The sequence below is a fragment of the Symphalangus syndactylus genome, chromosome 7 (assembly GCF_028878055.3).
Source record: "Symphalangus syndactylus isolate Jambi chromosome 7, NHGRI_mSymSyn1-v2.1_pri, whole genome shotgun sequence".
NCBI lineage: Eukaryota > Metazoa > Chordata > Mammalia > Primates > Hylobatidae > Symphalangus > Symphalangus syndactylus.
In genome coordinates, this window is record NC_072429.2 from 92,288,431 (window position 1) to 92,432,609 (window position 144,179).

Genomic DNA, 144,179 nt, shown 5'->3' on the forward strand with positions numbered 1-144,179 from the left:
CAAAAAGTTTGTGATTTTCGGAGCATCTGAAATTTCAGATTACCAGATTAGGAATACTCGACCTGTAGTACATTTACTAGGATTATCAGAATTAAATGATAGTTAATTCATACATAATTATACATCATATAGTATCTAATACAGCTCAATAAACAACAGCTAATATTTACTGCAAAAACAGAGGCAGTAAGGTCACTACTTAACAGGTGATATATGGATCAAGAATCACTACTGTTAACAGTGATCTCAGTCAATTAATAGAAATGCACTCCTAACATGATTTTTACCTATCTCTTGGTTGTGGGATTGACTTTCTAGACATGATCTACATTTTTTTAGATAATTTCTAGATAAAAATATTTGGCTTTAAGACAAATGCCACTGGATATCAGGCTAGAGAATACACCTCCAGTGTACCTGGTATACCTTGAGGAAAGGAGAGGAAAAACTGGCTATGAGATGACAATTACTGAAGCTGAGTGATGTGTACATGAAAATTTACTATTCTTTTTTTATATTTGAAATTGATGAGGTGCTGGGAAGCTGGCTGTCTGAGGGGACAACGGGAGGGGAATTCCTTGATTTGCTGCATTTATCAATTTCCATGGTGTAAAATACTCCTGCCACGGCCAATTTGTTATTGACATATCACTAAAGGCAGAGTTGGAGAGAGATGTGCGAAGATGGCTCCCAACTAGAAGATACCACTTTCTGTAATCAACTTTTTATAATGAAGTTTAAAAATATTAAGCCCTGATATAGAGTAAAAGCAAATATTCACATAAATTAATTTAAAAATCAAAATACAAGGCTGGGCACAGTGGCTTACACTTGTAATGCCAACACATTCTGGGAGACCAAGGAGGGAGGATTGCTTGAGGCCAGAAATTTGAGAACAGCCTGGGCAACACAGTGAGACCCTGTCTCTACAAATAATTAAAAAATTAGCCAGACAAGGTGCACGCACCTGTAGTCCCAGCTCTCAGGAGGCTGAGGCAGGAAGACAGCTTGAGCCCAGAAGTTAGAAGCAGCAGTGAACCATTATCAGACCACTGCACTCCAGCCTGGCCAGCAGAACAAGACTCTGACTCTTAAAATAATAAAACTACAAAGCTTATGTTTACTCTAGCTGGCCTCTTATCTACCACCACCATCCCACCTCAGCCCAGTTTGAAATGCAATTCCACAGTAAGTAATCCCTCATGTTAAACTTCATCTTAGCTTTATTCCTTTGTATTTGAGAAGTATTTTTTAACTTTCCATATATTATTCAAGATGGGTGATCAAATGAACCATCTATACAATCTTTGCTCAATTAAAAATATCATTTCTTTCTACTTTCTTCATTGTGCTTGGTTTGGATAGTCCAAACAATCAATTTAACATTATCCTAGCTACTTACAAGCTTATACTTTAAAGAATCATACTGAGGTGCTTGTTCATATCAAATTTACCTGTTTATTCATTCCATAGTGAGCAGGATATTCACTATTTAAAACAAATTTAAGCAGATTTCTGTTAGATTTCTTTAAATCACTGAAAAGTAACGCAAAAATACATACAGGTAGTAACTAAGTACTAACAAAGTATTCTGCCTATGCAATATCCTATTAAATGTCTAAATTATCATATGTAAATTTAATTGTATTATTTACTCAATGGGGAAAATCTGGATTACAGAACGGAGGAAAATTATGTTTTATGTAAATTATAAAAGGCCAACCAAAGTCAATCATGTTGAATAAAATGAACAATTTTGAAATATAAGCCAGTAATACACAGTGTGAGTATCCCAAGAGAAACCCTGGATAGAGAGAAACTTTTAAAGTCACTCGGTTTTTTTTTTTTATTAATAATGTTTGAGCATGTTTGAGCTCAGTGTTTGAGCATGCTGGTTTTACCTATTTATGCTAATTTTAAACCAACAATTGAAGTGAGAAAATAATCACTTATCCTTGAAAGTATCTTTAGCATGGTCTTCCTAATTAAAAATACCATTTAAAAAAGTGAGGCAGCAAAAGCATGAACTGGAGTCAGTGGTCTGTCTGGGTTAAAATTGGCCCCATGATTTACTACCTATGACTTCAAGCAAGTTGCTTAACCTCCCACTTCATCCCACTTCATTATGTCATTTGTGAAATAGAGGTAAATAATTAACCCTGTACTCATAGGGAATACCGAGATTATGCATGTAAAGTGCTTACAGTGCCTAGCACATAGTAAGTGCCTAATAAATGCTAGCCATAAATATTATTATGGGTATAGAAAATCAAATTCCCTAGTTGCAAAATGTATGCACTAAATGCTGAATATCAAAGAAGTCAAAATTCAACCACACAAGTCTTAACAGTTATAGAGTCTTTGCATGGACACAAAGTTTTGAAGCTAAAAAATGAGAACCTAATATTACATGCAAGTTATGTGACTCATCAGTAAATTCTTCCTAGAAAAACAAACTATACCATTTGTCAGATTCTTCCCAGCATAAGCCTGAGTCCCCTTGCACCTATAATTAGATTCTTATTTTGCTGTCTTTTGCGTATGTTGTATTAATTTTACCTGGTTGATAAGATGTTGAAGAAACCATGGAATTATACACAGCACTATACATTATTACTATAGAATGTCTGGTCCCTCCCAGCATAAATATGGTTTAATGAAGTTATTGAAAAACTTCACAATATCAAGCTGCAATTCTTTTTTCTTTTTATACAAATACAAGTTAATTAGTTCTATTAAGCTACAATTTTATTTTTATAAAACTTTGTAAAGTTATGAACATGGAAACCCTAAGAATCACCTAAGGTTTTTACATAAGTAAATTTCAAGTTGACAGTCTGTCCATTTTGAACTATTTATAATTAACAGGACACTTAACACAGTAATATCTCAGACAAGGAAGAGGGCATTAATTCTGCCGGCAGGTAGCAATGAAAATGCCAAACCTGAACAATCGGTCACTATTTCCTTATACAGTTTGAGTAAAAGATGTAGACTACAGAATGAAAAAAAAAGTGAATATAAAATGTATCTTCCCCAAATACAACTCTACTTCAATAAGTCTTGAAGCTTACCCATGACATCAACAAAAATGAATGAACTCAGGGAATTAGTTCTTTCTCCCCATCAAAGAGAAAAACAGCATGTGTAATTTTAAATTAGAAAAAAAAATGAATGGCAATTTGCAAGCAAAAGAAAACCAGATTCACATTCTACTATTTACATTTGTTCTATTCACAGGTCAAAATATTTCATTAGATAATTAAAAGAAAAAAAAAACACTTTTTTAAAACAAATGTATTTTACTCCAATACTGCAAGGAAGATAACTGAATTTAGAAATGCTCTCTCTCTACAGCAAAGTTAACTTAACTTTTCGGGGCCCAACTGGCCTATCATTTAGATCTTTAATAGCAGCCATAGCTTCATTATAGTTTATCACAGCAACAATGGCTTCCCCTGTAGGTAAGCCTTGCTCATTATACTGTATCGAAACTGAATCAGGTATGATTCTGTAACCATGGAAAAAGTCTAAAATTTCATTAACATTAGCTTTAAATGGAAGATTCATTATCTTAATAGGAGTTACTCTACCTGAACCACAATTTATCTTTGGATCAGGCATAAATCTCCCCTCAGGAAAACTTCCCATGTTATGCTTTCCAAAATCAAACTTGCCACCTTCTGGACGACCAAAATTCACAAAAGGGCGGTGACTTCTAAAATCATCAGGCGGGCTCCTAAAATCCTCACCAGGAGGTCTAAAATTGTCAGGAAGTCTAGGGTCCTCCTCTGGAGCTTCCCTAAGGTCTTCCTCTGGGAGCTGCCTGAAGTCCTCATCAGAAGGGCATCTAAAATCTTCCTCCTGGGGGCTCCTGAAGTCCTCATCAGGAGGGTGCCTAAAGTCTTCATCGGGAGGGCCCCTGAAGTCTTCATCTGGTGGGTGCCTGAAATCTTCCTCTCGGGAGCGCCTGAAATGCTCCTGAGGCGGCCGCCTGAAATGCTCCTGGGGCGGTCTCCGGAAGTGCTCCGGGGGCGGGCGCCTGAAATGCTCCGGGGGTGGCCGCCTGAAATGCTCTGGGGGTGGCCGCCGGAAGTGCTCTGGGGGAGGCCGCCTAAAATGCTCTGGAGGTGGTCTCCGGAAATGCTCTGGGGGTGGCCGACGGAAATGCTCCTGAGGTGGCCTCCGGAAATGCTCCTGGGGTGACTGCCTGAAGTCCTCCTCAGGGGAATGCCTGAAATCCTCCTCTGGGGGCCGCCTGAAGTCATCCTCAGGTGGTCGCCTCCATTCTCCCTGAAGAGGCCGCCTAAAGTCCTCCTCTGGGGGCCGTCTCCAGTCCTCCTCAGGTGGCCGCCTGAAATCTTCCTCTGGGAGCCACCTGAAGTCCTCCTCAGGGGGTTGCCTGAAGTCCTCCTCGGGGAGCTGCCTGAAGTCCTCCGTGGGAGACCGCCTGAAATCCTCCTCCAGTGGCCGCCTCCAATCCTCCTCAAGGGGCCTCCTCCAGTCCTCCTCCCTAGGGTGCCTGAAGTCATCCTCCGGAGGGCACCTGAAATCTTCCTCCCAAGGACGCCTGAAGTCCTCCTCAGAAGGCCGCCTGAAGTCTTCCTCCCTAGGTCGCCTGAAGTCCTCTGGGGAGTGCCTGAAGTCCTCCGGGGGGAACCTTAAGTCCTCTGAGGAGTGCCGGAAGTCTTCTGGAGGGTGCCTGTCAGGCTGCCGGAAATCCCTCTGGGGATGCTTGAAGTTATCCAGTTGCCTCAAGTCCTCTAGCTGATGTCTAAAGTTTTCAAAAGCACCAACTGAGTATATTGGTGGGTCTTTTGAGTCAAATAAATGGGAATGGTCACCTCGCTCACGTGACTGTGAGCGAGCTTGCATTTTTTCACTGGACATCAAGGAAAAATTTACACCAAACTCCTGCATTTGTGCCTCAGATATAAGTCTTAATAATACCTCTGTCCCTAAGAATCTTCGTCGGTTTAAACGTTCAGCTTTCATGGCCTGTTCTTCTGATTTAAATTTCACTAATGCTTCTCCCAGACCAACACCTTTGTCATCATAAAGCAAGTAAATGTCATCCTCAGCAAGGAGAAAGTCTGCAAAGAACTTCTGCACTTCAACTTTTGTAACATCAAATGGAAAATTTCTTATATAGATGCACAGCTTCTGGCCAGAGTTACCTTCTTGAGAGTATTTTTGTGAAACATGTCCAGGCCTGTCTCTCTCTAGTGACCCTGATCTCTTCTTTTCATAACGTGCAATGAACTTCAGCATTTGTTTTCTAGAAATTGGATCAATATGAACTGGACGATACTGTAAAACAGTCTTATGTAAACTCAGAGCAGTATTATAGTCTTTCAGAGTCTTGAACATCACAAAGGCATATCTTGTTCTATTTTCATCTTTATATAAAAACCTAATCTGTTCATCAGTCAGATCAGTACCTCTAAAGAAATTTCTTAAATCTCTTTCGTCAATACTGAGGGACAGATTTTTTAAGTGAACATAAAATCCAAGAGGGGAACGAGAACGTGTTCTTCTGGGAGATTTTGAATGAGACCGTTTTCGAAAATGTCTATCATTAATTCCTCTTGGTGGAGAATGTTCTTCAGATCTCCTAAGAACGTCACCCTCCTTAACTGCATTACCACCAAACTCAATCCACTGTTGTTCTGATCCTTGCATTACTTCTATAAATCTTGAACCCATAAAACTTCTATGACATTTAAGACCTCCTGAAGCATCAACACATGAAGCAAATTTTACTATGGCATCACCATTATTTCGGCCATCGTGATGTTTTAAGAAAATTACTCCATCCACGCACAAACCAGAGAAAAAGACACGGACATCATCTTCATTTACTAGGTAAGGCAAACCTCGTAGAAACAAGTAAGGATTCTCAGCCTTCAATGGCCTTGTCTTTCTTGGCCTTAAATTACCATGTCCTGTACCATTAGTATGAAACCCAGCATCTTGATTAATTGGAGAGCCATATCCAGAATTACTTGCTTCTTCCTTAACAGACTCAATAAAATTAGACAGGCTGCCAACCCCTGATGTCCCAGATCCTGGACGCCCTCTTCCTACACGATCAGTTCTTTTCATTTCTATAGTCTTCTGCATTTCTGCCTTGCTACTAAGAAAGAGCTCTACAGATGAATCCTTGATAAACCCTCCTGAACGACTTATGGCACGTCTTGCATCTTCATCTGTTGCAAAAATAATAAAAGCCTCCCCAATTTCCCCTCCAATTATATGCACTCCTCCATCAGGAATAGTCAATCCCGTGAAGAAGTGACGAATATCCACAGGCCCCGCAATAAAAGGAAGCCCCAGTAAACGGATGACTACAGCCATGCTGAGCTCAAACCACAGCAATAATGACCTGCAGACAAAAAGGTACAAATAGCAAGTCTTATTTTTGAAGTACCTTAGCCCAAACTAAGCTTAATAATTACCTGGTTCCTGCTTCCTTCAACATTTATAAATGAAAACAAGATACAAGTTCACAAAAATACTGATCATATCTACTTATTAAAGAAAACAAGGGATAAACTTTCTCCCATCTAAAAATACAAATCAACTACCTTGAAGAAACATTTCGTATCACCTATTCTATACAATAGGAACATCAAAAATATCAAATCTTCCTTTGTAAGTCTGCCAAATGCTGCTTCACAAGAAGACCAAACTACTTTCAGACTCATTTAGAATCTTATCTTCTACTGAAACATGAGAGCTTTGTAGATTACTTTATCAACTGCAATGAATTTTACATATTTAGAAAAGTCATCTATGGTTAGTATATAATTTCTGCTCATGATAATAAATTGCCTACCACTGGCCAGACACAGAGAACAAAAGCCAGGGCCAGCATGATGGCTCATGCCTGTAATTCCAGGCTTTGGAAGGCCAAGGCAAGAGGATCGCTTGAGGCCAGGAGTTCAAGATCAGCCTTGGCAACAGAGCGAGAGCCCGTCTCTAAAAAGAAAAAATTAGCCGGGCATGGTGGCATGCACCTGTAGTCCCAGCTACTCAGGAGGCTGAGGCAGGAAGACTGCCTGAGCCCAATTTGAAATTTTCAGGATACAGTAGGCTGCAACTGTGCCATTCCACTCCAGCCTAGAGGACAGTGAGGCCCTGTCTTTAAAAGAAAAAAGAACAGAAGCCATGGATACCTAGATTTACTATTCTACTTCACATGTTTTTTGTCAAGCCTCTGTAAAAAGCCTTAAACTCTGGATATCTTACCTTTTTTAAAATTTCTTGGAGACCTGTTAATTCTGTAAAAGCAACTTAACTGTGGAAAGAAAATGAAATACAATTAATCCTTGAACCCTGTAATTTATCTTAAACAACGCCAGATTAGGATATCCATTTCAGAATTACCTATCAAAAGTGAAGCAGAATAAGGAACCACAATTACGGGTGTTACAAAATGGTCTTTTGTTCCAAGGGGAAATTAATCATCCTTCTGCAAAAAGGAGATACAATATCCAAATAGACACAGAAAAATTATTTAAAAATTTGAAACTTGCCGAAAATTGAACAACTGCTCCTTGATTGGAAGTAGCATGAAGGAAGGAGTGACGGAAATGTTACATATTTTGAGTGCAGTAGTAGCTACATGGGTGAATAAATTTATCAAGGTTTACTGAATTCTGTCCTTAGGGTCTATACATTTTGCTGTACACAAATTTTAAATCTACTTCAAAAAACTGTTCTACAAGTAAAATCTCAATACCCAAAGTTCAAAAAAAAGACCTTCAATCATTTTGCCACATGAAAATCCAAAAATCTAGTACATATTTATATCCAACTCTCGTGCTGTTCTCCTCCCTTTCAAAACATAAGACCAAATCAAATTAAGGCAACCATTCAAAATTACACAATAATGAATAAAACAGCAAAGCCTGAAATTCAAAAATCAATTTTTAAAACAATAAATCCAAACCTATGGGCTACTGTTTGGATACAATTTAAAGGTCTACATAAACAGCTCATATGTCCAAGCACAGAACCAAATTTCATGAAGCCAGTATAATTAAGGCAAATACTACAATATCCCTAAAGTTAAAAATCTCAATACCACTCCTTCTATTGCAAAAATAGTAACTGTTAAAATTCATCTCTAGCCAAACAGAAAATGCTATTTATCTTATTAATGGCAATAGCAGATTTCCATTTCAAACAACTATTCTGCACTCTACTAAGGAAACCCAAATGATGATGTAGAAAAGTAAAATTAAAAATTAACTTGGAATACTGGGATTATCCATTTACTGAAAAATCTCAATGTATTTTTTTTTAAAGAAGTTTGTGTTTAATACTTTCAGGGATACCCAAACTATTTCATGAAGATTTGCCAAATAAATAATTATAATTTACACTCACTTTTTTTGGTGGGGGAGACAGTGTCTCTCTCGCTGTGCTACCCAGGCTGGAGTGCACTGGTGCGATCTTGGCTCACTACAGCCTCGAATTACCCAGGCTCAGGAAATCCTCCCACCTCAGCCTCCCAAGTAGCTGGGACTATAGGTGTGCACCACCACACCCGGCTTATTTTTGTATTTTTGGTAGAGCCAGGGTTTCACCATGTTGCCCAGGCTGGTAGGGAACTCGTGGGCTCAAGCAATCAGCTCGCCTCAGCCTCCCACAGTGCTAGGATTTACAGATATGAGCCACTGCACCTGGAGTAATTTACACGTTTTTAATGTACAAATAAACGTTGCGTTAATCTAGAATCCAGTACTTACACTTAAGTACCACTGTTCCCCAAAGTGGGGGTCTGAAGATAGATTCACTGAGGTCTGTTTTCCTTTAAAAAGTGTACGTACATTAACTAGAAGCTAAACTAGCAAAGACATCAAATCACTTCACACATTCTACATCTGAAAAATATTAATCAGGTTTGCTATTAAAGTATTTGCACAGTAACAAAAAAAGAAAAAAAGCCTATTTTCTTCAACAAACCAATATCCATACTAACACTTCAACAAAAACTACAAATGGCTTCTGGAATACTTATCCATATTAAAGTCCCAAGACTCCCTCCTATGCAAATTGGCTTAGCTACTCTTTTACTTTTAAGATATTTTAGAAAGCACCATAAGCTATACATATTCTTGTCTCTCCTAAGCTTTTTTAAAAATTTTAAAGGGATTTACCCTGGGAACATAAATTCATCTACAAGAGAAATTAGAGACGTTTCAAGGAATAATTATATCTCAAATTCAAAAAAGCTCTAGTAATTTATCCTACCTCACTTAAAAATTATCTTTTAACTAAGTAGTTTCATGAACACAAATCTCATGAATTCCAATTCAAGCAGACTATTTAAAAAGTTTATTCTCATTTGCCACAGTTAAACAAAACTAATGCTTAAACTTCTCTGCCCTTGAGACAGTAGGGTAATGTACCATTTATGCCTCTACAATAACACACCTTGGAGACCAACTGTAAGAGACCAGTTCTCAAAATGGGCACTTCTGTGGTTCCAACATGCTGTATTTCCTTAAGCAAATTCTCCAGAAATTCAACTCTTAACACACTAAATTACACAAAAGCAAAACACGAAAATTACCCTCAAGTAGTCTGCAATTAAAATTTTGCATTTTTCTAGTTATGAATGCAGAAAGTATTTTTGTGCCTTTGTGTTCATTTGAAGACAATAATCTGTTAAAATTTCTATGAAAAGAAGAGTGGGTCCCTAAAAGGTCACTTAAGAGTAAGTCAGTGAAATTAAAAACGCATTTTAAATAACTGCTATTTTTATCCAACGATTCATCCCACTTAATCACCATTATAACTAAACAATATGTAATGTGCATCTTCTAATCAAGACTTAAGGTGATACGGAGAGGTAAACAGGGGAGGGAGGCAGAATTTGAATAAGTAATAACTCATCAGATCCACTTGATTTTTAACTAGCGAAGAAAAAGTCATTTTCCAGATATGGTGAGGGAGAGAATTTTTTTAACTCTGCGACTACTTCGTAAAGCCCAAAGTCATGATGTAGCATATTCACACCCTAAACGTGAGTTTCCCCTGCAGAAAATAATCTACACCAACCCATAATTATTCTTTACGATGATCCACCTTTTATAATGTAGATGTTTAAAATAAAAACCAAAGGAATGACCAATGAGAGCCACAGTCCCTAAGAAGAACTGTAAATGAAGACGAATCCACATGGCACAGGATTTCTCCCAACATCCTCAAACGGGAATCATCCGAAGGCATCGATTCTACAGCCCAAAGCCTTTGTCCACAACTCCCAGGGGTCAGAGCTTCCTTCTTTCGCGCCAGGCCAAAGTTGCTACGTGGGATCCGATGTTGTCGCCAGACTTTCAGCCAAAATCAGCCTTCAAATTAACCTGGACCGCCCAACCTCTGTGCCTTTCCGTTATTCCGTCTCAAGGGCAAACATTCCACCCTAACTCGCCAGAGGGTGAACTGCCCCCAAATCTAACTGAAAACACTTGCCCTTCTCAAGCCTAACGAGCCGGGCCTAGCAATGCTTATCTGCCACCACTGACTACGATGACATATAGCAAAGAAAAAAAAATACCTATTAAATCCTTCGAGATCTTCACTCTCAAGATCCCTGGGAAGCGCAAATACACCACCACATGGAAGCTGACGGGAAAGGGAGAGTTGGTGTTTTAGCAAGAAAAGAGAGTGCCCTAACGGCAGGAGCTACGCTAGATACTGGAGCGGCCGCCGGTCCCGCCTTTCCCCGTTCTTCCGGCTTGGTCGCCCAGCCCTCCCCACCCCCGGCGCCCCGAGGGGAACTGCTTCGCACTTGGCAATAAACACACACCACTGCTGCCGAGTCGGACACACAAAGCCGGAGGCCGAGGGAACTCCTCGTCGCAGCAGCCTCCCCAAAACAGGTGGAACCCTCAGTGAGCCTAGAAGAAGATGGCGCCCACTGCCCCTCCGGTCCGGACAAACGGACGTACGGTTTGTCTGCCCATGCGCTCTCCAGGCGCAACCCACCACCACGCTTGCGCACGCGCGCTGCCGCTCACCGGTTTCCCCTTCCTAGAGGAGGGGAGACGGGGCCCCGGGTTGGCTGAGCTTCTGCGCATGCCCAAGGACCTGGACTTTCAACGGGAGAAATTCGGAGACACATTCAGGGCTCAGCCGGTAGATGTGCTGAGAATCTTCGGTAGACAACTGTCGAAGTACGGCGGACAAATTTTCAAGATTTCCAGAAATTAAGGAAAGAGATGCAAAAGCGAGAAAAGGCGACTGGTCTTTTCAGTGTTGCATTGCTGTGTGGCGTAAAGCATCTTCTAAAAAGCTCCTGTGGCCGGGCGCGGTGGCTCAAGTCTGTAATCCCAGCACTTTAGGAGGCCGAAGCGGGCGGATCACTTGAGGTCAGTAGTTCGAGACCAGCCCACCCAAAGGGCGAAACCCCTGTCTCTACTAAAAATACAAAAAAAATTAGCCTGGCATGGTGGCGGGCGCCTGTAATCCCAGCTACTCGGGAGGCTGAGGCAAGAGAATCGCTTGAACCCGAGAGATGGAGGCTGTAGTGAGCCGAGATCGCACCGCTGCACTCCAACCTGGTCAAAAGAGTGAAACTCCATCTCAAAACATAAAAATAAAAAAGCTCCTGTAGACCCTAGAATACCACAGAAAAGGTCATTTTACTGCCTTAGATCTTCGCCAAGTACAATCCCAACACCTGGGGGCTTAATAAATGCATGCTTAGTCGGTTTTATAGATATTAATAACCTTGTGAAGTGTCTTTATAAATTTGTTCCCATCTTCTGGATTTTTAAAACAAGAGAACAGATGAGCCAGTACTGAAATTTCAGTAATGAAAAAGCACTGTTACAGGTATACTCTGTGATGCCTGCTACATAATAGCTGGTAAACAACCTTGTGTTTGGTTTTATCATTCGCAAATAACAAAGTTTCCCACCATGTTGTATAGCTACTTGATATATTTGTGGATGGATTCAAAGCTCATTAAGCAGAAAGTACATTTTATAAACATTGTTACAGATGACAGAAAAAGTGAGTTGTGGATCCCTTTCTCACTGCAAAATACCCATTCTTAAATGATATGATTATAAGAAAGAAGAGGTAGTTTAATAAGTAAATAAAAAGATAGTTAACACAAATGAGAGCCATCTTTTACTCACTGGACAAATTATTTAGCTTCTCTGTGCCTCAGTTTCCTCATCTGTAAAATGGGGATACTACTAGTACCTACCTCTTAGGGTTGTGGGAAACATTCAGTAAATATGTATGTCTCAGATATATGTAAATAAGTGAGACTATTATAAGTATTTGTGACTTGTTTGAAATGTCAAGGTGATCTATACAGAAGCAGAGGATGTCACTCCGAGGAGGTAGGCTCATTGACTAGATATCATTTACTGTGATAATCCATAGTTTGGTCCTGGCCTTGCAGTCTCAGGAACAGTACCTTAAAAGTTAACATTTATTGGCCAGGCATGGTGACTTACGCCTGTAATCCTAGCATTTTGGGAGGCCGAGGTGATCGAATCACCTGAGTTCAGGAGTTCGAGACCAGCCTGGCCAACATGGTGAAACCCTGTCTCTACTAAAATTACAAAAATTAGCTGGGTGTGGTGGCGGGCACCTATAATCCCACCTACTCAGGAGGCTGAGGCAGAGGAATCACTTGAACCTGGGAGGAGGAGGTTGCAGTGAGCCGAGACTGTGCCACTGCACGCCAGCCTGGGCGACAAGAGCAAAGCTCTATGTCAAAAAAAAAAAAAAAAGTTAACATTTATTGAGAGTTTATTATGTGCCAGGACGTATGCATTGTCTCAATTTATTCTTACAACTACTTTTGGAGGTAGGTACTATTATTATTCCTATTTTATAGATAAGGGAAACTGAGGCATAGAGGATTACATAGCTTGCACAAAAAAGCCAGGCAAAATTGAACCCTGCTTGTTTGCCTGCAGAAGCCATTACTCTGTGTTGCACAGAAAGAGGACTCTGTCCTCAGAAGCAGACTCCTTTAAACAAGAATACAGAAGCATTACTCTAAGAAATAGACCATGATTTACCTAGTCTCAAAAGGTGATTCTCAGTTAAGGCTCCCTGGAGACATCCTCACTCATCTTAACAAAAATAACAGTCATCATTTAATGACCACTTACTATAGGACTCACCTGGCCAAATGTGCTCAGGTCAGACTCTGTCCCCTGAGCAAGCTCTGACAGGCGTTTCCAGCCTCCCATGGCCTCATTCATTGTTCTGGGCTGACCATCCTCCTTCTATTCACGCAGACTTTCTCCAGCAAGGACGCTATATTGAATACCTCTCCATTTTGGGTTTTTTTGAGACAGAGTCTCACTCTGTTACCCGGGCTGGAGTACAATGGTACAATCCTGGCTCACTGCAACCTCTGCCTCCTGGGTTCAAAGGATTCTCATGCCTCAGCCTCCTGAGTAGCTGGGATTACAGGCATATGCCACCATGCCTGGCTAATTTTTTCTGTATTTTCAGTAGAGATGAGGTTTCGCCATGTTGCCCAGGCTGGTCTTGAACTTCTGGCCTCAAGTGATCCACCTGCCTCTGTCTCCCAAAATGCTGGGATTATAGGCATGAGCCACCGCACCCGGCCTGAATGTCTTTTCTAGTCTGCCCGTTGCCTTTCTTAGATGATCATACCATTATAATCAGAACAAGAAAATTCTGATCAAGGTAATTTGAGCATAATCACATGATATTCTGGTTATTGAACAGTTTCTTGTGCCTTTGGTGTGTCAGCATGAAAACCTAATCATTTTGGGGAATCGAGAGAAAATGAATTTTCTCGAATGGAAAAACAGAAGACTAGCCCCTAAACATGGTGGCCACACTGAGCTGTGGCCATTCTGTGACTCTGCTTGGATAATTAGCCTTCTGGGTGTTTTGCCACACTGCACCACCACCCACCCTTCTTGGACAATTTTGGTGTCAGAGAGTTTTCAGTTGCCCTTCCTAGGTCTTCAGCATCCACACGTAGAGCCTTTTATCACTTGGTCTAGAGTTCCTTAATCTTCTCAACTCCTGGGACCTTTATCTTCTCAACTCATGCCTTGATTTCTACTCTGAGAGCCTCCATACCTTGACTTCCAGTCAATTTGTAACCCAAGGTACTGGGTTTTGGTTATGCACAGTGAAAAAGTACCCACTTGTAACTATTGCACCTTGCATTCTTGTTGTTTCAGAAAAGTTCTAGGAAGAATCCCAGCCCCAGAAAAAAACCAAAACGCTTGGATCCAGAAATGCCTGAGTGCAGATGAACTTTGGTGAACTCCCCTGCAATCCTGCTAAAATCCCCGCCCAGGGAAGAGCTTATTCACCATTTTCTGTACATGCAACGTATGTAGAAGCATGATTGGCAATGGTGTCTTTGCTGCCTTTACTCCACCTGTACGTACAATGACTGAGCTAACCAGCCCAATAAAAGCACTGTTTTCACTGTTGCTCGGAGAAGCACTGCTTTAGGAACTATCCCCAGTGTCCTCCTTACTTGTTGCAAGTAATGAAATCTCCTTGTTAAATCCCTTTGGTTGTGATCATTGGACTGTCACCTTCCAAGCTAACAAATCCACCTGTTGTGTAGGTAACAAATCTAGCATTTATTAAGCATCATTGACTATGAGTCAAGAACTTTGCTAAGTCCTCTGTATCACAGTTCCATTAAAAAAAAAATAAAAAGAAGAAGAAGAACCTTGCTAAGGCTCCTGAAAGACAAAGATAAAAAAGGTATTGTCCTCTTTCCTCAAAAAGCTTACATTCTAGCGAGGAGAAAGCACACACAATCCACTGGTCATTACACACAGGAAGATGTGTGTATAATGAAATTAAGAGAGTGGGCTCTCAGGGCAGGCAGACCCAAGTGTGAATACAGCTCTGCCACTTCATGACTGTGAACAAATTCCTTATATTTCTTCATTGAAAAAGATAAGGCCGGGCACAGTGGTTCATGCCTGTAATCCCAGCACTTTGGGAGGCCAAGGTGGGCGGATCACCAGGTCAGGAGATGAAGACCATCCTGGCTAATATGGTGAAACCCAGTCTCTACTAAAAATACAAAAAATTAGCCAGGCATGGTGGCACGTGCCTATAGTCCCAGCTACTCAGGAGGCTGAGAGAGGAGAATCACTTGAACCCAGGAAGCGGAGGTTGCAGTGAGCCGAGATCGCGCCACTGCACTCCAGCCTGGGCGACAGAGCGAGACTCTGTCTCAAAAATAAAAAATAATTTAAAAAAAAAAAGCAAAAGAGTAAAGATAATAGTACCTGCTGTACAGGGCAGTCATGAAAAATGAATGAAATCATTAACACTCAGCACAATCCCCAGCACATAGTGAACTCCAGTATAACTTAGAAATCAAGAAGGTTGGCTCAGAAATCAGAATATCACAATTCCAAGCCTAACTCTGCCACTTGCCAGCTATATCACTTTAGTTGCTGAATCTCTCTGTGCCTCAATTTCATCATGTATCAAATGAAGATGACAATAGTAGTGTTGTTGTATAGAAACAATTAGCACACATATACATATACATATAAACATTAAGCAAGACATGTAGTAAAACACCAAGAAAGCCAGATAGCATGTTTCTCTGATGTCCCTCATGCTGTTTGCCAACTTGTCCCCTGCAGTGGTCTTCAGAGATGCAACTACAAAACTCCTAGGGATTACTGGAGCACAGGTTGGACACTGCTGATCAAATAAAGGAGCTTGGTCTGGTCAGTTGTGTGTGACAGAAGCTAGATTCAAGAGACTCAACAGAGTTAAATGATTTATGGTAAATAGAACTGAACAGGACCTCCACATTCCAACTTGGATAATTTTTTGCCTGAGTTAAATGGGAGTCTTGTCTCTGGGGTCTTGAGTGACAATCTATCAATGTTATAGGTTCAGAAAGGAGGTATGTAGGAAGGATACTGGATAAAATCTCTTGGTTTACTGCTGGAGCTTTGGATCACAAATCTCAGGAGAATCCATTTAGTGAATGGGGCAAGACCCCATGTAAAACAGGATGTCCTTCTGCTTAGCGTTCCTTTCTCCCTGGGTACCATCCAATCCCAGGTATATAAAACAAAAGGAAGCAGCAAGAGGAAGACCTAAAGATCTAAAGACAAACTCTAAAGAGAGAGAATTTAAGGAGAAAACCAAAAAGTGTAAACTCAAATGTTAACAGCAATAGGTTCTTGGACTCCCAATGCAATGTAATAGAAATTGACATGAGGCCAAAAAAGTTTTCCCAGGCAAGGCTTCATTGGAGCTTACACCAAGGTATAAGAGAGAGAGAATTCCCTGACTGACTCTCCAAAGAAAAGAATCAGTTGGGCTTTTTTATTCGGCAAAGCGTGGGAATTGTCATCAGGGATAGGGTATGCAGGTCAGCATTATTGGTTGCAATGCTTATCTTCAGTAATGGGCCACCTGGTGGATTGGCCTGAGGCAACAAGGCTATAAATAATCTTGTTTAGTATTCCTTCCCAAGGTAGGGCACTCCACAACCTTGCTTATCTCCTAAGGCCGATTCCTGGAATTCTTTAAGTAAAAGGACTATTAGCATTGTGATAGTGGTATGGATTTTGTGATCAGTGGGAATGCATGAAAGAATACTCTAAGTGAGGGTGAGCTGAAACCGTGTCCTGTTCCTACTCTGTCTCACAAAGACCATGTCATATGGTCAAAAAAAAAACTTCTGTCCTTTAGGACAGTGGCCAGAGATGTGGTCGCCTGAGAAGTTTCTACTGCCCACTGCACTGACAAAACCAATTCACTGAGCCCATGGTATTGCAGTAAAGAAAGAGTTTATTATGCAAGACTGGCCATATGGGAGATGGAGTTATTATTCAAATAGTCACCCCAAAGGCTTGGAGGTTAGAGTTTTTCAAGGATAGTTTGGTGGACAGGTGATTAGGGAATGGGTGCAGCTGAATGGTTGGGGATGAAATCATAGAGGTATGGAAAACAGTCCTCTTGCACTGAGTCCACCTCTAGGTGGGGGAGGGGTTGGGGGTAGGCATAGGGCCAATTGAGTCATGAGTCATGAATCCAGATGGAGTCAGTCTGAAAAATATCTTGAAAGACCAATCTTAGGTTTTACAATAGTGATGTTTTCTATGGGAGCAATTGAGGAAGTCACAAATCTTATGACCTCTGGCCACATGACTCCTGGGCAATAAGGGATTATAGAAACTACATTTACAGTTTAGCAAAATTCAGGCCCCTCTCATAATCTTAATCTTGTGGCCTTTCATTAGTTTCACAAGGGCCATTTCTGGGCCCTGAGCAAGGGGGGTTAGTTTTAGGAAAGGGCTATTATCATCCTTGCTTTGAAGTTAAACTAGAAACTAAATTCCTCCCATAGTTAGCTTGGCCTTCACCCAGGAATGAGCACCCCCAGCCTGTGAGGCTAGAAGCAAAATGGGGTGAAGCCATGTTAGATTTCTCTCACTGTCATAATCTTTGCAAAGGCAGTTTCAGAGGCTCTGTTGTCCTGGACCCAAACCCACATTGGCCCTCTATCCTCTTCCTTGTGATGAAATGAGAGGAGAAGACATCAAGTTCCCCTCAGGGTTTGGAAGTCAACAATAAACTAAAGAAGGAAAGGAATAAGACACGTTTTATTTTCCACTGCAACAAATGTGTATTAAATGCTTACAATGTAAAACAGTTGTGATAGTGCGCACCAATAATCGCAACTACTTAGAAGGCTAAGGCAGGAGGTTCGTTTGAATCCAAGAGTTTGAGGTGAGCCCTGGGCAACATAGTGAGACATCCCCAACCCTGCTTCTCAAAAAATTTAAAAAATAAAACAGCCAGGTGTGGTGATGCACACCTGTAGTCTCGGCTACTTAGGAGGCTGGGGCAGGAAGATTGCTTGAGCCCAGATGTTCAAGGCTTCAGTAAGCTGTGACGGCACCACTGTACTCCATCCAGGGTGATAGGCTGAGACCCAATCTCTAAGAAAAAATAAGAAAACAAAATAAAATTGGCCAGGGGTGGTGGCTCACATTTGTAATACCAGCACTTTGGGAGCCTGAGGCAGGAGGATCACTTGAGCCCAGGAATTTGAGACCAGCCTGGGGAATGTGCCAAAACCTCATCTCTACAAACAATACAAAAATTAGGTGGGCATGCTAGTGCCTGTCTGTGGTCCCAGCTACCTAGGAGACTGAGGTGGGAGGATTGCTTGAGTCCAGGGGACCGAGGAGGCAGTGAACTGTGTCCGTGCCACTGCCCTCCAGCCTGGGTGACAGAGTGAGACCCTTTCTCAAAGTAAATACAAAAATAAATAAAAATAAAATAATGATAGAAATAAAAGCTTACAATGTGCCAAGCACAGTGCTATACTGAGGAGGCAGTGACCAAAACACACACACACACACACACACACACAGAGTCCTTGCTTTCACAAAGCCTGCAGTTCAGAAAAGTAAAACCAATGAAAGAATTACCCAACTAAATGTGAATTTACTACGGGGGTAAGTGCTATGGACAAGAAGTCCATGGTACTGTGAAAGTATTTCACAGGAGACCCTGGCCTGGTCAGGAAGGGTGGGAGATATTCCCTGAAGAAGTAATGAATGAGCTGCTTGGAAAGGAGGAGTTAAAAAGATAAAAGGAAATTGCTGGGAAGGGGAGGGAGTGGTCCAGGCAGAGAAATGAAAAGGCTTGGCAGCATCCAGGGAAGGAAAAGAAGGCCAGTGCAGGTACAGAGCACAGGAGCACACAGGACAATGCAGGGCTGCAGGAAAAAGTCAGACCATGCTGTGGGTTAGGGTTCATGTTAAGGACTTTGATCTTTCCATCGGAAAACCAGCAGGCAGATGACATATCAGGACTTGCATTTCAAAAGAGTACTCCAGCCGGGCGCGGTGGCTCACGCTTGTAATCCCAGCACTTTGGGAGGCCGAGGCGGGCGGATCACGAGGTCAGGAGATCGAGACCACGGTGAAACCCCGTCTCTACTAAAAATACAAAAAAATTAGCCGGGCGTGGTGGCGGGCGCCTGTAGTCCCAGCTACTCGGAGAGGCTGAGGCAGGAGAATGGCGTGAACCCGGGAGGCGGAGCTTGCAGTGAGCCGAGATTGCGCCACTGCACTCCAGCCTGGGCGACAGAGGGAGACTCCGTCTCAAAAAAAAAAAAAAAAGTACTCCAGCTGAGGTATGGAGAATGGATTAGAGAGTGGTAAGAGTATGTTCATGAAGACAGGTTAACAGGTTATTTTGGCTTCTAGTTTAATGTGACAGTTTAAACACAGGTATTTATCTCCACTCCTTCCAGAAATTCTAATAAAATAACAGAGAAGAAACTTTTAAAAAGACAAAAACTAACAAGAATAAAGAGAATAGGGTAAGAGGAACAGCAATAAAACTTTGCAAGCAGGAAGCAAGTGGATAGGTGATCATTTCTTCTATGGATGCAAGAGAGCTGAATCCTACATTAACAGTGGGAAGAGCTAAGAAGCAAGCAATTTTATATGCACCAAAGAAGTCCTCAGAGGCTTAGGAGACATTAGTATCTTGTTTGTGGAAGGGAGTGAAAACAGGAGAAGTGGTTGAACATCAATTTTCAAAGCGCTTTCCTTCCAATACCTGGAAACCTGTCTCTCCCCAACTCCAACAGAAGATTGAAGGTTTATTCTCAGTGCATTTGCAAACAAGGATTCTATTTAATATATGTAAAAGAAGGGCATTATGTGAACGATGAAACTCACACCCTCTAAATATTACACCCAGGCTGAAAATCTCCAAGGAGAAGAATCTTTCTGAGAAATTTGATTAGCACAGTAGGATAGGGAAAGGGGACAGGAAGAATGAGGGATTGCCCTAAGAAACAACCCAGGCAAATCACTCCACACATTGTAGCCCAGTCAACAAGTCCTTCCTATCTTTGTAGAGCTTCTAATTAGCTTGTCAGTGTGCCTACTTTTTTTTTTTTTTGAGACAAAGTTTTGCGCTTGTTGCCCATTCTGGAGTGCAATGGCGCAGTCTCGGCTCACTGCAACCTCCACCTCCTGGGTTCAAGCAATTCTCCTGCCTCAGCCTCCTGAGTAGCTGGGATTACAGGCATGGCCACCATGCCCAGCTAATTTTTGTATTTTTAGTAGAGATGGGGTTTCACCGTTATGGTCAGGCTGGTCTCGAACTCCTAACCTCAAGTGATCCACCTGCTTTGGCCTCCCAAAGTGCTGGATTACAGGTGTGAGCCACCACACCTGGCCACCCACTTTTGTATTTGTGTAAATGGCAAAAGGTCTCAAGATTTAGGAGGAAAGCCTTTTATACAAAACATAACTTTGAAGGAACAGATTATGCAACAGAGGGAAACTTTAAAACACTACTAGTAATGTATTCCAGGAAATAAAATATTGCAGCATGGAAGAATTCAAGAATGTCATAATTAAGATATAGCCAGAAAACAAAAGAGAGCTCTTAGAAATTAAATTTATAATAGAAGAAATGAAAAGTTCAATTCAATGTTTGACAGATACGCTCAGGAAAATCTTCCAGAAAGTAGAACCAAACAAAATAAAATGAAAAATGAAGCCTGGGCACGGTGGCTCACGCCTGTAATCCTTGCACTTTGGTAGGCCGAGATGGGCGGATCACCAGAGGTCAAGAGTTTGAGACCAGCCTGACCAACATGGAGAAACTCCGTCTCTAGTAAAAATAACAAAATTAGCCCTGCATGGTGGCACATGCCTGTAATCCCAGCTACTCGGGAGGCTGAGGTAAGAGAATCACTTGAACCCAGGAGGCGGAGGTTGCGGTGAGCAGAGGCCGTGCCATTGCACTCCAGCCTGGGCAACAAGAGCCAAAAAACTCCGTCTCTCTCTCTCTCTCTCTCTCTCTCTCACACACACACACACACACGCACACACACACACAGAGGCCTGGCGCAGTGGCTCACGCCTGTAATCTTAGCACTTTGGGAGGCCGAGGCAGGCAGATCACGAAGTCAGGAGATTGAGACCATCCTGGCTAATATGGTGAAACCCCGTCTCTACTAAAAATACAAAAAATTAGCCGGGTGAGGTGGCGGGCGCCTGTAATCCCAGCTACTCTGGAGGCTGAGGCAGGAGAATGGCGTGAACCCGGGAGGCGGAGCTTGCAGTGAGCGGAGATTCTGCCACTGTACTCCAGCCTGGGTGACAGAGCGAGACTCCGTCTCAAAAAAAAAAAAAAAAAAAAAAAAAGAAAAGAAAAAGAAAAAAAAAGAAAAGAAAAATGAAAAAATAATCTGAGAAAATTAGAGGAACAGACCAGGAGGTCTAGTATCTGAAAAATAGGGTGTCCAGCAGAAAAAAAAAAAAAAATGGAGAGAAAGTCTTCAAAGGAATAATTAATAGAAGAGATCATTTCCCAGTGTTAAAGAACATGAGTTTCTTTGCTGGATTGCAAAGTTACAACAGGTGTTCCACACAAAAGATGACAATGAAACATACCCAGACACATCACTGTAAAATTAAGAAAAATGAGAAGGTGGGGCACAGAGAGGAACATCCTGAAGACTTCAAGAGAGTAAAAAACAAGTTACACACAAAAGATTAACAAATCAAAAGGGCACTAAGTGTCTGGAGATTGGGAATGAACACAGGGTTTACCACACAAAGTGCCCCAGCTGTAAGACCTGAACCTCACTAATTCCCCTTTCTCACCACAACCTCCACTTCTGTTTTTCACCTTCTTTGTAATATTTTAATGCATTAATCTCATCTTGAACTTACTTGCCTTTAGCTTTTCTTTATTCCTTCCCAGAAAAGCACATCCAGAGATTCAAAGGCAACAATAAAAAGCAGGGCTTAAGAGTGTGGGCTCTGCATTATCCAAAGCGAACTTGTCACAGAGAAAACCTCAAAATTAGGGTTCAGCCTGAGTGGCCATGTGGGTTCTCAGCTTCATGCAGGAAGGAATTCAAGAGCAATCTGACAGAATAAAGTGAAAGCAAGTTTGTTAAGAAAGTAAAGGAATAAAGAGTGGCTACTTCACAGGCAGAGCAATGGCATGGACTGCTAGAATGAGTATATTTATGGTTATTCCTTGATCATATACTAAACAAGAGGTGGATTATTCATGAGTTTTCCAGGAAAAAGGTGGGGAATTCCTGGAATGGAGTGTCCTCCCTTGTTAGACCACGTAGGGTAACTTCTCTAAGTGGGCATGGCATGGGCAAACTGTCAAGGTGCTGGTGGGAGTGTCTTTTAGCATGCTAATCCATTATAATTAGCATATAATGAGCAGTGAGGATGACCAGAGGTCGCTTTGGTCACCATCTTGGTTTTAGGAGGTTTCAGTCCTCTTCTTTACCTATCCTGTTCTATCAGCCAAATCTTTATGACCTTATCCTGTGAAATCAGTCCTGCCAACCTCCTATCTCAAACTAACACAGGAAAGAAAATAAAATACAGTGTTCTCACTTATTAGTTGGAGCTAACATTGTGTGCAGATGGACACAAAGAAGGGAACAATAGATACTGGGTACTACTTGAGGGTGGAGGGTGAAAGGAAAGTATGGATCAAAAAACTACCTATTGGGTACTATGCTTATCACATGGGTAAGGAAATAATCTGATCCCCAAACCCCCAAGACACTCAATTTACCTATATAACAAACCTGCACGTGTAACTCTGAACCTAAATTAAAGTTTAAAACAACAACAACAAAACCCGAAGAAAAGTATGGGCTCTGGTGTCAAATTACCAGGATTAGAACCATGAATTAAGTGTGACCTTAGAAAGTCACTTATACTTTCTAAGCCTTGGTTATTTCATCTGTAAATTAAAGGTGATGATAACAGTCCCAATTTAGGATCAAATGAGATATTGCAATGCCGGACACATTAAAAGTGTCTCCATGGGACGAGCCCAAACTGAGCCTACTCTGTTGATAACAAAATGTCGTGTTACCTTTTAGATATAACAAAGCCAAAAACTGGAAGTCATGTAGCCCAGTCATGTGCAATAGAAAAAGCTTGGACCTCTAACAACACCCAAAACCAATGAATCCTTTCCTTGGAACGAAGACCGGGACATGACTGGAACCTGAACTTGGAACTCTTTCAAAAGTGACGGGTCCATTTGCCTGGAGGATCAGGCTTAAAATCGGCCTCTACTTACCTTTTTCTAAATGGTCAAATTTAAAGTCCTCCAATCAGCCTGCCAAGACACATTCCTAAGTCCTTCCCTTGGCTTTCCAAGCCCATAAGTTTACCCTAGACCCCAAATCAGGGAAACAGATTTGAATGCACTCCTATCTCCTTGCTGACCATTTGTGCAAATAAAGACTTTTTTTCCTCAAAAGCTTGTGCCACATAGTATTGGCTTCTGGGCGTGCATTGGATAGAGAGCTCATTTGCTTGATAACAAAAACAAGCTATTAATACCTATTATTTCTATTATTCTCCATACCCCTAGCTCCCACCATGTTAAATATTCCTATAACTTTGATTTCTACCTTAAAATTTTATTTATCCAATAAGTTTTCGCTTAGAAGCTATCTGCCACAGGTATCTTCCTTTAATATCACAACCATCTACCCAGCCACCCAAATCAGAAACCTGGAAGTTATCCTTGATTCTGTTTGTTTACTTCCTATGTCCAAATCATAAAATTCTTATAATTCTTCTTCCTGAATAGCTCCTTTATTCATCCTCTCCTGCCTGTCCCTTCCTCCATGGCTCCAATTTAGACTCTAGATTTCTACCTTAGCCTCGCAAGTGGTCTCTAACTCTAAAAGTTTCCGTATATTTGTCCAGGATTTTTTTTTTTTTTTTTTTTTGAGATAGGGTCTCTGACATCCAGGCTGGAGTGCGGTGGCACGATCACAGCTCATTGCAGCTTTTGGGCTCATTGACCTCCTGGGCTTAAATGGTTCTCCCGCCTCAGCCTTCCAAGTAGCCGGGACAATAGGCATGTGCCACCCACCCAGCTAATTAAAATAAATTTTATTTGTAGAGATGAAGTCTCACTATGTTGCCCAGGCTGGTCTTGAATTCCTGGGCTCAGACAATCCTTCCGCAGTGGCCTCCCAAAATGTTAGGATTAGAGGCATGAGCCACAGCACCAGGCTTAGATTCCTTTATTCACAAAAGCTGTAAAGGTGATCTCATTTTATATGCATGTCAACTAAAGAAAAAAATCAGGCTTTTAAAGACTCAAAGTTAGTTTTATTCGGAGTCTTACTGAGGAATGCAGCCCTGGAGAGTCTTTCAAAGAGTTTATGTTATACTGCTCCAAAGCAGCTGTTCTGCCCCTAGTTTCTATATCAAGGGATGGAGTTCTGCATGTGCTCAAAAGTTACATTAAATGTGCTCAGAAGTTACATTGGAGCAAAATCTCATCAAAGTTTCGTTTGGAGAGTACATCTGGTTATAGATTACAGAGGCATAATCATTAATCCTGTCATACGTTATCTTACGGACAGGAAGAGGCAAGAGCTAGGATCACTGACTGTATCTTTTTTAAAAATGAAGTGATTCAAGCAACAGATGTGGAAACCTGTGCTCTATTCTACTTACTGTCTTCAGGGCATTCTTCTGGAGGACTGCGTTCAGTCACTGAGTCAGGGGCTTTGTGAAATTTCGCTGGCAACAGAGTAAGCAAACATGGTTTCTTCCATTTCCTACTTTGTCTCGCATACATGATTTCCTATGCTCAAACCTGAGGAAAGTTTTTTTTATTTTTTCAGTCCTTGAGCTATAGTAATCTTTCACTGGGTTTTAAGTCAGTGGGGTTTTTTGACATCAAATTGTTAAACTACAAGTCATGTTTCCTTTAACGTGAAAATTACCTATTCTGAATAAATTCTGATGTAACTATAACACGACAAATTACGATATTTTCAACTTACTATGGGTTTATTGCGGGGAGGGGGCAGCCCTATCGTAAGTAGAGGAACTCTATACACGTTTGAAAATATCGCTGGGCTCCAGGGTTAGCCGGCCTCTAACCCATTCTTTACTGGACCTGCCAACTTCGCGCAGGGTTGGTAACCTAGCAACCAAGCAACAGGAACAGCGACTTCCGGTACCCGGACTTGGGTTGTCCAATCAGCTCAGCGGAGCCGCCGCAGAGGCTGATGGGGGGGCCTGTGAGGCTTCCAGCGTCGGTACCATGGCGACGCGCGGTGGGGCTGGGGTGGCAATGGAGGCTTGGTCGCTCTTATCCGCTCGGGCGGTGACCGCGTTCCTTCTGTTGTTCCTCCCTCGCTTCTTACAGGCGCAGACCTTCTCTTTCCCTTTCCAGCAGCCGGAGAAGTGCGACAACAACCAGTACTTTGATATCTCCGCCCTCTCCTGTGTTCCGTGTGGAGCTAACCAGAGGCAAGATGCCCGAGGTAACACGGTTTGAGGTGGGCCCTGGCAAAAGTAACACTCCCGCCTTAGTCGGCCCCTAGTCCCTGTAGATGGAGTTTTACCATGTTGATCAGGCTAGTCTCGAACTTCTGACCTTAGGTGATCCACCCGCCTCCGCCTCCCAAAGTGCTAGGATTACAGGCGTGAGCCACCGCGCCTGGCCCGAATACATGTATATTGTTTCGTGACGTAGAAATGTAAAATTTCCAGCAGCAGTTAAGTAGTTTAATGGTTTAGTTATACTTACACTTAAAATGGTAGCAACACAATACCAGCTGTGTGCCAGTGTAAGACCTTTATGTATAATAACTAATTTTGTACTCATACTAACCCTATGAGGTAGGTACCAATTTTTTTTCTCCATTTTATTGTAGAGGAAGCCAAGGCAGAGAGTTTAGTAACTTGTTCAAGGTCATGCAACCGAGTAGGAGTACTACGATTGGAACTCAAGAAGTGTGTTTCTGTGTTTGAACCCAGGCACTACTGGCTCCAGAATCCTGCTGTTAATCACTATACTGCTTCTCAAGATCCTAAGGCTTATTAAAAGTTTCACTATCTTGGAACTTTATTTTTATTTATCAAGGATAAAATTGACTTTTTTTTTTTTTTTTTTTTTAGGAACCTCATGTGTATGTCTACCAGGATTTCAGATGATCTCTAATAATGGAGGACCTGCTATTATTTGTAAAAAGTGCCCAGAAAACATGGTGCGCATAATTTATTTTAAAATAACTTAACTGTAAAAAGTAGTAAGTTAAATATCTTTATTTTTCAAAATATAATTTAATGTTTAATGTTTCCCCACAGACTTTAAAATTACTATGCTAACTTTATTTTTACTAGAGTAAGTTTTGGGAGATCAGCGAAATTTTATGCAAACTTGGAGAAACAGAAATGTATTTCTTTTAAAATCTGAAATCCAAAAAACCACAAAGCTGTAAAAATTTAAGTTTTTGTTTTTACTCGTAGAATAACTCGGTTATGAAGAAAATTAGATGAATAAGGCATATATAGAGCAGTTTGGGATGTGTACAATTTGGGATGTGTATATTCTTTTGACTGATGCAAGTGGAGTTGTCTTAGACCTACCACGTCAACAGTTTATATGATTATTGATGTTCATAATGTTATCTAAGGTGTAATTATTTCATGAAATACCAATTGCATTAATAGATTAAATAATGTCTGTTTCTGTTTTGTTAGTAATTTCATTGTATCGTAATTTTTGAAAAATTAGTAAACAGTTACTATATATAATTCTCAATTAACAAATATATTTTTCAATCATGTTGGATAATTAAAAGTCTGTGTAACAGTTGTGACATTTACAGTAATGTTTCTTCTCATTGTCATATAAAAAAACATTAATTCTGGGAATTTAATATGAAGTTATCAATTGTCCCAATTTACAACTATCTGTATTACTTGTAGGTCTGATTACCATTTTTTATATTACCATTTATTTTATATCTTTATAATAGATTATAATAGAATACCATTTATTTTATATCTTTACAAATATTGATCCTAGCTGAATTACCCATGATAAAAAGCTGCTAATAAAAAGTGGTCTCACAGCAGATTCCTTTTTCAGTGACATTGTTTAAGTTATTGTAATTTTTAAATTGTCCTATATAGGCCAGGCACGGTGGCTCACGCCTATAATCCCAGCAATTTGGGAGGCTGAGGCTGGTGGATCATGAGCTCAGGAGTTCAAGACCAACCTGGCCAATATGGTGAAACCCCATCTCTACTAAAAATACAAAAATGAGCTGGCTGTGGTGGCGCGTGCCTGTAGTCCCAGCTGCTTGGGAGGCTGAGGCAAGAGAATCGCTTGAACCCGGGAGGCAGAGGTTGCAGTGAGCCAAGATTGCACCATTGCACTCCAGCCTGGGTGACAGAGTGAGACTCTGTCTCAAAAAAATAAATAAAATATAAATAAATAAATAAATTGTCCTATATAAATGTATTGCCAAATATAGGAGTATTTCTTGATAAATTCAGTCTTTTCAACCAAAATTTAAAATAATTTGTGGCATTATTTTTGTTCTTTATAAACTTTGGTTACATCTGTGTTTGTAATTATTGTGTTTTTTGCCCCAGGCTTTTCCTAAACCATATAATATAGTAAGCCCAATTTTGAATGCTGTCATACTTTATCAAAAACCTTTACTAAGCCGGGCGTGGTGGCTCACACCTGTAATCCCAGCACTTTGGGAAGTTGAGGCAGGTGGATCACGAGGTCAAGAGATCAAGACCATCCTGGCAAACGTGGTGAAACCCCATCTCTACTAAAAATACAAAAATTAGCTGGACGTGGTGGCACATGCCTGTAGTCCCAGCTACTTGGGAGGCTGAGGCAGGAGAATTGCTTGAACCTGGGAGGCAGAGCTTGCAGTGAGCCGAGATTGTGCCACTGCACTCCAGCCTGGCGACAGTGCGAAGACTCTGTCTCAAAAAAAAAAAAAAAAAACCTTTACTAGTACAAGCCATAAATGGATGGAAGAAAATATTCTCATAAATCAATTTTAACAACTATGTGTATAATGTATATTTCATAAAATTTACCCATTTTGCATCATAAATGAATTTTTTTTTTAAACAGAGTATTACCGTTGCCCAGGCTGGAGTGCAGTGGCACGATCTCAGCTCACTGCAACCTCCACCTTTCTGGTTCAAGCCATTCTGGTGCCTCAGCCTCCCAAGTAGGATTATAGGCGTACACCACCACGCCCAGCTAATTTTTGTATTTTTAGTAGAGACGAGGTTTCACCACATTGGCCAGGCTGGCCTCAAACTTTGGCCTCAAGTGATCCACCCACCTTGGCCTCCCAAAGTGCTGGGATTACAGACGTGAGCCACTGTGCCTGGACTAAATTTTTTATGTATTTGAATTTTTAAAAATTAGAATAGTGTTTTAGAACAGGTAAGATTAACCTATTAACTGACTGTTGATTCAATCTTTTTGTGTTGTGTTGTTTTATATTTGTAAGTGGAAAAAGGAAATGACAAATAATTATGAAAGTAGGCATCCATTTGAATTAAAGATCCTGAAGAAGAAAGAACTATTATCCAGAGTTAATCCTTTAATAGTTTTCAGGACATAGTGATAATATAGAGCTTAATTTTGGAATATAAGCATGAATTATCTCTCCAGGGAATTTTTATGTGGCTCATATATGTATGATTTATTTGAATATTCACTGTAGTTACATACTCTTACGGCATTTTGTTTTGTTTTGTTTTGTTTTGAAACGGAGTCTCTCTCTGTGCCCCGGCTGGAGTGCAGTGGCGCAATCTCGGCTCACTGCAAGCTCCGCCTCCCGGGTTCATGCCATTCTCCTGCCTCAGCCTCCCGAGTAGCTGGGACTACAGGCGCCCGCGCTAATTTTTTGTATTTTTAGTAGAGACGGGGTTTCACCATGGTCTCGATCTCCTGACCTCGTGATCCGCACGCCTCGGCCTCCCAAAGTGCTGGGATTACAAGCGTGAGCCACCGCGCCCGGCCTCTTACGGCATTTTGAACTTACATGATTAAGAAGAAAAAAGTTAATTAAAAAAGATAGAAGCATTTTTTTTCTTTTAATTTAGAAAGGTGTTACAGAAGATGGCTGGAACTGCATTTCTTGCCCTAGTGGCTTAACTGCCGAAGGAAAATGTCACTGTCCCACTGGCCATATTTTAGGTAAGAATTAGATTCCTTACAAAGAAGTAGTGATAAATCTTCATTTGTGTTTTTGTTTTTGTTTGAAAAGGGCATTAATTTAAATAGTTAAGTGATTACTTAATATTTTTGCAGTGGCTCAAGCAATTCTCCTGCCTCAGCTTCCTGAGTAGCTAGGACTGCACACATAACACCACTGCAGCTGGCTAATTTTTAAATTTTTTGTAGAGACTGGGTCTTGTTACGTTGCCCAGCCTGGTCTTGAACTCCTGGTCTCGAGAGATCTTCCTGCCTCAGCCTCCTAAAGTGCTGGGATTATAGGCATCAGTCACTGTGTCCAGCCCTTAATAGTGTTTATAAAATTATTTTTGTACAAATTTAGTGATACTTAAAACATCAGCAGGCATTGAGAAGAAAATACAAAGTTTTGTCTGAGTTTTTTAAAACTCTTAATATTGTAGGATTAGATGGTTATTTCCTTAACATGACAAAATATGTCTCAACTCAAAAGCCAACTTGATGCTTAATAGGGAAAAAGTGTAAGCATTCCTATTAATGTCAGGATGTGGAAAAGGATGCAAACTATGCACTTAAGAGAAAAAAAATATTTATCATTGGAAAAGAAAAGGTGGGCCATTAATCCCAGCACTTTGGAAGGCCAAGGCAGGTGTATTGCTTGAGCTCAAGAGTTTGAGACCAGTCTGGGCAACATGGTGAAACCGCATCTCTACAAATAAAAAAAAAATTATTTGGTTACAGTGGCATGCACCTGTAGTCCCAGTTACTCTAGAGGCAAAGGTGGGAAGATTGCTTGAGCCTGGAAGGTCAAGGCTGCAGTGAGCTGAGATGGCGCCACTGCACTCCAGCCTGAGTGACAGGGTAAGACCCTGTCTCATGAAAAAAAAAAAAAAAGTAAAATATCATTGTTTACAGATGATTTGATTGTATGTTTAAAACACCCAAGAGAATGACTAAAAATTATTATAAACAGTGATGGAAAAAAATACCTCATATACAGTAGCAACAAAAAAGAAAAAAGTAGGCATATCCTTTTTTTTAATTTTAATTTTAATTTTTGTTTTTTTCTGAGACAGAGTTTTCACTGTTGTTGCCCAGGCTAGAGTGCAATGGTGCGATCTCAGCTCACTGCAACCTCCCTCCCGGGTTCAAGTTATTCTCCTGCCTCAGCCTCCTGAGTAGTTGGGATTGTAGGTATGTGCCACCACGCCTGGCTACTTTTGTATTTTTAGTGGATAACAGGGTTTCTTCATGTTGGTCAGGCTAGTTTTGAACTCCCAACCTCAGGTGGGAGTTCAAAACTCCTCACCCGCCTCAGCCTCCCAAAGTGCTGGGATTACAGGCTTGAGCCACCGCACCTCACCTTGGCATATGCTTTAGAAGGAATGTACAACATAATTAATTGAAAAAATTTGTGAGTATTACTCAGGGATATGAAGGCAGGCTTTTATAAGTGAAAATGCATTCTTCATTTTTGGATGGGAAGATTAAATATTAGAAAGATGCCAACTCTCCTACCAGTCTGTATATTTTAAAGGACCCTAATAAGTTCTATCAGGATATTATTTGTTTGTTTTGGGGTAATATACAAATAGAGTCTGAAGTTTAACAGTAAAGTTATATGAAAAGCTAAGAAAATTCTGGGAAGGGAAAGAAGGAACTACCCCATCAGATAATATATATGTTATATAGCTACTATAATCACATATATGACAGGCTTATGGGTACACAGACTGATTGATGGAACTTAAAACAGCCAATCAGAATGGATTCAAAATGGGAATTTGGTATGTGAAAAAAGTGGCATTTCATGTTAAGTGGGGATAAAACTGATTAATGGTGCTGAGAAAACTGAGAAAACACCAAGTTGGGTTTCTACCTTATTTCTGAGAAAATTAAACTCCAAATGAGTCAAATACTAAATATGAATATATGAAAGTTCTTAAAGAAAATGCAGGAAAAATTTGTATAGTTTTGGTGTAATAGGCCTAAGTATGACCAAAAATACTCAGTCACTTTGGAGGCCTAGGTGGGAGGATTACTTGAGCCATGGAGTTCCTGACCAGCCTGGGCAATATAGAGAGATTCTGTGTCTACAAAAAAAAAAGAAAAACCACAGAAGAAAAAATTGGTAAATTTATAAAATGCCATAAAAATTATAATACCAAAAACCAAACTACAAACTAAAGAAAAATATTAATGCATACAATAGACAGAGGTCGAAGTTCTTCAGTAAATGTAAAGCTCCTACAGATAAATAAAAGTAAGATGAACAGCCCAATTTTTAAAATAGCCAAAAGTCATAAATAAAATTCACATAGAAAAAATATTTTAACATGAGAAAAAGTGTTCAACTTTACTCAGAGTAACAAAATGTACATTAAAGCTAAAATGAGATTTTATTTTTAACCTACCAGATTTTATTATAAAACTTTTTCGACCAGGCACAGTGGCTCACGCTTGTAATCCAGCACTTTGGGAGGCCGAGGCGGGTGGATCACCTGAGTTCAGGAGTTCAAGACCAGCCTGACCAATGTAGTCGCTACTAAAAATTCAAAATTAGCCCAGCATGGTGGCACATGCCTGTAATCCCAGTTTCTTGGAGGCTGAGGCAGGAGAATCGCTTGAACCCGGGAGGTGGAGGTTGCAGTAAGCCAAGATCGCGCCATTGAACTTCAGCCTGGGCAACAAGAGTGAAACTCCATCTCAAAAAAAAAAAAAGAAACTTTTTCAACTTTGACAATGTATTTATTAGGATACAGGGAAATAGTTATTCGTGTATTAATGGGAAAAATTTTAAGTTGGTGCAACCTCTGTGGAAAGCAAATTTATGGTGTTTATCAAAATTAAAAATACAGATTATCTTTGCCTAGAAAGCTCTCATCTAGAAATTTCTCATTTGGATACACTTAACTGTATGCCTGAAGAAGTGTTGAATGTTTTTTTCTTGCAACATTATTCCTAAGACGAAAGATTATAAACAAAATAAGAGTCTATCAAGATGAGATCAGTCAAATAAATTATGATATAGTCATACAATGGTATAGAATGCAATTGTGGAAAAATAAGCAGGCAGTTCTACACATAGTGCTATGGAAAGAAATCTAAGATATATTGAGTAAAAAAGCAAGATATAGAATAATTTATTCATTCATCTACAAATATTTATTGAGTACCTGCTATTTATCAGCACTGTTTTATGTATTTGGTATTCCACTATTTAGCTTTTTAAAGACCATTATATATGCATATGTGCTTGTATATGCACAGGCTATTTCTGAAAAGACTCATAAGAAACTGTTAACAATGCTGCCTCCTGAGTGAAGAACTGAGTGCCCGGGAATAGTGGGAAAGAGGCTTAATTTTCATTTTAAATCTTTTTGTGCTTGGTGCGGTGGCTCACGCCTGTAATCACAGCACTTTGGGAAGCCAAGGCGGGTGGATCACCTGAGGTTAGAAGTTCAAGACCACCCTGGCCAACATGGTGAAACCCCATCTCTACTAAAAATAGAAAAATTAGCTGGGCATGATGGCAGGTGCCTGTAGTCCCAGCTACTTGGGACACTGAGGCAGAAGAATCACTTGAATCTGGGAGGTGGAGGTTACAGTGAGTGAGATCATGCCACTGCGCTCCAGCCTAGATGACAAGAGCGAAACTCTGTCTCAAAAAATAAAATAAAATAAATCCTTTTGTGCTTTTATTTTTATATTTTATATATTACCCAAAGATTAATTTTTTAATTATCTTTTTTTTCTTACTTTTTAACAATTTTTTTTTTGTGGTGCTGGGGGTCTTACTATATATCTCAAGCTGGTCTCGAACTCCTGACCTCAAGCAGTCCTCCTGCCTTGATCTCTCAATGTGTTGGGATTACAGGTGTGAGCCACCAAGCCTGGTCTTATTTTTTCAGAGATGAGGTCTTATTATGTTAGCCAGGCTGGATTCAAACTCCTGGGCTTAAGCAATCTACTGCACCCGGCTTCTTAGTAGTTTCATTGGCACTGTTGCCTCCATTGAAAATATTAACTTTATTCTCACGGTATTTGGGGGGTGTATTCTTAGGGATGGGACTAATGAAAGTTTTATGAGTTGGATGGCAATATGAAATTTATTACAATTCATGATGTACTAATTTTGGTGTGTGTGTGTGTGTGCACATTCAGAATTTTTTTATTATAAAGATCTACATTATATAGCCACAGGAAACATAAGTGGTATGTTTGCATAAATGTTTCATACACAAATATTGTTCTAGCATACTTTTCAGTTAACAGTATGCTCTGATGCTCTATTAGATTTACCTGATTCTTTTTTTTTTTTTTTTTTTTTGAGACGGAGTCTCGCTCTGTCGCCCAGGCTGGAGTGCAGTGGCGCGATCTCGGCTCACTGCAAGCTCTGCCTCCTGGGTTCACGCCATTCTCCTGCCTCAGCCTCTCTGAGTAGCTGGGACTACAGGCGCCCGCCACAACGCCCGGCTAATTTTTTGTATTTTTAGTAGAGATGGGGTTTCACCGTGGTCTCGATCTCCTGACCTCGTGATCCGCCCGCCTCGGCCTCCCAAAGTGCTGGGATTACAAGCGTGAGCCACCGCGCCCGGCCGATTCTTTTTTTTTTTTTTGAAACAGGGTCTCACTCTTGTCCAGGCTGGAGTGTAGTGGTGTGATCTCAGCTCACTGCAACCTCCACCTACCAGGTTCAAGTGATTCTCATGCCTCAGCCACTTGAGTAGCTGGGATTACAGGCACGTGCCACCACGCCCAGCTAATTTTGTATTTTTTTTTAGTAGAGACAAGGTTTTGCCATATTGGCCAGGCTGGTCTTAAACTCCTGGCCTCATGTGATCCACCCACCTTAGCCTCCCAAAGGGCTGGGATTACAGGCATGAGCCTCCTCACCTGGCCTTACCTGATTCTTTTTAATATATTCCATAGTATTTTGTAGCATGGATATACCACCATTCTGCTATTTTAAATATTCATGTTGTTTCTAACAAATAATGCTTCAATGAATATCCTTATATACATGTTCAAGTGTTTCTGTAGGTCAGGTATCTAAAAACAAAATTGTAGTGTTATAAGGATGTGAATTTGAAACTTTAATAGATACTACTAAAAGCCTTCTAAGTTGCAGAAACTTATCAGTAATCTATGAAAATACTTGCTTCCCCATCCTAGTGTGACAGAAATGTATAGATAAGAGGTAAGAAAATTTTTGAGGAAAAAAAATACTGACTTAATTGTTATGATGACTTGGAAAGTGATTTTCTATATTTTACTATGTGAGAATAGGGAAGGCATCACTTCTCTTTTTTTTTGGAGTCATGGACAGGTACGAAGGGATCACTTCTCTATACTTTATTATGGAGATACTTGTTATGCCTTTAATGCAAATGAGGTGTTTTGAGAATTAATAGAATAATAGTTACAATTGGGTTTTGTTAAATATTTTCTGAATATGTAGAAGCTTATATGTTTACTATGAGTTACATCTTTATTTTGTTTCTAAACTGTTTAGTGGAAAGAGACGTTAATGGAACATTGTTGTCTCAAGCAACTTGTGAGCTCTGTGATGGAAATGAAAACTCTTTTACGGTAGCAAATGCTTTAGGAGACAAGTAAGCAGTGTGATGGGGGCTAACTTCATTAATATCATATTAATGTATAATTTGTACTTTTAAGAGTGTTTTCCTATCATATCACTTAGTTTTCACAGTAACCCAAGGAAGGATAGAAGTAGACATTAACAGATACAGAAGCTGAAGCCCAGAGCATGAGACACACTAGGGTTCAAATTTTGGTCCAGTCTGTTAGTTGTCTGACTTTGAATAGCTCACTACCTCACAATCCCTTGTCTTTAGAATGGTAATGTTACCATCCACTTCATAGGCTGTAATGGCTCAGAAATAATAAGTAATAAAGTAAATAGATACAGTTCTTAGTATAGTGCTATATAGTAACCACTCTGTACAGGGTAGCTATTTTTGTTTGTTATTATGTAATTTGTATATAATCTGTAATATAATTACGTACTAAGTATTATACTAAAGCCCTTAGGTATTATAATGTTACATAGAAAAACATAAATGTATACTAATAATAGCCCAGGTACCCTGATTTATAGTCCCATTTTCTGTTGCTTCCTGTTCCCCCTTTGTGCATGTGTTTGTGAAACACACACACACACACACACCCCTGCCTGCCTATATACTTCCCTCTAATTTAAGCACATTATACCAGCTTCAGCTTCTTTAATTTATTAGAGGCCTACATCATGACTTCCCTCCAGGCACAGTTTTTTCTTTAGTTTCCAAATTTAATATAGAAAATAGTTGAGCAGCTTTTCTGAGGGCTACTTAGTGTTGGATCGTCTTTTCTCTAAGGCTGACTCGAGTTATGGCATCCAAATACCGATTTTTTTTGCCCCTCTAGTATTTCCCCAAGCCTGGTGTGTTTTATGTCATGCCCCAGCCCGACTCCTACCTGCTCTATTTTGCAAGTGATGAATACCCATATATTCACTCATCACTGTCCTCATTGGTCCAGTACCCTCCCTCCCTCTATCTCATTCATTAATGAAAAATATGAAGTATTTTTCTAAAATAAACAAAGATGGTAAATAGAATTTATTTAAAAGTGTTGGCTGTAGGTTTGATAGGAGCTAGAGATACATTTCTCTTCAGCTTATGCTACCTTTTTACTTTGTGGCACATAAAATAAGGAAAGTATATTTGATATAACTAATTGTAAAAATTGATTGCATTTCATTTATATGAGTTCATTGGTCTCTTGTTAGTTGAGTGACTTAATTATCATTGATATTCAGAATTATTCATTATGTACATTCCATGTAGTTAAAAAATACTCTTCTATTATTGATTAGTTTTACTTACTTTATACTTTGTAACACAGAATGGCCTAAAACTATTCAAATCAGTGTTATTTTAAATTTGTTTAACATATTTACATAATTGCTTACTGAATGAATCTACTCTAATCCATTGTTTAGAAAGATAGCTTTTCTATTAGGTTTAGTATAATTTATTAACATTTTAAAAATTATTTTTGTTATATTGAACAGGTGCGTCCGATGTGAGCCAACATTTGTTAATACCAGCAGGTCCTGTGCATGTTCAGAACCTAACATTTTAGTAAGGCTAACCAAATTGATAAAGTATATATATTTTTAATTCAATTGCTTATGCCTTTTCATAAGCTTCTATTTTTTCCCACGTTTATTTATGAAGACAGGGGGATTATGTTTCAGCAGCACAGGGAATTTTCCTCTACGTAGAATTTCAACTGCACGTTATGGAGAAGTTGTGAGTATGTTTCAATTTTTTTGTTCTGTTGTTAAAAAACTTTCTACATTTCATCCATTAGTAATTAATTTCAGGCTAGAATGAGAAACACTTTTGTGTAAATCATTTTAAAACAGAAAAAAATCAATCTAAGAAACATTAGTCTAATAATTCAGCAGTATGATTTCTAAGTACAGTACTTAGCCTGTACCATAGCCTGTTTGTTTTTCAGTGCGCTACAGAATGTTTACACCAGAAATATCTGGTATATGTTCTGTATAGGATGCAGTATAATACATTTAAGGGCACCAGAAACTCTAGATTTGAACCCTGGATTTGCAAGTCATTAGTTTTGTATCCTTGGACCTTGAGAAGATTTCAAAACTTCAGTTTATTGTCTGTAAGTTGGACATAATAAAAATACCTTTATCACAGTGCCTGTACATGGTAATCATTAGAGAAATCAGGATTATTCTTATTTGGCCAGATTTTATTTTTGTTTGAGACAGAGTCTCGCTCTGTTGCCCAGGCGGGAGTGCTGTGGCGCAGTCTTGGCTCACTGCAACCTCTGCCTCCCAGGTTCAAGCGATTCTCCTGCCTCAGTGAGTAGCTGAGATTACAGGCACCTGCCACTACGCCCGGCTAATTTTTTGTATTTTCAGTAGAGATGGGATTTCTCCATGTTGGCCAGGCTGGTCTTGAACTCCTGACCTGGTGATCCACCCACCTTGGCCTCCCAAAGTGCTGGGATTACATGCATGAGCCACTGCGCCCAGCCAATTGTTTCTTATTTTGTGGATGAGAGCACTGAGGCCTAGAGTTAGAGCTTTGGCAGCAGATGCTGGTGATAACCACTTCTAGGGTATAAAATGGAAAGTAAGTAGATGAATTGGAACTAAAGAGGTAACAAATCCAAGAGAACAAGAGTTAGATGACTAGGAGTTACAATAGAAATTAATGAATGAACATGGAAGATGCTTAGTATGCCAGAGTTTTGGGTGGACAGGGTGTGATCTGGTTGTTAATATCATTATCGTTAATGTTATTATTGAATATAAGAGTGATTAAGAGGACTGTGAGGATAGCAATGATGAGGGTGGGATCTAGGATCTTGATGAATCAGGCAAAAATTCCTCTCCTCCAGTATAGTCTTGTGAGGAAGACAGGCAAGTATCAAGTAGCTACAAGACAACAAAATAAAAGCTTAAATACATAGGTAGCTCTGGGATTATCCCAAAATTGGCTCATCTGTAACAAGATACGTGTCTTCTGGGGCATTCTTCTCCAGATTGGAGTGAATATCTGTATATGATTATTCAATTTGCAGGCCTTTAATTTTCCTTTTTTCCTTTTTCAAATAATTTAATTTGAAATAATTTTGCTGGAAGTCCCAACGATGACTCTTTGTTCTTTCTGGTCTGAGATCCCCAATCATTTAGTGGTCATGTCCCTTTAGCTTCCTCCGATCTGGAACTAGGTCCTCAGTATTTCCCTGTCTTTCATGAATGCAACAGTTTTAAAGATTACAGGCCTTACCATCCTACAGATACTTTCCTCACACTTTGTACCTGCTTAGATGAAAGCCACAAAAAAGATGTCATGTTCTTTTCAGTGGACTGCATCACATCCAGGGGCACACAGTGTCTACCTGTGCCACCACTGATGCTGTTAACCTTGATTACCTGCCCTAAAGTCACCATGACTACCATAAAGTTACCATTTTTCATTTGTAATTGATTAGTATTTTGTGAGGAGTATTTCTGAGATTATACTTCCTCACTAACCCTTAACTCACTAGCATTAGTCTCCATTGTTGAACCACTACTGTGATGGTTGCCAAAGGTTAATTTTGGATTTCCATCCACATTTGATTACTTCCACATTTATTAATTGACATTCTATTGTAAGGAAGAACTATCTCTTCTTCCCCATTTATACACTTATTTTTTAAAATTAATATCCATGTGGATTTGTGGGTTCCTAATTTATTCAGTTGGTTATAATCCAACATACTCATTATTTGTTTTGATGCTCAAATTGTCCTATATCTGGCCAATAAAAGTCCCTTCAAGTTGGCTCCTGCATGGTTTTTTTTTTTTCTTTTTGACATGTCCCCATCATTCTTTGAACATTTGCTTTATGGTACAACAAGATTTCTAGGCTAATCTTGTAATTTTCCTGCCTCAGACCTGGAATCAGCCATTTCTTTTTTTTCTTTTTTTTTTTTTTTGAGACAGAGTTTCATGCTTGTTGCCCAGGCTGGAGTGCAATGGCACAATCTTGGCTCACCGCAACCTCCACCTCCCGGGTGCAAGTGGTTTCCCTGCCTCCGCCTCCCAAGTAGCTGGGATTACAGGCATGCGCCACCACACCTGGCTAATTTTTGTATTTTTAATAGAGACAGAGTTTCTCCATATTGGTCAGGCTGGTCTCGAACTCCCCACCTCAGGTGATCTACCCACCTCAGCCTCCCAAAGTGCTGGGATTACAGGCATGAGCCACCACACCCGGCCGGAATCAGCCATTTCTTTAATCATTTTTGTAGGATAAATATTTAGAAACCAAGATTAACACACTTAGTATGTCCTCTCAGCAAACGTGGCTAGGAAATATACACATACATACATACACACATCTATGACTATTTCTGTGTCTGTGTATATATATTAAAAGGGCTGGGCGTGGTGGCTCACGCCTGTGATCACAGCACTTTGGAAGGCCGAGGCAGGTGGATCACTTGAGGTCAGGAGTTTGAGACCAATCTGGCCAACATGGTAAAACCTCGTCTCTACTAAAAATACAAAAATTGGCTGGGTGTGGTGGTGCCCTCCTGTAATCCCAGCTTCTCGAGAGGCTAAGACAGGAGAATCACTCAAACCTGGTAGGTGGAAGTCGCAGTGAGCCAAGATCACGCCACTGCACTCCAGCCTGGGCAACAGAACAAGCTCTGTCTCAAATAAAATAAAATAAAATAAAATAAAATAGCTCATACTGATCCCTTTAATTCTGAAGCAATACTTCAGGGTTCTTTCTAACCTTTCCCTTTGATAAGTTTTAAGTATCTTCTCCAGGAGTGAGAAATCTTGGGTTCATTATCCTCAATTTATTTATATGCTCAATGTGACCAATCTTCTAACCCCCTCACTTTGTATTCCACCTCCACATTCTCCCCCCTCTGCTAGCACCATGCAGTTGACCCATTATAGACTTCTTTGATAGGTGGGTAGGGAGGAACTGTTCCATCCTTAATGTTGTTCTGATTCAGTTAATGTATTTCATTTAAACATACCAGATTTTTTTTAAATTAAAAATAATAAAACATTTTAAAAAAAACAAAACCGCCTCGACCCTTCCCAAAACTTTCCCGGTCCCACATGCAGACACTGTAGCCGCGACCGGAGGTTGGGGCACTGGGAACAGGAACAACACAACTGCCCAGCCTGGGGCACCTGAGGGACAACCTGGAGCACTGCAAAGGTCTAGCAGAACCAACACTGGCGCGGGCAGGGAAGGGCAGCCTGATGGGCTTGTGGGGCAGCTCCCACCACCTTGAAGAAGGGCTGCCTGCAAGGCAACGGCCATAGGAGGCGAGCAAGGGGTGCCTGCTGCCTCAGAGGACCCCTCAGTCCTGCCGATGCCATGAGGCAGAGGGTGGAGGAAGCGAGGTCAGCCGGATTCCACATCCCTGCATCCCACATACTGCCCAAGGGCAGGGAGGAGAGGTGAGGGGCCCATAGGAATGAGAAGAGCGGTTCCATTTGCCATGAATGTCTGTCCCCCATCTGTCGCAGCTCAGACCTGGCCAGGGAGAGCATGACATCACCACAGCAATTGTGGGCTAAACATACCAGTTCTGAACACTGATTCTTTCCTAAGGACAGATTTAGAATTCCTGATTTTAAGTCATGTTGCAACTGCTTTTCAGACTGGTTCCATGTAGCCAGTGTATAAAACGTGTAAGCAAAATCTAGTTAAGATGGTTTGATTACCCTTGCCTAGTCTCAGTTTGCAAGAATAAGAACTCAGTTTTATCCTTGTACTTGTAAGTCAATCAGATTCTAAGAGCTTGTTTACAGTAGTTAAACTCAGACGAGATTAGATTAATTGATAAACCAGAATACATGTTTATTAGTTTATGTTGAGACTGTAATTGCCAATTAGACTGAAATATTTGTATTGACTCCATAACATACATTCTTCCTAATTGGAAAAGTCTACTTTGAACGTTAAGGTTGGTAGTTTTCTTAGAGAACAAAATTGGAACATAATTCTGTTTGTATAATTTTATAACAAGGCATCCAATCCTACTCATCCTGCTCTTGGAATATACTTGCCAATCAGAAAAAAATTTTCACATACATGAGTTAGTGTCTCCCCATTCCCTTTCCCTCAAATACATTAATAGTGAAATAGCTTCATGGTTTTTGGTTGTCCCAACTTTTATTTTGAAAAATTTCAAAATTGCAGAAAAGCTGAAAGAATTAGACAATGGCTATGCCTATGTCTTTCACCTAGGTTAAAGAATTATTAATGTTTTGCCACATTTGCTTTATCTCTCTGTATATATGTAAATATATACACAAACACAATGTTTTTTTCCCCTGAGCCATTTGAAAATAAGTTGTAGACATAATGACATTGCACTCCAAATACTTTAGGGTGGATCTCCAAAAAATAAGGCATTTTCCTAGAATCACACCCAAGGAATTTAAAATTAACATAATAGAATTAAATGATATCCATTCATACCCAAATTTTCCCAGTTGTTCAAAAATGTTCTTTATTCTCCCTTCCTTTTTGGGGGGAACAGATACCTAGGATCCAATCAAGGATCCCACACTGCAGTTAGTCTTTCTAGTGTCCTTTAATCTAGAACATATCCCTGCTTCACTTTGCTTTTGTGGTTTGTCTCCTCTGTATTTTTCTGATTGTTTTCTCATGATTAGACACAGTGAAACATATTTTCGCAAGGTGTTATATAGATGTTGTATACAGCTCATTGCATCCCAACAAGGGGTATGTAATGTCTGTCAGGTTGTCCAGTTATTGGTGATAGTAAATTTGATTGCTAGGCCGGACATGGTGGCTCACTCCTGTAATCCCAGCACTTTGGGAGGCCAAGGCAGGTAGATCACCTGAGGTCAGGAGTTCAAGACAAGCCTGGCCAACATGGTGAAACCCCATCTCTACTGAAAATACACAAATTAGCCAGGCGTGGCGGCAGGCTCCTGTAACCCCAGCTACTCAGGAGGCTGAGGCAGGAGAATCGCTTGAACCCAGGAGGCAGAGGTTGCAGTGAGCCAAGATCGCGCCATTGCACTCCAGCCTGGGCAACAAGAGCGAAACTCCGTCTCAAAAAAAAAAAAAAAAAATTGATTTCTTGGTCATAGTTATGTCTGCCACTTCTCTCTGTTGTAAAGGTATTGTGATTAATATGTTAGTCTGAGACTATGTAAATATCCATTTTAGCAATTAATGAATCTTGCCTGTATCAGTTATTAAACTGGTGATTTCTAATAACAATTGTTATTCCCTCTACATTTATTAGCTAGCAATTGTCTGTAGAAGCACTTTACTTTTTCTCTGTGATTTTTTTTTTAAAAAAAAAGCTTTATTATGAACTCATAGAATCTTTGTTTACTCATTGTGTTATAATCTGTTACTGTTATTCTTCTTTTAGAAGTTCAAGTTTTACCAAATTTGAACTTCCTTTCAGCATAGCTCCTGTGTTGTTTTGACGTGACTTTAGACTTTAGGGATTTCCTTGGTTTCTCTATACCATGTTCCAGACTCATCTTGTATAATTATATTTTTTAATAGTTCCATAATAGTCTGGCTTATGCACTAAATTTTGTATAATGGTATCTCCAGAGAATATTTAGGTTTTCAGTTATTAACTATATTGCTGTCAACCATTTTATGCACATAAATATGTTTTCCCATTTAGAGAGATTATTGCTTTAAGATAAATTTCCTAAGTGTTCCTAAATTTCTGGGTTAGAGTATATGGATATTGCTTTATAAAAGTATCATGCAACTTTCACACTATCAGTGGCATCATATGTGGCTCCATTTTACATGCATTTGTCAGTACTGTTGTGTTGCATTTCCTTTTTTACCAGTTTGTGTGCATGTGTTCCTCAGCCTTCTATGCATTTTTTCTTACAAAATAATTTTTGCTTATTAAATATACACAAATAGTACCTCATAGTTTTATTATAGATTTCTCTGATCACTGTGGTGCCATGTTCATATAATTTAGTTATATCACTTGTGTGTGTGCTCAGACAATTTTCTCTGAATGGTGCTTCTTAGTTTCTCATATTTTAGCAAGATGTACAGATAAGCTTTAAAGTAATGTTTTTTAACCAGAGGTTTGTTATCTGTAGTCTTCAAAACCCATGTAATTGCCTTGGTCTCATCTGGAGATGCTGATTGGTTTTTGTTTGGGATGAAGCCAGGCATTTTTTGTTTTTAGAAAGTTCTGCAGGTGATTGTGATGCCCATCATTGTTTGAGAACCACCACTTTGGAGATTTGAAATTATTTCCCCCCATTTTTTTTATTGCTTGCCAATTTGGTACAGTATTTATAATAATTATAAACCAGTAAATATTAACCACTCAGTACTAAGGATCTGTTATTTTTTCTTTTGTTTGCCACTTTATTTTTTATGTTAGTGAAATAGGTGTGTAGTATTTTTTGATTACAGACACATTTTGTCTCGTTATATCTTTTGCCTCAGTGTGATTATTTTGTAATGCAGTCCTATTTATAATAACTGACATTGGTTAAAATCAATTCTTGTATTCCTATTAGTATCTGTTTTTCTACTAACATTGTGAAAGTAATGTGAAACATTTCCCATTCAACAATATGCATATTGGGGTCATTTGAACTTAAAAAATAAAATGTATCTTTTTGTTTACAGGGCATGTCTTTAACTTCAGAATGGTTTGCAAAGTATTTGCAATCATCAGCAGCTGCATGTTGGGTAAGTTTGAATTTTTTAAATAAATTTCATTTTATTTTGAAGAATTATACCATTTATTTACCCAGATAATAAAAGTTTTATTTCTAAGTAGCTATAGCTTCTTGGTCATAATCTTATAAGAAGAATAAACCCTTTCTTGTGGGCTGAAAGAGAATACATGAAGAAGATGTTATTTAGTATACACAAATTGAATGTCTCCAAGCTTTTTTAGCTGAAACGGAGTGTTAGGAGAAACTGTCACTTAGTAAATGTTTATTGATGACCTACTGTGTGCCAGGCCCAATTCTTAAATCAGGTTAGATATTTCAGAAAAAGAAAAAAACAGTCCTTCATGGAGTTACAGCCTAAGTAAATGTCAGGTTGTGCTAAGTGCTATGAAGGCAAATAGTTAAGAGTAAAGTACATAGAGGGGGTGGGGGATGCTATTTTATATAGTGATCAGGACAGGCATCTCTGAGAGGGTTATAGTTGAGCAAAGAACTGAAAAAAGTGAGAGTGAGCCATGTAAACATCAAGGAGAAGAGTGTTCTAAGCAGAAACCATAGCAGGAGCAAAGATCTCAAAGCAGTTTACTGGCTTATTCATGCTTAAGAGAGAAGGAGGAGGCTGGAGTGGCTGGAACAGAGTGAGCAGGGAAAGTGGAGTGGAGATGAGGTCAGGGATATAGGGAGTGGCTACGGCAAGGCCCTGGAGTTTATTTTAAGGGAGATAGAAGGATTTCATGCAAAGGAAGACATGATAGAACTTCAGTTCTTGAAAGGATCATTGTAGCATGGAGAATAGAATTTGTTGGGGTAAGGGACCATTTAGGAGAGTATTACAGTAATCTGAGTGAGAGATAGTGGACCATTGCACAAGGTGGTACTGCAGAAATGAGAGAAGCATTTATCTTCAGCTATGCTTTGAAGATTTAGCTGACAGAATTTACTCATGAGCTGGATAAGGGGCAAGAGAGAAATAAAGTTCAAAGTTTTTCACATGAATAACTGTAAAAATGGAATTGCCTTTTCCTGATAGGGAAAACTGAGAAAGATGGTTGAGAGGCAAACTCAACAAATGATCTCATTTTGTTGTTTATAAAGCAGATTACTTAAACAAAATGGATTAGATTTTATGTGTAAGATCTAATATACAAATTATTGTTCTTTCAAATATAGTCTATTAGTTTTTTAATGTCATGCCAAGAGTTTTTCCTTAGTTCTTTCAGTTTCTTGTCTTTATATTTTAACCTAAAATTTACAATTAAAATGTTTGTGTTACTTCTCTTCCCAAGTGGAAAGTTTATTTTCTCCTTAAGCTAGAGGGAAGGTTTTAAAAAGCAAAAGAATACAAAAAAAAATTATTAGTAAAATAGGTAAAAAAAAAAAAAAATTTTTTTTTTGAGACAGAGCCTCACCCTGTTGCCCAGGCTGGAGTGCACAATCTTGACTCACTGCAGCCTCCGCCTCCTGGGCTCAAGAGATCCTCCTGCCTCAGCCTCCCGGGTAGCTAGGACTACAGGGGCATGCCACCACACTCAGCTAATTTTTCTATTTTTAGCAGAGACAGGGTTTCACCACATAGGGCAGGCTGCTTTCAAACTCCTGACCTCAAGTGATCTGCCTGCCTTGACCTCCCAAAGTGCTGGGATTACAAGTGTGAGCCACCATGCCCGGCCTAGAATAGGCAAAATGAAAACAAAATAAACTTTTTTTTCTTTTTTTTATTTCTTTTTTTATTATACTTTAAGTTCTAGGGTACATGTGCACAACATGCAGGTTTGTTACATAGGTATACATGTGCCATGTTGGTGTGCTGCACCCATTAACTCATCATTTACATTAGGTATTTCTCCTAATGCTATCCCTCGCCCCCCACCCAAAGACAGGCCCCAGTGTGTGATGTTACCCGCCCTGTGTCCAAGTGTTCTCATTGTTCAATTCCCACCTATGAGTGAGAACATAGAGTGTTTAGTTTTCTGTCCTTGTGATAGTTTACTCAGAATGATGGTTTCCAGCTTCATCCATGTCCCTGCAAAGGACATGAACTCATCCTTTTTTATGGCTGCTTAGTATTCCATGGTGTATAATGTGCCACATTTTCTTAATCCAGTCTATCATTGATGGACATTTGGGTTGGTTCCAAGTCTTTGCTATTGTGAATAGTGCCGCAATAAACATACGTGTGCATGTGTCTTTATAGTAGCATGATTTATAATCCTTTGGGTATATACCCAGTAATGGGATGGCTGGGTCAAATGGTATTTCTAGTTCTAGATTCTTGAGGAATTGCCACACTGTCTTCCACAATGGTTGAACTAGTTTACACTCCCATCAGTGTCAAAGCATTCCTATTTCTCAATATCCTCTCCAGCATCTGTTGTTTCCTGACTTTTTAATGATCACCATTTTAACTGGTGTGAGATGGTATCTCTTTGTGGTTTTGATTTACATTTCTCTAATGACCAGTGAGGATGAGCATTTTTTCATGTGTCTGTTGGCTGCATAAATGTCTTCTTTTGAGAAGTGTCTGTTCGTATCCTTTGCCCACTTTTTGATGGGGTTGTTTTTTTCTTGTAAATTTGTTTAAGTTCTTTGTAGATTCTGGATATTAGCCCTTTGTCAGATGGGTGATTGCAAAAAATTTCTCCCATTCTGTAGGTTGTGTGTTCACTCTGATGGTAATTTCTTTTGCTGTGCAGAAGCTCTTTAGTTTAATTAGATCCGATTTGTCTATTTTGGCTTTTGTTGCCATTGCTTTTGGTGTTTTAGTCATGAAGTCCTTGCCCATGCCTATGTACTGAATGGTATTGCCTAGGTTTTCTTCTAGGGTTTTTATGGTTTTAGGTCTAACATTTAAGTCTTTAAACCATCTTGAATTAATTTTTGAATAAGGTGTAAGGAAGGTGTCCAGTTTCAGCTTTCTACATATGGCTGGCCGGTTTTCCCAGCACCATTTATTAAATAGGGAATCTTTTCCCCATTTCTTGTTTTTGTCAGGTTTGTCAAGGATCAGATGGTTGTAGATGTGTGGTGTTATTTCTGAGGCCTCTGTTCTGTTCCATTGGTGTATGTATCTGTTTTGGTACCAGTACTGTGCTGTTTTGGTTACTGTAGCCTTATAATACAGTTTGAAGTCAGGTAGCGTGATGCCTCCAGCTTTGTTCTTTTTGTGTAGGATTGACTTGGCAATGCAGGCTCTTTTTTGGTTCCATAGGAACTTTACAGTAGTTTTTTCCAATTCTGTGAAGAAAGTCATTGGTAGCTTGATGGGGATGGTGTTGAATCTATAAGTTACCTGGGACAGTAGGGCCATTTTCACAATATTGATTCTTCCTGTCCACGAGCATGGAGTGTACTTCCATTTGTTTGTGTCCTCCTTTATTTCGTTGAGCAGTGATTTGTAATTCTCCTTGAAGAGGTGCTTCACATCCCTTGTAAGTTGGATTCCTAGGTATTTTATTCTCTTTGTACGAATCGTGAATGGGAGTTCACTCATGATTTGGCTCTCTTTTTGTCTGTTATTGGTGTATAGGAATGCTTGTGATGTTTGCACATTGATTTTGTATCCTGAGACTTTGCTGAAGTTGCTTATCAGCTTGAGATTTTGGGCTGAGACAATGGGGTTTTCTAAATATGCAATCATGTCATCTGCAAACAGGGACAATTTGACTTCCTCTTTTCCTAATTGAATACCCTTTATTTCTTTCTCTTGCCTGATTGCCCTGGCCAGAACTTCCAACACCACGTTGAATAGGAGTGGTGAGAGAGGGCATCCTTGTCTTATGCCCGTTTTCAAAGGGAATGCTTCCAGTTTTTGCCCATTCAGTATGATATTGGCTGTGGGTTTGTCATAAATAGCTCTTATTATTTTGAGATATGTTCCATCAATACCTAGTTTATTGAGAGTTTTTAGCATGAAGGGCTGTTGAATTTTATCGAAGGTCTGTTCTGCATCTATTGAGGTAATCATGTGGTTTTTGTCATTGATTCTGTTTATGTGGTGGATTACGTTTATTGATTTGCATGTGTTGAACCAGCCTAGCATCCCAGGGATGAAGTCAGCTTGATCGTGTTGGATAAGCTTTTTGATGTGTTGCTGGATTTGGTTTGCCAGTATTTTATTGAGGATTTTTGCATTGATGTTCATCAGGGATATTGGTCTAAAATTCTCTTTTTTTTTGTTGTATCTCTGCCAGGCTTTGGTATCAGGATCATGTTGGCCTCATAAAATGAGTTAGGGAGGATTCCCTCTTTTTCTATTGATTGAAATAGTTTCAGAAGGAATGATACCAGCTCCTCTTATACCTCTGGTAGAATTCGACTGTGAATCCATCTGCTTCTGGACTATTTTTGGTTGGTAGGCTATTGATTATTGCCTCAATTTCAGAGGCTGTTGTTGGTCTATTCAGAGATTGAGCTTCTTCCTCGTTTAGTCTTGGGAGGGTGTATGTGTCGCGGAATTTATCCATTTCTTCTAGATTTTCTAGTTTATTTGTGTAGAGGTGTTTATAGTATTATCTGATGGTAGTTTGTATTTCTGTGGGATCAGTGGTGATATCCCCGTTATCATTTTTTATTGCATCTATTTGATTCTTCTCTCTTTTCCTCTTTATTAGTCTTGCTAGTGGTCTATCAATTTTGTTGATCTTTTCAAAAAACCAGCTCCTGGATTCATTGATTTTTTGAAGGGTTTTTTGTGTCTCTATCTCTTTCAGTTCTGCTCTAGTCTTAGTTATTTCCTGCCTTCTGCTCTCTTTTGAATTTGTTTGCTCTTGCTTCTTTACTTCTTTTAATTGTGGTGTTACGGTGTCGATTTTAGATCTTTCCTGCTTTCTCTTGTGGGCATTTAGTGCTATAAATTTCCCTCTACACACTGCTTTAAATGTGTCCCAGAGATTGTGGTATGTTGTATCTTTGTTCTCATTGATTTCAAAGAACATCTTTATTTCTGCCTTCATTTCATTATTTACCCAGTGGTCATTCAGGAGCAAGTTGTTCAGTTTCCATGTCATTATCCGGTTTTGAGTGAGTTTCTTAATCCTGAGTTCTAATTTGATTGCACTGTGGTCTGAGAGACAGTTTGTTGTGATTTCTGTTCTTTTGCATTTGCTGAGGAGTGCTTTACCTCAAACTATGTGGTCAATTTGGGAATAAGTGCGAGGTGGTGCTGAGAAGAATGTATATTCTGTTGATTTGGGGAGGAGAGTTCTGTAGGTGTCTATTAGGTCCACTTGGTGCAGAGCTGAGTTCAAGTCCTGGATATTCTTGTTAACCTTCTGTCTTGTTGATCTGTCTAATACTGACAGTGGGGTGTTAACGTCTCCCATTATTATTATGTGGGAGTCTAAGTTTCTTTGTAGGTCTTTAAGGACTTGCTTTATGAATCTGAGTGCTCCTGTATTGGGTGCATATATATTTAGGATAGTTAGCTCTTCTTGTTGAATTGATCCTTTTGCCATTATGTAATGGCCTTCTTTGTCTCTTTTGATCTTTGTTGGTTTAAAGTCTGTTTTATCAGAGACTAGGATTGCAATCCCTGCTTTCTTTTGCTTTCCATTTGCTTGGTAGATCTTCCTCCATCCCTTTATTTTGAGCCTATGTGTGTCTCTGCACGTGAGGTGGGTTTCCTGAATACAGCACATTGATGAGTCTTGACTCTTTATCCAATTTGCCAGTCTGTGTCTTTTAATTGGAGCATTTAGCCAATTTACATTTAAGGTTAATATTGTTATGTGTGTATTTGATCCTGTCATTATGATGCTAACTGGTTATTTTGCCCATTAGTTGATGCAGTTTCTTCCTAGCATCGATGGTCTTTACAATTTGGCATGTTTTTGCAGTGGCTGGTACTGGTTGTTCCTTCCCATGTTTAGTGCTTCCTTCAAGAGCTCTTGTAAGGCAGGCCTGGTGGTGACAAAATGTCTCAGCCTTTGCTTGTGTGTAAAGGATTTTATTTCTCCTTCACTTATGAAGCTTAGTTTGGCCGGATATGAAATTCTGGGTTGAAAATTGTTTTCTTTAAGAATGTTGAATATTGGCCCCCACTCTCTTCTGGCTGTAGAGTTCCTGCCAAGAAATCCACTGTTAGTCTGATGGGCTTCCCTTTGTGGGTAACCCAACCTTTCTCTCTGGCTCTCCTGAATATATTTTCCTTCATTTCAACCTTGGTGAGTCTGACAATTATGTGTCTTGGGGTTGCTCTTCTCAAGGAATATCTTTGTTTTGTTCTCTGTATTTCCTGAATTTGAATGTTAGCCTGCCTTGCTAGGTTGGGGAAGTTCTCCTGGATAATATCCTGAAGAGTGTTTTCCAACTTGGTTCCATTCTCCCCATCACTTTCAGATACATCAGTCAAACATAGATTTGGTCTTTTCACGTAGTCCCATATTTCTTGGAGGCTTAGTTCATTTCTTTTTACTCTTTTTTCTCTAACCTTGTCTTCTCGCTTTGTTTCATTAATTTGATCTTCAATTACTGATACCCTTCCTTCCACTTGATCAAATCAGCTACTGAAGCTTGTGCATACATCACGTAGTTCTTGTGCCATGGTTGTCAGCTCCATCAGGTCATTTAAGGTCTTCTCTACACTGTTTATTCTAGTTAGCCATTCATCTAATCTTTTTTCAAGGTTTTTAGCTTCCTTCTGATGGGTTCGAACATCCTCCTTTAGCTTGGAGAAGTTTGTTATTACCGACCTTCTGAAGCCTATTTCTGTCAATTTGTCAAAGTCATTCTCCATCCAGCTTTGTTCTGTTGCTGGTGAGGAGTTGCGATCCTTTGGATGAGAGGAGGCACTCTGGTTTTGAGAATTTTCAGCTTTTCTGCTCTGGTTTCTCCCCATCTTTATGGTTTTATCTACCTTTGGTCTTTGATGTTGGTGACCTACAGATGGGGTTTTGGTGTGGATGTCCTTTTTGTTGATGTTGATGCTATTCCTGTCTATTTGTTAGTTTTCCTTCTAACAGGTCCCTCAGCTGCAGATCTGTTGGAGTTTGCTGGAGGTCCACTCCAGACCCTATTTTCCTGGATATCACCAGCAGAGGTTGTAGAACAGCAAATATTGCTGCCTGATCCTTCCTCTGGAAGCTTCGCCCCAGAGGGGCGCCCACCTGTATGTGGTGTTTGTCGGCCCCTACTGGGAGGTGTCTCCCAGTTAGGCTACACAGGGTCAGGGATCCACTTGAGGAGGCAGTCTGTCCCATTCTCTGAGCTCAAACGCTGTACTGGGAGAACCACTGCTCTCTTCAGAGCTGTCAGACAGGAATGTTTAACTCTGCAGAAGTTTCTGCTGCCTTTTGTTCAGCTATGCCCTGCCACCAGAGGTGGAGTCAACAGAGGCAGCAGGCCTTGCTGAACTGCAGTGGGCTCTACCCAGTTCGAGCTTCCTGGGCTGCTTTGTTTTCCTACTCAAGCCTCAGCAGTGGCAGACACCCCTCCCCCTGCCAGGCTGCTGCCTCTCAGGTTGATCTCAGACTGCTGCGCAAGCAGTGAGCAAGGCTCTGTAGGCGTGGGACCCGCCAAGCCAGGCATGGGATGTAATCTCCTGGTGTGAGGTTTGCTAAGACCATTGGAAAAGTGCAGTATTTAGGTGGAGGTGTCCCGTTTTTCCAGGTACAGTCTGTCATGGCTTCCCTTGGCTAGGAAAGGGAATTCCCCTGACCCCTTGCACTTCCTGGGTGAGGCGATGCCCCACCCTGCTTCAGCTTGCCCTCTGTGGGCTGCACCCACTGTCCAACCAGTCCCAGTGAGATGAACTAGGTATCTCAGTTGGAAATGCAGAAATCACCCATCTTCTGCGTTGATTACGCTGGGAGCTGCAGACCGGAGCTGTTCCTACTCGGCCATCTTGAAACAGACCTGCACAAAGTAAAATTTTTATATCAATGTTTGCATAGACTGTTCAGGTTCATGTTACTTTTCTTTGCCATTGTTCTGTTGTAGGTATATGCCAATCTAACATCTTGTCAAGCTCTTGGAAATATGTGTGTGATGAACATGAATTCTTATGACTTTGCCACGTTTGATGCATGTCGACTGTTTCAGTTTATCTTTGAAAATACTGCTGGACTGAGCACTGTTCATTCTATTTCATTTTGGTAAGGATATTTTGATTGATGAAATGTTATTTTGACTGAATTCAGTGCAGTTATTAATATATTCACAAATATTAATAATAAGAAATATTTATTCTCCATTATTAAAACAGTTGTAACTGTTTATAGGAGACAGAATCTTCCTTGGCTGTTTTATGGAGACCACTTAGGATTAGCACCTCAAGTGCTCAGTTCTACCTCTCTTCCTACAAATTTCAGTTTTAAAGGAGAAAACCAGGTAAAAAGTGTCTAATATCATTAGAGGATAACTACATTTTGATTTATAATTTTAAAAGGTAATAAAGTTACAATTCTTGCCTTTTTAGGTTGTTGGTACAAACTCAGTTACTAAACTAAATATAAATGTCAACAACTTATAAAAACTAAACAGTATAGCGTTTAGCTGTCTTATTGAATATGTGGATACTTCTGGATTATGTGGTTATGGCAAGAAGTTGTACTTGTAGGGTTGGGAAGAGCAGTTTTCATCACCAAATGCAAAAAATCTCTGTCCTGTTTTTCCACACCTTAAAGAAGTGCTTCCGAAGATTGACTGGGGGTCTGTGACGTTGCTCAGCACTTCACAGGGCCAAATTCCTACCTGTCACTTTTTGACCTTCCAGAATGAGGAGATACTATTCTCCCACACTGCCTTCTATTTAACAGGTTTGAAAGGAGGCTATCTGTCACTAGTGCTGCCTTTCAATTCTAAAATAATAATTTTCATGCAAAAAACCAGTCCAATTCTTTTAGGTGTATTTAGTCATAGAAATAGATTAATTGAGCCTCAAAATAAAGGTAATTGAATGTAATTTTTCAACAAAAAGGATCAGTCAACAATGAAAATTTCTTTGTAGGATATTGTATTACTTTCAGAGTATTTGACCTGATTTTGCTCTTGTTTTCTTTAATCAGAATACAAAACTGAAGTTTGTTGCTGCTTCCTATGATATAAGAGGAAATTTTCTCAAGTGGCAAACTTTAGAAGGAGGTGTTTTACAGGTAAGCATGATTCTAGTTAAAGAATTAATAACGTGCATTATTTTTGCCTGAGGCAAAGACAAGAGGAAAAGATTAGATTATTGTATGAATAAAGCATCAGTTACATGCTACACTTGATTTTTTTTCTGATGCTTTAAATTAGAATTTCTTAAGGTTTTTTTTGTTTGTTTTTGTTCTTTTTTTTCTTTTTTTTTGAGATGGAGTCTTGCTTTCTCGCTCAGGCTGGAGTGCAGTGGCGCAATCTCGGCTCACTGCAAGCTCCGCCTTCCGGGTTCATGCCATTCTCCTGCCTCAGCTGGGAGCTGGAACTACAGGTGCCTGCCACCACGTCCGGCTAATTTTTATGTACTTTTAGTAGAGCCGGGGTTTCACCGTGTTAGCTAGGATGGTCTCGATCTCCTGACCTCGTGATCCGCCCATCTTGGCCTCCCAAAGTGCTTGGATTACAGGTGTGAGCCACCATGCCTGGCTAAGTTTTATTTCTTTAAAGTTATGACTTTCATTTATAACAGATGTTCCCTTAACTTTTCATATCCTTGATACATTAAATAAGTATTATATGGAGCATATATCCATGTTCGGGTTTGAGAACTCTTGAGTATAAGAGTAGAAAACATTGGTGAGAGGTATTTATCTGTTGTATTCTTTTACTATAGCTTTGTCCAGACACAGAGACAAGGCTAAATGCTGCTTATTCGTTTGGAACAACTTACCAACAAAATGTAAGTTTGAACAATATTAGTCTATGTTTTAGCTTTATTTTTCAAAATATCATATCAGCAGTAATTGGAATAATACTTAAATTTTTGAGATTGGAAATTTTTTTTTCTTGTTTTTTTTTGAGATGGAGTTTTGCTCTTGTTGCCCAGGCTGGAGTGCAATGGTGCAATCTCAGCTCACCACAACCTCCATCTCCCAGGTTCAAGCGATTCTCCTGCCTCAGCCTCCTGAGTAGCTGGAATTACAGACGTGTGCCACCACGCCCAGCTAATTTTTTGTATTTTTAGTAAAGACAGGGTTTCTCCATGTTGATCAGGCTGGTCTTGAACTCCCCACCTCAGATGATCTGCCCTCCTCAGCCTCCCAAAGTGCTGAGATTACAGGCATGTGCCACCGTGCCCGGCCGGAAATGTTTTTAATAGTGATGAATAATTTCACTATTTAATATAATTTTTTATTACCTGGGTACAGAAAAGCTTAATTTAAGTGGCAAAAACAGAGCACCTTGTTATCTATAGAGTTTTTTTGTTTGTTTGGTTTTTGAGACGGTGTCTCACTCTGTTGCCGAGGCTGGAGTGCAGTGGTGCAGTCTCGGCTCACTGCAATCTCTGCCTCCTGGGTTCAAGCAATTCTCATGCCTCAACCACCTGAGTAGCTGGGACAACAGGCATGTACCATCACACCCAGCTAATTCTTGTATTTTGCATAGAGATGGGGTTTTGCCATGTTGACCAGGCTGGTCTGAAACTCGTGACCTCAAGTGATCCACCAGCCTTGGCCTCCCAAAGTGCTGGGATTACAGGTGTGAGCCACCTTGCCCGGCCTAGAGTCTTAAACATCATATAATATTACATCTTCATAATAAATTGTTTATCTGCTTCTAGGCTTATAGGTCTTAAAAAGTAATACTTCTGAGCATTTTGAAATAAAGTAAAAATACTACTTTTTTTAATGACTAATGAAAAGTTACTCCCTTCTTCTACCCCCTCATAACAAATAAAAATAATTCCTTCATCTTCCTCCATTCTTTTCTTTCTCCTTCCTTCTCTGACTTTCCTTACTTTGATACCTATTTTGAAATTACATTATCTTACTAAGGAATATTATGAGCCATTAAATACTTGAAAGACATGCATGTATTAGTCCATTCTCATGCTGCTAATAAAAACACATTCGAGACTGGGTAGTTTACAAAGAAAATAGGTTTAACTGACTCACAGTTCAGCATGGCTGCGGAGGCCTCAGGAAACTTACAATCATGGTGGAAGGGGAAGCAAACATGTCCTTTTTCACACGGTGACAGGAAGAGAAGTGCTGAGCAAAAGGGGGAAAAGCCCCTCATAAAACCATCAGATCTCATGAGAACTCACTCACTATCATGAGAACAGCATGAGGGTAACCACCCCCATGATTCAATTACCTCCCTCCGGGTCCTTCCCACGACACATGGGGATTATGGGAACTACAGTTCAAGATGAGATTTGGGTGGGGACACAGCCAAACCATATCAATTAATTAGTCTGTAAAAGTACATCTTGATAAAGTTCCACTCACAACCATAGAACAAAACCGTAACAAAAAATACCATTATGGAAAGTAGATTGGAAGAATCTACTAACAGTGGTTACCTCTGGATAGTGGGGTTAGAAATTATTTTTATTTTCTTCTTTATAATTTCCAAATTTTCTACCATGAACATGAATTTACTTCTTTTGTCAGAAATGATTTACATGTTGTTGTTGCTGTTGTTGTTAAATGTTATTGTGCTTCTAACATAGGCCAGAAAGATCAACACTTATGTAATGCCTATCTCTGTGTGCTCAGCATTTTATCATTATCCCATTTGATTCATAAAATAACTATATGAGATACATAGTATCTGTGCTTCACAGATGAGGAAATTATGCCATGTAATTAGGTAATTTACTCAAAGACTTGTGTCACATAAACTGTGGAGCCAATGTTCCATCATCAGGTTTAAAAAGCATTTTTATTTCATTGAACCTGGCTAACTCTCAAGTCCGTCTAGCCTAGTGGGCAAAACAGTTATACAGACAAAGAATTGCAAAGAATGTGATAAGTGTCATTCTATAGGTATGTACAAGGTACTGATTCCTGGGGAATTATAGAAAGGCTTCACAAAGTAAGTGATACTTGGGCTTGTATAATGAATATGAGTTTTCCAGAAGAGCACAGTGGGGAAGGAAATGTCAGACAGAAACCACATTTACAATGACAGAGAGACATACATTAGTATGGCATATTTAGAAACTACAAGTAGATTGGTGTGAATAGAGCACCATAGACTGATAGGGAGTAATGAGAGATAAGCCTGGCTTGGTTAATGGAAGCCAGATCATAGACATCATTGTACAGCAGGAGAAAAAATTGGGAATTTATCCCATAGGACAGTAGTTTTAAACCTTTTCACTGATGTACCCTTAATATTGAGAATGAAGGTATATCTCCTTCATCTGAGTTGAAGCTCAAGAAGTTCTCAAAATTCTCAGAGCAGTTCTTTACTGTTAAGTGTTTTTGGTCCTTATAAAATAATCACAGTATTCACGTTTTGGAAGACAAATGAAAATGCATATAAACAAGGTAGTATAAAGATATTTTGCAAAACTAGAAAAACACTCTGAAGATAATAAAAATGCTTGCTAATTTTCAATTGTGATCTTTTATTTTATTTTTTACTCTTTAGTACTTTGTTGCTGTTTTATGTGCTTTTATTTTTAATTTTACTTTTCAGTGTGAGATTCCTATCTCTAAGATCTTAATTGACTTTCCCACTCCTATATTTTATGATGTGTACTTTGAATATACTGATGAAAATCAACATCAATATATTTTGGCTGTGCCTGTGTTAAACCTAAATCTTCAACACAATAAGATATTTGTGAACCAAGGTAAGACATCCATACATACTACTCTTTTCCCTGAGCAGAAATCAATAAATAAGTTAACCTACATGATAATTTAATATACCACTGATTATAAGAAAGGTCATGAATTCTCTCTTATATGGTTCTATACGGTGTGCCAAAAAATGAAACAATAAATTGCTGGTGGACTTAGAAACTGTTACTAATTTTATTGCCAGACATATTGTTAAGAAATTATACTGTTGCTAAGGGTATATCCTGAGAAACATTAGTGGAACCGTAAATTGGGGCTTTTTCTTCAAGCTGTCCCTTGAAGATAAATTAGAATATGCTTTTTTGGACAAATTAGTTTCTTTTGTTGTTATTCATGTTATAAAATCCTGCTTCTTTGGGTAATTTGCAGGGGAAAGCCTTCCAAATTTATGAAAAGTTCAAACAATCAGAAGACATTCAAGTCCAAGGCACGGTGGCTCACACCTATAATCGCAGCACTTTGGGAGGCCAAGACGAGAGAATTACTTGAGCGTAGAAATTCAAGACCAGCCTAGGCAACATAATGAGAACCTGTTGCTACAAAAAAAAAATTTAGCTTGGTGTGATGGTGCATGCTTGTAGTCCCAGCTACTCTGGAGGCTGAGGTGGGAGGATCACTTGAGCCCAGGAGGTTGAGAATGCAGTGAGCCATGATCATGCTACTGCACTATAGCCTGGTCAGCAGAGTGAGACCCTGTCTAAAAAAAACAAAAGAAGACATTCACATGAGTTAGAGAAGGCCATTGTCAGGTGTTTCTTATACTAGTAACTTTTTGCAGCCATCTTATCTAAAACAATAATTTTATGTTTTAAATTTGTGCAGTAAACTTTTTTCTTTTTATGATAAAAGACAGCAACTCTGGCAAGTGGCTTCTAACTCGGCGCATTTTCTTAGTGGATGCAGTAAGTGGACGAGAAAATGACTTAGGAAGTCAGCCAAGAGTAATTCGAGTTGCTGCTCAAATATCACTGAGGTAAACAAATGTCTAATGATATTATTTATGGGAAAATATCATAATAGAAGTGTTTGCCAGTCATTAGTAGATGAAAACAATAAGGACAACTGAATTGGAACAGTTGGTCAGGTTATTTTAGGTATATGTGTAGATTGGCATAGACCAGTAAAAGTGAATAGCCAAGGGGGAAACTATAACAGAAGAGTGTGAGGAGTTAAGTCAAAATGCACATTCTAGGTCCCACTCTAGACCTGCTGAATTAGAATGGGTTGCGAATAGCTAAGTAAATACCAGTGAGCTGAAATTGGTGTTTCAGAAAGAGCTTGCCAGATGATTGTTAATATTTAGGACTCCCCTGTCCTCATTTCTTTCAGTGGCTTTTGTTCTAGGTTTACCCAGATTAATTATTAACACCTCCCTCTTCCTAGGATAACCTAATTATGATCCTACGTTAGGATAGTACCGCGCCACTTAAATTTCTCTTTCTTTTCCAGTGTGAGATCTCTAAAATCTTAGTGACTTTGCCACTGTAATATTTTATGATGTGTACCTTGAATACACTGATGAAAATCAACACCATCATCTCACAGTAGTTTGGTACTTTGAAGTATTTCAATATACTTATTTTTGTTCATTTTGATTCTCATAATCTTATAAACAGTGCAGAAACTTTGTTATTTATTATGCTGAAATCCAAATGTACTGTGTTTCAGCCTTTCTTCAGTCTGCTAATTTGGTGTTCCCAGTAAAAATGAAAATGCACCTAGTCAGACTTGATGTGTTCTTGATGAAACCATGCTGGCCCCTAGTGATTGGCACTTTCCTTTTTGAATTTACAAACTATGCAGTACTAATGCATTGAATTTGGCAAAATGAACCTCACTTTGTGCCATAACCATATTACAGCTGACATTTTTTTTTATTTTAAAAAGTTATTTGTTTGTTTATCTTGAGACAGGGTCTTGCTATGTTGCCCAGACTGGTCTTGAACTCCTGGGCTCAAGCAGTCTTCCCACCTTGGCCTCCCAAAGTGCTGGGATTACAGGCATGAGCCACTGCACCTGGCTTGACACATATTATTTTGTTAAGAATTCATCTTTCTCTTTTGAAAATAAAGATCTTATCTGCCTTTCTTTAGGCTTCATGTAGCACTGTACTTTTGATTATTCCTCAAAGATAGTTTATAGTGCTTCAGTGATTTCATTTGTAAACTTCATAGGACTTGGATTGAGCTTCTAATTTTTCTCAGATGGTACCTTTTTGGTTTGTTTTTTCTTTAATCTTACACCATCAGATGATATATTTTAATGTTCAAGTCTTGATCCCTGAAGATAGCTTTTGTTGTCATCATTAGTTTATGTGTAACCTTCCTTAGTCCTTGTTAACTACTTGGTTCTGAGATCATCAGACAATTCATATTAAATTCAAAAGAAATGGTAAGTTAAATGTATGTTTAAGGGCCCGGATATACTGATTACTATAAATGTATTTTCTTTTAAATAGCGTCCACCTTGTACCCAACACAATAAATGGAAACATCTACCCTCCCTTAATCACCATTGCCTACAGTGACATTGATATCAAAGATGCCAACAGCCAGTCTGTGAAGGTGCGTTCCTGACTTATCAGTGCCCTTATATGTATAAATAGAGTATAATATTGATTCAGTTTACATTTTGGTCAAAAGACAGTCTTTTTTTTTTTTAAGTTCTAAATAAACCTTTCTCTACATATAGTCAAGCCTTAATTATTTTTTACTAATAATGGTAAGAGGTGAGTTCTTATGGATCCTGAGTATAAAAAAGTAAGAATGGATTATGTTTTTCAGTAGAAGCCTCACCAGCAGTTGAGTATCCTTGTTAGGGATCCTGGGATATGCTGAGATGTTCAATGTCTGCTCCTGTTCTTTTTGGCCACCTTGCTTTTGTTAAGATTTTGTGGGTCACACGCAGTGGCTCACGCCTGTAATCCCAGTACTTTGGGAGGCTAAGGCGGGCGGATCACGAAGCCAGGAATTCGAGACCAGCCTGACCACCGTGGTGAAACCCCGTCTTTACTAAAAATACAAAAATTAGCCGGGCATGGTGGCGCGCATCTGTAATCCCAGCTACTCAGGAGGCTGAGGTAGGAGGATCACTTGAACCCGGGAGACGAAGGTGTAGTGAGCCAAGATTGCGCCACTGCACTCCAGCCTGGGTGAAAGAGCGAGACTCCATCTCAAAAAAAAATAAATAAAGATTTTGTGTCTTTGCCCAATTAAGCCAGGAACTCAGACTTTACAGTGGACATATGTGTGCTCAGCAATCTATGACCCACTTAATAGAGACATACTTCAACAGGCAGAAAGAGATGATAAATATCGGCTTTATAACTAGTATTGCTAGCATGAACTAGAGGACGTAGTTTGGACCTGCAGCCAAATAGGTTTCCCACTACCTCACCAACTAAATTAAACTTAACTACAGGACAGAAGGCCTCTTCCTCCTGGGAGGGCCTACATATGGAAGCGAGACCTCTTAGGCTGCACTGCAGAGAATGAGCCTAAAGAAGGTTGAGCCACACATGGTCAGTTACTCTTCTCAACTTCTCCAGTCAGATAAAGCATCCCTGCTTTGAGGAGGGGTAAATAAGAGAGGGATAGAGGTAAAAAAACAGAGGTAATTCTTCTATACTTTTTCCTCCTAGAGATTAAGTGGCTATCCTCTTCTTTCTCTAAAAACATGAGAAGTGGGGCATAAGCATTTCTTACCTCCAAACTCTGTAAGAGCTTTGAATTTCTACTATTTTACTTATGTATTTTAATATTCTAGTTCCTTCAGCCAGTGCTTTTGGCCTTTCTGTTGTGCTTGTACTTGTACTTGACTGCTATTGGATTCAAACTTTCATTAAGCAAAAATACACATGTAGTATAACTTTTAAAGACTTTCTGTCCTCATTTGTATTACCTAATCCAATGCTAAAATTAGTTTCCATTGACTGAGCTTGTATACACTATAATGAGAGGAGAAGAAAATCTAAAACATGCTTGGTAACAACAAAAGACTGCCCGGTTTAAAACTTCCTGGAGTGATATTATGGGTAATCAAGAATATATTTATTTTCAGCTTGACCAACATAGTGAAACCCTGTCTCTACTAAAAATACAAAATTAGCCAGGCATGGTGGCGCATGCCTGTAATCCCAGCTGCTTGGGAGGCTGAGGCAGGAGAATCACTTGAACCCAAGAGGCAGAGGTTGCAGTGAGCCGAGAGTGTGCCATTGCACTCCAGCCTGGGCAACAAGAGTGAAACTCTGTCTCAAAAAAAAAAATATATATATATTTTTAATGTAAAACACTTCTGAGTTTTTTTCTTTAAATATTATTCTCGTCCAAATAATTCTAAACTAAGCCTTGATAAATTGAAAAGTAACAAACAGAAAAAAGTTAATTCCGCTGGTTGTGGTGGCTCTTGCCTGTAATCCCAGCACTATGGGAGGCTGAGGGAGGCAGATCAGTTGAGGTCAGGAGTTAGAGACCAGCCTGGCCAACACGGTGAAACACTGTCTGCTAAAAATACAACCAAAAAAAGAATTATCTGGGCATGGCGGCAGGTACCTGTAATCCCAGCAACTTAGTAGGCTGAGGCAGGAGAATCGCTTGAACCTGGGATGTAGAGATTGCAGTAAACCAAGATTGCACCACTGCACTCCAGAGTGAGACTCTGTCTCAAAAGAAAAAAGAAAAGTTAAGTCATGAAACTACATTGATAAAGTCCACCTCAAATTATTCTAATTATAAAATATCCAATTCTTTCATCATTTCTTAATTTCTCATGGCAGCTGTTGCAAAATTTTACATCAGTTGTAAACATCCAGCTATGTATCTGCTCTTTATCTGGTCTTGAGCAGATCAGGACCATCTAATATGAATTCCTTAAGACTTCCTCTTTAATATTTCAGAATCTATGTTTCATTGTCCTTCCCATTTCTTGTTCCTGTTTCTAAGAAAGAAGGTCCCTTCCTCTCTTCCTAAACAAGTCTTCTATCTAAACTCGTTTACAGTACCTTTTCCAATATCCTGTTCCATCCCTAATGTCTTATTCAGCCAAGTCTCTCTGCAAGTCCCTTTCCTTTGCTTATAAAAACTCTCAGATTGCCTTATCTTAAAAACAAACTAAAACAACCAACCAAACAAACATTTTACTCAGTTCTGCCAGTTGCCCAGCTTGCTATTGTATCTCTTCTTCATTTCCCAACCATTTATTCTTTCATCATTTGCAGTCTGGCTCTTGCCATTTACTTCTTTGAAAACCTCTTTCATGAAAGTCAGCAATGATTTCCACATATAGTAGCTTTCTTTACCTTGACATTTATACAACATTTGACACTGTACTCAACCTCCTCCTCCTCCTTGAAACTCCCTATTCTGTGACCATGGTAAGACTTAGGTATCTTCCTCTCCTACCCCTCACAGTCCTCTTCTCTGACCCTTTACTAGGTTCTTCTTTCTCTTGTCTCTTAATGTAGTGGTATCTTTAAGATTTTGTTCAGACCTTTGATTAATCTGCGCTTTAGCAACTGGTGGTTTACCCAGTTGCTAAATTCCTGATGCACCAGTTTAGTCAAATTCCTCAGTTACAGAAGTCTATCAGAAAATGAAATATGATTAGTTTGTGCATGAATTTAACGTGTCTCCTAATGAGCCCCTTTTTTAATGTGTGTGAAAGAGATATTTAAAGCAGCACAAGTAATTCTCAAAAGCATTATCTATTTACGTGTAAGTAAAGGTCAATTCTAGTAATATCGATAGTTAAAAACTATAGTGTTTATGGTAAAACCCAGCTACAAATGTATTTTTATAACAAAAGTAAGTTTGTATTATATAATTTCAGTATAGCTAATTTGTTTTGTTTTAAATATCAGGTTTCTTTCTCAGTCACATATGAAATGGATCATGGAGAAGCACATGTCCAGACAGATGTAAGTTTATTTTAACCTATTAAAATATATACAGTGTATTTTATAATTAAATAATTTCAGATGTGCAAGAAAGTTGCTAAAACAAATTTGCCAGCTATTCTTTCCCCAGCCTCCCCTAATGTTAGCATACAAAACCTTAGTACAATGATCATAATCTGGAAATTAATATTGATGTAGTCCTATTAACTAATCTACATACTATTTGAATTTCACTATTGAATTTTTTTCTGTTTCAGGACCCAATCTAGGGTCACATATTGCTTTTAGCTGTCATATCTCATTAGTGTTTTACAATGTGTGACAGATTCTTAGTCTTTCTTTATCTTTCATGACCCTAACACTTTTGAAGAGTACTGGTCCATTATTTTGGCCCTCAATTTGGGTTTGTCTGGTATTTTCCCATGATCAAATTGAGTTCATATAGTTTTGGCAAAGATGCCACCAAAGCGATGCTATAATAATAAATAAAAATAAGTATCTCATGGGGAAGATTCTTTGAAATTATGCAAACATCCTGCTGCTTCTTATTCTCCCCCTTTCATTTTTTTTTTTTTTTTTTTGAGACGGAGTTTTGCTCTTGTTGCCCAGGCTGGAGTGCAATGGCATGATCTCAGCTCACCGCAACCTCTGCCTCCCGGGTTCAAGCTATTCTCCTGTCTCAGCCTCCTGAGTATCTGGGATTACAGGCATGCGTCACCACACCCAGCTAATTTTTGTATTTTTAGTAGAGATGGGGTTTCTCCATATTGGTCAGGCTGTTCTCGAACTCCCAACCTCAGGTGATACACCTGCCTCAGCCTCCCAAAGTGCTGGGAATACAAGGGTGAGCCACCATGCCCGGCCGGCCCTCTAATTTTATTTTATTTTATTTTAGATGGAGTCTCACTCTGTCGCCCAGTCTGGAGTGCAGTGGTGCTATCTCGGCCCACTGCAACCTTCACCTAGCTGGTTTAAGCAATTCCCCTGCCTCAGCCTCCCTAGTAGCTGGGATTACAGGCACACACCACCACACCCAGCTAATTTTTTAATATTTTTAGTAGAGACAGGGTTTCACCATGTTGGCCAGACTGGTCTCGAACTCCTGATCTCAGGCAATCTGCTCGCCTTGGCCTCCCAAAATGCTGGGATTACAGGCGTGAGCCACCATGCCCGGCCCTCTAATTTTATTAAATAGCATCCATTGATGATTTTGCCTGCAGAAAGTTTCACTGTGATATTTGCCTGATGGTGATTTTCTGTTTCCCTAATTACTTTTTTATTTGTTAATTTGGAACTTTACTATAAGGAGAAACTCTCCCTTTGCTCACATTATTTATTCAATTATTTATTTTTAAATCAGTGTGAACTCATATTTATTTTATTCTAGTAATTATAATATATTATTATTTGTTTTCTTGTTCAAATTGTCCCAGATTTGGCCATTACAAGTTCCTCCAACTTGACTCCTGTGTCCTTTCTTTTTTTTTGAGATGGAGTCTTGCTCTGTCGCCCAGGCTGGAGTGCAGTGGCGCGATCTCAGTGGCTCACTGCAAGCTCTGCTCCCAGGTTCATGCCATTCTCCTGCCTCAGCCTCCCAAGTAGCTGGGACTACAGGCACCCGCCACCATGCCCAGCTAATTTTTTGTATTTTTAGTAGAGATGGGTTTCACCGTGTTAGCTAGGATGGTCTCGATCTCCTGACCTCATGATCCACCTGCCTCGGCCTCCCAAAGTGCTGGGATTACAGACGTGAGCCACTGCGCCCGGCCAACTCCTGTGTCCTTTCAACATGTCCCACCCCACCATTTTTTTGAGCACTTCCTTACTTTCTGTTCACAGTGCTTTTGAACACCGATGAGAGAAATTACATAAATTCTCAATTGTTCTTTTGTTTTTTAGATTGCTTTGGGTGTATTGGGTGGGCTAGCTGTTTTAGCATCTCTTTTGAAGACAGCAGGATGGAAGAGGCGCATTGGGAGTCCCATGATTGATTTACAGGTATAATCTCAGGAGTTATTTAAGAATATTTTTATCTTTTGACCATTCTGGATCCTTCTCATAAGACACAACTAGAGGATAAGTAAAAAAGTTGCATTGAATTTTTCTGGGGTATGTAATTAGGATAAGTATTGCTGGGTCATATGGTATATGCGTACCTCATTTTCTTCCCACCATACTGTATGCCAGTCTATATTCCCACCAGCAGTGCTCTTCTTATTTCTGCACATACTTGGCAACACTTGATGTTTTTCCAACCTTTTCATTTTTTGCCAATCTCATGGCATGTAGTAGTATGTCATCCTTTATTTCATTTTCATTTCTCTGTACTCTTCATATACATTTTAATCGTTTGGGTTTCTCCTTCTGTGAACTGCCTGTTTATATCCCTTGCCCATTTCTCTATTATGTTTCCAGTTTTTATTGTTTATTTGAAGAATTTTTTTTGTATTTTCTAAATAGTAACCCCTTTTGGGTTTCTGATGTTGAAATATATGACCAAATAAATATGTGGCCCATCTGTTATTTTTATCCACGTAGTCCTTTCTTTAACAGAAACTTTCAGGTTTGTTTTTGTTTTCATTTTTGTTTTTTGTTGTTGTTGTTTTTTTGAGATGGAGTCTCACTCTGTCGCCAAGGCTGGAGTGCAGAGGCACGATCTTGGTTCACTGCAACCTCTGCCTCCCGGGTTCAAGCAATTCTCCCACCTCAGCTTCCTGAGTAGCTGGGATTACAGGTGCACACCACCATGCCTGGCTAATTTTTGTATTTTTAGTAGATACAGGGTTTTACCGTGTTGGTCAGGCTGGTCTTGAACTCCTGGCCTCATGATCCGCCCACCTCAGCCTCCCAAAGTGCTGGGATTACAAGCATGAGCCACCATGCCTGGCCAGAAACTTTTGGTTTTGATATCATCATATCTGAATTTTTTTCATGTTATGATACATGCTTTTCAGATCTTGTTTAGAAAAACCTTCCCTGTATCAAGATCACAAAGATAGTCCACATTTTATTCTATTAACTTTATACTTTCACTTCACGGTTAACCTTTTATTTTTATTAAACATTTAAAAAATATTTACCATGTACCAGGCACTTTTTAAAGCTTTATGTATGTAATTAATCCTCACAGTAGCTCTTTGAAGTTCGGTTATTATTATTATTTGCATTTTACACGTGATGAAATTGAGGCAAAGGTTAAATTGTCTACTCACTTGATTTTTGCAACTCAGTAATAGGTATTTCCATTTTGCTGATGAAGAACATGAGTAGCTTTAACCAAAGTATCTTTCTGATTCCAAAGCCAGTGAGCTAAGGAATCAGCAGGGGGACTTGATTTACTACTTGGGATAGTCCAGAAAGGCTTCCCAGAGAAGTGAACTTTAAGTGGGATTATCTGTTCATTCCACAATAGTCACTGAATCTCTATTGTCTAAGTGTCTGGCACTCTACCAGGAGCTGGAGAATGTGATAGTGAGCAAAGACAGACATAGTCTGTGCTCTCAGAAATCATGAGAGCTTACCAGAGAAAGGAAGAGAAGAATATTTGGTAAAACAATGCCCATTTTATTCCACAAAGTATTCGAGATGAACGTATGTAGTCATTGACTACATGGCTGGAACTGGCAGATGAGGCTAAAAAGTTAATTTTGGCCCATATTGTGAAGGACCTTGTGGATCAGGAATTTATATTGCAATGAGGAGTTGTTCATGTTTAACAAGGGGAGTGACACAATCCAGTTTACATCTTAGAAAACTAACTCTGGTGGTAGTGTGGAGGAGGGATTAGAAGGGAGGATTCCCAACTAAGAGAAAATTAGGAAGCAGTTCAATTTTCTTAGATAATGAAAGATGAGAAGACTTGAAAAAAGAGGCTACCAGGAATGGCCAGAAAGGTAAGGAACCAAAAGGTAGCAAGGAAGAGGAAACAGGTGGTCTTTATAGCCGGATCATATGGGGATATGTGAAACAAGGCTTCAGGCTTAAGAGATGGAGTGGATGACGTATAAAAGTGGTAGTGTTACTAAAGGTGGTATATACATGGAGTCTTAAACAGCTGTAATTCTTTTTTTTTAATTGCAGACAGTTATGAAATTCTTGGTGTACTATGCTGGTGATCTGGCCAATGTTTTCTTTATCATCACAGTGGGAACAGGTCTTTACTGGCTTATTTTCTTCAAAGTGAGTGAGTTTCTGAATTTACTCCAACTGCCAATATCTGAATAGTTGAAAAGCTTTCTTTATAAAGGAACTTTTTATTTGAGAGAATTTTTGATCAACAGTATTAAGAAAAGTGCCCAACTCCCCATTCCTTGAGTGTGCTGAGCTTATCGATTACATCACTATCTTCCTCTTTTATGCTTTCTTTGGTTTATAAATTGTGCTTAGTAAAAACCTTGTTCAATTGGAAGACTTAGGTGGGAGGATCCTGTGAGTCCAGAATCGAGTCCTGCCCGGGCAGCATACTGAGACCCTCCTTTCCCCCACCCCCCCAAAAAAAAAACTTTGTGTGATAATATTTAATCAAGTAATTTTTATTATAGGCACAGAAGTCTGTCTCTGTTTTGCTACCAATGCCAGTTCAGGAAGAACGTTTTGTCACTTATGTTGGATGTGCCTTTGCTCTGAAGGTAAGTTTTAAAGGACAGGTTACCAAATTTAAAAGGCCTGCTAATCAACTAATAAGTCTTTAAAATTAAAATGCTTTCAAAAATCTTTGGCGTGAAATTCACTTTGGTTTTGAAAGAAAGCATTAATTATTTTATGTGGTAAATTTACTTTTATTTATAGTAGATGCTCAGTCTGAAAATCTGCCTTAAATATTTTTTTCAAAGAAGCCATAAATTTGTATGGCTTATTTGATAAAATGGTATTTCAGTATATAACTTTCTTTAAAGTCTGATGATACATCACAATGGGACAAAATGTCTTCAGGCATGAATTTTGTCTCCATTAATTAAGGGTAAAATGTACCACTCTGGATAAAGTGTTGAGATCTTAAAAGTTGTTTTGTCTATCTCCAGATTCCTTTGCTCCTTTCTTCTATGGCCCCCCAATCCCCAACTCAGTGTTCTCCATCAATGTACGTGAATCTCTTTATATGCCTCTTGGTAGTCCTTATCCTATTTTACTGTGAGTATTAAGTGTCTGCTTTTCCCACTGACTGGGAGCTTCTTGAAGTGAAGTATCCCATACTTAGGTTTTTATCCTTTATTTGATGGATAATGCAGAAACTAGAAAGAATGCCTCAGTTTAAACATATTGCTTCTATAAATAAGAAAGATGTGTTTCAACAGCACATTCTTTAAAAATCAGAAATCTGAATAGCAGAAATAGAAAAAAAAGACAGGGCATTTGAAAACTTTAATTAGGAAAAACAAACTATAGTTGAAAATATCTTTACTTATAAAGAAGTCAGCTGATCTACAAAACAAAGTGTGCTTCTAGAATCTTTGGGAAAGAGTCAATTATATAAGTTCCTATGTGAGGAGGAGGAAAAATGTCTCCTCTTTTCATATTCCTATTTTAAAGAAAGAAATAAAAAGGGAAGGTAAATTAATATGTATATGAAAATTCTGTGAATTTGATGATTCCAGGTTATCTGATGAGCTTCTAATGATCCCTTAGTGGTATTATAACTTCATGTGAATTCACTCATAAAATTATATGTTCTTGTGATAACAGTATGTTTCTTAAAGAGTCAATATTGGTTTTATAAGCAGGCTTAACGCTGGTACTTTTTCAGGTGTTTTATTATATGTCATTCTCAGGCACTACAATTTTTGCATAAGCTCATATCCCAGATTACAATAGATGTATTCTTTATTGATTGGGAGCGACCTAAAGGAAAGGTTCTTAAAGCTGTTGAAGGTAACTGAAATAAAAAACATTTGTACCAAAATTCTTTTGCTACCCTTGCAGAGCAAAGGAGGTAAAACTCTTTTACTCATTGTATTTTCCTGACCAGGTGAGGGTGGTGTACGAAGTGCCACTGTTCCTGTAAGCATATGGAGAACATATTTTGTAGCAAATGAATGGAATGAAATTCAGACTGTGAGAAAAATTAATTCACTCTTTCAAGTACTTACTGTCCTCTTCTTTTTGGAGGTATAAACTGTTTGATGTGATTATATGCAACTTACATGTACCTTATAAATATTAAACTAACATAATTCCAACTAAGTTTTCATGGCAGTGGAAGATTTCTCTAAAGGTTGAAATATTGTTGTGAAGCCATTAAAAAGGAGTGCCTTTATGTTATGTATTTTACCACAGTTCTTTTTTTAAGTTTACCATCTTAAGCATTTTTAAGTGTAGAGTTTAATAGTGTTAAGTTGGCCAGGCACAGTGGCTCATGCCTGTAATCCCAATACTTTGGGAGGCCAAGGCAGGCAGATCACCTGAGGTTGGGAGTTCAAGACCAGCCTGGCCAACATGGAGAAACCCTGTCTCTACCAAAAAATACAAAATTAGCCGGGCATGGCGGCACATGCCTATAATCCCAGCTGCTCGGGAGGCTGAGACAGGAGAATCGCTTGAACCTGGGAGGTGGAGGTTACAGTGAGCCGAGATCGCACCATTGCACTCCAGCCTGGGCAAAAAGAGCAAAACTCCATCAGAAACAAACAAACAAACAAACAAACAAAAAGTAGTGTTAAGTACATTCACATTGTCATGCAAAATCATCATCACCATTCATCTCTAAAACTCATCTTGCAAAACTGAAACTCTATACCCCTTAAACGACTCTGTACCCGTTCCCTGCTACACCTAACCCCAGGCAACCACCATTCTATAACACTTTCTGTCTCTGTGTGTTTGACTGCTCTAGGTGTAAGGAGTAGCTTTAAAACCACTGGTTTGTATCAGAATCCTTTGGGGATTTTTTGTAAAATACCTATGCTCAGGCTCACCCTTAGAGACTATGTGTTGATTTAGTAGCTTTGAGGTAACTCCAGGTATCTATATTTTGAAAAAGCTCCCTACCCCCGATCCGTATTCTCCCCTGCATTAGATTCACTATTATAAGTTTGATATTTTTCAACAAATTTTTATTGAACACTTACTGTAGACTATGTTCTGTGCTAAGAGCTGGGGCTAAACTGAACAAGACACAACATATTTGTGACACATTTGCGGTTATTTCATGTATTTGGTTGGAATTATTAAAGGAAGTATTCAGTACTGAGTATAAGACTTAACATGGAAACCGTTTATATGGGAATAGGTTTTCTCAGGAATTATCTGCTTAATTGAGATTGAATATAAATCATTAACTCTTAGGTCTGTCTGTCTGCCTTCCCTCTTTTTTCTTCTTTCTTTCCATTCTCTTTCCCCTTTCCCTTTCTTTCCTTTTGTAAAACTAGTAGAAGAATGTTTGTATCCCTAGGGCTTTAAAATAATACAAACAAGACTTCCAAAGTTCACTTGAAGTAGTATTTTGGTTTTTCTTAAATGGACAGATAAAAATTACATATGTTTATAGTTTACAATACAGTGTTTTGATATATGTATTCATTGTGGAATGGCTAAATCAAGCTAGTTTATCTGTTACCTCACATACTTCTTTTCTTTTTGTACTAAAGTACTGTGTGTGTGTGTGTGTGTGTGTGTGTGTGTTTAAGAGCTTCCTCAGCTTTAATAGGTGTTACATGAAAAAACTTTATAGTCAAGTAAGTTTGGAAAATATTGGATTCAGTATAATCATGTAGCACCTTTTACTGTAAAACTTCTCAGAGCCTTTATTCTACAAGGGTGGGAGGCATGGAGGTGAGTGTAATGGATGGACCAAATGTATTTAAATATAGATTCCTTTTTCAAGAACTTATGTCCTTTAGAAGACATTTTGTAATATACTGTTTTTTTTTTTTAATTTTATTTATTTTTTTTTTGAGACGGAGTCTCACTCTGTCACCCAGGCTGGAGTGCAGTGGCGCGATCTTGGCTCACTGCAAGCTCCGCCTCCCAGGTTCACGCCATTCTCCTGCCTCAGCCTCTCCGAGTAGCTGAGACTACAGGCGCCCGCCACCACGCCCGGCTAATTTTTTGTATTTTTAGTAGAGACGGGGTTTCACTGTGGTCTCGATCTCCTGACCTCGTGATCTGCCCGCCTCGGCCTCCCAAAGTGCTGGGATTACAAGCGTGAGCCACTGCGCCCAGCCAATATACTGTTTTAAAGTATAAAAATGTTTAGTACAGTGCCTGGCACATGTCAATACTCATGAAATACTACTTGTTGGTTTCACTCATTGGTAGTTTACTGATGAAAGTTTTATCCTTTTAATTAAATTTTTAGTCTTGTCAGTGTGTATGACAATAAGGTTATATTTGGCCCTTAGTCATATTGAGAAGAATGCCAAATGAGCTAACTAAATATTATGTAATAAATACTTTGTAGTTAAAATACTGTATAATAATTATTTTTATCTAGATTTTCTACTGTTTTATACGAACTTGGATATTTTAGTTTTTCAAGGTGAGTAGGGAGAGGTTTTCTATTTTCAGTCTAGAGTAGTTTTCTTTATCCATGTCCATTTAAATTATTACTTTTCCTTTTTACTCCAGGTTGTGGGATTCAAGAACTTAGCATTAATGGACTCATCTTCTAGTCTTTCTAGAAGCCCACCTAGCTACATAGCTCCTTATAGCCGCATTTTGAGATATGCAGTGTCTGCTGCTCTTTGGCTAGCCGTTGGAATTATACAGGTAAGGAATTATATAGGTAATGTTACTTCTTAGTAACATTGATTCTTTATAACTCTGCCTAATTACTGATTATCATCAAATATTGACCACATCCTTCTTTCTGTAGCAGAAAGAAGGTGACAAGAACAATAGCTAATGGTCAGTTCTTTTTTTTTTTTTTTTTTTTTTCAAAACAGAGTCTCACTCTGTCGCCCAGGCTGGAGTGCAGTGGCGTGATCTTGGTTCACTGCAGCCTCTGCCTTCCAGGTTCAAGCAATTCTCCCACCTCAACCTCCTGAGTAGCTGGGACTGTAGGCTCCCACCACTACATCCAGATAATTCTTTTTGTATTTTTAGTAGAGATGGGTTTTCACCATGTTGGTCAGGCTGGTCTTGAACTCCTGACCTCAGGTGATCCACCCTCCTCACCCTCCCAAAGTTCTGGGATTACAGGCGTGAGCCATCGCACCCAGCCAATAGTCAATTCTTATGTTGTATTAGTCACTGTACTAATTAATTACTGTTGATCCATCACTTCTTGGCCTTTAGGCTAAGATCGAGTGTAATTACTGTTGATCCTCAAATAGTTCAACCCCATGTTGAACTGTTTGACTGAACTCATTGAGAGTAGAAAATACAGTGTTCACAGAATGCAAATTCTGCATCTGTAGAGGGCCAACTTTCTGTATAGATGGGTTCCAGCAGGACTGAATGTGGGACTTGAATATGGGTGGATTTTGGTATACTTGGGGGTTCTGGACTCAATCCCAACATACTAAAGGACAATTGTAATTGCTTTATACCTAATAATGTCTTAATATTTATAATAGCCCTCAGAGATAAGCTCTGTTATTATCCTCATTTTATAGATGAGGAAACTGAGACACAGGAAGGCTAAAAAAATTGCCTGAAGTCATGTGACTAGTAACTGACAGAACTGGAATTTGAACTTAGGCAGCCTGATTTCAGAGTTCACGTTCTTGTCGATAGTGGGGCTCTGAAGGGCCTTTGAGAGTCCTGAGCTTTATAGTAATAGGACAGACTCTTTAGTTTAGTTTATATGTAAATACAGGGACAGATAAGCTACCTTAAATATGTTCTTTTTTTTTGAAACATAACTTATTGTTTACATTTATTTATATATCATGAAACCTCACTCAAATTGCTCGTACCCCTTGTGGAGTTTTTCTTGAAATATTTATTAAAATGGCTGAAAGTAAAAATAAGGTTTTTTAGCCTCAGGTCCCATGGATCTAGTAGAGGCTATAAAGAAAAAAAAAAAAAGACGAAAGGAAGAAAAGAAAAAAAGAAGCAGCAGCAAGCATCTAACTTTCAGATACTCATAAACAGAGTTCTTCTGTTTACTTTAAAATTTCCTTAACTTTTATAATCAGCACATGAAGATAGGACCTCTAGAGAGACCAGTTTTAACTTCCTATAGCTGGCTAATAGCTATCTACCTAAAACAGCCTATTTTTAAGGATCTTTTGATATTTTTGTTTGTTTGGTTTTTGTTTTTAGAGACAGTCTTCCCCTGTCTCCCAGTCTGGAGTGCAGTGATGCAATCATAGTTCACTGCAGCCTCAACCTCCCAGGCTCAAGCAATCCTCCTGCCTCAGCCTCCTGATTAGCTGGGACTACAGGCACATGCCACCACACCCAGCAATTTTTCTTTTTTTTTTTTTTTGAGACAGAGTTTCACTCTTGTTGCCCAGGCAGGAGTGCAGTGGCGTGATCTCAGCTCACCGTAACCTTCGCCTCCCAGGTTCAAGCGATTCTCCTGCCTCAGCCTCCCAAGAAGCTGGGATTACAGGCGCCTGCCACCATGCCTAGCTAATTTTTGTGTTTTTATTAGAGATGGGGTTTTACCATGTTGGCCACGCTGGTCATAAACTCCTGAGCTCAAGCTATCCTGCCATCTCAACCTCCCAAAGTGCCAGGGTTACACATGTGAGCCAGATTTGAAATATTTTTAAGAGAGCTTATTCTTAGAGAATTAGGTCCAGGTGGTGGTATTCAGTAATCTGTGGATTAACTTTTTAAATATATACTTATTTTAAATTGATGAGACTTACTCAAACTTGAAACTACAGGAATAGAGTTAGTAAAGGACAGCTGACAACTAGAAAAAGAAGACAAACATATTAGAATTGGAAACAAGATAGAATCAAAAGAGTATGGGGTTTGATGTTTATCATCAATGTAATAGTAAGGAAATATTTTGTACAATATACTGATATATTCTGTGAGTATATCAGATTCATCTGGATGTAGAGAGTCTAAAGCAATATCGTCTGAAGCTTTTCATATTTGGTTGAATATAACACAACCAAAATCAAAATAAGAGTGGCGGAAATCAAAGAGAACCTTGTCTTTCCCATGAAAGAGATAAGCAGAGGTCCAAAGTACAGGGCTGGAGTGGAATGGTGGCTTAGTGCTACTGTCAGGACCCAGAAGCCTGTCCTTCTGCCCAGCCACAAGGGACTTCCATCTCCACAGTCCCTTCATGGTCCACAATAGCCACTGAAGTTACAGGAGGGAATTGAAGTAGGTAAGCTCACCTTTTCTTTAAGAGCCTTTTCAGAAGTGCCTTTCAACTTCTTGGCTAGAACTTAATTGCATGGCCACACCTAGCTGCACTAGAATCTTTCAACTGGGCAGCAGTATATCCTGCTCAAGGAAGGGATCTGTTACTAAGGAGAAAGGATTGTTGGGACAGCACCTAGCAATCTCAGAGACCACCATCTAACTTCATTCTTTGCTTCTCACTTTGCTGTCAGCTGGATAGTAAAGCATTTCTCTCCATGGTAATATTCTAAAATGATCAGTGTTTATATATTTGTCAAGAATCCTTAAGGATTCCTTTAACAACCTGTTACAGTTTTATAAATTTGTCTAAACTCTCCTTGATTCTAATAATTGTTCACTCCTTTTATTTCCTTAAACCCAGCCTCTTCAGCTTTTAAGTGGTGTCTTTTAATTTTTAAACCTTGAATATTGCTGTTTTTCACATCCTTTAAAGAGGTTTAAAATATGTATATAGAGTATGTAGGAAAACATTTTCAGCAGTCGGCTGGTGTAGATTCATTTATCTATTCATCCACATATTTGAGTGCATTTTATGTACTGGATGCTGTGCTGAGCTTATGGATATGCTGTTACAGGAACAAATGACAGATTGTGCCAAGTGCTGTGAAGAGAATCAGCAGGGACATGAGATAGAGAGTAAATAGAAGGGAGGGGAGTGGAAGATAGGAATGGGGGATAGTGAAGACAGCTTTAAATAGGGGAGTTAGGAAATTTTATCTTTTTCTGAAACGTGTCTAAAAAGATGTACCATGTAAAATTTTTATTTATAAAATTTCTGTTTCTAGTATTAAATCTAAGAAAACACAGGAAACCATTCCATATGAATTTTTAAACTTTGTAGTCAGAATACTGGATATATGCTTTTTATGTGCTGTTCTGGCAGAGAAAATTAATTTGAAAAGTAGAGAATTTTCTCATGTCTTGGAATTTAAATGAGCAAAATTGCAAAACCAAACATAAATCTGACCATCGATGCATTGATTTATCCTACATTTTTAAAAGACTTTTTCTTTCTTCCCACGTATTTGTCATAGCTTGTTTTAATGACACAGAAAAGTTTTCGAAACTCAAAATAGGCTCCCACAATGACTCAACACAATTCTAAAATCCTCCTCCCTTTGACAGAAGAGTCAGAAATGACAAGTAGGACTTTATCACATAGGAACTGTTAAAGGCCACTGTGCTTTTGGTTGGAACTTTTTTTTTTCTTAAGATGCTACACTGTGGCCGTAAAAGAAAATTAAAATCCTGGGCCTGGCGCGGTGGGTCACGCTTGTAATCCCAGCACTTTGGGAGGCTGAGGCGGGCAGATCACGAGGTCAGGAGATCGAGACCACGGTGAAACCCCGTCTCTACTAAAAATACAAAAAAATTAGCCGGGCGTGGTGGCGGGCGCCTGTAGTCCCAGCTACTCAGAGAGGCTGAGGCAGGAGAATGGCGTGAACCTGGGAGGCGGAGCTTGCAGTGAGCCAAGATTGCGCCACTGCACTCCAGCCTCGGCGACAGAGCGAGACTCCGTCTCAAAAAAAAAAAAAAAAGAAAAAGAAAATTAAAATCCTGAAAGCTAATAAGCATAAACTTGACTTAATGTTTCAGGTCGTGTTCTTTGCTGTCTTTTATGAGAGATTTATAGAAGATAAAATTCGACAGTTCGTTGATTTATGCTGTATGAGTAATGTAAGTAGTTTCTGACTTCATCTTGCAACTGTTACTTTCCCTTTTTAAAGGTCATGAGTTTGTTAAGAGAGGCTTTAAAAGTGATTTGGTATGATTGATTTTTTGGGCCAATTTTCCACTGATTGTTAATTCCAGAGATAATTATAATGAGCTACAAGTTAATACTTACTGCCTTAGTTTTTTCATCTTTGTTTTTTTTTTTTTTTTTGAAACGGTCTTGCTCTGTTACCCAGGCTGGAGTGCAGCGGCACCATCTTGGCTCACTGCAACCTCTAGCTCCCAGGTTCAAGCAATTCTTATACCCCAACCTCCTGAGTAGCTGGGATTACAGGTGTGCACCACTATGCTGGGCTAATTTTTTTTTTGTATCTTTGGTACAGATGGGATTTCCCCATGTTGGCCAGGTTGGTCTTGAACTCTTGACCTCAGGTGATCCAGCCTCCCCAAGTGCTGGGATTACAGGTGTGAGCCACTGTGCCCAGCCTGTTTTTTCATCTTTATTTGCAGTTTCTTAATTATGAATTTCTTATGCTACCAAGTAGTTCATTCATTCCAGTACCCCTGAAAATTCTTCGTATGTCAATCCTGTTTCTTCTTTTCTTTTCTTTTTTTTTTTTTTTTTTTTTGAGAAAACGTCTCACACTGTAACCCAGGCTGGAGTACAGTGGTGCAATGGTAGCTTACTGCAACCTTGACCTCCTGAGTTCAAGCAATCCTCGCACCTCAGCTTCCCAAGTAACTGGGACCACAGGTGTGCACCACCAACACTCGGCTATTTTTTTTTTTTTTTTGTAGAGATAAGAGTTTCCCTATGTTGCCCAGACTTGTTTCTCCCTTTCTTGGAAAATATCTTCAGTCTCTTTTTCAAACACTTAAAAAAAAAAAAAAAAAAAAAACCTTATTATCCTTGATTACTTTGTTATCCTCTTTATATATTTCCCAAGAATACAATCTTCATTATTTTGGGAAAAAGAAAGCAATTTTAAGGAAAACTTAATTTTTTATTGTTTTGCAGATGAGATGCTAATTGCTTCTTTTTATTCTCTTTTTATAGATATCAGTGTTTCTGTTATCCCACAAATGTTTTGGATATTACATTCATGGTCGATCAGTACATGGGCATGCAGATACTAATATGGAAGAAATGAACATGAACCTTAAAAGAGAAGCAGTATGAAAATGTTTTACATCTTTTTGTTTTTAAGTTGAGAAGTGGATTCTTATAAATGTTGGATTTGTTTAAAAAAAAAAAAGTCTTCACTGATAACTTTTTTTTTTTTGAGATGGAGTCTCCCTCTGTCACCCAGGCTGGAGTGCAGTGGCACAATCTCGGCTCACTGCAGCCTCTGCCTCCTGGGTTCAAGTGATCCTCCTGTCTCAGCTTCCTGAGCAGCTGGGACTACAGGCGTCTGCCACTACACCCGGCTAATTTTGTATTTTTAGTAGAGACAATGTTTCACCATGTTGGCCAGGCTGGTCTTGAATCCTGATCTCAGGATTGAGTCACCGCACGCCTAGCCTATTGATCACTTTGAAAGTTGCTAAGGACTACCAGGCATGGTGGCTCACGCCTGTAATCCCAGCACTTTGGGAGGCCGAGGCAGGCAGATCACGAGGTCAGGAGATCGAGACCATCTTGGCTAACACAGTGAAACCCTGTCTCTACTAAAAATACAAAAAAATTAGCCAGGCATGGTGGCGGGCACCTGTTGTCCCAGCTACTCGGGAGGCTGAGGCAGAATGGCATGAACCCGGGAGGTGGAGCTTGCAGTGAGCCAAGATGGCACCACCGCACTCCAGCCTGGGCGACAGAGCGAGACTCCTTCTCAAAAAAAAAAAGAAAAAAAGAAAGTTGCTAAGGACCAACTCACCCTGAACATTCATAAAGGGAAAGAATCTAATTTTATCTTGTAGTTTCTATATGAACTGTATCACAGTAACCAAATAATTCATGAGGGAAAGTTCCTCCTTATAGAAGAAAGTAGAAGGAATTCTAAGAGAAAAATTACCGTTTTGCAATGACTAATGGATTGATGAATGTAAGCTGCCATTACCAGTGGATGCTAAACGATTAAGTGATTGTTGACAGGGAACTTTATAATGAGGGATCAGGTTGACGTAATTTAGACACACTGTAAATAAAAATAAGGAAAACTGACATAAACACTTCCTGCCATGATGCAATAGGAAGTATATAATATCACCAATGAAGTATTTTTGCCTAAAAAACTGAATCTGAGTATAATCAACCCTCTAGCTCTAATCACCAGTTTATAGGAAATACAAGTGATAAAGGGACAAATTAAATAGCACCATAGGAAGTAATTAGCCAGGTCTGGAGTATAGGCTGCCTCACAGGATAAATGACTCAGTGTCTCCAGACAAATCAATGACATGAAAAGAAAAGGAAGGATGATGGTGGCAGTGTACGAACTATTACATTATAAGAAAGATTTGAAAAACAAACCAATCTGATGCAATGTGTGGACTTTATTTGGATCCTGATTCAGACAAACCAACTATTAAAAAAATCTGGGAGATTTTTAGTGGACTAAATGTTAAGGAATAACTAATTTTGTTAGGTATGAAAATGGCATGGTAGTTATTTATTTTAAAGTCCTTATTAGAAATACATACAAAGCATTTACAGGTGAAATGACATGGTCTGGGTTTTACTTTAAAATACTCTAAGAAAAAAGAAAATTTGGGAGGATAGATGAAACAAAATTGATAAAATATTAGTAATTGCTGAAGCTAGGTAATGAGTGGTTTACTATTCTCTCTACTATGTACATTTGGAAAACTTCCATAATAAAAATTTTTAAATAATAAGATGTGCTTAAGTGGAAAAACCAAGAGGATTTAGTGATTAAAGGGCCATACCTGTGACTTGTAAGAATTTGATACATGATAATGGCATTTCAGAGAAGAATTTATTTAATACATTGAACTGGACCACTTGATTAAACATTAGAAATTACCTTGTGATTAAAAAGTTCAATGTAAAACCTGAAGCCATAAGAACCTAGAAAAGAATATTTCAGACTGGGGGAAGATATTCTAAGGATAAAGAATGGAAATCATCAAAAAGGGAATATTAATTGATGTTACTTTATTAATATAATACATTTGCATATCAAGCAATTATAAAAGATAGTGAATTAGAGTAAAATACTTATAACAAATATGACAAAGATATCGATAACAATATTCAAAGTTATGCAAATCATTAAGAAAACACTAAATTAAAATCTCAATGGAAAAATGACCAATAGACACTAATGAAGCTCTAAAAATATTTTAACTCATAATCAAAGAACTGAATATAAAAATAATAATTTTCCCCTCTTCAAATTAGCAAAAATTTTTTTGAAAAGCTAATACTTAATCGCATCAAGAACACAGTGAAATGGGCAAACACAAAGCTACTGGTGGCAGGTTGAATTTATGCAGACCTTCTGGAAAGTGTTTGGGCAATGTATATACCAAGAGCTTTTTAAGGTTCATAATCTTTGATTCACTGATTTTATGAATGCTAACTGAAGGAAAAATTAACAATATGAACAGCTACTTAAATTCAGGATCTTTATCACAGAGATTATTTGTAAGGGGAAAAGTATGTAAAAGTTGGAGAATATTAAATAAATTGGTTTACCTTTGCAGTGAAATCTCAAGTAGATGGTAAAATCATATTTTGTAGAATATTTGATGACATGGGGAATTGCTCAGGCTATAACGTTAAGTGAAAAAGAAGTCATTGTGATCCCAATTTTATGCTATTTATATGTGCATGCCTTAGAAAAAAGACTGGAAATGAAATTCCTTAAGATATCTATGTTTCTGGGTGTTGAGATTTTAGATAATATTTTTCTTTTCTTTTTTGTATTTCTCTTTATTTTGTAAATTTTCTGCAATGGCATGAATGTTTTTTAATCAAGAAAAAAATTTATTAAATAGAGAAGTTCACTGCACATATTCTTCCTTTAAGTGTATAGAAAGCCAAGTGCCATATTATGTTTTCGGGTTAGATTTAGACAAAGAAGGAAAGTATTAACCTCTGGAGTAGGTAGACAGGCTTTACGAAGGCCAGAGAACTTGAGTCGAACCTTGACGCATCAATCAAATCAAAATTTTTTTTACATATTTGTGGTTGTCAGGATCCAAGTTGTGTCAGGGAAACCCAAAATGGATATGGATATCTGGTTCATAACATTAACTGTTTGGTCATGTATCACTATGTTTTATTGGAATTAATTAAGGAAGCATCTTAAAAACGTTTAGAAAACAAAAAAGATCATTTGCAATTATAAAACTCGTTAACTCCAAAGCAAGACCTTTCAGCATACATTAAAAGAGCAATAAGGTTAATTATAAAGGAAGCTAAGAATATCAATATACAATAAACATATATATGTCTTTATATCATCCCCTTTACTCTGTTCTACTTAAATATATATATATATATGCTCTACCTAAAAATATATATATGCTCTACTTAAATATACAAATATATGTGATAAATATATAAATATATATATTTACCTATTATGGATTATATATATTATCTTATATATATATTATAGACAATAAATTATAGATAAATATATATTATAGATATATATTTATCTACTATATCATATTTATATATTATATATAAATATATATTTCTCTATTATAGATATATATTTATCTATAATAGATTTATTATAGATAAATATATATATTTATCTATTATAGATATATATTTATTATATAATTTATCTATTATAGATAAATATATATATTTATTATATATATTTATCTATAATAGATAAATTATATAATAAATATATATATATTTAAGTAGAGCAAAGGAGATGATATAAAGACCTGCAAGGGAGTATGAATTAGAATAAAGTAGAAATTAGCAAAATCTGGGAACCTTGGATAATGGTAGAATCTGTTTCTCAGTACAGTTTCAGTGAATTTCACTTAGCACTTGAATCTTGTAATATGTGATAACAGCTAAAAACAAGTTCTGTATTTTCTTTTTGAGGCAAGACGTTTTTTATAATTTTGATCTTAACTTAAATTCTTTAACTTTTCAGGAAAATTTGTGTAGCCAGAGAGGTTTGGTACCCAACACAGATGGTCAGACTTTTGAGATTGCAATTTCTAACCAGATGAGACAACATTATGAGAGAATTCATGAGACACTAATAAGGGTTTGTATAAAGTACAGTTCAGATATATTCTGTCAATATTTCATGTTTTTTAGATACCAAGAACATAAGACTTCGTATTCATTTCTCTTTTTTACATTAGAAAAATGGTCCTGCTAGACTATTGAGTTCATCAGCAAGTACTTTTGAGCAGAGTATAAAAGCATATCATATGATGAATAAATTTCTTGGCTCCTTCATTGACCATGTATGTATGTCAACATTTGTATTTAAGCTGGGATCAAATGCAATTTTTAAAAAGTTAAGTGGGAATGTCAATTATGTCTTCAAGTCAACCAAGTCGGTAAACTTAGAACCCCCACCTTAGGACCTTCCCTTATTTTGTCTGTCACATTCAATACTTAGGAATAATATATTTTTAAAAGACATTTCTAGCCATTAACAAACTATGGCTTAGGGATAGATTTAGGTTATGCAAAAGTAAAATGAAATTTTATGTGTCTGTTAACATAATGATGATTCCCTTAAACTATGTCTGCACTGGAATTTTGTTAGCCAGTTACCAAAATATTACTGTATTATTCATTATTGAAATCCTTGTGTTATGCTATGATTGTATTTCCGAAAAGCATTTTATAAATTGATTTTCAGTATATCTAGCCCTAAATACTACTAAGGGCATTTAAAATTTAAAACATTCTTGTAGAGAATTTTGTTATAGGTTTCAATGTAGTAAATTCAGTCTTTTTGAAGAACAGACTTTCTTTGTATACTATTCATTTTTCATTTTCTCTCCTGCTGATTTTACATTAATTGTAAAGCATTTATTTCACTACTGTTTTTGAAATGATGCTGTCTTTTTTTTTATTAGGTTCATAAGGAAATGGATTACTTTATAAAAGATAAGTTGCTTCTTGAAAGAATTCTTGGAATGGAATTCATGGAACCAATGGAAAAAAGCATCTTTTACAATGGTATCTTCTAAATCCCTTTGTAGAACTTGATAACTGTTTTCAAAGTTTGAGAAAAAAGTGCTTGTAGATATTTTTCTTTTTTTCTTTTCTTTTTTTTTTTTTAGACGGCATCTCGCTCTGTTGCCCAGGCTGGGGTGCAGTGGCACGATCTCAGCTCACCGCAAGCTCTGCCTCCCGGGTTCATGCCATTCTCCTGCCTCAGCCTCCCAAGTAGCTGGGACTACAGGCGCCCACCACCACACCCGGCTAATTTTTTTTGTATTTTTCGTAGAGACGGGTTTCACCGTGTTAGCCAGGATGGTCTCGATCTCTTGACCTCGTGATCCGCCCGCCTTGGCCTCCCAAAGTGCTGGGATTACAGGCATGAGCCACCGTGCCCAGCTGATATTTTTCTTTTGATTTAATAATTTTTTGGCTAGGCGCGGTGGCTCATGCTTGTAATCCCAGCACTTTGGGAGATCGAGGCAGGTGGATCACCTGAGGTCAGGGGTTCCAGACCAGCCTGGCCAACATGGTGGAACCCGTCTTTACTGAAAATACAAAACTTAGCCAGGCATGGTGGCAGGCACATATAGTCCCAGCTACTTGGGAGACTGAGGCAGGAGAATGGCTTAAACCTGGGAGGCAGAGGTTGCAGTGAGCTGGGATCACTCCATTGCACTCCAGCCTGGGCGACAAGAGTGAAACTCCGTTTCAAATAATAATAATAATTTTACATAAAAACAAAGGAAACATAATGAACTCAGTTAACCTCATGAATTGTAATTCTTTTCTGTGTTCTACTTTATTATGTCATGTAGCAGGAAACAAATACATAAAAGATTCTGTAAGAAAGTAGAAAAGGTGAATTTCAGAATCAACAGTCCACATGGAAGAGATAGTAAAACAAATAAAATTCAGATTTTATTGGACTGTTCGTTTAATGCCAAACATATGAAACACTTAAAAGAAGAATAACGTTTGTGATTAATCTTTAACATTTTATTTTTTATCTTATCCAAGTTTGTAAAAGTTGCTATTATTTGTGACAGGAATAGTGATTAAAACTGGTTTCATATTAAAAAGATAGTATACATGTCATTTGTAGTATGACTGATAACCTATTGTATGAGTAAGAATGGAAGTGGTATAACCAGTGCCCTGGCCTAGATATCATTTACCCATATATTACTGCATGCCAGATATTGTGTCAGTCTGAGATACACAGACGAATGATCCCTACCTTGGGTATCTTATTTAACAGACTATAGAAGACAGACATGTGAATAAGTAGAGTGGTACTGGCATAGAAGTCTGTGCAGGCACAGATTATGCTGGGGACAGAAGGGAGCATAGAAAATCTAACCAGATAGGAGGTAAAGCCAGAAGAGGCAACCTGGAGAAGTTTGAACTGGGTTTTAAAAAATCGGTAGCTGTTTGTCAACCAAGAGGATCAAGGTAAGAGAGAGAGGCAAAGACATTCATGCAGACAGGGAAAAGGGGATGCAAAAACAGTGCGCAAAGTGCATTATGCACTTACAAACTTTATAAAGTCTGATATGAAGTGGGACACAGTGGAAGAGAGTACTTGAAAGATAAAGAAGGCAGAGACCAAATTCCAAAGTCCTTGCCTGATGCACTAAGGAGTTCCTATCCTGTAAACCTGTTGTTTCCAAAAAATTTTTTTTTTAATTTTTTGCCCCACAAGAGGTATATAAATTGATCATGGAGGTGTGAGAAGAAAATATTAAAATGTCTATTTGTATATTTGCAATTTAATCACCCTTAATCTATTTTTAAATTTGTATTATATAGAGTAGTAATTAATAAAATATTTCTATTATATCTATTATGGGTTGCATGCTCAACGTCTTATTCTGATAGGGAAATGCATGATCAAAATGATTTAGAAACCACTGCTAGTGAGCACCGAGATCGCACCACTGCACTCCAGCCTGGAGGACAGAGCAAGACTCCGTCTCAAAAAAAAAGAAGAAACCACTGCTAATGGGGCCAGGTGCAGTGGCTCATGCCAGTAATCCTAGCACTTTGGGAGGCTGAGGCAGGTGGATCACCTGAGGTCAGGAGTTCGAGACCAGCCTGGCCAATATGGTGAAACCCTGTCTCTATTAAAAATACAAAATTAGCCGGGCATGGTGGTGCATGCCTGTAATGCCAGCTACTTGGGAGGCTGAGGCAGGAGAATCGCTTGAACTCAGTAAGCGGAGGTTGCGGTGAGCTGAGATCGCACCATTGCACTCCAACCTGCGCAACAAGAGCAAAACTCTGTCTCAAAAAAAAAAAAAAAAGTAAAGAAAAGAAAAAGAAACCACTGCTATAGAACATGGATATCATTGAAGGGTGCTAAGCAGATCTGATTTGTAAATCGGAAGAATTACTCTGTCAGTAGGTTACAAGTTGAGTTGAATAGATGGAAAATTGTAACAGCATAATTTAGACATTAGGATTATAGCTTTCCTCTAGGGCATAGTGGCTCACACCTGTAATACCAGCCCTTTGGGAGGCCAAGGCAGGCGGTCACTTGAGCCCAGCAGTTCGAGGCTGCAGTGAGTTATCATCATGCCATAGCACTACAGCCTGGGTGGCAGAGCAAGACCTTGTCTCTGTAAAACAAAAACAAACAAACAAAAATATTGTAGCTTTCAAAGTCTTCTGGTCTTGGATTCAAGACCTGACTCTACCATTTACTGGCTTTGTGAACTTTGAGAAACTTGCTTAGCCTTTCTGAACTTTAATGCCTTCTTTGTAAAATTGGTTACAATCCTCTAAAAGTTTTGTGGGGTTATTATGTGTTAATATAAAGAACCCAGTAAAGTATCTGTTATGGATAGGCACTCAGAAAGGAAATGTTATTATTATTATTATTGTTTGAAGACAAAGGTAGTGAGGTCGGGTTCAGTGGCTCACACCTGTAATCCCAGGTTTCTTTTTGTTTGAGATGGAGTTTCACTCTTGTTGCCCAGGCTGGAGCACAATGGTGCGATCTTGGCTCACTGCAACCTCTGTCTCCCAGGTTCAAGCGATTCTTCTGCCTCAGCCTCCCAAGTAGCTGAGATTACAGGCACGTGCCACCACACCTGGCTAATTTTTGTATTTTCAGTAGAGGCAGGGTTTCACCATGTTGGTCAGGCTGGTCTTGAACTCCTGACCTCATGTGATCCGCCCGCCTCAGCCTCCCAAAGTGCTGGGATTACAGGCATAAGCCACCGTGCCCAGCCCTATTATTTTTAATAATACAATCATCACCTTCTTTCTTCCTTCTTCCTGCTTTTTTCTTCCTTTCTCCTTTGTTCCTTCTCCTGCAGTCTTCCTTCCTCTTCCTTCTATCTTCCTCTTCTTTCTAAGTATGTTGTTCCATTTCTCTTCTTTTCTTTGGAGATGGAGTCTCGCTCTGTTGTCTAGGCTGGAGTGCAGTGGCACAATCTCGGCTCACGGCAACCTCCGCCTCCCAGGTTCAAGCAATTTTCCTGCCTCAGCTACCCAAGTAGCTGGGATTACAGGCGCCTGCCGCCACACCTGGCTAATTTTTTTTTTTTTTTTTTTTTGAGACAGAGTCTCGCTCTGTCACCCAGGCTGGAGTGCAGTGGCGCGATCTCGGCTCACTGCTAGCTCCGCCTCCCACACCTGGCTAATTTTTATATTTTTAGTAGAGATGGAGTTTCACCATATTGGCCAGGCTGGCCTTGAACTCCTGACCTCAAGTGATCTGCCCACCTCGGCCTCCCAAAGTGCTGGGATTACAGGTGTGAGCCACTGAACCCGACCTCACTACCTTCGTCTTCATCAAGGGATGATGAGACTATGAGCTAAGGCAGTAGCAGGGGGGCTAGAGAAGAAGAAAGGATTGCCAGGAATGTTAAGGGAAAAGAGTAGTCAAAAATTATCCAGACTTCTGGCTGTGTGACTAAGTAGGTGGTGGTGCTTTTCAATAACAGAGGCAATACAGAGGGAGGATCAGGTTTTGAGGGAAAGAGGATGAACTTAGTTTTCAGTATGTTGCATCTTGAGGTACTTTAGGACATCTAGGAAGAGGTATCCAGTAGGCATTAAATATAAGGGACCAGGTCGTAGGAGAAAGTAAAAGCACACAATAAATTGAGGAGTTGCTATCATGTGAAGTCATTGCTGGAACAATGTTAGTAGAAAATCACCAAGAGAGAGCATGTAAAACAGGTTTTTTAAGATTATATATGCAAGTGTAATGTGTATATTTTGTAAGGATATAACTTATAGGTCAGTGAATTTTCACAAACTGAATATACCCCTGTAACTAGTACCCTTTCAAGAGAGAACATTACCAGCACTCCACATGCCCTCTTGTATAAAGCAGATATTCCTAACTGGGTGTCCGTGGGCCGCTTCAGTGGTTCTCTGGATTTCCCTGAAATTGTTTGCAAGAGTTGTGTATGTATACTTTTTTTTTTTTTTTTTTTTTTGAGATGGAGTCTTGCTGTATCACCCAGGCTGGAGTGCAGTGGTGCGATCTCGGCTCACTGCAAGCTCCACCTGCCAGGTTCATGCCATTCTCCTGCCTCAGCCTCCTGAGTAGCTGGGACTGCAGGTGCCCACCACCACGCCCGGCTAATTGTTTGTATTTTTAGTAGAGACGGGGTTTCCCGTGTTAGCCAGCATGGTCTCGATTTCCTGACCTCGTGATCTGCCCGCCTCGGCCTCCCAAGTGTATGTATACTTTTTTTTTTTCCCTAATGGAAGGATCTATAGCTTTCGTCGGGCTTTTTTTTTTGTTTTTTTGTTTTTTTTAGAGACAGGTTCTTGCTCTGTTGCCCAGGCTAGAGTGCAGTGGTGCAATCATATTAATAGCTCGCTATAACCTCAAACTCCTGGGTTCATGCGGTCCTTCCATCTCAGCTTCCCAAATAGCTAAGACTACAGGTGTGTACCAGCAGACCCACCAGACCTAGCTTTTCTTTCTTTCTTTTTTTTTTTTTTTTTTTGGTAGAGATGGATTTTCACTATGTTGCCTAGGCTGGTCTTAAACTCCTGGCCTCAAGCAGTCCTCCTGCCTCAGCCTCCCAAAGTGCTGGAATTACAGGCATGAGCCACTGTGCCCGGCCTCATCATAATCTTTTTAAAAGGGTGTTCACATCCCAATAAGGATGAAACCCACTGGTGGAGTGAGAAGAGGTCTTAGAGCAAAACCTTCGTGGGACTATTTGAGATAAATTCTTCAACTCTTGAACACTATGTACTTACTCTGTGCCTTGCTGGGTTTTTTCTCTGATTTACCTTATCTTAGGGAATGTTTGTAAGATTAATTTAGCTTTCAGTTGTATAAAGAAATAGAGAAAGGCTATTTATTAACTGGTCTTCGAAACTTACACTACTAGCAATTACCAACCATTGGTCCTAATGTTAAAACTGCTTTTTAGGAGTTTTTATGTGTTTTTTAACTAACCTCTTTTAGATGAACAAATCTTAAAATGTTTGTTTATTTTTGTGTAAGCCATGAAGTATTATATATAGTATGTTTCTAATGTGCTGTTTTTAAATATCCGGATTTTGTCACCAGAAATTTATCACAGACTTATTCCTTTTTTAAATTTCTAATTTATATTTTCTAAATTTTTTCAATAGATGAAGGTTATTCTTTCAGCAGTGTCCTGTATTATGGAAATGAAGCTACCCTTCTTATTTTTGATCTGTTGTTCTTCTGTGTTGTGGATTTGGCTTGCCAAAATTTTATTTTAGCATCCTTCCTTACATATCTACAACAAGAGGTAAATTTTTAAAATTTTTCTGCATTTTCCTTCATTTTCTTGAGAGAAATATGTTAGAAGTAGATATTTTCATAGCAGAGAGTAACAATGTCTACTTTTACTACAGTTTTGTAAAGGTTTAGAATATGACTAACCCCACCAAAAGAAGGAATAACATTTCAACCAACTGTACTCTGTCCTTTAGGGTCAATGAAATACTGGGGTCTAGTGGAGGGCATAAGTTGCTTGATTATACATGGAAGAGGAATCCTATAGGAAGACACTTAACTGCTAGTCTCCTAGATGCTACAAGTGAACAGTAATTAGAGTCCCATCTACCCTCTCCAGATGTTAAGTAACAAAAAAACAAGCACTGGAGAGCTAGCTCATGGCTCAGCACCAAAGGGAAGCCTCCTTTAGCTTGCAGCTTTGACACCTCCCCCATCTGTGTGGATAAAAAGCAACTTCATGTATGAGTGTGGACTCTGAAATAGAGATTTCAAGAAATGGCAAATCTGTTCTTGAAGTGGTGTTATTATCAACTAAATATTCTCCACTATGTCAAAGAAGTATATATAAGTAAGATGCAATTTATTAGTCCTTGACAGTGATCTAGAATTGTGAAGAAATTTCTATCCCTAGCGAGTAGATTCTTTTGATGTTTCCATAGTTTTAGACTTAGAAGAAAGTTGCCTTTCTAAATATTTTAAAGTGTATTTCTGTGAACATGAGATAATTTGTATTATTAATTCATAAGAATTTACTCTAAATGGGAACATACATTGCTTTGAAACTATGAAAAAATTATCATCTTGAAATAATTTTGTGTATCACCACGGGATTCAGATGCCTGATACATGAAAATAGTTGAGAGAATTAGCTAATTTAATCTAGATATTTTAACTGATGTGCATATTTAATTTTGTTTATATTTCTTTTCATTCTGAATTGTTTTAATTTTCCAGATTTTTAGATATATCCGTAATACAGTAGGACAAAAGAATTTGGCATCCAAAACATTGGTGGATCAAAGATTTTTGATTTAACTTCCTGAATAAATAACTTAAAGACTCAGTATAATCATGGCCAAAAAAACTGTCATGATATCAGGTTAGTTTGCCATATTTTTAAAAACTTATAATGCAAACTACTGTGTTTTTGTTTTTTATTTGCTGAGAGATTTATTTTTATAACTTGGGAATATATAACATGATATAATAGAAAATATTGTTTTCCCATTGTGTGTGGTATTTAATGCAGTACATAATAAATTAACACTGACAGTGAGGCCAAAAAAAATCTAAATGTTGCTTTCAGCATAATACTTTTTAATGATAATTAAAACAGTCCCCATCATTTGTCTCTGTAGATTATTTTATAAACTGAGAGCTGCCTGAATCTTCTCACATTGATAAAGTAATTTGATTCCAAGTTTAAGACTAGTTTTCAGTTTGATATTTTCATGTTTTATGTGCTTATGGTTAAATAAATGTTGAAAGATATTTTCAAGTTTACTTAGAAATTTTAAATTGTATTATTGCTGATTCAATTTGCATCATTCTAATTGCTCATCCTGTTTGGCAGTGGATTAATTCACTGTTGGATTAATATGCATCTCATGAAATGATATATTTTCATTCCTTTGTGTACCTGTATTAGGTCAGTATACTCTTTCTATGAAATATATTTGCATTTCTAATATAGTTTACATTTATTAAGTTGTAATGTATGACATTTTTCCCAATATCATTTTTTATACATTTTAATTACTTAATATTTTAAGAGTTCTCTTCCAGAGTTTTGCTTTTCAATTATGTTTAAAGATTGTAAATAACAAACAGTAAGGCTGGGCACTGTGGCTCACGCCTGTAATCCCAGCACTTTGGAAGGCCAAGGCACGTGGATCGCTTCAGGTCAGGAGTTCAAGACCAGCCTGGCCAACATGGCAAAACCCCATCTCTACAAAAAATACAAAAATTAGTTGGATGTGGTGGCCTGTAATCCCAGCTGTTTGGGAGGCTGAGGCACGAGAATTGCTTGAAACCAGGAGGTGGAGGCTGTAGTGAGCCAGATAGCATGACTGTACTCCAGCCAGGATGACAGAGCAAGACCCTGTCTCAGAAAAAACAAAAACAAAACACTGTAAATGTATCATGTTTCTCACTGCTTTCTATGTTAATGCTGTGTAAATACTTAACATGGAATACTGTATAAATATTATATTTTCTCAGATGAAAATATATACTAAAACATTTGGTATTTCTGTTTTCTGTTTCATTAATGTATATCTCATGGAGTAGCATTTAGGAATATAACATTATTGAGGCAGAGGTCCCAGCCATTCCCAAAGTTGAATCTTTTACATTTCCCTGAATCTTGAGGATGACTGAAAAGGAAGTCTTTGAAATTGCAGTTTCTGAAGGATCACAGTACAGGAATGCCTTTATAAAAGCTGCAGAGATAAATACATGTACTGGCATGGATATTTAAAACCACTCACTCAGAAGCATATGAAAGAAATTCAACCATCATTCAACAGAGAAGAAGTTAATTTTAGTGCAAATGTTTTTAAGTATTAAATTTCACAATAAAGGATCAATTCGCTTACTTGCTGATAAATTAAAACAGAGAAAACATTTAAAATCATTCTAAATTAATTTCGTATGATATTTTTATTTGGTTAGGTGCATAAAAATGTGTTCAGATTTTCATACACTGTCGACTCCTTTGTTCACATTGTCACAATTTACATTTCCTGATCATGTGCATAATTATTCACTAGATTCATTACCCTTTGTCTGTTTGTGTAGTACCCAATCACTATACTTTGAATCTTATATCCCTGATTTTACTGATTTTCTAGAAACATTTGATGTCTCTTCATTTCATAATGAAACAAAACCTAGAGAGGTTCTTTATAAGCTGTTGTGTACTTTGTATGCTCCTTAGAAACGTACAGGCCCCTAAAATACTTCTGTAGACCAGTGCCTCTGTTATTAACGGCAGACTTGTAAATGCTTCCTTCTCTGGCATTGCTGTCCTAACTGCCTTTTCAGAAGGTTTTGCTGATTACCTACATTGAGGAACATTCAAAATGATCATTCACTCAGCGCTTGCAAGCATGAAGCATGTATTTTTTTTTTGTAAATATTGACAAATATAAGCTGAGGGGAAATAAATGTTAAGTCAAGGGGCAGTGAGCAGTGTGGCTTAATGGAAAGTGCTCCAAATTTAGCAAAAGAAGCCCTGGATTCAAATTAGAATTTTGCCCATCACTTACAAGCTTTGGTATCTTGAACTAAGTCATTTGCTTCATTCTACATCTCTGCAATGAAAATAATATCCTTTGCTTACCACTTGTTGTAAGGATTAGTTTCATGTGTGTGTGTGTGTGTGTGTGTGAGAGAGAGAGAGAGAGAGAGGATGGGGTCTCACTCTTGTCACCCAGGTTGAAATGCAGTGACACGATTTTGGCCCACTCTAACCTCCGCCTCCTAGGCTGAAGCAGTCCTCCACCTCAGCCTCCCAAGTAGCTGGAACAACAGGTGTGTGCCACCACAGCCAGCTAATTTTTTGTATTTTTTTGTAGAGACAAGGGTTCTCCTGATCAAGAGATTCACCCATCTCGGCCTCCAAAAGTGCTGGGATTACAGGTGTGAGCCACTACACCTGGCCAGGATTAGTTTCTTAAAATGTGCTTTTAACGTTGAGTAAACTATGAATGCTGGAATTTTTATTTTTAGTTTAAAATATCTGCCCCAAAATATATTTTTTATCTTGCTAATAAATTAATAATATGATATTAAAACTCAGATTACTGATGTCAATAACTGACCAATGAAAATTCTGAGCCTGCCTTCTTCCTCAGCCACCCCCAGCTCTGCCAGGAAGAGGCCCAGATGGAGGTCACCGATACACATAAAAGAAGACAACATTCCTGTGGGAGACACAGTTTGTGATAGAGGGTGGAGAGAACAGGAAGAGTGGAGTATTATCTCTGGGAGGGAGGGTTTTTTTCATTTGCTCATTCATTCCAACAATGTTTCTACCTTTTCCCACTCCCCCGCCCCTCAGAAGGGTCTTATAATTTGTAAGGGAAACAGGTAAATTAACCAGTAATTACAGCAATATGAAACGTGCTGCAATACCGGGGTGTGATATTAGGAAAGCTCTTAACTGTACTTCTGGGTCATCAGGGCTTTGACCTCAGAGAAATGGATTTGATCTAAGATTTTAAGATAAACAAAAAAAAAAAACCAGTGCAACCAAAGCATGGAACAGTATGTGCTCAGAGACAAAGCAGCACATGGCAGTTTGGGGCACTACGGGCAGTTTGAATACAGAGTACATGTACTGTTTATATTTTAAAAGTTGTCTGTATAAGATGTTTTGTCATTTTAAGAAACCTTCCCTTCTGGGGAGTGATTGTCCCTCCTGGGGCTCCCCGGTTCTCCTAGACAGCAAAGGACTCAGGTGGGAGCATACCTTTGATATACAAACTATAGACCTGAGCCACACCTCCTCTGTCTGGCCCTGAAACCCTAGGAGACAATGCTCCTCTTCCTTCAATCATCCCAGGACCAGGTAACAGGCAACTAGGGATAGTCTCTGTAGTTTAGAGCACACCGAAATTATTCCAACGAGCTGATCCCAAACTGTTGACCCTGCCCTGCCTTGCCATTTCCTCAGAAACTCCAGTAAGCACCCAGGCTCTTCCCTGGCTCCTGGTACTACTGCCTCCTGACTGGTGCTTTGCCCCGTGGCTGTGCATGGTGTGCCGTGCCATCTGTTTCTAGGACCTGTGAGTGTAAGAAACTTTCCTGTCTCCCCTTGTCATTCTTCACTCATCACTACATAAAAGAACAGAGAACAGTATGTTTGGGGGCTTTGGAGGGCGATGAGGTTGGAAAGGAAAACAGGAGTCACATCATTAAAGGTTTTTATGTTGGGCCACATCTCCATCACCTGCATGGAGTGTTTAACCAAGTTGGAGATAAGTGTTCCTGCTCTCTGTTGCCTGGCTGCATGTTGTGGTTTGCAAGCAAATACATTGCCCCACTGCCCATAAGAGAGGCACCGAGGGTAGTAATTGAGAGCACAGACCCTGGAGTCAGACTGGCCTGTGTTCAAGTCCTGGCTGCACCACTTACTGGCTGTGCAATTTGGGCAAGTCATGATTAAATTTTCTTCTCTGTAAAAGAGATAAATAGTACCTACCTCAAACACTTATTGGGAAGATTAAATGAGTTATTGTGTACAGTGCTTAGAAAAGTGCCTGGCACATAGTAAATGCTATGTGAATATAAGCTGTATAGTAGTAGTAATAGTAGTAGTAGTTCCCATTAATATTTAGTGCAGAAAGAGAGACCCAGATTAGACCCACTAGAGACTACATTAAGACACTCTCATCGCTGGGTGTGCTAGAAGTAGCAATAGACAAACTGCCTGCCACACAGTTGTCTATGGGTTTTAAAAAATAACTGCTTCTGTTATTTTTATAATAGTTATTGCTTCCATTGTAATTATTATTGTTACAAGGAATACATGGCTGTGGCCCAAGGATAAATAGTCACAGATGATCAGTAGAATGAGGTCCAGGGACAAGTCCATGGGTGTGTGGATATGTGTATACACACACATGACAAGGGTGGCATGCAGTGCAGTAAGGGAAAGGTGTTTTTTAGATGTGCCATTGAATATCCCAGTGGAAAAAATGCATACTTCTATGTCATACTTACACAAAAATCAATTTCAGGTAGATGCTAAATCTAAATTTGAAAGGGTAAATGGTAAAGTTTCTAGAAGATAAAAGGGGAATATATTCATGACTTTCATGTAGGTCTTTTAGTTTGTTGTTTTGTTTTGAGACAAGGTCACTCTCTGTTGCCCAGGTTTGAGTGCAGTGGCACAATCATGGCTCACTGTAGACTTGACCTCCCAGGCTCAAACCATCCTCCCACCTCAGCCTCCAGAGTAGTTGGGATTACAGGCACATGCCTCCTTGCTTGGATAATTTTAAATTTTTTTGTAGAGACAGAGTCTCATTATGTTGCCCAGGCTGGACTCAGACTCCTGGCCTCAAGCAATCCTCCAGCCTCAGTCTCCCAAAGCACTAGGATTACACACCTGTGTGTGAGCCACTGCACCTAGCCTGCCAAGATTTCTTAAGACCCCAAAAAGCCTGGGCATGGTATCTCATGCCTGTAATCCCAGCACCTTGGGAGGCTGAGGTGGGTGGATCACTTGATCTCAGGAGTTCAAGACCAGCCTGGGCAACATGGTGAAACACTGTCTGTACCAAAAATACAAAAAATTAGCCAGGTGTGGTGGCATGTGCCTGTAGTCCCAGCTACTCAGGAGGGAGGATCACTTGAGCCCAGGGAGGTGGAGATTGTAGTGAACTGAGATCACACTATTGAACTTCAGCCTGGGTGACACAGTGAGACCCTGTCTGTCTCAAAATAAGACCCAAAAAAAATGAACCATAAAATAAAAGATTGGTAAATTGGACTTTACAATTTGTGGTAAATTTATACTTTTGTAAATTTATATGTGTAAATTTGGAATTTACCTTAAAATCAGGAACACTGTACATCAGAAGACCCCATTATAAGAATGAAAAGGCAAACCTCAATCTGAGAAAAAAAAATTGCAAACAGATTGGACAAAGCACTCCTGTCCTGAATAAAGAACTCATCAAATCAATAAGGAAGACAGGCAACACAATAGAAAAATGAGCAAGACTCAAGTAGCCTTCCCTCAAAAGGTTTCCAAATGACCAATAAACACCTGTGAAAAGTGCTCAACCTTGTTAGTCATAAGAAAGCAAAATAAAACCATGTGATACCACTACAAAACCAACAAAATGGCTAAAAGTTAAAAATTTAAAATACCATGTGTGGGCAAGAATGTGTGGAGCAAAAGAACTTTCATACTGTTTACTATGTAAAGTGAGGGGATTCGCGTTAATCTGTAACTTTTGGTTGGACTATCCTGAATCTTAAAGACAGGAAGACTCGAAGCCTTTGCAGTTTGTATTTGACCAAACCCATGGCTGACAGCAGATGGCAGTGGAGAGCACAGTAACCATTTCAGGACCGGGCTGGGGCCCTTCTGACTGTAGCTCAAAGGTAGGTGTGCTCACAGGACGGCAGAGGCAAAAGGAACGCCATTCTCCCGTCCTCCACTTCACTCTTTGTCCCCCTCCTAACTTCTGTTGCCTCTCCCTTTACTGCACCAGAGTGCTGGGCAGCTCAGATGACTACAGCGCATTCTAAATCTAGTGCTGAGTTTTTAAAACCCAGGTTAGGGAATTGATTCCTAAAATAAAGATGATATACTTTCATCCATCTCCTAGGGAATAGGGTCACAAAACAAGTCATGCTTCAGAAAAAATTTAAGAACGAATTATCTAATGATTCGGGAATCTTCCTTCATTTTAATGAAATATATATTACATTAAAATCTCTTTAAAAATCAAACTCTCATCTAAAGTATATAATGCCCTTTTTCTATATACAATTTCCCCAAATGGGACACTAGGTGCTAAGGATATGGAGGTAGATAAGACATTGCCTCTACTTTTACAGAGCTTATAGTTAAAAGACAGAACAACAAATCAATAAAAGCATAGTAAGTACTGTGTTCTTATCCTATTGCTTCTGTAACAAATTACCACAATTGAGTGGCTTAAAGCAACATAAAAGTATCATCTTACAATTCTGGGCGGCAGAAGTCTGAAATGGGTTTCACTGCACTGAAATCAACTTGTCAGCCTGTCTGGGTTTCTTCTGGAGGCTCTAAGGAAGACCCCCTCTTTGACTTGCAAGGACTTCTGTGATTACATTGGGCCCACTGGATAATTCAGGATAATTTTCCCCATCTCAAGATCCTTAGCTTAATCACATTGGCAAAGTCTCCTTTGCTGTGTAAAGTAACATATTTATAGGCTCTGGGGATTAGGACCTGGATTTTTTTATTTATTTATTTTTGTGGGTGGGTAGGGCTGTGTGGGGGCGTTATTTTGCCTAATATAGAACACTATCTGTCTGTAGGGCACAAGAACATAAAACTAGCATACTTAACGATAGTTTGGGTAGTCTGGAAAGGCCTGTGAAAGGGATACTTTAACTGAGACAAAGCAAGAGCAGAAGCTGGCCAGGACTGTAGGATGGTAATGTGGCTGAAATTTTCCAGATAGAAGGAACAGCATGTGCAAAGGCCCTGATGTGGGGGCATCCTTGTCTACAGTGGGTCTAGATTGACCATTTGACAGAATTGACCAGATTCGAAAAGGGATTTACTTAGAGTCAAGAATATAGTTTCAAAGTAAGAAGAAAATTAAGTGCCTTACTCCATTTTATTCGGGTTTTCAGTCTTCCCCATTACAGCAAACAGAACAAGATTTTGTCTTTTTTTTTTTTTTTTAGCTAGCTGAATGTCGTTCAATCCACTGAACAGTTCTCATTTTTTAGAGCCTCTCTCAAAGCCGTCATTACACACAGTTTTCAAAGGATTGTTACCTAGAAGGGTGACAGACCAAGCTCAGAACACAAAGCCAAAGTCAGTGATCTAATCCTGTTTGGGAAAGTTCTGCTCCTTGCTGGGGTCAGCTATTATTCTGATCTTGTTTTCATGTTGGCAGTTTTCTTTTGCAGCTGCTCTCATTGTGAGGAGTTAAGGGACAGCTGGTAGCAGACCAGGACTTTAAAAAAAAGGTTTTAAAATGAATCATAGAGTTCTTTTTCCTCTTATGTCACTTATTGAGCTTTGAAACTGAAGCCAGCTGATTGGAGATAATCATGGCCAGTGTGTGCATGGTGCTTTGATTTTTGATATTTTAATAAGAATTTAGATGGCTTTCCATATATTCTTGTTAGCTACCTTGTATCACACGAGCACAACAATGCCAGCTGCCAGAGAGACTCATCAAATTGACATTTTAAATATTTCTGTAAATTACTAGAACATTTTAGCTTTAACTCCTGGAGGGTAAAAGGCTATAAGATTTTATGCACAAGAGTATCTGTCCTGTTCTCTAAAGAAAATGGAACTCCAAACCCATTCCTCTTATTCTGTCTGCTCTCCTCGGTTATAAAGCTGCAGGAAGAGCCATGATTTAATCACTTTTTTTTTCTGCATGCTTAGGATAAAGAGGCACAGTAGAATTATAGCTGAGAGCAAAGACTTTGAATTCTGAAAGGCCTGGCTTTGAATTCCCAACTTCTCTATTTCCTTTGCATATGATCATAAGCAAACTCTCTCACCTCTATGAGCCTCTTTTTATGTTGTTTTTGTTTGTTTGTTTTGAGATAGGGTCTCACTCTGTTGCCCAGGCTGGAGTGCAGTGGAGCAATCTCGACTCACTGCAACTTCTGCCTGCGGGTTCAAGCAATTCTCCCACCTCAGCCTCTTGAGTAGCTGGGATTACAGGCATGTGCCACGATACCCAGCTACTTTTTGTATTTTTAGTAGAGACAGGGTTTTACCATATTGGCCAGGCTGGTCTCGAACTCCTGACCGCAAATGATCCACCCACTTTGGCCTCCCACAGTGCTGGGATCACAGGCATGAGCCACCACACCCAGCCTATGAGCCCCTTCTTTATCTGTCAACCTGGGTAATATCTGCCTCAAGAGGGTTGTCATAAGGATTGAAGGAGACAATAGAAGTACAGTTGTTAGCACGGTGCCAGGAATAGGTCAGTATACAACGAATATAGTACGTCATTATGACTGAACTATTAATTTGACAGCCACAAAACAAATTCATGTGACACATTTACTTATTTGACTGCTTCTGTGGTATGCCTGAGGTGAGTGTAGGTGCGACATTCCAGAGAAGGAGAGCTGGCGCAAGGACAGTGCTCCAGAAAAAACAGTAATAGTTTCAACTGACCACAGGATCAATATGGAACAACACTGGGATGAGACTGTTAATGTAATTTAAGGCCACATTAATTGAGTGTCCAAAATAAAGAAGGAAATGACCCCACTGGGTGCTATTCACACCTTATTCATGGTATTGTTTCTTTTTCTGAACGTGTCTGGCTCTAAGTACTTTGATAATCGGATTTTATTGGGAGGGTGGTGATCAGGATGGTGAAGGATGCTGAGATGCCCATGAAGCATAATAGAAGGAACTAGAGAAAAAATGAACCAGAACCATGATGGTGTTCTTCAAACATTTGTCCCGTGGAAGGAGTTAATATCCATATAGCTCCCAAGTGCAGAACTAGGCTCAATGAATGAAAGCGATGAAGTGGTGAATTTCAGCTCAAGAGGGAAGAATTTTCAGATAATTTAGAGCTGCTCAAATATTAATGGCTTCGTGACATTTAGGTCCTTCTGCATATGCGTTATGGAAATGAGACAGGGATGCTGAGAGAGGTTATCTCTCTTGGGGGAGGGACAGACCACATGGATTGAACCATCCTTTCTCAATTGACCATTTGAGTGTACACATAAAGCCTTCTCATACAAAGTTACAACATCGAAGGAGGCTATTTGGCCTCCTATGATGGTGAGCTCTGAGAACTGAAATAAGAAACCTTAAAGCTAACTGCCTTACAGGCAGAATAACTGGATCATAATAGACTCATTTCTATAGTTGTACTATATTGGGAAGTATAACTTATTCCATAATGATGTGTTCAGTAAGTCATTAAGTAACAAGCGTTGTTAATCCTGTCTTTTTTTTTGAGTCAGAGTCTCGCTCTTTCGCCCAGACCGGACTGCAGTGGCGCTATCTTGGCTCACTGCAAGCTCTGCCTCCCAGGTTCACGCCGTTCTCCTGCCTCAGCCTCCCAAGTAGCTGGGACTACAGGCGCCTGCCACCGCGCCCGGCTAATTTTTTGTATTTTTAGTAGAGACGGGGTTTCACCGTGTTAGCCAGGATGGTCTTGATCTCCTGACCTCATGATCCGCCCGCCTCGGCCTCCCAACGTGCTGGGATTAGTTAATCGGGCCTTGAGGGACTCTGTAAATAAGTGGGTTAGGAAAGAATCTGAAATGATGGGGATAAAGTGAAAGCTGTGTGACTCAATTCTTCTTCCTCCCAAAAGAAATGGGCTCCAAGGTTAGATACATGTTTAATTGGGTAGTAGAAAGTACACTGAACTGGAAGTTCAAAAATTTAGGTTTTAGTCCTATTTCTGTTGATAACTAGACCTTGGCTAAATCAGTTACACTTTCTAGGCTTCTGTTTCATTTATAAGCCCAATGGTCTCTAAGTCCTCTTCTTTCCCTAATGTCATGATCCACAATTGATAACCTTCTACATGTAAATGCTGGATGAAGATGATTAATGTTCATTAGAGCCCATGTGTTCTTGGACATGTCATTTATCCTAAAATTTAGTTTTATATATTTTTATGTTTATTTATTTATTATTATTATTTGAGATAGAGTCTCGCTTTTGTCGCCCAGGCTGGAGTGCGTTGGTGCAATCTCGGCTCACCGCAACCTCTGCCTCCCAGGCTCAAGCGATTCTCCTCCCTCAGCCTCCCAAGTAGCTGAGATCACAGGTGCATGCCACCATGCCCAGCTAATTTTTTGTATTTTTAGTAGAGACAAGGTTTCACCATGTTGGCCAGGCTGGTCTCAAATTCCTGACCTCAGGTGATCTGCCCACCTCAGCCTTCCAGAGTGCTGGGATTACAGACGTGAGCCACCCCACCTGGCCAGTTTTATATATTTTTAAATGGCAGATAATAATCTTGAGAAGGTGAGCATGGCAGAATTTATAAAAAGTACATCAGTTTAAACTCAGACAACATATAGGAAAAATTGTTATGACCTTGCCATTTAAACATGACCCACAGTATGAATTATGCTGCAGCAAAGCTCTGAATTATTATCTCAAAATAAATCAACCTGTAGGAGGATATTGATAGTTGCCTGTGGAATATCCATTCTCCCCTTCTTCATTTTATTTTATTTTATTTTTTAAAAAAGAGGCAGAGTCTCACTCTGTCATCCAGGCTGGAGTGCAGTGGTGCAATCATAGCTCGCTGCAGCTGTAGCCTACCAGGCTCAGCCTGGGAGGGTGGCAAGCCATCCTCCTGCCTCAGCCTCCTGAGTAGCTGGGACTACAGGCATGTGCCACCATGCCTGCCTAATTTTTGTATTTTTTCTTTTTTTTTCTTTGTATTTTTTGCCTAATTTTTTGGCTGCCTAATTTTTGTAATTTTTGTAGAGATGAGGATCCCACTGTGTGGCCCAGGCTGGTCTTCAACCCCTGTGCTCAAGCAATCTTCCTGCCTCGGCTCCCAAAGTGTTGGGATTACAGGCATGAGCCACCGTGCCTGGCTTCCCTTTTTTTTTTTTTTTTTTTTTCTACTATGGAACACTGGTTTCATTTGGGATGGAATCTGCTCAGTTTCCACTGTGGCTAAGAAACCCTGTTTCATGGTGGCCAATGAGAGGCAAGCAGAAGTCTGCTGATGGGGCCTCTGAGAAGGCTATTGATTTCCTCATAAAAAGGAATAAACATGCTAGTATACACTTTTTGCCCTTCTTCTGTCTTCCTGCCTGGAATGTGTTCATGATGCCTGGAGATGCAGGAGCATGAGGATGCACAGCAGGCGGGTAGAGAAGCTGGGTCTTTGACCACTATCTTGAGCAGCTGTGCCAGCCCCAGGCTGCATCCACTTCTTGTTATTGGGAAGGACAAAGCCCTATTTACAGACAAGTCTCTATTCCATGCAGCTTAATGCAATCCTGACTCATAAAGTACCTCCAAACTGCTGCTCCCCAGTTGTTCCATGTCAGGTATGCCATAGTATGAACTTATTTCACTTGACACCCTCCAGAAGGTCCTACCTCTTAAAAGAACATGTAGCCATATGCTTTCAGTGTTTTCAGAGAAGACACCATCACCATCACCACCATCATCATCATCATCACTCCCAACAACAACAAGAACAACAAGCAAGGAGTAAGTATTTACAATGTGTCTTAAGGAACTCTTGATTAATTGACTGACTTCAAGCAGCACTACTTAATTCAGGAACACTTACCAAGAGAAAAGAAGCCAGGGGCAGTGGCTCATGCCTGTAATCCCAACACTTTGGGAGGCCAAGGTGGGTGGATTGCTTGAGGTCAAAAGTTCAAGACCAGGCTGACCAACATGGCAAAACCCCATCGCTAATAAAAATACAAAAAATAGCCTGTAGTCCCAGCTACTCGGAGAGGCTGAGGCAGGAGAATGGCGAGAACCCAGGAGGCGGAGCTTGCAGTGAGCCGAGATCACACCACAGAATTCCAGCCTGGGTGACAGAGCAAAACTATCTCAAAAAAAAAAAAAAAAAGTATTAACTCACTTTCTTGAATAGCCCTTTTAAGAGTTATACCTATATGTTTTGCCATAAAACTATATTTAACTTCTAAGAAGGCAAACAAAAGTATCGTTAGTCAAGTGTTTAGTTCATTTTTATTATAACATATTTCATGTTATATTTATGTTAACACTAGTTGTTTTAATGGCTATTCATTTTTTAGCATATTGGAGTCTCTTGTAACATTATGTGTATATGACATTTATGCCTATTTTATAGACATTAAGAAATAATTTTACAATTTGAGGTAACTATATAAGTTAATACTTATCTTTGCTTTTATGACATGTGGTTGGTTCTATTTATGGCTTATGTGATGCTGAGTTATTGGTCAGGATGCCACTCTGTTATAATCATTGTCCTAGGAGGAAAATAGGCTCTTCCTTGTACTAGTACACCTGTCGCAGTGTCCAGGAGTGCCTGCACTCCATTCAAGGGCAGAAATAGGCATAGTTTTCTTCTTCCTGTAAGGTTTTGTCACTGTATGTCCCGGATGGACAGAATAAACTACTTTCTTGAACTCTCTCAAGTCTTTCCTCAAAATCAAGAGATTTCCTTTATCGGTGCTCTGTGTGTGTGTGTGTGTGTGTGTGTCTGCGTGTGTGTATCTTTTCACTAATCAGCCATGTTCACTTCCCAAGCACTAACACTTGCTACAGCACCTCCACTCCTGCTCACTGGATCTACTCCTCTGACTCCCTCTAAGCATGGCCACATCCCTCAAATGCAGCCGGGGGCCTCGTCTCCCTGTGATCGCATAGGCTTAGAGCTGGTTGGCTCCTCAGTTCCTCTATGGTTCCCACAAGAAATGCAGTTTCACCAAGCGTTCTGTGATTTTTGTTTTTACCTTTATTTCTTTTTTTTTTATTATTATTATACTTTAAGTTTTAGGGTACATGTGCACAATGTGCAGGTTTGTTATATATGTATCCATGTGCTATGCTGGTGTGCTGCACCCATTAACTCGTCATTTAGCATTAGGTATATCTCCTAATGCTATCCCTCCCTGCCCCTGCACGCCACAACAGTCCCCAGAGTGTGATGTTCCCCTTCCTGTGTCCATGTGTTCTCATTGTTCAATTCCCACCTATGAGTGAGAACATGCGGTGTTTGGTTTTTTGTCCTTGCGATAGTTTACTGAGAATGATGTTTTCCAGTTTCATCCATGTCCCTACAAAGGACATGAACTCATCCTTTTTTTGGCTGCATAGTATTCCATGGTGTATATGTGCCACATTTTCTTAATCCAGTCTATCGTCGTTGGACATTTGGGTTGGTTCCAAGTCTTTGCTATTGTGAATAGTGCCGCAATAAACATATGTGTGCATGTGTCTTTATAGCAGCATGATTTATAGTCCTTTGGGTATATACCCAGTAATGGGATGGCTGGGTCAAATGGTATTTCTAGTTCTAGATCTCTGAGGAATCGCCACACTGACTTCCACAATGGTTGAACTAGTTTACAGTCCCACCAACAGTGTAAAAGTGTTCCTATTTCTCCACATCCTCTCCAGCACCTGTTGTTTCCTGACTTTTTAATGATGGCCATTCTAACTGGTGTGAGATGGTATCTCATTGTGGTTTTGATTTGCATTTCTCTGATGGCCAGTGATGATGAGCATTTTTGCATGTGTTTTTTGGCTGCATAAATGTCTTCTTTTGAGAAGTGTCTGTTCATGTCCTTAGCCCCCTTTTTGATGGGGTTGTTTGTTTTTTTCTTGTAAATTTGTTTGAGTTCATGGTAGATTCTGGATATTAGCCCTTTGTCAGATGAGTAGGTTGCAAAAATTTTCTCCCATTCTGTAGGTTGCCTGTTCACTCTGATGGTAGTTTCTTTTGCTATGCAGAAGCTTTTTAGTTTAATTAGATCCCATTTGTCAATTTTGGCTTTTGTTGCCATTGCTTTTGGTGTTTTAGACATGAAGTCCTTGCCCATGACTATGTCCTGAATGGTATTGCCTAGGTTTTCTTCTAGGGTTTTTATGGTTTTAGGTCTAACATGTAGTCTTTAATCCATCTTGAATTAATTTTTGTAAAAGGTGTAAGGAAGGGATCCAGTTTCAGCTTTCTACATATGGCTAGCCAGTTTTCCCAGCACCATTTATTAAATAGGGAATCCTTTTCCCATTGCTTGTTTTTGTCAGATTTGTCAAAGATCAGATAGTTGTAGATATGCAGCATTATTTCTGAGGGCTCTGTTCTATTCCATTGATCTATGTCCCTGTTTTGGTACCAGTACCATGCTGTTTTGGTTACTATAGCCTTGTAGTATAGTTTGAAGTCAGGTAGCGTGATGCCTCCAGCTTTGTTCTTTTGGCTTAGGATTGACTTGGTGATGCGGGCTCTTTTTTCATTCCATATGAACTTTAAAGTAGTTTTTTCCAATTCTGTGAAGAAAGTCATTGGTAGCTTGATGGGGATGGCATTGAATCTATAAATTACCTTGGGCAGTATGGTCATTTTCACGATACTGATTCTTCCAACCCATGAGCATGGAATGTTCTTCCATTTGTTTGTATCCTCTTTTATTTCATTGAGCAGTGGTTTGTAGTTCTCCTTGAAGAGGTCCTTCACGTCCCTTGTAAGTTGGATTCCTAGGTATTTTATTCTCTTTGAAGCAATTGTGAATGGGAGTTCACTCATGATTTGGCTCTCTGTTTGTCTGTTATTGGTGTACAAGAATGCTTGTGATTTTTGTACATTGATTTTGTATCCTGAGACTTTGCTGAAGTTGCTTATCAGCTTAAGGAGATTTTGGGCTGAGACAATGGGGTTTTCTAAATGTACAATTATGTCATCTGCAAACAGGGACAATCTGACTTCCTCTTTTCCTAATTGAATACCCTTTATTTCCTTCTCCTGCCTGATTGCCCTGGCCAGAACTTCCAGCACTATGTTGAATAGGAGCGGTGAGAGAGGGCATCCCTGTCTTGTGCCAGTTTTCAGAGGGAATGCTTCCAGTTTTTGCCCATTCAGTATGATATTGGCTGTAGCAAACATAAGAAGGCATATTTGTTCATTTCTTCCTGGCAACACAATTTCAAAAAGTCACTGACTCTGTGGTACACGCAGCTCTCTGGAAAGATGCTTTGAAGACAAAACAGGAGAGAGCATATAGGCCCCCCACGTCTCTTGACTGAGTCACTATACTCCTTAAAAGATAAATGACCTGGTCCTTGCCTTGTCCTATACGTAAGATAATGTCAGGTGGGGTTAGTGATTATGCCTCTGTAATTTTTAACCAGATATACTCTTACACCCAAACCTTGATGTGATTCTGCTTTAATGTAGCTTCTGAAGAAGTTTGATGTGATTTTGCATGTACTGAACCCCCATCACCTGTATATAAGCAGTGAGATGAAAAACTGTGCCAGAGCCGAGACTGCTCCTAGGCTCTAGACCTTGGTCCACAGGAAGACTTCTAAATAAAGCTAGCTTTAATTCTTTAAAAGCCTGATGGTTGGCTGGGCACGGTGGCTCACGCCTGTAATCCCAGTACTTTGATAGGCCAAGGCGGGCGGATTGCCTGAGCTCAGGAGTTCGAGACCGGCCTGGGCAACACGGTGAAACCCCATCTCTACTAAAAATACAAAAATTAGCCGGGCGTGGTGGCACGTGCCTGTAGTCCCAGCTACTCAGGAGGCTGAGGCAGGAGAATTGCTTGAACCCTGGAGTCGGAGGTTGCAGTGAGCCGAGATCATGCCACTGAACTCCAGCCTGGCCACAGAGCAAGACTCCATCCAAAAAAAAAAAAAAAGCCTGATGCTTTTCCTTTAGTCAACAAATGAAATGAAAATTATTAGTATTCAAAGAGGGTTGGGTCTTCACTCTGTTTTTAGGATGTTGTGAAGTTTTACAATGGGAAAGAAGTCCCAAAATCATAGAATTTAGGCGACCTTAGCAATCGTAGCTTACCTCGCTCATTTGTGGTTCAGAGAATTGGAGCCCAAAGCAGTTTTGTGGTAGGTCCAAGGTCACTGGCAAGCCCCTCGGTGGAGAGCTAGCACTAAAGTCTCCTCAGGACAGCCATAGCCAGGCTGAGAATAGTTTAATGGAGAAATGATCTAACTAGGTGGTTCACCTGGCTTGTCAAATACGACGAATGTGGCGCAGAATTCTTAGAAACAGGACTTAAAAGTTTAAAGCATATACAAATGACATGCTTAGGCATGCAAAAATATGTGTATACATATTGATTGTGAAACTTATCTGCCAATAGAGAAATTTATGTCGTGCTGTCAAAAAATAGCGCTTCCTTTAGTGCAGTTCACACTACAATTCAAACTGTTCCAGAAAAATGCGAGTAAAATCTCATGCAAATAAAAAACGTTGAGTCCTGGAGTCCCATCCAGACTTCAGTGTTTTTTGTTATTTGTTTTGGTTTGTTTGAAATAGGGTCTCGCTCTGTTGCCCATGCCCAGGATCGGGTGCAGTGGTACAATCACAGCTCACTGCAGCCTTGACCTCCCAGGATCAAGCGCTCCTCCCACCTCAGCCTCCCAAGTAGCTGGGACTACAGGCATGTGCTACCATGCCTGGACAGACTTCAATGTTGAGCCTATTTTTTCCCCTGAATAATTGCCTATAGGCAAGGACACTTGGTGATGTATAACTCTTAGGGCACTGCTCTCTGTCCTAAAGCACACTTAAATATTTTTTTCTGATTATAAAAAAAGTATATATTCATTTCATTGTAGAAATTTTGAAAACCACAGAAAACATAAAGAAAAGAAAACAAAAACTACCTATAATTCCATCATTAGAGGTAACCACAGATTACATTTGGTTTTAGCATATTTCCCTAAGACATTTTTCTTTGCATTATAAATAACATAGCATATTTATACTTTTTTCCATAAGGGGGTTACCATGTATACTATACACATTGTTTTGTAGCCTGCTCTTTTAAGCACCACAGCATATCTCCCTGTAATTAAATATTCTTCAGAAACGGGTTTTAAAGATACTATTATTTAAAAAATGGTTCCTTCCTAAAGAAGTACACACTAGGGCTAAGTTCATTTACTGAGCCCTTGAACTACTCATGATGACCTTTGAGAGATCACTCAAGGTCAAGCCCAAGCCCTCTTTAACATGGCTTCAGGACCTACTTCCCGGGCTTCTTTACTCCTCATTGCTCCATCCATGCTCAAACCCTAAGTGCAACAGATACCAGAATGAATTCCTGGGATAAAGCAATTGGTCATTCAGCCAGTCCATCTGTCTGTCTGCCCTCCTTCCTTCCCTTGAGGTCTGAAAACCTGCCCTGGTCTCTCTCTGGAAAGCTCTCTCTTATTGCAGCTGCCTTACTCCTTACTCATCTTTTAGCTGTTAGCCTGGACTTCCCTCCTCGGGAAGCCTTCCCGGATCCCTCATGACCAGGTCAGGTGTCCCTTTCCTAGGTCCCCACAGCCTCCTCACTTCCCTATTCATAGCAGACACAGAAGGCAGACAAGAAAACTTGCTAGGACAGCGATCATAACTGCCTAGTGTGTTCACAAAGTTGTATCTCCAGAACTGACAACAGTATGTATCACATATTATATGTTTATTTATTAGCTTATTGTTTATGTTATGTATTTCTCTATGAGAATAAAAGCACCATGAGTAGGGGTCTTGTCCGTCTTATTAGTTACTGAATCTGACCCCGGTACCTAGAATTCTGTTAACACCTTAAAGTATACTATTAGTATTAGTCTGTTCTCACACTGCTATAAATAAATACCTGAGACTAGGTAATTTATAAAGAAAAGAGGTTTAATTGGCTCATGGTTCTGCAGGCTGTACAGAAAGCATGATGCTGGCATCTGCTTGGCTTCCAGGGAGGCCTCAGGAAACTTACAATCACAGTGGAAGGGAAAGAGGAAGCAGGTGGCCAGAGTAGGAGCAAGAGGGAAGAAGGAAGGTGCTACACTCTTTTAAAAACAACCAGATCTCGTGAGAACTCACTCACTGTCACAAGCACAGCACCAAGAGGATGGTGCTAAATGATTCATGAGAAACCACCCCCATAATCCAATCACCTCCCACCAGGCCTCACTTCCCACACTGGGGATTACAGTTCTACATAAGATTTGGGTGGTGACACAGATTGAAACCATATCACCATTCCATATTTTTTTCTGTTTGTGGTTGTACATATATATGTGTGTATGTATTGTTTTTTACAGAAATTAGATAACTTTGCATACATTTTTTGTAACCTGCTTTTTTCACTCATCTATATATTGTAAATATAATTTCATGTTAGTAAAATCTTCTATAAATATTTCTTTCTATCCATCTTCCATTGTTGGACCTTTAAATTATTTTCTGTCATAAACTTTAAAATAAATCCTAACCATTTAGAAGAAACATCAGTACAGCCTATGAGCAGAAGGGAGCCTTTCTATTTGATGCATACACACGTGGGGATTACAAGGTGGCACAAGAGAGCTTTCCTTGCCCCCAGTCTTCTTGGTGTTCTGGAACCCGTCCCCTCAGATGGGGTCTGGAAGTAGGTCTGACCTGGCCTCCTTTCTTCCTCTTCTACCTTCTAGCTTTTTACTGCTCAGCTTGTAAGATGCTTAATTTCCTCTGGTTTATTCTGAAATGGAGCTGGGGAAGGGAAAAAGGAAAGTGGCCTTTACCTCCCTCCTGCCAATGGTTCAGCCTCAGAGAGGAGGATAACATGTTTCTTCTCTATTGTATGTCCAGCCACACAATTTTTACAGAGCAGTAGCCCCAAATATCTGTCCTTGCCTGTTTGGGAAATGGTACTTCATTCAGTTTGCAAGCATTCAAAGAGCTTTTCTTTTCTAATCTTTTCTAATCAAAATGCTCGGAACCACCATTTAGCTAAAGCTTTGCATCTATTTTCAATTATAGTTTTAGGAGAACATTCTAAAAGAGTAAGTTCTGGCTTAAAGATTATATGCATTTTTATTTATTTTGTTTTAATGAGAACAATTTTTATTTTTTAAATTTTGTGTGTACACAGTAGGTGTATATGGAGTACATGAGATGTTTTGACACAAGCATGCAACGTGAAATCAGCACATCATGGAGAATGGGGTATCCATCCCCCAAGCATTTATCCCTTGAGTTACAAACAACCTAATTATACTCTAAGTTATTTTTAAATGTACAATTAAGCTATTATTGACTACAGTCACCCTACTGCGCTATCTAATAGTAGGTCTTATTCATTCTTTTTAACTATTTATTTGTACCTATTAACCATACCCAACTCCCTTCCAGCCCCCACTCCCCTTCCCAGCCTCTGGTAACAATCCTGCTACTCTCTAGTCCATGAGTTTAATTGTTCTGATTTTTAGATCCCACAAATAAGTGAGAACATGTGATGTTTGTCTTTCTGTGCCTGGCTTATTTCATTTAACATAATGATCTTCAGTTCCATCTATGTTGTTGCAAATGACTGAGTCTCACTCTTTTTTATGGCTGAATAGTACTCCATTGTGTATATGTACCACATTTTCTTTATCCATTCATCTCTCAGTGGACACTTAGTTTGCTTCCAAATCTTAGCTATTGTAAACAGTGCTGCAACAAACATAGTAGTGCAGATATCTCACTAATATACTGATATTCTTTCTTTTGAGTATGTACCCAGCAGTAGGATTGGTGGATCATAATGGTAGCTCATCTTTTAGTTTTTTGAGGAACCTCCAAATTGTTCTTCATAGTAGTTGTACAAATTTACGTTTCTGCTAAGAGTGTACAGGGATCCCTTTTCTCCCTGTCCTCACCAGCATTTGTTACTGCCTATCTTTTGGATAAAAGCCACTTTAGCTGATATCTCATTGCTATCAATGATGATATCTCATTGTAGTTTTGATTTGCATTTCTCTAATGATCAACGATATTGAGCAGCTTTTCTTATTTATTTATTTATTTATTTATTTATTTATTTATTTATTTTATTTGTGAGACAGAATTTTGCTCTTGTTGCTCAGGCTGGAGTGCAGTGGCATAATCTGAGCTCACCACAACCTCCACCTCCTGTGTTCAAGTGGTTCTCCTGCCTCAGCCTCCCAAGTAGCTGGGATTACAGGCATGCATTACCACGCCCAGCTAATTTTTTTTTTTTTTTTTTTTTTTTTTTTTACTAGAGACAGGGTTTCTCCATGTTGGTCAGGCTGGTCTTGAACTCCCGACCTCAGGTGATCCACCCACCTCGGCCTCCCAAAGTGCTGGGATTATAGGCATGCGCCACCACGCCCAGCTGTTATATGCATTGTTAAGTCTGGTGAATACATACTGTCAAATTGCCTTCCATGAAAATTGCAGCAAATTACATTCCCACCAGTGGTGTACAATAATGCCTCCCAACACCAGGGATAATCATGTTTTTGGTAGGCAATTTGTGGTATCTCATTTCATTAATGTGCATTTCCCTAACCCATATGTTTTTAGGTAATAGATAAAAAGGGGTATCTCGTTGTTGCCTTAATTTGCATTTTTCTAAAGTTTATTTCTTTTAAAAAGTAATAATTTCAAAGGACATTTTTCTTTTTAGTAAACCAATAGAATTTAAAAATTTTCCTCTATTAATTCTGAGATCACCTGAGACAAGGAGACACCAGAGTTTTTAAGTCACATCTCACAACCACACACTACAGGCAGTGGAGCTGAAAAGAAAGTACTCATCTAAGCAAACTTACTGTTTTACAGATTTAAAAACATAAGGCTGGGTTCGGTAGCTCATGCCTGTAATCCCAGCACTTTGGGAGGCCAAGGCGGGCGGATCACCTGATGTCAGGAGTTCAAGACCAGCCTGGCCAACATGGAGAAACCTTGTCTCTACTAAAAAATGCAAAATTAGCCAGGCATGGTGGCACATGCCTGTAATCCTAGCTACTCGGGAGGCTGAGGCAGGAGAATTGCTTGAACCTGGGAGGCGGAGGTTGCAGTGAGCCAAGATCATGCCATTGCACTCCAGCCTGGGCTAAAAGAGCAAAACTCTGTCTCAGAAAAATAATAATAAAATAAAAATTAAAAAGTTAAAATAGGTCAGGCGTGGTGGCACACGCCTGTAATCCCAGAACTTTGGGAGGCCAAGGTTGGCAGATTATGAGGTCAAGAGATCGAGACCATCCTTGCCAACATGGTGAAACCCCGTCTCTACTAAAAATACAAAAATTTGCTGGGCGTGGTGGTGCACGCCTGTAATCCCAGCTACTCAGGAGGCTGAGGCAAGAGCATCGCTTGAACCCAGGAGGCGGAAGTTGCAGTGAGCTGAGATTATGCCACCACACTCCAGCCTGGTGACAGAGTGAGACTCCATCTCAAAAAATAAATAAATAAATAAATATGAAGCCCAGTGGTTAAAGAAAAATGTATCTAATGAAAGCTGTGATAGTTTAATCAAGCACAAAGTGAGGTTATTTTGTAGTTGTAAAAATTTCTGTGTATTTCAATTTAAACAATATTATGTAGCATGTACTGTACTTGGAAAAAGTTACTCAACAAGGTGCAGCAAGAAAACACAAAGATAAAACTCCTTTCAAGGACTCTATGTACAGAAGTAAGGGAGTAGTATCAACAAAGTGCTTGATGAAAAGCAAAGGGTTAACAATGAAAATGTATAGAATGAAACTAAATTAATGAGGACAGTTGATGACATAGTCAAATTTATAGAAACTTGTCAGCACATAATGGAAAATAATTTTTTTTTTTTTTTTTTTTTTTTGGAGACAGAGTCTCACTCCGTTGCCCAGGTTGGAGTGCAGTGGCGCGATTGTGGCTTACTGCAACCTCCGCCTCCCAGGTTCAAGCAATTCTCCTGCCTCAGCCTCCCAAGTAGCTGGGATTACAGGCATGCACCACCACACCCAGCTAATTTTGTATATTTAGTAGAGACGTGGTTTCACCATGTTGGCCAGGCTGATCTCAAACTCCTGACCTCAGGTGATCTGCCTGCCTCGGCCTCCCAAAGTGCTAGGATTACAGGTGTGAGCCACTGTGCCTGGCAGGAAAATAATTTTTTAAAACTATTTTAGGGGTGATTTTTTAAAATATTATTCTGGTTGGGAAAAAGAACTTCACATATGACCACAGTTGTATGTATCTCCCATTAATCTGAATGTGGTTGTACAACAGCAGTTTCAGAAGATTGTGCTATCCGATGCCTCTATCTGGAGAAAGAATAGTCTATTCAATCAACAAGCACTCACTTAATCTAAACCTGGTGCTATGAAGGATCTACTAAGATCAAAGACAAGGTCTTTCTGTCCTGGTAGAGTTTAGCCTAATGGACGAGAAAGACAAAGAAATAACACGAAACAGTATGATAAGAGCCACGATCATCCCATCTGAACCATTGTTGATCGGTCCCTGGGAGTTGTCAGCTCCAGGAAAGCTAGAAACAGGACAGACTGAGGTCAGATGCCAGAGACAGCAGGACCAAGATGCCAAAGCCTTGCCCAGAAGCACAGCACTGGTGTGGAGCTGAGGTCAGATAGCTGCCACGACGCTGGGGCCAGGCGGCTGGCTGGAAAGTGGAGCCAGAGCAAGCCTAGGGGACACATCTGAAGTCAGAAATGGCAGGGGATGGGGGAGAGGAAGGGCAAGGAGATGGGAAGCCTAAAGCAGGAGGCCAGCGAGAGTTTGTGGGAAGAACATTCTGTTGTGTGGGGACTTTCTCAAGGCCCTATTGACCAACCCCAGGAAACAATCCACTGCTGAATTAAAGGCTATACTCTCTGACCAAGTATCTAACTGTAGGGGTGGTATAAAGTGGTCGGGGAGTCATCAACCTGAATTTTTGAGGCTTCAAAGAAGAAGTAGCAGAGAATGTGGTCTGGTCTGTTTGAAGGGTGGAAGATGGAAATGGTGCAGGATGAGGCTGGTAAATTGGTACCAACAACCAACATTCATTGAGCACTTTCTCTGGGACAGGCCAAGTGTGAAGGGCTTCACACTCATGACCTTATTTAAGCCCCACAACAACCTTGTAGGATAAACTCTATTATTAGCCACACTTCACAGATTAAGAAACTTTGCAGATTAGAGAGTTTGCATAATTTCTCTAAGGTTTCACACCATAATGTGAGTTCTAACTCTAGAACTCTATTATTAACTACTAAATATGCTCTGCGGGGCATGACTATAAAGAGACTTTCTCAGACTAAAAGTTCTGCACTCTCTCTTTTAGGCATAGTGATGCCTGTTTGGAAGTATAGCTTAATGTCATCAGCATAAACTTTAGAGTCTTTGGATCTGGGTTCAAATCACAGTCCTATGACTTGGTGAGACTCCTTGTTCGAGGTAATTTTCTTAGGCATCATTTTCCTGTTCTGAATTAAGAATAATAACAATGTCTTCTTGATGAAATGTTGTGAGACTTAAATACGACAATGTACATGAAAGCGTCGGTTGACTACAATGCTAAATGTAAATGTTAACTGTTATGCGTTCTATTGTATTTTATATAAACCCTCAAGGCAGCCACGAAGCAGAGTGATATGAGAGCCATCTGGAGACTATTTTGATGATCCAGATGAAGGATGATGACAAGGGCCTACGCCAAGGCAGTGGCAGTGAGGGTGGAGGGAAAGGACATATTTAAAGGATATTTAGGATGCTTTACAAAACAGAACCTAATGACAGATTGGATATAGAGAGAGAGAGGAAAGGGGGTCAGAATGATTCAGAGTTTTATGTTGAGTAATCGGGTGAATGGTGATGTCATTAATTAAGGAAGAAGAGTAGGCAGGATAATACGTTCTATTTCAGGAATATTGTGACGAGGTGTCTATGAGACATCCAGTAAGCGGAGATGTGAAATGTGAGTGGGACTATGAGGGGGGTGCTCAGAAAAGAGATGTGCCATAGATTCAGATTTGGACATCACTCGGTATTTGAGACTAAACCTCTGACAGTAGATGTGATGTCCAGGTAAGACATGAAGCAATGGTTTGTAGCCCTTTAAAGCCAAGGAACCTTTCCACTCACACACAAAAATAAATGCTTACGCTAAAACCCAGTTTGCAAAACAGCTCAGAATGAAGCTTTTCTGGTTAAATCCAGAGTGAATTGCCTGGAGCCCACTTCTTGAGATAGCCTCTGAACAGGTTTAACTGAGCCCAGTTTGAGAACCACCTACATGGAGAAGAGAAGAGGGTGAGTTAACCACTAAATGGAGTCTGAAAGACAGCAGCTTATGCAAAATCAGACTGGAATTTTAGTTTTAGATTTTTTGTGAAAAGCTTTTTTGGAACTTTAATGATTTTGGAAGCTTCACCCAGTTATTTGCAGTACTAACACTCATGCTGACCTGCTCTTACAGATGTTTGACCCTGTGTTTCAATGTCTGAGTGTACCGACTAGAAGCTGCAGAGCCATTCACATAAGGATAGTTGGCTGAGTTTCCAAGTCTCTCTTTCCAAGTTCATGCACATTAGTTTTCCTCCTTATCAGCAGAGGCTTGTCTTGTACACATCTGCTGGGTCATTCATGCTGAGATCACCGTGTTTGTCCCAATTACCATGATTCTTATGTGATCTCTAAATGAGATAAATGCTTATCCACTCAAGCAGTTGTTTAATAAAAGTTATCTTAAATATTTAACTGTAAACTTTTTAAGAAGTCGAATTGGTGAAAACTTTTCTCCGAATTAAATCAGTTGAGTCTGCCTATTATTTCAACACCATCGAGGGTTTAATGCTAAATCCACTACCGGTATTTTGATTTGATTATTAAATCAGAAACACCTAATCATATGATAAGGAAAGATAATAGGAGCAAGAAAAAGGAGAGCAGAGGGAGGCCAAAAGAAAGAGGCAAGGACATCAGGTGATTATATTAAGAGCTAGTTCAAAAACAATAGCACTCATATCAGTGATCTAACACAATAAAAATTTATCTCTCAAAGTTCAGCGTTGTGGGTATTTATGATTGGCATGTGATGGTTCATTTTGTGACGTGGGTACTCTTTTAGAGCCTCTACTTCTTTGCCTGGATCCTTTGCCACTCAGCGAGTGGATTGTGGACGAGAATACTACAAGGGAGAGGTTTCTATGGGCCAGGCTGAAGGTGGGCGCGTCACTTCTGTGCATGTTCCCTCGGCCAGAATGAGCTACAGAGCCATGCTTATCTGCAAGGGGAGTTGAGAAGTATCATCTAGCCGTGCCCCCAGAGCTAAATGGAAGTGGAGAAAGTGAGCAGCAGCTAATCTTTGGTACAGATGAAACAAAAAGTGCCCATGCACAGGTTTTGTAAAAATTAGGAAAAATGAATCCCTGGTACACAAAAATTTTCAGCCTGGGATTCTTCTTATACGGAAACATTAGTCCCAAGGTCTGAGAGAGGTGCATGTTGAAAACTCCCAACCCTGTCACAAATATCAGTTAATTCCTAGATAGGAGGGCATTACTATGTTTTTCAGATGTACCAAAGAAAATGTTCATCAATTTTATAGATAAAATCCAATTCTTAAAACATTAAGAAAACATTTTATTTCAAATAATAAAATAAAATATATTTGTATTTGACGCAACTGAGCATTATTATATAAACTTTTCCTTTACAAACTTATAAAAACTTGTTCACATTCTTACCCCAAAAAAAGTTTTCAAAAAGCTAAACACTTACCCACTGAGTCATAGAATAATTGGAATTCTGACAGGAAGATAACTGTAAAGCAGTTCTTTAAAGAGGAGCAGCACTCTGCTGTATTTAAACCCCACAAAGTAGGTAAGCATTTTGTGGGTCGTGGATTTTCTAATTCAAGGTGTTATGCAATATGCAGCTGGGCTTTGAATGGCTTCCTCCTTTGTTCTTCTTGCACGCACATGCCATTTGGTGACATCCTGAGGTCTGGGAGGCTATTGGATTAGACCTTCTGAAAAGGACAGGTTATTCTATGCCATGTATAAGAAAAAGCTTTGATGATTCACAAAATTAAAGCTTTTTACTTCCCAGCAGGGGAGATTTCCCAGCCAATATGTTGAAAGGAAAGTGGCTGTATTAAAACTTCCTCCCTGATAGAACCAGAGATCCCAGCTGGCTTTCGCAGGAGGGACAGAGCATTATGATGATGTTGATTAGACAACTTTTAAACAGCACCAGTAGACAAAGACATTTTCAGCCTCCAGAAAAGAAATGGAATGAGTGCCAAGTCTGCATTTTTATGGAGAGTATAAGGCTTGTTCCAGTAAATGTTTTCTCATTATAGAGTAATGCTTGAGGAAGCACACATCAGCTTCATGCCCCTTCATGATTTGTCCTATACCACTGGTTCAACCCATTGAGGGATGTCTGATAAGAAAAACTTTGCCTGAAAAAAAATTTTTGCCTTAGAAAACATAGGTTAATTGTATTTGACTTAGCTGCGAGTAACAGTAGGGTCTTCCATCTCTTTCTTGTCACCTTTTTAATTGCACTCAGTGTTTTTGCTTCTTCTGCTTGAAGAGAGCACTGAAACAATGTGTATTGGTTTGTAATCAGCATCAGACTTGATTACTTAGTAATTTGTAAAGAGCTTTAAACTCAGTAAAAGAAGTTCTTGGTGGATGTTTCCTTTTGGGGGCGTATCAAAAGAAAGTTGTCTTTTTCTTTTCTTCCCCATTTTATACAGATTTTTTAATGCGAGAATTCTATCCTTAATGTATCTTGATCTTTAATCATTCTGATTAGACAGCCATTGCAAAAAAATCCATAAAACAAGCAGTTCTCCAGTTGTGCCTGCAGCGTGGTATTTTACGGAGTATGTTATGTAGAACACCATGGTTCCCGAGGTAATTATAGGTGCTATGAGAATGCAGAATGTATTCATTAATAACAGAATTAATTATTCCAGAATTTATTATATGACTCACACATAAAAGTCACCCTGTTTCAATTCTCTTTGAATCCTTTTGTCAAGGAGAAAGTTTCAACTTAATGACATTTTTCCAAGTATTTCTTTTTAATGAGACAAGTTTCAGACTGAGCGTCATCAGCAGACAATTTTATCTACCTCGAACTTAATTACATTTTATTCTCCTTACTTTTATTTTTATTTTTCATCTATGTATAGCAGGTGAAACAGATTGCCCAGTTATCAAATGATATACAGTTTTCTTTTAAAATAGTTATAATGCTTAAAAGGGAGTCAATTTAAAGGAAAATATTAAATGGTAAGAGTAAGTGGTTTATAGAACTCAACAATGACGCTATCAGATCCTGGACTTTTATTTGATGAGAGACTTTTTTTTATTACCGTTTCAATCTCTTTACTGGTTATTGATCTGTTTATATAGTCTCTCTCTCTGTATTTTTTTTTTTTTTTTTTGGAGACAGAGTTTCACTCTTGTTGCCCAGGCTGGAGTGCAATGGTACAATCTCAGCTCACTGCAACCTCTGCCTCCCGGATCCAAGCAATTCTCCTGCCTCAGCCTCCTGAGTAGCTGGGATTACAGGCATGCTCCACCACACCGGCTAATTTTGTATTTTTAGATGAGATGAGCTTTCACCATGTTGGTCAGGCTGATCTTGAACTCTTGATCTCAAGTGATCCACTCACCTCGGCCTACCAAAGTGCTGGGATTATAGGCGTGAGCCACTGCACCCGGCCATATGTTTTATTTCTTCATGATTCAGTCTTGGTAGGTTATACGTGTTGAGGAATTTATCCATTTCTTCTAGCTTATCCAATTGTTGGCATATAATTTGTTCAGAGTAATCTCTTATGATCCTTGGTATTTCTATGGTATCAGTTGTAATATCCCCTCTTTCATTTATTTAGAGAAAGTCTTCTTTAAAGAGAGATTCTTTCTCTTTTTTTCTTAGTCTAGTTAAAGTTTTGTCAATTTTGTTTATCTCTTCAAAAAACAAACTCAATTTCATATAAAGAAGAAAATTTAAAGAACTAATACTTAATGTTTCTCAAACTCTTTCAAAAAATCGAAGAAGAGGGAATACTTCAAACTCATTTTGCAGGGCCAGCATTACCCTGATACCAAAGCCAGACAAGGACACTATAAGGAAAGAAAATTATAGGCCAATGTTCTTGATAAACATAGATGCAAAAATTCTCAACAAAATACTAGCAAACCGAGCTCAACAGTACATCATAAGAATCATTCACTATAATCAAATGGGATTTTTCCCAGGGATGCAGGAATGGTTCAACATACACAAATCAACAAATGTGATACATCATATTTAAAGAATTAAGGACAAAAATCATATGATTATCACAATAGGTTAAGAAAAAACATTGGACAAAATTCAACATTCTTTCATAATATAAACTCTCAACAAATTAGATATAGAAAGAATGTACCCCAATACAATAAAGGCCATATGTGACAAACTCACAGCTAACATCACACTCAGTGGTGAAAAGTTGAAAGCTTTTTCTCTAAGATCAGGAACAAGAAAAGGATACCCGATTTCTCATCATTTCTATTCAACATAGTACTGGAAGTCCTAGCCAGAACAGTTAGGTGAGAGAAAAAATAAAAGGCATCCAAATTAGAACAGAAGAACTTAAGTTGTCTCTGCAGACAACATGATCTTATATATAGAAAACCCTAAGTCCTTCACCAGAAAACTGTTAGAATTAATAAACAAATTCAGTAAAATTACAGGATAGAAATTCAAAATACAAAAATCAGTTGAGTTTCTATGTAATACAATGAATTATCTGAAAAAGAAATTTTTTTAAATCCTATTTACAGATAGCGGCAGTGAGGGGCTTGCTGAGGTGCTCGGATTCTCATAGCTGTGCTGGGATTTAACCACCAGGTCAAGCAAAAGAGCAAACACCAAGACCACCAAGAAGTGCCCTCAGCACACAACATCCAATGTATTTGCTGTGTTTGACCAGTCACAGATTCAGGAGTTCAAAGAGGCCTTCAACATGATGGATCAGAACAGAGATGGTTTCATCGACAAGGAAGATTTGCAGGATATGCTTTCTTCATTGGGGAAGAGTCCAATTGATGGGTATCTGGATGCCATGATGAATGAGGCTCCAGGTCCCATCAATTTCACCACGTTCCTCACCGTGTTTGGTGAGAAGTTAAATGGCACAGATCCTGAAGATGTCATCAGAAATGCTTTTGCTTGCTTTGATGAAGAAGCAACTGGCACCATTCAGGAAGATTACCTGTGAGAGCTGCTGACAACCATGGGGGATGGGTTCATGGATGAGGAAGTGGATGAGCTGTATAGAGAAGATCCTATTGACATTGAGTTCACATGCATCCTAAAACATGGAGCAAAAGACAAAGATGACTGAAAGAACTTCAAGTTCCAGCCAAACATTCCTTGTTGCCACTTTGGGTATTTCTGAGATTTTCTCTTGCATGCCCTTAGCTTTACAGCTTTTGCATTTCCTGTTGTATTTATTCTCAGCCATTTGGGGCACATGTATCTTTATACTCAGACTGGAAACAGGACTTTCTATTAATATCATTTTCAGAATAGAAAATAGGGTAATTGGCCAGGCGCGGTGGCTCATGGCTATAATCCCAGCACTTTGGGAAGCCAAGGCAGGTGCATCACGAGGTCAGGAGTTCAAGACCAGCCTGACCAACATGGTGAAACCTGGTCTCTACTAAAAATACAAAAATTAGCCAGCATGGTGGTGCACGCCTGTAATCCCAGCTACTTGGGAGGCTGAGGCAGAAGAATCGCTTGAACCCAGGAGGTAGAGGTCGCAGTGAGCCGAAATTGTGCCACTGCACTCCAGCCTGGGCGACAGAGCGAGACTCCATCTCAAAAAAAAAAAGAAGCCAGGCGTAGTGGCTCAAGCCTATAATCCCAGCACTTTGGGAGGCCGAGGCGGGTGGATCCCAAGGTCAGGAATTCAAGACCAACCTGACCAACATGGTGAAACCCCATCTCTACTAAAAATACAAAAATTAGCCAGGCATGGTGGCGTGGGCCTGTAATCCCAGCTACTCAGGAGGCTGAGGCAGGAGAACTGCTTGAACTTCGGAGGCAGAGGTTGCAGTGAGCTGAGATTGCGCCACTGCACTCTAGCCTGGGTGACAGAGCAAGACTCCATCTCAAAAAAAAAAAAAAAAAAAAAAAAGGAAAAAGAAAAAGAAAATGGGGTAATTTAACCTACCAGCCCCTCCCCACCAATAACTGTGATCTATACATAGTCAATATATTTTTTCAGAGAAAGTTATTTGTTCTTTTTTTTTCTGAACCATAATTAAACTTTATGATAAAATAAAAAAAATTTTTTTAAATCCTATTTACAATAGCTACCAAAAAATTTAAACAGGAATAAATTTAACCAAGGGGGCAAAAGACTTATACACTGAAAATTATAAAACATTGATGAAAGAAATTGAGGAAGACACAAATAAATGGAAAGATATCCAAGTTTATGGAAAGGAAGAATTAATATTGTTAAAATGTCTATACTATCCAAAGTGATCTACAGATTCAATACAATTTCTATCAAAATACCAATGACATTTGTTCACAAAAATAGAAAAAAAATCCTAGAATTTATATGAAGCCACAAAAGACCCCAAATAGCCAAAGCAATCTTGAGCAAAAAGAACAAAGCTAGAGGCATCATACTACCTGACTTTAAAATACACTACAGGCTGCTGTTTTGGGCATGCTGCCTATGGGGTAGTCCTGCTTCACAAGGAGCAGTAAAATATATTTTAAAATAAATAAAATAAAATACAGTACAAAGCTATAGTAATCAATGCAGCATGGTACTGGCACAAAAATAGACACAGAGTCCAATGAAACAAAATAGAGAGTCCAGAAATATTAATAAATCCACATGTTTATGGTCAATCGATCTTCCACAAAGGTGCCAAGAACACACAATGGGGAATGGAAAATCTCTTCAATAAATTGTGTTGGGACAATTTATTGTGTATGAGAACAACCTGGCCAACATAGTGAAATCCCATCTCTACTAAAAATACAAAAATTAGCCAGATGTGGTGGCGCATGCCTGTAATCCCAGCTACTCAGGAGGCTGAGGCAGGAGAATCACTTGAACCCAGGAGGTGGAGGTTGCAGTGAGCCAAGATCATGCCACTACACTCCAGCCTGGGCAACAGAGCGAGCCTCTGTCTCAAAACAAACAAACAAATAAACAAAAACCAAAATATAAGGAATGCTGTCTTAATCTCTCTGTGTTGCTATAAAGGAATACCTGAGGCTGGGTAATTTACAAAGGAAAGCGGTTTATTTGGCTCATGGTTCTGCAGGCTGTACCGGAAGCATGGCATTGGCATCTGCATCTGAGGGCTCAAGAAGTTTACAATCATGGCAGAGGGGAAGGGGAGCCTGTGTGTGCAGAGATCACATAGTGAGAGAGAGAAAACAAGAGAGAGGGAGGAGGAGGTGCCAGGCTGCTTTCAACAACGAGTTCTCTTGGGAACTAAGAGTGAGAATCCAGTCACTTGAGAATGGCATCCAGCCATTCATGAGAGACCCCTCATGACCCAAACACCTCCCACCAGGCCCCATCTCCAACAATGGAGATCAAATTTCAACATACGACTTGGCAGAGCCAAACTATAGGAAACTCAAACAACTCAACAGGAAAAAACAAATAACCTGATTTTTTAAATGGGCAAAGGATCTGAATAGACATTTCTCAAAAGAAGACATACAATGAATGGCCAATAAGTTTATGAAAAAATGCTCAAAATTACTAGTCATCATAGAAATGCTAATTAAAACCACAAAGAGATATCACCTCACACCTGTTAGAATGACTCTTATCAAAAAGACAAATGATAACAAGTATTGGAGAGTGTAGAAAAGGGAACCTTTGCAAACTGTTGGTGGAAATGTGACTTTGTATAGCTATTACGGGAGCAGTATGGAAGTCCTTCAAATAATTAAAAATAGAACTATCATAGGATCCAGCAATCCCACTACTGGGTGTATATACAAAGGAAATGAAATCAGTATATTGAAGAGATATCTGCACTCCCATGTTCATTGCAGCATTGATCACAATATCCAAGATATGGAATCAACCTAAGTGTCCATGAATAAATGAATAAAAAAGAAAATGTGGTACAGTCTTACCCTAGTATCCATAGGGCCTTCCTCAGATACTAAAATCCATAGATGCTCAAGTCCCTTACATAAAATGGTGTGGTATTTGCATATAACCTATGCACATCCTCCTGCACACTTTACATCATCTCTAGATTACTTATAACTCCTAATACATGTGAATGTTCTGTAAATGGTTATTATATTGTCTTATTTAGGAAACAATGACTAAAAGTCTGTACGTGTTCTATACAGATGCAACTATTCATTTTTCTCAAATATTTCAATTCATAGTTGGTTGAATCCACAGATGCAGAACTCACAGATATGAAGGGTCGACTGCATATATACACAATGGAAATAATATCCAGCCTGAAAAAAGAAGGAAATTATGTCAACAAGATGGATGGAATTGGGGGATATTGTGTTAAGTGAAATAAACTAGGCACAGCAAAACAAATACCACATAATCTCACTTATATGTGGAACCTAAAAATGTTGAGCTCATAAAAGCAGGAATAGAATGGTGGATCCTAGGGGCTGAGAGTGGGGCTGAGATATTGGTCAAACAGTACAAAATTTCAGTTAGATAAGAAGAATAAATTCAAAAGATCTACTGTACAACATGGTCATTATAGGTAAGAACAATGCATTCTTGAAAATTGCTGAGAGTAGATTTTAAGTATTCTCACCACAAAAAAGTATGTGAAGTAATGCATATGTTAATTAGCTCGATTTAGCCATTCTACAATGTATACATATTTCAAAACAACATATTGTATGCAACAAATATATACTCTAAAAATGAATAAAAATAAGTAAGTGGGCCAGGCATAGTGGCTCACGCCTGTAATTCCAGCACTTTGGGAGGCCAAGGCAAGTGGATCACTTGAGGTCAGGAATTCAAGACCAGCCTGGCCAACATGGTGAAACCCCATCTTTACTAAAAATACAAAATTAGCCAGGCGTGGTGGCACACGCCTGTAGTCCCAGCCACTTGGGAGGCTGAGGCAGAAGAATTGCTTGAACCAAGGAGGCAGAGGTTGCAGTGAGCTGAGATTGTGCTACCGCACTGCAGCCATCTCAAAAAAAAAAAAAAATGTGCATCTGAAGTTGAAAACCACTGCACTAAATCACGTATAAGGCCTATATAGCTGTAAGCTTCTATCATTCTTTTTTTTTTTTTTTTTTGAGATGGAGTCTCATTCTGTTGCCCAGGCTGGAGTGTAGTGGTGCAATCTCGGCCCACTGCAACTTCTGCCTCCCGGGTTCAAGTGATTCTTGTGCCTTAGCCTCCCGAGTGGCTGGGACTACCGCTGCATGCCACCATGCCCAGCTAATTTTTGTATTTTTAGTAGAGACAGGGTTTCACCAGCTGGTCTCGAACTCCTGACCTCAAGTGATCTGCCCACCTTGGCATCCCAAGGTGCTGGGATTACAGGCATGAGCCACCACGCCCAGCCACTTCTATGATTCTGATAGGCCATGTAAAGTATTGTATTGACATAATCAAGAAAGATATCTTAGCATTCCATGCAACTAGTTAAATGAAACAGCTTAATTGCCATCATTCATGGATTTAGATATTCACATATGTATTGCATGCATATTACAATTTGACACAAGAACTATACTGGGGGTCTGATGGTGAGCAAGACAGATGTGGTCTCCTCTCATAGAACCAACAATCTCATGGAAGAAGAGTTAAATAAACACACCCCAGTGTTTCTATGCCGGAGACTGTTAGGGTAATATGGGAATACATAGAAGGGGCATCCTCAGTAAATCTTAAATTGCATTATTCAAATTCTCTAAATAAAAATCAAAACATCCTTCTGTATGCTTGGTATTCTATTTACCTGGTCTAGCAGCTTATGATAATGCAACATATGCCAAAAAGAAAAGCTAGAGATTTGAAAATTTCAGGTTTGTGTTTGCTGTCTGTTTGTACATACAAATAAATGTTCAAGTTGACACTGGACATCTGTGTAGCCCCAAAACAAAAGCAATAATGAAATTCCCTCCTTTCACCCCCTTCCTACCCGGAAGGCACTTTTAGAGACATTGCATTGCTTGTATAAAATTTAGACTTTCATTTACAATCTGCTTGAACTCAGAATAGCAATAAGATGGAACCTATCTCAAGGATTCAACTAATGATGCATGCCATTTCATTTAAATAATAAATGGACCACATTCTGATGTTCTGGCTCTTTGGAGAAATTATCAACACTGTGATTTACATAGAAATAGACACGATTTGAATTCAAAAGAAAATCTTCACTCACAGAACAGCTCTTGCATTAGGGAATTTTTGCTGAAATAAGCTTTTTTTTTTTTTCTAAAAAGCTAAGAAAGATAAAATCATGTGATTGTTAAACCAAATTAATTCCATTTTAATTTTCTAAAGCAGTGGGTCACAGTTAAAGTATTGGGGGACCAACATTAACTCTTTCAAGTAATATATACTGCAGTGGTCTTGAATAGTATCCTAGCAACCTAGAAATGTTCAGGAAATTTCCAATAGAATATACATTGAATGAATGCCAGCATCACCACATGAGGATCAGTGCTGTTGTATTAACTTTGCATTATATTAACTGACACATGAGGTATATATAGACAAAAGATCGGAGTTCCCCAGCAGTGAAGACATGCAACTTTCCATAAACATGGGCTTCCCTCCTTCAGCCATAGCACAGACCATGTGCCACTCTGCCTGGTGCAGTACTATCCACGGACTAGTTAAGAAAGGACAGCCACTCAGGTCTCGTGGTGCCAGCGGCTCTGTGGCTTCCTTCTCAGTCAAACAAGTGCACGGTCTTTCTGCCACTAACTTCAGACAATGAGAACTTTTTATATGAAGAGTATTGTTGTCGGTTCACTCCCCAGTCCACTCTTGCTATGTTCTTTCAGGCACTCTGATTTTTCCCCATATACTCTGGTGTCAATTCCAACTCACCCCATGTATAAAACAAAGTGGGTTTTATTTTATTTTAATGTCTTATCATCCTACCAAATTCAACATGCCCAGAATTGAGCTCAACAGCTTCCCTGGGGCCTCTGTACTTCCCAGACAATCAGCTCTCCCTCCTTATTTTTAGTGTCTGACATCAGTAGACACCATCCTCTTCCTCATCATTCTTACTAGAAAGCTTGGCGTTGTTTTGGACTTTTTCCTCTCCTTAACACTTTACTTCCAAGCCCCAGCGAGCTCTGCCATCTCTTCCTCTTCATTCTAGTTCCTCCCACCCTGCGTCAGCCCCTTGTGGTTTTGTGTCCCAATAACCTAAGAACCTCTTCCTAGTCTCCTTTGCCTGCCACATTACCCTTAAGCCATCCGGACTACATTCTGTCACTAGAACAAGTTTTCCTAGTCAGCCTCTCCTGCTTTTAGGAACTCCCAGTGCTTCCCTACCAACGAATGCACTGCTGAGGATAACAATAACAGTGATGGCAAGTGATGACAGCAACAACCTCTACCACGTCTGAGCACTTCTGTACCAGGCCTGGGACAGACACTTTATACACACACCACCGCGGATTTTTACAAAAGCCGCACGGAGTAGCTGTGATCATCCCTAGTTCACAGGGAAGGAAACAGAGCATCGGAGCATTTAAATGACTTGCCCAAGATTCCACATGGACAGGGCAAGTCTAACCCCATACTGTATGTGTTATGCCACGTTGCTTTCAAAAAGCTTGGATTTCCAGTTTGGTTCAAATGTGAGCAGAACCTTCTGATCTAACCTTATTGCTTACTGCTCTCTGACAGGCACCTACTACTTAGGAAGGTCCAGTGTGCATCCCTCGAATGCTGTCCTCCCTAACTTTGCCTTAGTGTACCCCTCACCCCAGGAATGTTCTCTCTTCTACCTTCTGTTTATCTAAATGTTACTCATTCTCCAAGGTCCTGATCAAGTTCAACCTTCACCACAGGCTACTCTCAAAGCAGTGTAGTCCACCCTGGTATTCTCTCTTCTAAGAGTTAACCTGTGGTCAGTCCTCCACACTTCATTTGTTCACAGTTTTGTCTCTCCAGTTAGACATGAAACTAGAGTATAATAGGCAGGGTGCAATGGCTTCACATCTGTTATCCCAGCACTTCGAGAGGCCGAGGTGGGAGGATTGCTTGAGCCCAGAATTTGAGACCAGCCTGGGCAGTATAGTGAGACCTAGTCTCTACAAAAAATACAAAAATTAGCCAGGCATGGTGGCTTGTGCCTGTAATCCCAGCTACTAGAAAGGCTGAGGTGAGAGGATCTCTTGAGGGCAGGAGTTTGAGGCTGCAGTGAACCATGATTGTGCCACTGTACTCCAGCCTGGGCAATAGAGCGAGACCCTGTCTCAAAAACAATAATAACAACAAAAGAATATAGAGTAGAATAAAGAAAACATGGAAATGCTTATCAGGCCAACAGACCTGTTTTTTTTGTTGTTGTTTGTTTTGTTTTTGAGACAGAGTTTCACTCTTGTCGCCCAGGCTGGAGGCAATGGCGTGATTTCAGCTCACTGCAACCCCTACCTCCTGGGTTCAAGTGATTCTCCTGCCTCAGCCTCCTGAGTAGCTGAGATTACAGGCACCTGCCACCATGCCCAGCTAATTTTTGTATTTTTAGTAGAGATGTATTTTCACCATATTGGCCAGGCTGGTCTTGAACCCCTGACTTCAGGAGATCCACCCGCCTTGGCCTCCCAAAGTGCTGGGATTACAGGCATGAGCCACCGTGCCCGGGCCAGACCTGTGTTTTGATTCTATTTTCTGGCTATGGGAACTCAGACACGCTGCTTGCCTTCTTGAAGCTGTTTTCTCATCTGTAAAAGAAGATAAGAATCCTTATTTGACAAGGTCATTACACAGTATAATGAGATGAAAACATGTAAAGCCCTTTCCAGAGTACTTGGCAGCCTCTAAAACACATGAGTTTCTTTCCTCTTTGAGGGTAAGGCTATGACTCAGACTTTCAGAGCGATCACGGGTGATTAGCAACAGTTTATGGGTTTTCAGTTGTATAACAGGATACTGAGTTGCTTGTTCGAACTGAGGCTTTGAGATGCAAGACAAAATATTCCAAGTATCCAGAACCAATTTCAGGACATCTCTCACTTCAAGGGGAGAGAGAAGAGAATGAGAGAGGACTGGGGAAGTGAATCTGTGATAAGAATTTCCCTGAAGGGAAAGCAGGGACTTGAACAGATACTTGAATATCCATGTTCATGGCAGCATTATTCACAATAGTCAAAATATGGAAGCAACTCAAGTGATCACTGACGCCTGCATGCAGAAACAAAATGTGGAATGTACGCGCAGTGGAATATTACTCAGGCTTAAAAAAGAAAGGAAATTCTACCACATGCTGCACCATGGATGAACCTTGAACAGATTATGCTGCTAAAGAAGCCACTCACAAAGGTAAAATGCGTTTCCTATAAGTACCTATTCTAGGTACTTATATGAGGTACTTGGAATGTTGTATGCTTCCTATAAGTACCTATTGTAGGTACTTATATGAGGTACCTAAAGTAGTCAAATTTACAGAGCCAGAAAATAGAATGGTGGTTTCCAGGGGTGGGGAGAGAAGGAAATAGTGTTTAATGGGAACTGGGTTTCAATTAGGCGTGATGAAAAATTTCTGCTTATGGATGATGGTGATGTTTTCATGAGAATGTGAATATATTTAGTGCAAAGGAACTATACACTTAAAGATGGTTAAGATGATAGATTTTATGTTCCATGTACTTTACCACAGTAAATAATTAAAAAAAAAGAAAGAAAGAAAAAGAAAGAGTGGAAAAGTGATGCAGCCTGCCCAAATTTTCACCCAGTGGCAAGAGGATGGCCCGCACTGAGCAGGTTTACAAGGACATGAGGGACACAAGTGAAGTCCCATTTGTCTTTACAGCACCTGAGTCCTCTGGTTCAAAGGGCAAGTGACATAAGTATGGAAAAACTGACTCAAACGGGCTTAAACTATAAAGTGAATTTACTGGCTGAGACAACTGCTCTAGATCTGTGGTTATCAAACTTTAAGGAGCAGGCAAAGCTTGTGAAAACGCAGCTGGCTGGACCCCACCCCATGCTTCTGACTCAGGAGGGCTGGGCTGGGATACGAGGGTTTGGCTTTGCAGCCACTGCTGTGGGCGCCGAGGCTGCTCTGAGAGCCCTGTGTCCCGGAACGTGCATGTGTCACGGGTCTGGGGCTCTGCTTCTCCAGTCTCTTGCTTCTCCCCTCCATCTTCCAATTTACTTGCAAGCTGATTATCCCCACGAGAGCTGAAGTGTCTGCCCCAGCTCCAGGTCTCACCTCCGCATACCACATTGTCTAGAACAGGAGAAATGCCCTGCGTCCCCAGCATTCCTGGAACAAGCCGAACTAGATCACTTTAGCTCTGAAGCCCCCTTCAACTAGTTACCCTGGCCGGATGTGGAGGCTGTGGATTGGCCTCTGCTTGGTGCTGGGGATGCCTCCAACTTCCCTAGAACCACTGGATCCCAAGGGGAAGCATGGAGGGAGAAATAGATGGTGGGGGCTGGGCGTGGTGGCCCATGCCTATAATCCCAGCACTCAAGGAGGCCAAGGCAGAAGGATCACCTGAGGTCAGGAGTTCCAGCCCAGCCTGACCAACATGATGAAACCCCATCTCTACTAAAAATTAGCTGGGCGTGGTGGCTAACGCCTGTAATCCCAGCTACTCGGGAAGCTGAGGCAGGAGAATCACTTGAACCCAGGAGGTGGAGGTTGCAGTGAGCCGAGATCCCACCACTGCACTCCAACCTGGGCAATAAGAGTGAAACTCCATCTCAAAAAAAAAAAAAAAAAAAAAATTAGAAAGAAATAGATGGTGGGGAGGAAGTCAACAGATGTCTCCAACCCCAGAAGAGAAGCTTGAGGTTGGCAGAGGTTAGACCACGGGAGCCATGCTCAGAGGCTTAGAGCTGAGCCTGAAACCAGAGGACAACCACGGAATGATTCAAATCAGAGGAGGGACATAATCCATTTCAGCAAGATGGCTCAGGCACAAGTTGGAAGAAGGACTGGGGAGGAGGACTTGGAAGGTTAAGGATGGTGGCAACGCTGAGCGCTTTCCCTGACCCTTGCATCCTGTGCTTTAGAGGCCTGAACCTATCCTGGGCATTCCCCACCCCATACCCTGCTCTATTTTTTCTTTCTTCCTTTTCTTCAGACACCTCGCACCTAGCATGCTGCATTCTTCACTTATTATGCTTATTATTTCTTATTTGTCTGCCCTGCTAGAATATCAGCTCCATGAAAGCAGGAATCTTTGTTGGATTCAGTGATGTATCCCCAGTACCTTGAACAGTGTCTGGCACATAATAGATGCTCAATACAAGTTTGTTGAATGAATGAATTTCATATGAGAACTCACCATATTTGTCTCTGTGTCTGTCTAAGCTGGTCCTTTTGCCTCAATTCTCTTATTCTATTTCACCTTCAAGCTTTCCAGGTTTATCAAAGGCTTCAGCCTGGAATTCTTCCCTGATTACAAACCTTGAGCTGCCACCAACCCTTCCCTGTATTCCCTTGACGTCCACTTGTCACAGTGCATTGTTCTCTCCTGCCTTTCCCATAAACTGGTGTCTCCAAGAGGGCAGGACAGGATGTTATTGGTCTCTAGATTGCAAACATAGCACAGTGCCTGATGTGTTGGGGCAGCAATAAGTTTGTTGAATTAATGAGCCGATGAACAGTTACATAAATGAATAAGTACTGCCCAATTAGTACTTGTTAAATGCAAGGACAAGAAACAAAATACAAGTGGCTCTGAGAGTTGGTTTTCTATGTAGCCATTCTCATCCCTGATAATAACAAATGGAAAAATGATTTCCCTTGCCTGAGCTCTACTTGTTCTAGATCTGCTGTGCTCACAATAGCTTGCTCTTTGAATCCATTAATGGCAAAGCCTCCCTTCAGAAACTGTCATTTTAGAATCTCTGCCATAAGAGCTAAGCTCTTATGTTTAGCAGCAGGGATGGATTTGACTGAAGGATGGAACAAAATCAATTTTCGCTGTGGCTGCACCAATGCCGCTACTGCAGAGCCAGCTACCAAACCCAAGTTAGCAAGGACAGCCTCAGCAGGGCCACCCATCCTGGAGACACCGACAGCACAGCCAGGACAGAGGGGGCTCATGAGGGTCACACAGCAGCTCAAGTTGTCCTGAAGACAGCCTGGCTGTGTTCTCTTCCATGTAGCCCTCAGGCTTGGTTTCCTTCCTCAGGCAAGGAAGAAAATACCTTGACAGACCTATCTGGCAAGCCAAGATCTCTGGATCTGTCCCTCTATCAGGAAATTATCTTTTCTTACATAATTGCAGATTTTTTTAATAGCTGGAAGGAATTTTCAACGTCATCCCAACCACAATTTGCCACATTTATAGATATAAACATTGGGTTAGGGGCTTAATCGTGGCAGCAAACGAAAGGCTATCGTTGATGATTCTGACAACAAAGAAGCTCTCTGACTTGTGGCTCAGATTCTACCCAGCATCCTAACAAATGTCTGGAATGGATCACAAAGAAAGGGGTGGTCCCACACATGGGATGCCGTCCTGACAGTCCTGCCATGCTAAAGTCATTCTTCCTCAATTGTTCTGACCTGCAGGGATCCTCTTGTCCCTTGATTTCTAGAGCATTCAGTTGGAACCAGTTTATGATGTTGTAATACCTGGTATCTCAACATTCTTGGCTTCATGTATGCCTCTTCTCTGTTGTCTTCTGAATTGAATCCTGGGCTTTTTGAGACAGAAGCCATATTGTGTTTATCATATAATCCTCAAAGTGCACAACACAGCTCTTGACACAGGATAACTGCTCCGTAAATACATGTGGATTTATTCTTGTTGGGAGAGTAAAACTTCGTGTGATGCCACGACTTACTTATGATGGAGCAGTCCCACCATCTTTTCACAAAAACAACATTTTAATAAGCGGTGGTACATTCAATACTGAAAATGATCTGCATTCAATACCGAAAACAATCTTAAAAGGTAATCTGTGAACAATTCCTCCACTGCTTTCACCGATATTTCATATATCATTTTATTTTCCAAGAAGTCAGACAATACTATTTGCTTTATTAAAAATAATGACATTTTACTATTTACATTAACAAGCATTTATTGAATGCCTCCAATGTGCAAAGCATGGTTTCAGGTAACTTGGGGTTACAAAGAGACACACAAAATAACCATTTCTCTCAAAAAACTTAATCTACCAGCAAAGACAAATAAATATATAAATCCAACACAATGAAAGGCAGAATGAAATAAATTCCATGAAATAAGTTGACCAAAGTACATTGAGAACACAGAAGAATCATAGAAATACAGAATTCATGGTGGAAAGTCTTTAAAAGTCCTCCAATCCAAGTCTCCAAAGATTCCTACAATCCCCTCTACCATGACATCAAATGACCATGTATCATAGCTTATGTTTGAACAGCTCCCGTAACAGGAACTCATTATCTCCAAGCCTCCTATTTCTAAGCTGTGTATTTTTCTCCTATCAGTTGATGCATGTGAGATCCCATGTCTAATCATTGGGGCAATCCACTGTCCTTTCCTATGTGGCACTGGGCACACCTGTCAGTAATCTACTACATGCTAATATGCAGGAATACTTCTTCTATATATGTCTAGAATTTTATATAAGTAATATCAAAACATTTACAAAAACAGAATTTTTCTGGGTGAGGTGGCTCGTGCCTGTAATTCCAACACTTTGGGAGGCCGAGGTGGGTGGATCACCTGAGGTCAGGAGTTCAAGACCAGCCTGACCAACATGGAGAAACCCTGTCTCTACTAAAAATACAAAATTAGCCAGGCAACGTGGCGCATGCCTGCAATCCCAGCTACTCAGGAGGCTGAGGTGGGAGAACTGCTTGAACCCGGGAGGCTGAGGTTGCAGTGAGCCGAGATCACACCATTGCGCTCCAGCCTGGGCAATAAGAGCGAAACTCTATCTCAAAAAAGACAAAAAAAAAACCAAAACAGAATTTCAGCCTGGCCATCACGGTGAAACCCCCCTGTCTCTACCAAAAAATACAAAAATTAGCCAGGCATGGTGGCATATGCCTGTTGTCTCAACTACCCAGGAGGCTGAGGTGGGAGAATCACCTGAACCCGGGAGGCAGAGGCTGTAGTGAGCCAAGATCGTGCCACTACACTCCAGCCTGGGCAACAGAGTGAGACCCTATCTCAAAACAATAACAACAACAAAGAAAAAAAAACCCAGAATTGAAATGAAGAGATAAAGATGAAATATATAATACTTACGAAATGATATCAAATTTTATTTTGTTAACATTATCCACCCCCTTTGCCCTCATTATAATTATACTATTATTAATAATGTTCTAAATGTTTAATCATGATGGCCTCATAGTATGATGGGCTAATAATATCTCAAGACATAATATTCCCTTCCAGCTTGATTTATTGTTAATGATAGCAGATGTAAATTCATAGTTCAAATAGTCTTCCTGTTCACTTCAACTGTGTTCGGCCACCTTCTAAGCAGATTTGAATTTATCTCACAATGTGGCTGAGAAAGAGCTAATTCTCAGTGCTGGAGAAGTGCCAGCTCTGCCTTTTCGTTGCTGCTCTCTTGTGCTTAGATGTTTTGCAGTCATCAGTTTTTAGACATTTAGCCATTTTGTTGGAACTACTTTAGTTAAATCAAGACAATATCCTCACTGGGTGCACTTAGCCTGCCACACATCACAATAACTCTGAAAGCCAGCCAAGGAGTGCAGCTGTCTTTGTCAACCCTCCACACTATGGAACCCCTGCTCTTCCCTGGGGACACCTCAAGTGTGTAAGGGACAAAAAGACCTATTTGCTTCCTGTGTACCCCAGTGGATCATCGCGTCCTGGCTCCCTTAGGAGATCACTTTTTACGGGGATCTACGTTTGGTTTTCTGCAAGCTCTAAGGGTGAGAGAGCTCTTCCTTTCATTGAGTTAAAACCAAGTTGCATGATAGACAGCCAGTCTGCTCCCTCTCTGACATGACCTCCATAGGCCTTGGGTCTTTCTTTTTTCTTTCTTTCCTTCTTTCTTATCTTGAGACAGAGTGTCTCTCTGTTCCCCAGGCTGGAGTGTAGTGGTGCAAACATGGCTCACTGCAACCTCACTTTCCAGCACTCAAGCAATCCTCCCATCTTAGCCTCCCAAGTAGTTGGGACTACAGGTGCGTGCCAACATGCCTGGCTAAATTTTTAAAAATTTTTTGTAGGGATGGGGGTCTCACCATATTGCCCAGGCTAGTCTTGAACTCCTAGTCTCAGCCTCCCAAACTGCTGGGATTACAGGTGTAAGCCACCATGCCTGGATTCCCCTTGGGTCTTTCTGCCATACCTGATGTCCCCGGGCAACTCCTTGTGGGTCTAGCCCTGGGTGTCAGCATAATGTCTGTAGCGCTGTCTGTTCCTTAGCATCTTTTCCTGCCAGATATACACTGCTTACAGGTTCTCTGACTTGCCCTCCACCAGTCAGTCCTGATGCCACTGGTATTCCAGCCTGTCAAAAGAAAAAAAAAAAGATAGAGATAGAGATGGGGTGGGTGGTTTGTAAACATAATTCTTGTTTTCATGCAGAAAATCTGAAACAGTGAATAACAAAAATTAAACATTGAAATCATCCATCTGGATCTGACGTCCCAGATCACAGTCATAGCAGCCAATCTCAGAGATGAAATATTGAAACATTTTGATGTATGCCCTTCCAGATTTCTTCTATGCATATAAAGTCAGATATTTCCTTCCAGCCTCTTCTTTTTTTTTTTTTTTAATCATTAGGCTTTTCAAATGTAGCAAGCACATCTATCTGACACTGAATTAAACTAGAGATTGAAGGTGGCCTGGTCCATATCATTAAGCTGAAATGTCTCTAACCTAGACATTCCTCTCTTCTACAGAGTAGTTTTTGAGTCTTTGAGTCTGTGTGTGCCTGCACTAAGGCATACTGGAGACAACGTCTTCGTTTCAAAAAAAATATTCCAGATCATATAATCCAAACTCCAGTAATAATTAGAATTCCTGCCCCACCATCTCCTGAGTGGGATCCAGCCTCTTTTTTTTTTCTTTTTTTGAGAGAAGTCTTGTTCTTGTCCCCCAGGTTTGAGTGCAATGGCTTTATCTCGGCTCACTGCAACCTCTGCCTCCCGGGTTCAAACAATTCTCCTGCCTCTGCCTCCCAAGTAGCTGGGATTAAGGCGCCTGCCACCACGCCTGGCTAATTTTTGTATTTTTTAGTGGTGACAGGGTTTCATCATGTTGGCCAAGCTGGTCTCGAACTCCTGCCTCAGCCTCCCAGATAGCTGGGATTACAAGTGTGACCCACCGTGCCCGGTCAATCCAGTCTCTTTTTTACACTTTCAATCTAGGAGGAGGCTCAGTGCTTCCCAAGGCAACCTATTCCATTCTCCCCTGACCTCCACATCCTAATTGTTAGGAAGTCCATACTGAAAACAAAAGGCATTGGTACACTTGAGGCCTAGAGAACGCAGCGAGAATCCAGGAAAGCTAAGAAGAGAGAAGTAGAATTAGAAATGGGCAGTGAAGGTGAAGAAAAGATGAATTTTTACAAGCAACGTTGGAAAACCTTGAGGATCTACTGTGGGAAGCAGAGGAATGAAGTATTAGGAAGGGCCTGTGCCATTGGGTTTCAGGTAAATTGCAAGATAATAAATAACATTTCATTGAGTGGTCTGCCAGGTTTTATTATTGTTCATTCCTTTGTATTTTTGGATATTGCCTGAATTTTTTCTGAATCACATCAGGCATGGTCCAGAAACTTTCTTTAAATGTTATTACAGCTTCAGTAACCTGACAGTGAATTTCTTTGAAATGCAGATAGTTCAAGGTGGAAAAAAGCATACCTTAATTGATTCAAAGAAGCAGAGGCTTGGATAATGATATCATTTATTTAGTATATACCCAGACTAATATTCCTGTCTAGGCTGGGGCTTAGCTGGGAGAAAGGACTTTAAATCTGAGAACCTCAAAGGAACTTGGAGGCCATTTTACTCAATCTCTGAATTTACTTCTGTGACCCATAGGGACTCAGGATGTTTCCTACAAGAATACCGGCCAGTCGGGTGGGCACGGTGGCTTATTCCTGTAATACTAGCACTTTGGGAGGCCAAGGCAGGTGGATCAATTGAGATCGGAGTTCGAGACCAGCCTGGCCAACATGGCAAAACCCCGTCTCTACTAAAAATACAAAACTTAGCTGGGCATCATGGTGCATGCCTGTAGTCCCAGGTATTTGGGAAGCTGAAGCAGGAGAATCCTTTGAACCTGGGAGGCGGAGGTTGCAATGAGCTGAGATTGCGCCACTGCACTCCAGCCTGAGCGACAGTGCAAGATTTAGTATCAAAAAAACCAACCAACCAAACAAACAAACAAAGAATACCAAACAGTCACAGGCCATGGCAGTGAACGTCCCAGGTCACAGTTGTTGGAGTCAATGCTTTGGGCATTCCTGCCGTCTGTGGCCGTACAGTACAAAATCCCAACCCAGAGACCGACTTGTCTCAGCAAAGGAAAACAAACAAACAAAAAATACAAAAACTAGTAAAGATTAACAAGCTTGCTTAGTTAAAAACAAAAAGGTTTGTATAGGAAAAAAATACAATATAAATATAAATAGAAAAGACAAAGAAAATAATGTTTGTAAAATATAAAGGAATAGTGTTCATAATATGTTTTAAAGCTTCTAAAAATTGATTTAAAGTGAATAAGCCAGCAGGGGGTGGTGGTTCATGCCTGAAATGCCAGCACTTTGGGAGGCTAAGGCAGGAGGATTGCTTGAGGCCAGGAGTTCGAGATCTACCTGGGCAACATAGCGAGACTCCATCTTTATCAAAAACAAAAGAAAAAACGAGCTGGGCATGATGACACACACTTGTAGCCCCAGCTGCTGGGGAGACTGAGGTAGGATGATCGCTTGAGCCTAGAAGTTTGAGGCTGCAGTGAGCTATGATCATGCCACTGCACTCCAGCCTGGGTGTCAGAGCAAGATCCTGTCTCTATTGTTAGAGACAGAGAGAGAAAAAACAAACCAATAGAAATGTAGACTTCTACTCTCCCACAAAAACTTGGAGATAGGGGCACTATTTTTCTCAATGATTACATTTTTTTTTGTTTCTTGAGACAGTCTTGTTCTGTGGCCCAGGCTAAAGTGCAGTGGCATGATCTCGACTCACTGCAACCTCCGCCTCCCAGTACAAGCAATTCTCCTGCCTCAGCCTCCCAAGTAACTGGGAGTACAGGCGCCCACCACCACGCCCAGCTAATTTTTGTATTTTTAGTAGAGATGGGGTTTCACCATGTTGGCCAGCCTGGTCTTAAACTCCTGACCTCAGGTGATCCACCCACCTTGGCCTCTCAAAGTGCTGATATGTCCGGAATTGGTGGGTTCCTGGTCTCACTGACTTCAAGAATGAAGCCACGGACCCTCGAGGTGAGTGTTACAGCTCTTAAGGTGGAGCGTCTGGAGTTTGTTCCTTCTGATGTTCGGATGTGTTCAGAGTTTCTTCCTTCTGGTGGGTTCATGGTCTCGCTGGCTCAGGAGTGAAGCTGCAGACCTTCGCAGTGAGTGTTACAGCTCTTAAGGCAGCATGTCTGGAGTTGTTCATTCCTCCTGGTGGGCTCGTGGTCTCGCTGGCTTCAGGAGTGAAGCTGCAGACCTTCGTGGTGAGTGTTACAGCTCATAAAAGCAGTGTGGACCCAAAGAGTGAGCAGTAGCAAGATTTATTGCAAAGACCGAAAGAACAAAGCTTCCACAGTGTGGAAGGGGACCTGAGCGGGTTGCCGCTGCTGGGTTGGGCAGCCTGCTTTTATTCTCTTATCTGGCCCCACCCACATCCTGCTGATTGGTAGAGCCGAGTGGTCTGTTTTGACAGGGCGCTGATTGGTGCGTTTACAATCCCTGAGCTAGACATAAAGGTTCTGAAAGGCCCCACCAGATCAGTTAGATACAGAGTATCGACACAAAGGTTCTCCAAGGCCCCACCAGAGCAGCTAGATACAGAGTGTCGATTGGTGCACTCACAAACCCTGAGCTAGACACAGGGTGCTGATTGGTGTGTTTGCAAACCTTGAGCTAGATACAGAGTGCCGATTGGTGTATTTACAATCCTTGAGCTGGACATAAAGGTTCTCCAAGGCCCCACCAGAGCAGCTAGATACAGAGTGTCGATTGGTGCATTCACAAACCTTGAGCTAGACACAGGGTGCTGATTGGTGTGTTTACAAACCCTGAGCTAGATACAGAGTGCCGATTGGTGCATTCACAGACCCTGAGCTAGACACAGGGTGCTGATTGGTGTATTTACAATCCTTGAGCTAGACATAAAGGTTCTCCAAGGCCCCATCAGAGTAGCTAGATGCAGAGGAGTGTCAACTGGTGCATTCACAGACCCTGAGCTAGACACAGGGTGCTGATTGGTGTATTTATAATCCCTGAGCTAGACATAAAGGTTCTCCACATCTCCACCAGACTCAGGAGCCCAGCTGGCTTCACCCAGTGGATCCTGCACAGGGGCTGCAGGTGGAGCTGCCTGCCAGTCCCGTGCCGTGTGCTCGCACTCCTCAGCCCTTGGGTGGTGGATGGGACTGGGCACCGTGGGGCAGGGGGTGGCGCTCGTCGGGATGGCTCGGGCCGCACAGGAGCCCGTGGAGGTGGTGGGAGGCTCAGGCATGGTGGGCTGCAGGTCCCCAGCCCTGCCCCGCGGGAAGGCAGCTAAGGCCCGGTGAGAAATCGAGCGCAGTGCCGGTGGGCTGGCACTGCTGGGGGACCCAGTACACCCTCCGCGGCCGCTGGCCTGGGTGCTAAGCCTCTCATTGCCCGGGGCCGGAAGGGCCGGCCTGCTGCTCTGAGTGAGGGGCCCGCCAAGTCCACGCCCACCCGGAACTCCAGCCGGCACGCAAGCGCCGCGCGCAGCCCCGGTTCCCGCTCGCGCCTCTCCCTCCATACCTCTCTGCAAGCCGAGGGAGCCGGCTCCCGCCTTGGCCAGGCCAGAAAGGGGCTCCCACAGTGCAGTGGTGGGCTGAAGGGCTCCTCAAGTGCCACCAAAGTGGGAGCCCAGGCAGAGGAGGCTCCGAGAGCGAGCAAGGGCTGTGAGGACTGCCAGCATGCTGTCACTTCTCAATGGGATTACAGGCGTGAGCCACTGTGCCCAACCAAAACAATGATTACATTTTAAAATGATGGCTCCCAGGTCCTTGGGAAAGTTATTCCTAGGCCAAAAGCTGACAACAGGCTTCTTTAGCTTTTAAAGCAGTTTACATACATCTCAGAGTGGGAGAGAAAGAAAGTGGTCACCGTAATTCCAGGTGAGTTTACAATGAACTCTGTGGGGCAAATGGTGCTGTCAAGCCCTCTTACTTGAGGACTAGTTGCTGTTCATCTTGAGAACACACATGGACCGGGTTGTATCTGCTCACCTGTATAAAGGTTAAGGCTTCTTTCTGTCTCTGCTGTCTTTTTAGCAGTTTGCCTGTGATGTGCATTACATTCTGGTTTAATGTTTGCTGAATAATAAGACAGTTTCCTTTCTCCTCTACTTTTGTGGAAAGGTTTTCTAGGTTGGCAGGAAGTTTTGTTTTTAGTAATATTTCACTAACACAAATCATTCATTGACAATGAGAAGTGCTCATTGCTTGGTCCCTGGATTCTCTCCATGTAGGAGAATCTTCAGGAAAGCCAAATTGTCTCTAGAAGATTCCTTGGTGTTACGGGGTGAATTGTGTTCCTCTAAAAATATATGTTAGAGTGTTAACCCCCCCAGTACCTCAGAATATGAACTTATGTGGAGATAGGTTCTTTACAGAGGTAATCAAGTTAAGTGAGGTCATTAGTGTGGGCCTCAACTGATGTCTTTATTTGGATTTTGGTTGCAGGGTCAGGCACGTATAGAGGGCAGATGATATTAAGAGACCCAGAGAGAAGGCAGCTATCCACAGCTAGCTAGAGAGTCCTGGAACAGATCCTTCCTTCACTGCCCTCAGAAGGAACCAAACCTATTGACACCTTGATTTTGGACTTCTGGCCTCCAGAACTGCCAGAGAAAAAATTTCTGTTATTTAAGCCACTCAGTAGACTTTTTGTGTGTGGGTGGCATTTTGTTATGGCAATCTTAGCAAGCTCATACAGTGAGTGTGGAATCAGAGCAAGGAGATATGACTGTATGAGTTGAATCCAAAACGGTGTTGGCTGTCCAAGGCCCTCCCCTCCATGAGAGAAATGCCCTTCGCCTGAGAACAAGAAAGGTGTGCATCAGCAACCACCCCATCACCTCCATTCCCATCTCCACAGGGCCGGAGACACAGTGTCCCATCTTGGCCTATGAGTTTCTTTCTCTTTTCTTTTTTTTTTTTCTTTTTTGGATAGGTCCTTCTCTATTGCCTGGGCTGGAGTGCAGTGGTGTGAACATGGCTCACTGAGTCTTACGTCCTGCCTCAGTGTCCAGAGTGGCTGGGACCATAGGCATGTGTCACCACGCCCTGCTAATTTTTTGTATTTTTTTGTAGAGACGGGGTTTCGCCATTTGCTCAGGCTGGTCTTGAACTCCTGGGCTCAAGCAATTGTCCTGCCTTGGCCTCCCAAAGTGCTGGGATTATAGGCGTGAGTCTCCGTGTGGGGCGTAAGTTCCTTTTTCTAGCTTTGTGCAGACCACTGCCAGGTCACTACTCAATTACGTGAAGGTCTGAATGTTATTAAGTTCAGTGCAGAGCCATGATAATCAAAGTAAATAACACATTGACAGTGAGTTCAGATATATGCTTAGAGATTGCAAGAAGCTTTATTCTAAGGTGTCTCTGTCCCCAAACAAGATAATTCGGTCTGATGGTCTTCCCTTAAGTGCATTTTGAGGAGTATACTTTTAAATTTAGGTTAAAATATTTTATAAATGAAATTAAATTGCAGTTTTTGGGGATTTGCAGCATGAAAAGGCAGGCCAGGACTCCCATGGTTCCATGTTGGGACTTTGTGAGGGGAGCAGCCCTGCAGGTGCCTTTGAGCAAAGAGTGAGCCTCCTCTTCCCTCTGGGCAGGTGCGCAGCCCCACGCCTGGGCATGGTGACCGAGATATAGACTGGGTTTCCCCTCCCCTGTGTGCCCCTACCTCTGGGATGCCTTTGTGCAGCACATAAACTATACCGCCTGTCCAGGGAATGCAGATTGGAAACCAGTGGTATCTGTAATCAAACTCCATGTTGTTCCACTGTAGCAGCAAATCCTGCTGACAGTAATGGAATCGTGGGAAGGGGAGGGTCTCAAGGCAGGTCAGCTTTGATGTGTTCCATGCCGGCCACGTGGCTTTTGAAGTTAGGTCATTCCTTTGTACTCTGTAGGCCCTATAGGTATTTGAGGAGATTCCCAGGCCTTTCCCCCCACCCCCTACTTCTCTTTCCTGGTCCTGTTCTCCCTCTCCTTTTGCTTTCATCTCATTCCTCTTCAACTCCCAGCTCTTCTGTGCGACCCCTTCACTTGCCTCCACTGCTGGCCCCTCTCCACTTACTGTAGGCTCACACACTTCCTGATGTGGGGCTTGAGGCTTTCTCCTGGGTTCTGTGACTTGACACCTTGGCTGGGGTGGGAATGTTCTCAGCCTCAACCTCCGCAATCCAAGCCCAGCTCTGGGACACTCAGCCGGCGTCTGGCCAGCCCAGCCCTGCCGGCCTCCCCTTCTCCCTTCTTCCCTTCAGGGTCAGAAACAGATGCAGCTCATCTCTGAGAGGACTTGCAGTGGTGTGGAACTCCCAGGAGTTCTGCCCAGTGGCCGGGCATGCTGGAAATGTGCCTGCCCTGTGAAGGTTGTTCAGCCCTGAGATTCAAACAGTATGCAACAGGCCCTTCTATTTTTGAAGCTCCCCCGCTCTGTTAGTTCCAGCATGGTTGCTATTGTGTTCTATTTTATCTTTTACATCAAATAGGTTGATATTTGCTTACTGCCCCAAAGCCCTGTAACAGTAATATACTTTGAGAATTGAAAGGTTTTACACACACACACACACACACACACACTTAATTCTCATAAAATCTCTGGGAGGAAGGTATCGTTCTTCCATTTACAAATAAGAAACCAATGCTGGGGCAGGGAAGTTATACTCCTGCCGAATCTGAGTTTGCTGGTTTATTCAGTCATTGTTTTGAACTAAAATGTGGGTCTAATACCCATACCCGTGACACACAAAAACCCCACACGTCACTGGCAACATGGCACCAGGCACTTCGTTTAGTGGAAGATGTGTATCAAGTTGTACCTTCTGAATAACAAAGCTGACCTTTATGGAGGAGATATTTCAGATGAATGAGGAAAATGCAGTGTCCAAAGTCAATTTCAAAGGTTTCTTCTTAATTATTATTATTTAGTAAATGTCAAGTTCATTCCAGAGGATGAAACACAGAGCACATGTTCTCATATGAAATCTACTGCTTTGGTGAACTAGCTACACACAGGGCTCTGGGTACCCTACATTGTACAGTAGCTTCTATCTGCCTAAGGAAACAAGGTCCAGGCAATACGTAAGTTGAGGAGAGCGGAAACTTAATTGTCTGTCTCAAATTCATCTCCTCCCTTCTTCCTTAGAAATGGAACTTTCACTATTCTGGTACTTGATATTCTAGATATTCCACCCACTCCAGAATTTTACAGTTTTGTTTGTTTGTTTGTTGTTGTTGTTGTTTTTGAAACAGAGTCCCACTTTGTTCCCAGGCTGGAGTGCAGCAGTGCAACCTTGGCTCACTGCAACCTCCGCCTCTGGGTTCAAGCGATTCTCCTGCCTCAGCCTCCCGAGTAGCTGGGACTACAGGTGCCCGTCACCACACCCGGCTAATTGTTTTTGTATTTCCGTAGAGACAGGGTTTCACCCTATTGCCCAGGCTCGTCGTGAACTCCTGAGCTCAGGCGATCTGCCCGCCTCAGCCTCCCAAAGTGCTGGGATTACAGGCGTGAGCCACCTTGCCCAGCCCAGAATTTTACAGTTTATACCTTGCAGCCAGGTGTGCTCCTATGGCTAAGTTTCGGCCAATGGAATAGAAATGGAGGTGTGATGGGCAACTTCCAGAAAGTGTTGGGGTGGGGTGAACACACATGCCCCACACTGGCTCTTCCTCCTGCCAGCTAGCTGGAATGTAGATGCAATGGCTATGCTGGACGGTGAGAAAGCCAGATAAAAAGAGCCGGGGCCCTTGGTGATCATGGTTTGGCTGTATCAGCTGTGGACACCCTTATCTGAACTCCTCTGCATGAGTAAAAATCAAACTTCTATCTTCCTGAAATCTCTGTTATTTGGAAATTTTTGTTTTGTTTTCTTATGTATCCAAGGCTATTCCTGATATGTCTTAGAAATCTATATAAATTATGCTCCTGCCAAGGAACAAAATTCTTTGTGCACTATTTCCCCTTAAAATATTTATTTAAAAAATGAATGACGGTTGGTTGATTTATGAAGTAATTTTTGAGTGGCTCATTCTAGTAGGCCTGAAGTTCCCAAAGGCATCATATTCATTTCTTCATACTTACTAAGTTCCTGCTCTGAGAGGGCCTCTGTACTAGATGCAAGAAAGAAGTTAAAGAAGAGAAAGCAGCCAGGTGCGATGGCTCACGCCTGTAGTCTCAGCATTTTGGGAGGCCGAAGTGGGCAGATCACCTGAGGTCAGGAGTTCAAGACCAGCTTGGCCAACAATGTGAAACCCCGTCTCTACAAAAATACAAAAGTTAGCCAGGCATGATGGCAGGTACCTGTAATCGCAGCTACTCAGGAGTCTGTGGTGGGAGAATCACTTGAACCCGGGAGGTGGAGGTTGCAGTGAGCCGAGATCGAGCCATTGCACTCCAGCCTGGGTGACAGAGGGAGACTCCATCTCAAAAGAAAAAAAAAGAAAGAAAGCCCCTGCTTTAGAGGCACCTGCATTCTAGTTTTAGAAAGAGATGTGTTAGGCCGGGCGCAGTGGCTCACGCCTGTAATCCCAGCACTTTGGGAGGCCGAGGCGGGTGGATCACGAGGTCAGGAGGTTGAGACCACCCTGGCTAACACGGTGAAACCCTGTCTCTACTAAAAATACAAAAAATTAGCTAGGCGCAGTGGCGGGCGCCTGTAATCACAGCTACTGGGGAGGCTGAGGCAGGAGAATGGTGTGAACCCGGGAGGTGGAGCTTGCAGTGAGTGGAGATTATGCCACTGCACTCCAGCCTGGGCGACAGAGTGAGACTCTGTCTCGAAAAAAAAAAATAAAAGGAAAGAGATGTGTTAAAAATTAAACTGTGAACTGTAGTAAATAGTAATACAATAGAGGTATATAAGTGCTATCAGGACCAGTAAGAGAGTAACTAATTTTGCATGGAAGAATCCAGAAGGTTTCATGGAAGTCACACTACTTCTCTTAAATCTGGAAGGATAAGTAAGATTTCCACAGGGGACTAAGCGAAGTCCCAAAATAAAGAGTTCAACAAATAATCCTGTGTGGTTAGAATACAAGGTACTTGAAGAGGAATGACAGGAGATAAATCTGGAAAGGGGACAGGAGCCAGGTCCTATCATCTTTCCTACATCAGTGGAGTAGCATGTGCAAATGTGCATTTTAAAATAACAATGCTGACCATGATATGGCCCTTGAGTCAGGGTTGAGAAAGTATCTTATTCATTTGTGTGCTCCTCAGAGAGCATCTTTAGCATCATTAGACCTTTACTCATCCAGAGTAGAGGTTTCTTAAACATTTATGAAAATGAATGAGGCCAGGTGCCGTGGCTCACACCTATAATCCCAGCACTTTGGGAGGCCGAGTTGGGCAGGTCACTTGAGGTCAGGAGTTCGAGACCAGCCTGGCCAACATAGTGAAACCCTGTTTCTACTAATAACACAAAGAAAAAAATTAGCTGGGTGTGGTGGTGGGTGCCTGTAATCCCAGCTACTCGGGAGGCTGAGTCAGGAGAACCACTTGAACCCAGGAGACGGAGGTTGCAGTGAGTGGAGATCGTACCATTGCACTCCAGCCTGGACGACAGAGTGAGACTCTGTCTCAACAAAAGAAAAGAAAAGAAAAAAGAAAAGAAAAGAGAAAAGAAAAGAAATGAATGGATGAATGAATATGTGAATGAAGGTAATAGTATTTGATTTTTTTTTTCTTTGAGATGGAGTCTCACTTTGTTGCCCAGACTGGAGTGCAATGGCACTCACTGCAACCACTGCCACCCGGGTTCAAGCGATTCTCCTGCCTCAGCCTCCCAAGTAGCTGGGATTACAGGCACCACCACCACGCCCAGCTAATTTTTTGTATTTTTTAGTAGAGACGGGGTTTCACTATGTTAGCCAGGCTGGTCTTGAACTCCTGGCCTCATGATCCGTCCACCTCGGCCTCTCAAAGTGCTGGGATTACAGGCATGAGCCACTGCGCCTGGCCTTGTATTGGATTTTTAAACATAGGATATTGTAACTGTTACCAGAAAGAGGTCCTGATCCAGATCCCAAGAAAGCGTTCTTGGAATTTGTGCAAGAAAAAATGCAGAGTGAGTCCACAGAATAAAGTGAAAACAAGTTTATTAGAGAAGGGAAGAAACAAAAGAATCGCTACTCCATAGACAGAGCAGCACTAAGGGCTGCCAGTTGTATGTTTTTTATGGTTATTTCTTGATCATATGCTACACAACGGGTGGATTATTCATGGGTTTTCTGGGAAAGGATCAGGAATTTCCCAGAACTGAGGGTTCCTCCCCCTTTTAGATCATATAGGGTAATTTCTGGACATTGCCATGGCATTTGTAAACTATCATGGCACTGGTGAGAGTGTCTTTTAGCATGCTAATACATTACAATTAGCGTATATGAGCAGTGAGGACAGCCAGAGGTCACTTTCATCATCATCTTGGTTTTGGCGGTTTCAGCTGGCTTTTTTATTGCATTCTGTTTTATCAGCAAGGTCTTTGTGAGGTGTATCTTGTGACCTCCTATCTCATCCTGTGATTAAGAATGCCTAACCTCCTAGGAATGCGGCCCAGCCGGTCTCAGCCTCATTTTATCCACCCCCTATTCAAGATGGAGTCACTCTAGTTCAGACGTCTCTGGCATAACTACTCAGTGGGTTCTTCTTGCCCACTGCCCAGATAGAGCTGATTTATCAAGGCAGGGGAACTGCAATAGAGAACGAGTTTTACACATGTAGAGCCAGCTAAACGGGAAGCTGGAGTTTTATTACTACTCAAATCAGTCTCTCCAAGAATTTGGGGGCGAGAGGTTTTTGAAGGTAGTTTAGGAGAAGGGGTCGAGGTAGCTAAGCAATGGGTGCTTGCTGCTGATTGGTTGGGGGGTGCAATTATACAGGTGTGGGAAATGGTCCTCCTGCTCATTGAGTCACTTCAGGGTGGGGCCACAGGAGCAGGTGGCAGGTCCAAGTGGAGCCATCAGTCGTCAGACATGCAAAAAGCCTGAAAAGATATCTCAAAAAACCAATCTTAGGATTTACAAGAGTGATGTTATCTGTAGGAGTAATTGAGGAATGCTGAGACCAGCTCGGGTCGGGGAGATCCTAACCCAGCAGCGCTAGAGGAATTAAAGACACACACACAGAAATATAGAGGTGTGAAGTGGGAAATCGGGGTCTCACAGCCTTCAGAGCTGAGAGCCCCAAACAGATTTACCCACATATTTATTAACAGCAAACCAGTCATTAGCATTGTTTCTATAGCTATTAAATTAACTGAAAGTATCCCTTATGGGAAACGAAGGGATGGGCCAAATTAAAGGAATAGGTTGGGCTAGTTAACGGCAGCAGGAGCATGTCCTTAAGGCACAGATTGCTCATGCCATTGTTTGTGGCTTAAGTGGTTTTCTGCCCTGGGCGGGCAGGTGTTCCTTGCCCTCGTTCCTGTAAACCCACAGCCTTCCAGCATGGGCGTTAGGGCCATTATGAACACGTTACAGTGCTGCAGAGATTTTGTTTATGGCCAGTTTTGGGGCCAGTTTATGGCCAGATTTTGGGGGGCCTGTTCCCAACAGAGGAAGTTCCCCATCTTGTCACCTCCGGAGTAGTGGCTGGCAATCCTTCATGTCTACAGCTTAGCCGAATTCAGGCTCCTCTATCCTCCT

The 144,179-nt window shown here is 40.2% G+C and overlaps 2 protein-coding genes, 1 long non-coding RNA gene and 1 pseudogene across 13 annotated transcripts; 3 read left to right on the forward strand and 1 right to left on the reverse strand.

The window, feature by feature from the left end:
* Positions 1 to 2,726: 2,726 nt before the first annotated feature.
* RBM12B (RNA binding motif protein 12B) lies at positions 2,727 to 11,022 on the reverse strand. 6 transcript variants are annotated; one of them, XM_055286749.2, is made up of 4 exons: positions 10,823 to 11,022; positions 10,571 to 10,638; positions 7,252 to 7,300; positions 2,727 to 6,385 (listed from the first exon to the last, which is right to left on the reverse strand). In XM_055286749.2, exon 4 carries the CDS (start codon positions 6,355 to 6,357, stop codon positions 3,352 to 3,354), a length of 3,006 nt encoding a protein of 1,001 aa, XP_055142724.1. In that variant the 5' UTR covers positions 6,358 to 6,385; positions 7,252 to 7,300; positions 10,571 to 10,638; positions 10,823 to 11,022; the 3' UTR covers positions 2,727 to 3,351. The 6 variants fall into 6 exon arrangements, with proteins under 6 accessions (XP_055142724.1, XP_063499507.1, XP_063499506.1 ...); XM_063643437.1 differs by lacking the exon at positions 10,571 to 10,638 and adding an exon at positions 8,395 to 8,690 and having other exon boundaries at positions 10,823 to 10,989; XM_063643436.1 differs by adding an exon at positions 8,395 to 8,690 and having other exon boundaries at positions 10,571 to 10,989.
* A 3-nt stretch (positions 11,023 to 11,025) lies between these two features.
* Positions 11,026 to 14,465, forward strand: LOC134737233 (uncharacterized). Its single transcript, XR_010121925.1, has 2 exons — positions 11,026 to 11,384; positions 14,208 to 14,465. It is a non-coding gene; the product is annotated as an uncharacterized lncRNA (long non-coding RNA).
* Positions 14,466 to 25,086: 10,621 nt separating this feature from the next.
* On the forward strand, positions 25,087 to 91,404 carry TMEM67 (transmembrane protein 67). Of its 6 annotated transcripts, none has more exons than XR_008659032.2 (29): positions 25,096 to 25,348; positions 25,986 to 26,074; positions 28,959 to 29,052; positions 34,565 to 34,664; positions 36,128 to 36,197; positions 36,294 to 36,368; positions 43,278 to 43,340; positions 51,263 to 51,417; positions 51,544 to 51,652; positions 52,330 to 52,416; positions 53,073 to 53,138; positions 55,889 to 56,045; positions 56,905 to 57,028; positions 58,514 to 58,619; positions 61,913 to 61,969; positions 63,848 to 63,946; positions 66,029 to 66,127; positions 66,490 to 66,576; positions 67,717 to 67,816; positions 67,914 to 68,053; positions 70,511 to 70,651; positions 74,816 to 74,896; positions 75,951 to 76,067; positions 79,984 to 80,100; positions 80,201 to 80,305; positions 80,930 to 81,032; positions 86,628 to 86,770; positions 87,715 to 87,859; positions 89,050 to 90,561. XR_008659032.2 is itself a non-coding variant. In XM_055286758.2 (28 exons), exons 1-28 carry the CDS (start codon positions 25,126 to 25,128, stop codon positions 87,793 to 87,795), a joined length of 2,988 nt encoding a protein of 995 aa, XP_055142733.1. In that variant the 5' UTR covers positions 25,088 to 25,125; the 3' UTR covers positions 87,796 to 89,406. The 6 variants fall into 6 exon arrangements, 4 of the variants coding, with proteins under 4 accessions (XP_055142736.1, XP_055142733.1, XP_055142734.1 ...); XR_010121924.1 differs by lacking the exon at positions 89,050 to 90,561 and adding an exon at positions 90,618 to 91,404 and having other exon boundaries at positions 25,111 to 25,348; XM_055286758.2 differs by having other exon boundaries at positions 25,088 to 25,348; positions 87,715 to 89,406.
* Positions 91,405 to 111,885: 20,481 nt separating this feature from the next.
* LOC129485760 (myosin regulatory light polypeptide 9-like) lies at positions 111,886 to 118,128 on the forward strand (annotated as a pseudogene).
* Positions 118,129 to 144,179: the final 26,051 nt, after the last annotated feature.

Coding starts and splice junctions, on each gene's coding strand:
- RBM12B (XM_055286749.2), bottom strand. CDS start 6,357: ATGGCTGTAGTCATCCGTTTACTGGGGCTTCCTTTTATTGCGGGGCCT.
- TMEM67 (XM_055286758.2), top strand. CDS start 25,126: ATGGCGACGCGCGGTGGGGCTGGGGTGGCAATGGAGGCTTGGTCGCTC. Junction 57,029..58,513: donor GCTGCTCAAATATCACTGAG/GTAAACAAATGT, acceptor TCTTTTAAATAG/CGTCCACCTTGTACCCAACA. Junction 76,068..79,983: donor TGAACCTTAAAAGAGAAGCA/GTATGAAAATGT, acceptor TTAACTTTTCAG/GAAAATTTGTGTAGCCAGAG.